Source organism: Zalophus californianus, chromosome 11 (genome assembly GCF_009762305.2).
Source record: "Zalophus californianus isolate mZalCal1 chromosome 11, mZalCal1.pri.v2, whole genome shotgun sequence".
In the NCBI taxonomy this organism is placed as follows: domain Eukaryota; kingdom Metazoa; phylum Chordata; class Mammalia; order Carnivora; family Otariidae; genus Zalophus; species Zalophus californianus.
In genome coordinates, this window is record NC_045605.1 from 51,540,866 (window position 1) to 51,685,044 (window position 144,179).

General features: G+C 36.8%; 1 protein-coding gene and 1 pseudogene across 1 annotated transcript; one reads left to right on the forward strand and one right to left on the reverse strand.

The window, feature by feature from the left end:
• Positions 1 to 11,567: 11,567 nt before the first annotated feature.
• On the reverse strand, positions 11,568 to 84,384 carry LOC113913687 (annotated as a pseudogene).
• A 13,063-nt stretch (positions 84,385 to 97,447) lies between these two features.
• On the forward strand, positions 97,448 to 101,464 carry LOC113915528 (calpain small subunit 1-like). The gene is made up of 2 exons (XM_035723125.1): positions 97,448 to 97,459; positions 100,256 to 101,464. Exons 1-2 carry the CDS (start codon positions 97,448 to 97,450, stop codon positions 100,925 to 100,927), a joined length of 684 nt encoding a protein of 227 aa, XP_035579018.1. The 3' UTR covers positions 100,928 to 101,464.
• Positions 101,465 to 144,179: the final 42,715 nt, after the last annotated feature.

Here is a 144,179-nt window from a genome sequence, read left to right on the forward strand (position 1 = left end):
CTGGACTTTTGTTTGTTGAGAGTTTTTTTGATTTATTTCTTTGCTAGTTATCAGTCTATTCATATTTTCTATTTCTTCCTGTTTTGGTTTTGGTAGTTTATGTTTCTAGGAATTTATCCATTTCTTCTAGGTTGTCCAATTTGTTGGCATATAGTTTTTTATAATATTCTCTTATAATTACTGTAGCATTCGTTGTTTTTGCTCCTCTCTCCTTGGTGATTTTATTTATTTGAGTCCTTTCTCTTTTTTTTTCTTGATAAGTCTGACTAGAGGTTTATCAAATTTATTGATTTTTTTCAAAGAAACAGCTCCTGGTTTCATTGATCTGTTTTATTGTTGTTTTGTTCTGTTTTTTTTTTTTTTTTTTAGTTTCTACATCATTTATTTCTGCTTTAATCTTTATTATTTCCTTCCTTTTGCTTGTTTTAGGTTTTGTTTGTTGTTATTTTTCTAGCTTCTCTAAGTATATGATTTGTTTGAGATTTTTCTTATCACTTGACGTAGGCCTGTATTGCTATAAACTTTCCTCTTAGATATGTTTTGCTGCATCCTAAAGGTTTTGCACTGTTGTGTTTTCATTTTCATTTGTTTCCATGTACTTTTTAAATTTCTTTTTTTTTTTTATTTCCTAGCTGACCCATCCATTGTTTAGTAGCATGCTATTTAACCTCCATGTATTTGTGGTCTTTCTAGATTTCTTCTTGGGGTTGACTTCTGATTTCATAGCATTGTGAAAAGATGCATGGTATGACTTCGGTCTTCTTGAATTTGTTGAGACTTGTTCTGTGGGTTAATATGTGATCTATTCTGGAGAATGTTCCATGTGCACTTGAAAAGAACATGTGTTCTGCTGTTTTAGGATGGAATGTTTTGAATTTATCTGTTAACTCCATCTGTTCCAGTGTGTCATTCAAAGCCTCTGTTTCCTTATTGATTTTCTGTTTAGATGATCTGTCCATTATTGTAAGTGGGGTGTGAAAGTTCCCTATTATTATTCTTTTATTATTGATTAGTTTCTTTATGTTTGTTATTAACTGTTTCATGTATTTAGGTGCTCCCATGTTGGGTGCATAAATATTTACAATTGTTATATCTTCTAATTGAATTGTCCCCTTTATTATTATATAGTGTCCTTCTTGTCTCTTCTTACAATCTTTGTTTTAATGTCTGTTTTGTCTGATACAAGTATTGCTACTCCTGCTTTCTTTTGACATCCATTTGCTTGACAGATATTTGCCCTTTCCCCTCGCTTTCAATCTCTAGGTATCTTTAGGTCTAAAATGAATCTATTTATTGTAGGCAGCATATAGTTGGGTCTTGTTTTTTTTTTTCTTTTTTTTAATCCATTCTATCACCCTATGGCTTTTGATTAGAACATTTAGTCTGTTTACATTCAAAGCAATTGTTGATACATATATATCATCATTTTATTATTTGTTTTGTGGTTGCTTCTGAAGATTTTCTCTGATTCTTTCTTGTCTTTCTCTCTTTCATGTTTTGCTGTTTTTCTTTAGTGATATATTTGAATTTCTTTCTTTTTATTCTTTGCATATATGGATTAGTAGTTTTTGATAAGTTGCCATTAGACTTGTGTATAACCTGTTCTGCACATACAGTCTATATTTACTAGATGTGTGTTTAAGTTTGAACCCATTCTTTGCCCTTCTCCTCCCCATGCTTTAGGTATATGTGGTTATATTTTATATCCTTTCATTTTGTGAATTCCTTGACTAATTTCTTACAGAAATATTCATTTTTACTTATTTTTTGTTTCCTACTTTTATACTGTTACTTTTGTTCTTTTCTCTCTACTCAGAGAGTCCCCTTAAATATTTCTTGCAGGACTGGTTTTGTGGTCATGAACTTCTTTAGTTTTTGTTTGTAGATAGACTTAATTTTAAATCATGGTCCTACCTCTTACCAGCTTTAAGACTTTGTTAATTAAGATCACCTACTTCTCAGCCACTGATTTCTGGACTTTAAAATGGAAACAAACAAACAAATATATAATTCTCCTCAAAGAGCTTTTGTGATGATTAATCTAATAAAATTCCGGAAACATTGTAAGCTCTTAATAAATGCTAGTTGCCTTTTCTCGTAATCCAACAGAGTACTTTTTAATAATAAATAGTTTCATGTGTCTAAGGATTAAAATGCTAATGACTGACAAGGTCCACCATTTTTTCTGAGGGCTATCTTTTTTTTTCTTTTTTGATGCATATCAAAAAATATTCCTTTCACTGCAGTCATATTGCTTAAAACCCAGTAACTTTGACCTTACAAAGTCAATATTGTTGTTTATATTCCTTGACTTTGGCAGAAAACAAGGTCCCAAGCAGTGAAGCAAATCTTTTTGTCTCCCTTGATCTATTTTTCCTGCCTTGAAGAAATGTTTCATGTATTTGACTCCTCTCTTTATATCTCAATTCACAGTTGTTACCAGATTTGCATATTTACATTCACATTTTCATTTGTTAGATTTATACAGAACATGTCCTTTGCATCAGTGTGCAACATAAAATACAGACTTTCATAAAGAATGAAATGTATTTCTTCTCTAAGAATATATGAGCCCCAAACATAAATTCCATAACAACGCTCTACTGGGGAACATTTTTTCATGTGTTGAGAAATCACGTGGGAAAATTTTCCCAGTAATAAGAGCAGTAGATCAAGTCTTTTAAGGCAGGGCAGAGTGAAGGAAGCCTGGGATTAGGCACAATTAAGAAGGGAATAAGAAGATGATAGTGCTGGATAAGCCAAAAGAAGGAATGTCCAGCAGAGTCAAATTCTGCAGAATGGCTAAGCAGGGGGCAGCTTGTTAATCATATTATTTTACCATTTACACAGTCACAGGCAAAAAATAGAGTAGAGCCAGCAGGTTGTTGGAGATGGAAACCTGAAGTATCATGGGTAGAGGAGGATAACTAAGCAGTCGTACCCTGGTTCCCATCCATACCTGCCATGTGACCATGGGCGTTTTGTGTAATCTTTCTGAGTTTGTTTCCCTAACTATAAAATGGATAGGATAATGCTTATTTTTATGGTACTATTTTGAATGTTATTGTGATAATATTGTATGTAGCAATACTCTTTTAAAATATAAAAGGTCCGCAATAGATGATAGGCATTATTCTTATCAGGGTCAACATTTTTTATCTATATTCAAGGTGGTAAGAAAGAGAATCAGAAAAGAGAGATACAGAGAGATCCAACTGTATAGATAACTTTGACTTTTTAAGTCTTACTCAAAATATTCCTGTTTTTTTAGCTGAAGCCAGCATAGTATCATTATGTGTATTATCATTCCCTTTGGTATTTTACTTCATCTCTAACCACCAAAACAAACTCTTCTTCTTTTTGTCCTCAAGAACTCTGAGAATGAGTGGTTTCTTATTAAAACTAGTAGTTCTGTGAAGCACCAGCCAAAGGTGCAGCCATTCAACATTCCAAAATAACACTTCTTTTATCTTCAATCTTTAACCAAAGTTAAAATTCTTTTCCAAAACAGAAATGGAACTAATGCTATTATAATATTTTGCTCTTCTACAAGATTGATTTGATGTATAGATCTGAATGACTACATTCCTGGAACTATTATGTATATTTAATAACCTGTATTAGTTATCACAAACTAAGAGATAGACTCCCAGGTCTCAGTGGTTCGATACCATAGAAGTTATTTCTCATTCACCCAGAGATCAATCAGCAGTGGGAATAGAGGACAGTTACTGTGCTAGAAGGACCTAACCAAAAGAGATTCTGCCCTTTCAATATTTGGTTTCCAAGATCATCTTGGATTTTGACAGACAACTAGCATAAAGGAAAGAGAAACAATAAAGCATCACGGAGGAGGTTGGATGAGGCCTGGAATTGGACCCAGTTCTAGATTAAAGGGAGCTCACAAAATGTAGTCTGTGGTTGACTTTTCATATTCTGAAAATGAAGCATAAATCTTTGGTGGTCAGATTGTCATTGATATCACAGTCCACATTTTAGATTTTTAATCTGCTGAACATCTAATGAAGAGCTCTGTTTGGCTAGGGATGAATGGCATTCCTTTATTATACTGCAGTCTGCTCTGATCTTTTCAAATATTCAAAACTGGCAGTGAGGAATGAAGCTCTGCCCTTAGTGCCAAACATACTTGGGTTTGGGTCTTAGCTCAGGTCTTTGCTAGCTGAATATCTTCACTTTTCTGAGCTCTGGTTTCCTCACCTGTAAAATTGTGAGACTGTGGCAGACTTTGGCAATGTTTACATGAGATCAGGAGGTGAAATATGTAAAATATGTAAATTAACTGTCAGAGTGCCAAAAAGCGAGGAGACTGCTTAATAAATGTTAACTATTATTACTGTAATAATTATTTGTATTAATACCAAGTAAGTAATGATTTACAAAGACTGTATCATGAATAACATTCTTGATATTCATGAGATAGCCCATGTACCTTAACATCAACTTTAAATCCTTGGAGATACATTGATGAAAGTTTTGTCATGGGCCTGTTAAATATTGGTGGACTTAAGAGTTGAGGCTTATGTAGATGATGGTCTTAATTTCTTAACCTGGCAGTAGTTCCATCTGGATTATTTTAGAGCTATGTTGGCTTGCCAGTCACACTGAATTGTCATTGTTTCTTGCTATACGTAAATATCACTAAATAAATTACTCAGTAAATAATCCTCAGTTTCTTTGAAAAACAAAATATAAGATAAAATATATGACACCCATGGACTTGAAGAGCCTCTCATACACTCTCAGATATTTGTTTATTGTTCTAAAATTTAAGATCATTGGAAAGACCTTTTTAGAGGATTATTTTATTTGACATATCCAATGATTGCTCAATATTTGAACATGAGAAAGTATCTGAAATGTATACCATGGCTATCCCCTAAGAATGTTTCTCCTGGTGGTAAAAGTGACTCCTGGAATGTTTAATGATAATTTTAACCTTCATACTTACTTCCTAAAAGGTAGAGTTAGTAAGTACTTCTTCATTATGGGAAACATTCAAGCCAATTTGATTTCTCCAAGCTCTATTTCAACTTCAACCTCAGGAAAATAATTTAACCTCTACTAGTCTAAGGCACCTTGTCTATAAAATGAGATTGACAATATCTGCCACACAGAGATTGAAACCATTCAGAATACTAGAAGGACAAAATGGATGCTTCATATACGTTAGTTCTATTTGAATCTAAGTCTGAAGATTCTACAATTCTATGATAGTATTAGAATTTTCGTTTTAGAAAGTTTTGCATTTTTGTTATGGAAAATGGTTACCTCTATAAAAGTCACTAAATCTAGAATTCAAATAGAACACACTCTAAAGGAGACCATAAATGCCCTGTTTGCTTGGTACTCTTTACACATGTTTTCCAACACAATTTACTGGGGAATGCGATGAGATAAGTGGAGATGTTGGTTATTAAACTCTGTTCCTTATATTTTAGCTACACCAGTGAAAGCAGATTTCTGGATTCTAAGTGCTAGAAAATGAATTATTGAAGTGTGAAAGCGGAGCTGTGTATTGAAAATTGCAAAACACGCAAGAGGCTGGCTGGTCTGCCTTATCAGAGAAGCTGGTTTGTTAGAACTTTAGTGGTTAAACCTTAAAGGTACCTCCACCTCCTATTAGAAGCAAATGCTCTACCTCTCCTTTCCTACCTCTTGCCCCTGGAAATAATCCCATAGCTAATATGTTGTAAATGTTAATGAATTCAGTAGCGTCTTTTGCACTGTCTCCTGAATTTTAATCACCACATAGTCTGAAGTGGTGACTATATTTCCCAAACCCCAAACTGGGATGCATTGCCTGACACATGGTCTGACCCTCAGTAAACTGCCTGAGAGACATTGACTGTTAGAAAAATACTGAAATTTCTGAAGTATAATAAGTATAACTAGAACCATACTGGATTTCTGGGCTATTACTAAGTAGTCAGTTCTAGAACTTAAATTGAGGGAAAGAAAAAGAAGAGAGAGTAAAATTAAAAATGACTAAATACTTGGGGCACCTGGGTGGCTCAGTCATTGAGCGTCTGCCTTCAGCTCAGGTCATGATCCCAGGGTCCTGGATCAAGCCCCACATCGGGCTCCCTGCTCCGTGGGAAGCCTGCTTCTCCCTCTCCTACTCCCCCTACTTGTGTTCCCTCTCTCGCTGTGTCTCTCTCTGTCAAATAAATAAATAAAATAAAAAAATAAAAAGACGAAATGTCAGCCATCAAGAAAAAGCCTATATATACAGTAACTAAGTTAATCTTTTTAACAATCCTGTTATGAATTTGTCAGTTTTCTGATAGGGAAACAGAACTTCAAGAAATAGGTAACCACCCCAAGGTTACACAGATTCTAAATGGCAGAACCAGAATTTAAGCCATTTAAGGTCATGGCCCTTTGGTAAAACCAAGTTAAACTCCTAGTATCATTGTATGTTTTTTTTAAAACAATTCAAATATATCATTCCAACATCAATCAATTCTCCCATTCTCTAACATCAACTAGGTGTCCTACCATGCAATTTAATTCTACACTATCTACTTGGAGTTAGTGCAGACACCAAGGGTTAAGGGTTCAATTCCACAAGACTGCCTATACTTTAGATATCAGCAGCAAATGGGGTCCCTAGGCTACCTACATCTGCCTAGCTTGCTACAAATTCCAGAGTTCCTGCAATCCTCCATTCATCAACCTGGAAGCTCCCTCAAACCTCATTGTTTCAGAGGTTTTAATGGTTTCATTATATAGGCATGATTGATTAAATCATTGGCCAGTGGTGATTGAATTTAATCTTCAACCCTTCTCCATTCCTCAGAGGTTGGGGGTCAGGTGAAGCTGATAGTTCTAATCCTCTAATCATGTGATTGGTTCCTCTGGAACCCATCTTGAAGCTATCAGGAGTTACCTCATTAGCATAAACTCTGATATGGTCAAAGGGACTTGCTATGAATGATAAAAGACACTCTTATCACTCAGGAAATTCCAAAGATTCAAATTCCAAAGATTCTCATCACTTAGGAAATTTGCCAGGAACCAGGGACAAAAACCAAATACACATTTTTTATTAAACCATAACTACTCATTCTTTTAATATAGATCACAGAAACTTATTCCACTCATATTATCCGACAGAGCCTCTTGTTCAGAGCAAAGAAATTATGGGACAGACTAAGTTGAGGTTCTACAAGGTTGAAGTATAGCAATCTCTGTGTCCCAGTTCTACTACCAGAAAAGAATTCATTGCTGATAGGTGGCTGTTGGAAACCGACCTCAGGGCCTTTTGGCTACTTTAGAAAATATTATCCAATGGCCACTTTTTTTTTTTTTAAACTGATTCATTATAGTTCCATGGTATTTCAAATTGAATGTAAACATGAAAATCTAAATTATTGGCTGAAGATACCAGAACAAAGCAAGAGATTAGTTATGGTAAGTGACTCTTTGAACATGAAAAGAATAAAAGACCACCACCTGCCCCATCTCCATAAGGTACCTATCAGAAAGAAGAAGATTTCTCCATATGTTTAGAATACAACCAGATCATTCTGAACTTGGATTTTATAGCAATCAGTTTAAACATAATTAATTAATCAGTTAATCATATATTTCTATGTTTAATCTTTCTTTCACTACTAGGCAGTAAGTCCACAAATGTAAGCACTCCTTATTCACCACTGTATTCCCAGTAAGTGGCATAGCATCTCGCACATAGTAAGAATGCAATAAAGATTTGTTGAATAAATGAATCAGAAAGATCTAGTTTTGAATCTTGACATCAGTATTTACTGTGACCTTGAACAAATTACTTAACCTATCTAAGCCTCAGTTTCCTAAATATTTATGATAGTACTGTTTAATAACAAAATTCACCCAAGTAAATTTGAAGATCTAATTGGCTTTATTAAATGATTCATGAATTGGGTAAAACCCCACCTAGCATGTAGGAAGGAACTCCGAGGAGTTGTTGCAAAATAGAAGATTTTTATAGACAGAGGGTAGAGCAAGAAAGTTACTTCACAAGAAAAGGACTATTCCAGAGGCGGCTGTTTGCTAGGGGAAAAAGCAAGGTGTTTTATCTTACAGATTACCTCATCTTTCTTTGGTGAATGGAGAGGACCCAGGTGACAGACTCATTGGTGCTGATGGGGGGAAAAAAATTCCTGACTGGTTAAGGTCACATTTCTGGGGGAGGTTGAAACTTCAGTTAGATTGGATATTAAGCCCTGGTTTGGAAACTTTGGTCTAAGTGACACCATTTTTCAACCTGTGGTTTTCTTTTCTTTCTTTTCTTTTCTCTTTTCTTTTTTTCTTTCTTTTCTTTTCTTTTTTCTTTTCTCTTCTCTTCTCTTCTCTTCTCTTTTCCTTTTCTTTTCTTTCTTTTTTTTAACAGTACTTTTTTATTTATTGGGAGATATTAGACAACACATACAGATTACTTATACAGAATTGCTAGTAGTATGCATTCAATAAAAGCTACTGTTATGTTTACCAAAGTTTAAAGGGCACAGAAGGAATAACAAGAATAGAGTTTATGATATTATGATCTATGATCCACCCTTCCATAATTCATTCAATGTTATTTCATGAAAGGTCCTAGATTAAATTGACTTCATTCTAATGATTATCTTGCACTTAGTAGATATTCATACTAATTGAATGAATGTATGAATGCATAAATAGGAAAGTACTAGTAAATTTCAAGCAGGTGAGTGAAAATATAATATATGATAAATATAATGATGAACAAAATACAATCTCTGCCCTAAAGATCTTAGAATATGTTTGTGGGAAAAATATCTAAATAGATCATTGCAATGAAGTATGGTAGATACTGTGTAGGAAACATAAAAAAAACAATAATCACACACATGCATACATAGAACCACAGAGTGAATGGCCATGGGTGTATTTAGCATCAGAGTTGATAGTTCAGAAAGCTTTTTCACATCCTTATTCTTTTTATCACTTAAGGGAAGTGTTTTACATCTTTTGTGCCCATTTCTCAGATGCAGAAATTGAGGCTAAGAGGATTGCAGTGATTTGTCCCAGATTTTACAACCCTAGAAATTACATGCATGTATTTTGAGATTTCATCCAGTGTCCCTACTACCCAACATTTCTTTTTGTTTCAATCATTTAATAGTTAACAATAGTTTTTTTGTTTGTTGTTTGTTTTTAAATTTTGGGTACATATGGTTCTAAGTCTGCCCTGCCTATATACTTTTCATTCCATGAGTCTTTCTTCATTAAACTTTTTCATGTCTTTATGAATTTACAACTTAACAAATCCTTTTAAATACTCTTAGAAAGTGATAAATAGGCCAAGGAGCTCTGACTGGAAGTTGTAGTGAGGACTTTGATTCTTAAAGTAATTAGACCAGGTGAGTATCATCTCTTGTAGAATGCGGCATTAACATCAGTAAAATGGGGCTAATACTATTTATCTCAGAGAGCTGCTATAAGATAAAACGTATGTAAAGCCCAGAATACAGTGTCTTGCACATGCTGGGTGCTCTGCATTAGGTGGTTCTCTTCTCCTTTCCCTGTCAGGCTCTGCTACAGTTCACAATTCCCACTGCCTCCTCTGCAACTCCACACACAACTTTAATGTCCACAAAAATGGCTTTAGAACTACAAAGATAACATTGTTTGGGAATAGCATTACAGAAAACACACACACAGCAGGACTGAAGACATACTGCATTTTACTCATATAAGAAAGTTAATGGCTTCCGTTATGTCTACATCAACCCCTCCTCCTCACTGTTAGACCGTAGCCAGCCCGGGCTGTATTACCAGGCAGAGACTGCGCAATTCCAGGGATTTTTTTGAACTATTACAAATTAGAAACCACGAGGGAAAGGCTCACTAGAGGACATCACAGGCGAGGTTATCATTTTTTCCTTTTGAAGTTGGGCCTCATATCTTTTTCTCATTACAATCATTACTTTGAAATATGATTTTTTTAAACAGTAATTTTCTAGAACAAAAGGGATAATACCATATTTCAAAAGCTTTACTGTGAAATTAAACCTTTGAACTACTGTGAAAGAAATTATTCCCTCAAGGCTGCAAGGCTTAAAGGTTATTAAAAATTTAATTTTAAGGAAGGCATCCAGGAAAAAAAAAGCATATAAATGCTACTTAGAACTCAGATTGCCCAACTTAATAACTCCCATTGCTCCTTATTTTTAAATAATCTGGAAATGTGAACAAATGCACTCCATTTTTTTCAGTGGCAAATCAGTATGTCAACAGATGGCTGGCAGTGGTTCAGCTGGTATCTTCTTCTGCCTCCCCCATTTGACAGTGTAGAAGAAGTATTACACATAGTGTACACTGAACCCAGAGAATCCCCCAAACACCAGATATTCTGTAAAGAGCAAGTATCTAAACCACAGTATAAATGGTCCACACTGGTGTGATAGGAAGAGTTTCAATTTTCTCATCTGTGAAATAAAAAGAATTTTCTTCATCCTGTGATATGGACATGCTATTAACACCTCCATTAAACAGACAATGTGACCTTAGGTTTCTCACTTTCTTTGTACTCCAGTTTCCTCATCTGTAAAGTGAGAAAGATGACAGTACTTACCTCATTTACCTCATATAGATTGCATGGAGATTAAATTAATTCATACCTATACAATGCAGGAGATGGCACCAGGCATATAGTAAGCACAATGTATTATTATTGTTATTAATTTTAATCCTACCATGTCCAAGTAATATAATGCATTCTTTTTTTTTTTAAGATTTATTTATTTTAGAGAGAGAGAGAGAGATATCACAAGGGAGGGGCAGAGGGAGAGGGAAAGAGAGTCCCAAGCAGATTCCATGATGAGCACAGAGCCTGATATGGGGCTTGATCCCATGACCCTGAAATCATGACCCGAGCCGAAACCAAGAGTTGAACACTCAACCAACTGCGCCACCCAGGCACTCCAATATATGCATTCTTAAGAGAAAAGGGTGAATAGATAATAATAAGTCCATGCTCTTAAGGAGCTCACAAGCAAGTAGGAGGAGAATCAAATCAGCAACAGTGATTAAAAAAACAAAAAAGTATAGTACACTAAGATGATAAATCAGAGGTATGCTCAAGGTTCTCATTTATGATTTGGATCTGCCTGTGTGGTGACTGGGTGGATGGAAGCTGAGGCACCTGGTGCCTCAGGGAAAAGCAATCTAAGCATAAAGGAGTGAAAGCTCATGGAGTATAAATGGAGCCTATTTCCCAGGAGTACTGTGGAAAAATATGACATAAAGGCATGGTTCTCAATCCTGACTGCAATTCCAAATCATCCATGAAACTGCTTAAAAATATAATTCTTGACCTACTGAATCAGAATCTGCTGGTCTGGGGTCTAGGTATTGGCGATTTTAACATGTGCAGGTAATTCTGAGGCACAGCCACTAAGAGAATGCACTTTGAAAGCACATTTTGTAAATAGTGCATCTAAATACAAATGCCAAATATTGTTATTATTGCTTAATATTTATTTATTTTTGACTGTCCTAAATTGTTTATTAGGTTAGAATTTTACAAACTTTTCTTAGTGTTAATGGTGGACCTGAAGAGTATTGTGTCTTCACCATGCTGCCTGGCAAGAACCACCAATAGTGTGGTGGAATTTGTAACCCTTTCCTAGGCCACGGCTCTTGCAGCCTGTAGATGTCAGCCCTTGAATCTCTCTGTGTTTGTGGACTGGTTTGGTGATGCCCTGGTTGTCAGGATTTCTTCTGATACTTTTAAGGAATGGATCACTGAGGATAACCTCAAAGAATTTGTATGTGGAATCTTTGCTAACCCAGTAAGAATTTAAGACTCTCAGAGCCCCACAGTGGTGTACAGCTCACTCCTGTGCAACAGACTAAAGGCTTCAGGCACACTTTAGCTAGTTAAAACCGTCATGAACAGGCTTGCTGTCGGTAGCACCCTTAGGAACTGGGCATTTGCAGCCGCCATATCACACATGAATCCAGCATATGATATAACCTTGCTTGGCCTGGTATCCCAGTCTGTGCATTTTATTGGGCCAGGTTGGGCATGGGGCCCTGTGGAGGGCAGAGAGCTGCTGGTACTCCCAACAGGGCACCCTGAGAAGAAAGCGTGTTATATAGGTCTGCTGCTTCTTCCATAGCTCTTGGATGTACTTGTAAGTTCTTACCTTGGCTTACCTTTGAGCTGATGTCTGCCACCACATGAAAAGAAAGAGCCGTTCTCCCACGATCCTTTTTGGGCCTACTACTGCTTAATATTTAAATACTTAAATATAGTGATCTCAAGTCCCTTACGTGTACAAGTGGGGGCTTTTTGTTGTTGTTTTGTTTCAGTTTGGTTTGGTTTTTGTTGTTGTTGTTGGTTTGTTTTGGTTTGATTTGGGTTTTTTGTGTGATTTTTTGCCAAGTATGTCCACACACTGGTGCTAGAGGTGGCAAGTAAGACCATTAATGACAAGCACAAGAAGTTGGACTTATAAAACTTTTGCCAAGTTGGGAAATGATTAGACCTCACACTTAAAATAGAGACTGTCTGTGTTCTTCTGTTTCTTAGGGAATAACCTATGTTAGGACAGAGATCCTCATAGAACTAATTAGGCATCCAATATGCTCAGAAAGAACCAGATCTGTCTGTCTTTGACAAGATTCACTTGCTGAATCTCACCTGCAAAGGTTCTTACCCTGGATTGTTCATAAATTCAAGCTCTTCCCACTAGATTGTGTGCTCCTGAGGGCAGTGACATTATGTCTTCTTCTCTAACACCTTGCACAGTGCTTGTCATATAGTAGGCACCAACAAGTATTTAGAGAGGAAAATTTGTTAACTTTTTCCTTCTGGTGGGTATAACAGGAATGCTATTTGGATCTCAACTCACTGCCTATAGGGAAAGGGTTGTTTCCCTATATTTGTAGTTGTTAGCTTATTTTAAAAGGATGTTTATGAGTGCTAGTGGCATATACCTGGTGTGATTACTATAAACAATTATTTTCAGAGTAATGTGGATAAATAATTCAGTTCTCTTGTGTGCTTCCACACTAGGCAGGGGGAAAGGTCCATGTTTGCCCATCTGGGATATCACCTTGAACTTCTGCCTTGAACATGAAGTTATTAAGACATTCTGTTTCTCTTTAGAAGTCCTGGGTGTTGCCCTTTCTTTCTTTTTTTAACTAGAGTTCAGCAAAGCAAACCATTCATTATATATTTTTAAGAAAAATTGCAAAGACTATGCAATATGTATAACATGTAATTCTTCATTAGTGTGACTATTGCTCTCCTAAATGCCTAGTATGTCAGATAAAATGAATTTTCTCATTAACCTCACGCATGCAACTTGTCAAATTATGATGAACCAAACAAGACTGTACCCAGAAATTGAGCTGCTATCATTGCATTTATATGGCTTTGCCAATTAGTCTATAAATAACACATTTTTAACACACTTCAGAATTATGAAACTAAACCACTTCTGAATGTTCTGAAATACAAGAATAGCAGAAAGACTATCCAAAGAAAGTAAAAGAAAATGATTTGCTCTTATTAGATGAAGTGAACATTATTTAGAGGAACAAGGGATCAGATGATCATATAGACATTCAACAAATATTTATTGGATATCTGATCTGTACATACAGTTTTCTTGGCTACAGTAACTGTGACTTAGTAAACAAGTTACTGGGGGGTTTCCTTCAGTAGAAAATAGTTATTTAGTAAATATAACACCTGTATGCGTTATTCAGGACATTAGCAATGGAGTACCAAGATGAATAAGACAAATTACCATGCTTATGGAACTGATACTTGATGGTGAAGTCAGATAAACAAATAATTAGAAAAGAAATCAGTAAAGTAATAGTAGTGGTGTGCAAACATATACAGAGACAGAATGGTAGCAGTTAAGGATAGAAAGATAGACACCAGAATAGGAAGGATTTGTAAAATAAGAAATTGTTTGATATAATTATGAAGTTCAAGGTGTGTCTAAAGAATGAAAATGACTTAGAGGGACAATAATTCGTGTTTGTTTGAATCATAGTTTTTGAGTTCTGTCCAACGTATGTTTAGAGGAAGCTCTGAGGATTGCATGAGAGATTGGCCAGGAACATTGCCAATGCTCAGTGTCTCATCAGTTATAGAGAGTAACCCATTTTTGTTTCCATCATGCCCACTGCCTTTTGGCAAAGACAAACAAAGGTGGAAGTTAACAGAACCCGTCTTCACTTGAAGGCACTTTAGAGAGTAACTTTTATGACTTAAGCCTCCCTTCTGAAAATTTTCACCCTCCATGCCCAGCAGGCATATAAACTACTTTTTCCAACCACTTTTTGTCTTCTCCTTAAAAAGAGTTCTGGTAAATGTGATTTTCCTCATCAAGGTTTATTTTCAGTGATGTTTTAGTGCCCTGTGATATTCTAATGTCCTTTATATGCCCAGTTGGTTTACCCATTAATGTGGATCTGCAAAGAACCACTGAAATCAGAAAGTGACATGAACAGTCTTGCAGTTTAGAATAGTTGTTAAAAGAATTCATACCTGGAAGGTGTACAGAACAATGCCTGGCATATAATAAGCACCAGTAAAGATGAAACATAATTGTAACAACCATAACTACTACCATACACTACTATCAAGTGAAATAAGACAGATACACACTTTCCATCCCCACTCATCAATGACACAGACAAGGTTTGTCTCCTCTGTTAATGTGGCCCCATGAGAACAGAAATCACATCTGTCTTATTGACTGATATATGCCCAGTATTTAGCATTGCTCAATAACAATGTATGGAGTAAATCAAGAATAAGCTAACTTAATCCTCATAACCCTGAAGTTCTTTTCTGAGCTGGTGTAGTGAACTAATGTCATTTTCCCTCAGAGTAAAGTTGGTACCCATTCAACTCAAATCTTATATTGATTTTATTTAAGAGTGTAGATTCTCATCACAAGTAGGAAATGAAAAGAGAAGCATGTAATTAGGAGAGGAGAGAGACAGGCATCGTCCAATTAATTAAGAAATGATGCAACTCTGGCCCCCTTATTGTTTTAATAGAAACATTATTTCCCTTTTCATCCTGATTCAAGGAGGTGTGGGGATGAGATGAAGATTGCAGTAGCATAAGGAAGGAAAAGTTGCAAATAAGTGGAGTCTGCAAGTATAGACGGTGCATCTGCGAAGCCTGACAGTGGAGGGAAAGTGGTGGGCACAGAATGACAGCTTCATTTCCTTGAGAGAAACCAAACATAGCTCTTTGTAAATCTTATGTTCACTTACTTTTTGAAGGGATAATGATAATTAATTAATGACATTACAGGGCATGCTTTGGCTAAAAAGTATTTTGTACTTTAATGTAATATATAATATAGTAATACAGCCTCAGTTTCTCCTATATTAAATGGGGATATAAATATTTCTTCTCATATAGGGTATCATGTATGATGCAAAGTGCTTAACATGCTGATATATACTAAGGTTCGTGAATGTAAATGTTTGTCATTGGTATGTCTTTATAAATAACTCCTGACCTCGGGCCTGGAAAGGAAAGATTTATTAACCTCACTTCGCAAGGGGAGGGTACATCAGCTGGGAGAAATGAATTGGCCTGACCTGCGCTCTCTGTCTCTTAACAAGCAAATGGAAGAGCCAGGATAAAGAAGAGCCAGCTTGCATAAAAAACTTTCTTCTGACAAAATTTGGTAACCTTTTTTTTTTTAGTGGCAGAAGGTTTTTTTTTTAATTTGCCAATCTTGATAATGTACTCTTTTTTCTTGTCTGCAATACATATTTTTAGAGTTTGTCAGGCTTTAAACTTTAATTAAAAAGGAGCTCATTCGATGGTCAAACAAATCATTCCCATTAATATATGGTGAGATGATTTCTGTTTGAGCATCTTCAGGTTCCTAAAACTCAAGGGCCACAAGGTTGGAAAGTGAGATGCAGAGAGATACGTACATGCATCCACATAGAAGGGGGAGAGCCAGAGAAGGGGGGACATGTACACTAGCACGGGCGAAGGGACACCCCTGGAACCTGGGTTTCTAGACAACTCAGTATCTGGGAAGGGGCTGAGCGAAGAACACATTTGCAGTAGTTACACTTGAAAGGAGTAACAGAGTCCTCTCTGCCTGGACAGTGAAAGGGCAAGTCACCAAAATGAGCAAAGGAATAAATGGACAAAGGAACTAATACTGTTGCGAAAGGAATACCTTGTCCATTCTATTATTATTAAATGCTATTGGTGCATCAGACCTTGCTCTGCTAGCTAGATACTTTACATGTGTTATCTTTACTCTTTAATAACAACGTGCTGTCTTCTCCAGATTAGCATAGCTCCTGGGAGCACAGTCTGGAGATCTTTCATCTTTCCTGGATACCACACTTGTCCAGATAAGTACTGAGTTAGCTCTTTATGAAAACTGGAGTTTGGCTTTACCTGTAAGAGGTACCAAAAAATGTAGGTGATTGGGAATGAACAACTTGTCTCAAATGGCATTTATTTTATTTTGTTCTGGGAGGCAGCAATATTAAAAACTGGGAGATGGGATTGTAGGCTTGACTCTGGAAAATTCTGACTTGGACACTCGTGAAGGTCACCTTCATGAGTGTAGGGAGCAGAGTGAGCATGTGATACCCCAAACCTTCCCAGATCAAGTCCATAAATCCATGAAATGATTAGCACTGTGTCCTGAGATCCTAGTACCAGCCTCCTAGAATGGGAAAAGCCTGTCCTGCTTTGAAACTCTGCCTCAGGTGTGATTTTCCAGGCTGCTAAGTACAATTGGGGGTCACCAATGTTTGACCAGCTGATCATAGGTACTGACAAGAGGGCATGTGTGTTCTGATTGTTGTTTACTGGATGCTGCATATTTGGAGAGTTAAAAGGAGCCTTCAGTGGTGCCACTTTTCATCTTCTCCTGTTTTACTACCTCCTACTCAACTCCCTTGATTTGGTACACACAGCAGGAAGACAGGCCCTTAGGGTTTGCCCAGAGAGGCTTCATTGAAAAATGCCTCAGCCTTCCCTTACTGAAAATGGAGGGTGGAGGAAAAGAGCTCCCATCTGCAAATGCTTTTAGGAGCACAGCTCCAGAAATGTCCAGGCTTCTGTTAATACTTCTCCAATAAATACCTGCTGCTGACAGACTTAATTTTCCAGAATCAAGTTTAAACTGACTGAAAACTTCAGATTGCTAATGAGTGTTAGGGAAAGCCTGCTTTGGAGTGGAATGGGATCCTGAAGCCACTGTCTCATTAATCTGAGATCACCCTTTTTTAAACTTATTTTTCTCTAAATTTAGGATTACTTACAAAGATCCATCAAGTTTCTCCTCCAAAAAATGCACTGAGGTTCCAAAGAGATGTATTAACACCTTGCACACAATAAGTAATAGCTCTTAGATCTTCAAACTTTTATATCAGAGATATCACTTGAGCATAACCATGTATTTCTTTTAATAGAAGTGATGGAGAAGATAAGAATTAGTCATTCCCTGCTTGAAATCAAGTATGATTCATTATTTGGCAAATGTTTATTAATTTATTATTAATCACTATTTACAGAGTAAATACTGTAAGTATTTTCCTCATATGTCATACTGTATTATTGTCTATATGCTCAAGAATCTTTCTAACATGGTAATTGTTACAATATGTCCTTTTAAATACAGTTTTATTTTTTCTTCCTGCATTTTGATCTTGATTGCCCCAGTTATTAACTTGGAAATGAACAGGTTAATTCATTTATTTAAATTTAATTTCCCTGAAATTTTTAAATGGGATATTACTTGAATGGGATGAGATAAATATGTAAGGTCATACAAGTTTCTTTTAATTTAACTCAATTCAGTACATACTTACTGAGCGCCTATTCATCAGTTGCTCTGTATGTTATTTTATCTTCTTCTCAATTACCATATGAAGTAGGTATTAACCAGTCATACACAGGAGGAAACTGGAGCTCAGAGAGTTAATAAACAATTTTCATAACCAGTGAATGACAATAGAATTTGAACGTTAGTGTGGTTCTGGTGTGATTCTGGTGTGATTCCCTGGCTGTCTCTCTAAGCATGAGTCACCGTTTTTTATAGTTTATTGTTCATTTCAATGTGGTCTTTCATTAGTAAAATATTTCTCTTACATCTCCTGTTTTACAAAGTCATTTTACCATGGGATTAATGTCATACATTGAATTTCAAATAAGAGCCTTGACATTGAATGTCAAATAAGAGAGGATAGACGGTATTGAAAATCTGGGAAAAAGAATGGAAAAGATAGAAGTAAAAGATGAATAGTTTTTTGATCAGGGAAATTCACACCCAGAATGTAAGTTTTGGTTGGGAATATTTGCATAATATTGAAAAATATATACTCCTATCTTGAATTTTAACCCACTTTGTCATACCTTTAATAATTCTCCCCCTGTTCTCCCCCCAAAATCCTTTCATTCTTGTACAGCTTTGTCTTTGCTTCAGCAAACTGGCTTTTTCTCAGGAGTTGTGTATTTTCAACTCCCAATCAACTAAACTCCATCAGCATCAGAGTCATTACTATCCTCAGAAACATGAGTGGAGAAGAAATTACCATAGGGAGGTCAAAACAGATTTATAGATAATGTGGTGATAGAAAAATTCTAGAATGGAGACTGGGAATTTACCCTGCAGAAAAGCAGAAGTTGGGCAGCGTAAGCTAAGGAACCAGTGTGAGCAAGGACAGGGTGGTATGAACAAATCTCAATATGTTTCCATCTGACAAAAAAGCCAAAAGTGGGAAAATGTAACATGAGTCTTGTGAGATTTTATCTTAACATTAAATATCAAACAAAACAAAACAATGATAACAGAATTTGACTTTGGATTAGACAAAATATGTGCTATATATATTAAAATATTAGTAGATTCATCCATTTATTCATTTAAGATTACCTGTCGGTTGATTCTTCTACCAAACACTTGGTTAGCCACTGAGCATTCAATGATGAATAAAGTAGACATAATCCCTGACTCAGAAAGTTTGTTATATAATGGAGTAACAAACATTAAACAACAACAATATCAGATAGATAATGGATGCTCACTAATGTGGTAAGTAGTATGATAACATCAATACCATGGATGAAAGAGAGGTGTCTCAGCATAACATTTGCTGGTGGGATTGGTGAACAAGGTCAAGAGAAAGAAATTCAACCCAGGAATGAATACATACGAAATCAGCATAGAGGATAAAGGTAGAAACTATCAAGTGTTTTATTTCAAAAAGAGACAAATATCTGCTTTGGCAGCAGTTTATAGGAAAAGGTTTGAAGCATTATACTTGGCCCAAGTATAAACAAGATTACCCATGTTGATGTTACTATTCGTTTTAAATTAATTCAGTGGCTTCACTAAAATAACAAAATCCAAATTATGAGTGTGATATTCCTACTCATTTTCCTGTTTTATAGATACATCTGATACATGCAATTTGCTTCTAAATATATTTTAGTGACATTAACAAACTAAAATGTTCACAAAGAAGGACACCCAGGACCTACAAATCATGCTGTGTGTAGCGATGGGTAAAAGAAGAAAAACAGTTCCAAACCTGGAGGTGGCACAGAATGGTTCTAAGAGCTACATCAGACATTATGTTCAGTCCAGCCCTTTCTAGCTACTGGCTGTACCTCCTTGAGCAATTTATTTAATTTCTCTAAGCCTTAATTTGTTAATCTTTACTGGAGATAAAAATATAACCTATTTCTTGTGATTATTGTGAAGATGAAATAATACAATACATGTAATATGTTCAGAATACCAGTCGTGTAGTACATGTTCAACAAACGTTAGCTAGTATATATCTGAAAGTCTGCCAATTCTGATCAGCAGTTTGCTTTCCTAATCTACTTGTAACTCTCCCCTGGCCTCTTTCTTTAGGAAACTGCTCTTCTTCCACTGCAATCCTGTAATTCTTGTGGAACTCCCAACCAAAATATCCATCTACCAGATGATAGAGGCGGGCTTGTGACCCAAGCCTAAATAACCATAATGTTTCATCACCCTGGCCAGTGATTGGTAATGGATCGTTATGTGAACCTAGCTGGCCAGTTAGAATCCTTCCCTGATGTTTTTATTATTTACTTATTTAATTATTTGTAAAGATTTTATTTCTTTCTTTGAGAGACCATGGGGGTGGGGGTGCAGAGGGAGAGGGAAAGAGAAATCCAAGACTCCACACTGAGCGTTGGAGCCCAACATGGGGCTCCATCTCACAACCCTCAGATTAGACCTGAGCTGAAACCAAAAGTCAGTCACCTAACCAACTGTGCCAACCAAGCACCCGCTTTACTGATGTCTTTACATGCTAAGCTGCAGGAAACTTTCTCACCTTTCAGACTGTAATGATGTGACTTCCTAGCTATAGAGGCCATGTCTGTCATCACATGGGGAAGCCTGAGTAAATGAAGCCAACTTCCTAAAAGAAGTAGAGGTGAGAGATGGAGAGAGTCATGGTGAGAAAAAGCTCAAGCCTTATCTTTTAGAGACCCATAGGTGCTCTGGCTCCTGAAGTTCTTCCTTCACTTAGAAAAACATCACCAGTGCCCTGCCAATAAATCTCTATGTGATGCTTAAGTTAGTTTGGGTTGAGTTTCTTTCTTTTCTTTTCTTTTTCTTTTTTTTTAAAGATTTTATTTATTTATTTGTCAGAGAGACAGAGCACACAAGCAGTGGGGGTGGCAGGCAGAGGAAGAAGCAGGCTTCCCGCTGAGTGGGGAGCCCGATGCAGGACTAGATCCCAGGACGCTGGGATCATGACCTGAGCCAAAGGCAGACACTTAACCAACTGAGCCACCCAGGTGTCTCATTCGGTTGAGTTTCTTTTACTTGTGATTGAAATTGTTCAAATGATTACTGTTGTTATATTATGGCATTTGGTGGATGGCTACTAAGTATGATACTTAGGAACTAGTAAGTTCTCAGGAAATATTTTTAAATGAATTGAGTGGTTTTTTTTCATATTGATGAATTGGAAGATATTTTCTGAATTAATATATGATTATGAAGGGTTATATAAAGTAGGTATATTCAGAATTTAATAAAATACAGCATCAGAATTTATTAGAAGAAATGGCATGGGAGAAAATAGTTGAGTCTCTCAAGTGAGGCATAATTAAATTCAAACCCCACCTTTATCACATATTAGTTGCGTGGCTTTGGAAAGAGCCCTTAATTTCTCTGAGATCAGTTTTCCCTGTAAGATAAAGAAATAAGTACTATGATATGATGTTATTGTATTAGCATAAACATTTTGTAACCTTATGCCTTCTCTAACTCCTAAGAATCTAGGCTCTTTGATTGTATAAAACCTTTTTTGCATAAGATACAACATATTAGTGTTAACAAAGCTGCATTATTAAAAAAATTGAAAAGACCATGGATTAGATTCTAATTATACTTTCTTTTTTTTGAAAATTTTTAAAATTTTTTTATTGTTATGTTAATAACCATACATTAAATCATTAGTTTTGGATGTAGTGGTCCATGATTCATTGTGCATAACACCCAGTGCTCCACGCAGAACGTGCCCTCTTTACTACCCATCACTAGGCTAACCCATCCTCCCACCCCCCTCCCCTCTAGAACCCTCAGTTTGTTGTTCAGACCTCATGGTTGGTCTCCCCCTCCGATTTCCCCCACTTCACTCTTCCACTCCTGCTATCTTTTTCTTTATATATATATATATATATATATATATATTGCATTATTTGTTTCAGAGGTACAGATCTGTGATTCAACAGTCTTGCACAATTCACAGCACTCGCCACAGCACATACCCTCCCCAATGTCTATCACTCAGCCATTCCATTCCTCCCACACCCCCACCACTCCAGCAACCCTGTTTGTTTCCTGAGATTAAGAATTCCTCATATCAGTGAGGTCATATGATACGTGTCTTTCTCTGATTGACTTATTTCACTCAGCATAACACCCTCCAGTTCTATACACGTCATTGCAAATGGCAAGATCTCATTCCTTTTGATGGTTACATAATATTCCATTGTGTATTTATACCACCTCTTCTTTATCCATTCATCTGTCGATGTACATCTTGGCGCTTTCCACAGTTTGGCTACTGTGGATATTGCTGCTATAAACATTGGGGTGCACGTACCCCTTCGGATACCTACATTTGTATCTTTGGGGTAAATACCCAGTAGTGCAATTGCTGGATCGTATGGTAGCTCTATTTTCAACTGTATGAGGAACCTCCATACTGTTTTCCAGAGTGGTTTCAGCAACTTACATTCCCACCAACAGTGTAGGAGGGTTCCCCTTTCTCCGCATCCCCACCAACATCTGTCGTTTCCTGACTTGTTAATTTTAGCCATTCCGACTGGTGTGAGGGGCTATCTCATTGAGGTTTTGATTTGGATTTCCCTGATGCTGAGAGATGTTGAGCACTTTTTCATGTGTCTGTTGGCCATTTGGATGTCTTCTTTGGAGGAATGTCTGTTCATGTCTTCTGCCCATTTCTTGATTGGATTATTTGTTCTTTGGGTGTTGAGTTTGATAAGTTCCTTATAGATTTTGGATACTAACCCTTTATCTGATATGTCATTTGCAAATATTTTCTCCCATTCTGTTGGTTGTCTTTTGGTTTTGTGGACTGTTTCTTTTGCTGTGCAAAAGCTTTTTATCTTGATGAAATCCCAATAGTTCATTTTTGCCCTTGCTTCCCTTGCCTTGGCAATGATTCTAGGAAGAAGTTGCTGCGGCTGAGGTCGAAGAAGTGCTGCCTGTGTTCTCCTTTAGGATTTTGATGGACTCCTGTCTCGTGTTTAGGTCTTTCAACCATTTGGAGTCTATTTTTGTGTGTGATGTAAGGAAATGGCCCAGTTTCATTCTTCTGTATGTGGCTGTCCAATTTTCCCAACACCGTTTGTTGAAGAGACTGTCTTTTTCCATTGGACATTCTTTCCTGCTTTGTCAAAGATTAGTGGACCATAGAGTTGAGGGTCCATTTCTGGGCTCTCTATTCTGTTCTATTGATCTATGTGTCTGTTTTTGTGCCAGTACCATACTGTCTTGATGATGACGGCTTTGTAATAGAGCTGGGAGTCCGGAATTGTGATGCCGCCAACTTTGCTTTTCTTTTTCAACATTCCTCTGGCTATTCGGTGTCTCTTCTGGTTCCCTACAAATTTTACGAATATTTGTTCCATTTCTTTGAAAAAAGTAGATGGTATTTTGATGCGGATTGCATTGAATGTGTAGATTACTCTAGGTAGCATTGACATCTTCACAATGTTTGTTCTTCCAATCCATGAGCATAGTAAGTTTTTCCATTTCTTTGTGTCTTCCTCAATTTCATTCATGAGCATTTTATAGTTTTCAGAGTACAGATCCTTTGCCTCTTTGGTTAGATTTATTCCTAGGTATCTTATGGTTTTGGGTGCAATTGTAAATGGGATCGACTCCTTAATTGGTCTCTCTTCTGTCTTATTGTAAGTGTACGGAATGCCACTGATTTCTGTGCATTGATTTTATATCCTGCCATGTTACTGAATTCCTGTATGAGTTTTAGCAGTTTTGGGGTGGAGTCTTTGGGTTTTCCACATAAACTATCATATCATCTGCAAAGAGTGAGATTTGACTTCCTCTTTGCTGATCTGGATGCCTTCGATTTCTTTTTGTTGTCTGATTGCTGTGCCTAGGATTTCTAATACTATGTTGAATAGCAGTGGTGATAGTGGACATCCCTGCCGCGTTCCTGACTTTGGGGGAAAGCTCTCAGCTTTTCCCCATTGAGAATGATATTCTCTGTATGCTTTTCATAGATGGCTTTTATGATATTGAGGTATGTACCCTCTATCCCTATACTCTGAAGAGTTTTGATCAAGAAAGGATGCTGTCCTTTGTCAAATGCTTTTTCTGCATCTATTGAGTGGATCATATGATTCTTGTTCTTTCTTTTGTTAATATATTGTATCACGTTGATTGAATTGCAGAAGTTGAACCAACCTTTCAGCCCAGCAATAAATCCCACTTGGTCATGGTGAATAATCCTTTTAATGTACTGTTGGATCCTACTGGCTAGTATTTTGGTGAGAATTTTTGCATCCATGTGCACCAAGGATATTGGTCTATAATTCTCCTTTTTGATGGGGTCTTTGTCTGGTTTTGGGATCAAGGTAATGGTGGCCTCATATAATGAGTTTGGAAGTTGTTCTTCTATTTCTATTTTTTGGAACAGTTTCAGGAGAATAGGTATTAATTCTTTAAATGTTTGGTAGAATTCCCCTGGGAAGCCATCTGGCCCTGGGCTTTTGTTTGTTGGGAGATTTTTGATGACTACTTCAATTTCCTTAAGTTATAGGTCTGTTTAGGTTTTCTATTTCTGCCTGGTTCAATTTTGGTAGTTTATACATCTCTAGGAATGCACCCATTTCTTCCAGGTTATCTAATTTGCTGGCATAGAGTTGCTCATGATATGTTCTTATAATTGTTTATATGTCTTTGGTGTCGGTTGTGATCTCTCCTCGTTCATTCATGATTTTGTTGATTTGGGTCCTTTCTCTTTTCTTTTTGATAAGTGTGGCCAGGGGTTTATCAGTCTTGTTAATTCTTTCAAAGAATCAACTCCTAGTTTTGTTGATCTCTTCTACTGTTCTTTTGGTTTCTATTTCATTGATTTCTGCTCTGATCTTTATTATTTCTCTTCTCCTGCTGGGTTTAGGCTTTATTTGCTGTTTTTTCTCTAGCTCCTAGAGGTGTAGGGTTAGGTTGTGGATTTGAGACCTTTCTTGTTTCTTGAGAAAGGCTTGTATTGCGATATACTTTCCTTTTAGATCCACCTTTAATGTATCCCAAAGATTTTGAACACTTGTGTTTTCATTTTCATTAGTTCCATGATTTTTTTTTAATTCTTCTTTAATTTCCTGGTTGACCCATTCATTCTTTATAGGATGCTCTTTAGCCTCCATGTATTTGAGTACTTTCCGACTTTCCTCTTGTGATTGAGTTCTAGTTTCAAAGCATTGTGGTCTGAAAATATGCAGGGAATAATCCCAAACTTTTGGTATCAGTTGAGACCTGATTTGTGACCTAGGATGTGATCTATTCTGGAGAATGTTCCATGGGCAGTAGAGAAGAATGTGTATTCTATTGCTTTGGGGTGTTCTGAATATGTCTGTGAAATCCATTTGGTCCAGTGTGTCATTTAAAGTCTTTATTTCGTTGTTGATCTTTTGCTTAGATGATCTGTCCATTTCAGTCAGGGGGATGTTAAAGTCCCCCACTATTATTGTATTGTTGTCAATGTGTTTCTTTGTTTTTGTTATTAATTGCCTTATATAATTGGCTGCTCCCATGTTCGGGGCATAGATATTTACAATTGTTAAATCTTCTTGGTGGATAAACCCTTTAAGTATGATATAGTGTCCTTTCTCATCTCTTATTACAGTCCTTGTTTTAAAATCTAATTTGTCTGATATAGGATTGCCACCCCAGCTTTCCTTTGGTGTCCATAAGCATGGTAAATGGTTTTCCACCCCCTCACTTTCAATATGGGGGTGTTTTTGGGTCTAAAATGAGTCTCTTGCAGACAGTATGTTGATGAGTCTTGTTTTTTAAACCAATCTGATAGCCTGTGTCTTTTGATTGGGGCATTTAGCCCATTTACATTCAGGGTAACTATTGCAAGGTATGAATTTAGTGCCATTGTATTGCCTGTAAGGTGACTGTGACTGTATATGGTCTGTATTCCTTTCTGGTCTATGCTGCTTTTAGGCCCTATCTTTGCTCAGAGGACCGCTTTCAAAATTTCTTGTAGGGTTGGTTTCGTGTTTGCAAATTCCTTTAGTTTTTGTTTGTCCTGGAAGTTTTTATCTCTCCTTCAATTTTCAATGAGAGCCTAGCTGGACATACTATTCTTGGCTGCATATTTTTCTCATTTAGTGCTCTGAAGATATCATGCCAGTCCTTTCTGGCCTGCCAGATCTCTCTGGACAGGTCTGTTGCCAATCTAATGTTTCTACCGGTATAGGTTACATATCTCTTCTCCCGAGTTGCTTTCAGGATTTTCTCTTTGTCTCTGAGACTTGTAAGTTCTACTATTAGATGTCGGGGTGTTGACCTGTTTTTATTGATTTTGAGAGGGGTTCTCTGTGCCTCCTGGATTTTGATGCCTGTTTCCTTCCCCACATTAGGGAAGTTCTCTGCTATAATTTGCTCCAATATACCTTCTGCCCCTCTCTCTCTTTCTTCTTCTTCTGGGGTCCCAATTATTCTAATGTTTTTTCATCTTATCGTATCGCTTATCTCTTGAATTCTGTTCTCATGATCCAGTAGTTGTTTATCTCTCTTTTTCTCAGCTTCTTTATTTTCCATCATTTGGTCTTCTATATTGCTGATTCTTTCTTCTGCCTCATTTATCCTAGCAGTTAGGGCCCCCATTTTTTATTGCACTTCATTAATATCCTTTTTGATTTTGATTTGGTTAGATTTTAGTTCTTTTATTTCTCCAGGAAGGGTTTCTCTAATAACTTCCACACTTTTTTCAAGCCCAGCTAGTATCTTTAAGATCATGATTCTGAACTCTAGGTCTGACATCATATTAATGTCCATATTGAGTAGGTCCCTGGCAGACAGTACTACCTCTTGTTCTTTTTGCTGAGGTGATTTTTTTTGTCTTGTCATTTTGTCCAGAGGAGAATAGATGAATGAGAGATCAAAATGCTAACAGGTTAACAACGTCCCCAGCAAATATACTCTAAACAAATCAGAAAAGACCTGAAACCAGGGGGAAAGAAAGGGAAAGAAAGAAAAAAGAAAGAGAAAAGGAAAAGAAAAAGAAAAAGATAAAAACAAACAAAAATAGAACAAAACAAAACAAAAAACAGAATATGATCAAATATGATCAGGCTAGTGCATAGATCAGTGCCACACACTAGATTTTGGTTGTAGTTTGGTCTGTTAGAACAAAGTGCCTCCTAAAATTTTGAAGAAAGAAAGACTTATATATGTACAAATAAGGGTTGATACAATGAAGGGATGGAAGCCACTGTAAAGATGAAAATTAGAAAAGATTTTATAAAAGGAATTGATAAGAAGTTGTTTGAAAAAAGAAAGAAGAAGATTTAAAGAAAAAAAGGAGGAGAGAATGTGATCAGGCAGGAGACTAGAACAAAGCCATACACTAGTGATTTAGGGTATATTTTGATCTGTTAGAAGAAACTGTATCTCACAATTTTAAAGAGAGAACAACTTATATATATGCCAAAAATAAGGGTATCTACTATGAAGGGATAGAATATGACTCTAAAAATGAAAAATAAAAACTTTTTTTTTTCAAAAAGGGATTGATAAGACGTTAGTTGAAAAAGGGGAAAAGAAAAATTAAAAAAAAAACAGTTAAAAAATTAACTTTGAAAAACTAACAAATCATGGTAAAAATGCCATGAATTCTATGTGCAGTATTCCCCTAGCACTGGAGTTCTCCCGTTCTCCTTGATCGGTAAACTTGGTCTTGGCTGGTGGTTCGTGCTGGTGGTTCGTGCCTTCTGGGGGAGGGGCCTGTTGCCGTGATTCCCAAATGTCTTTGCGGGAGGCGGAATTGCCCTGCCCTTGCCCCTCTGGGCTAAGGAATCTGCTCGGGTTTGCTCTCGGGAGCTTTTGTTCCCTGCAAGCTTTCCGTACAGCTTTGGAGGATGAGAGTGAAAATGGTGGCCTCCCAATCTCCGCCGGAGGAGCCGAGAACTTGGGGCCCCGCTCCTCAGTGCGCCCCCGGAGAAAAGCAGTCAGTCACTCCCATATTCCCAGTCTCCAGCCACACTCCATGCTCACCCAGCCTGTGACCGAGCATTTCTATCTCTGGCACCCGACTTGGTGTGGCGTCTCCACCCCAGCAGATCCCTGTGGTGCGCTCCTACGCCGCTCCTCCTGGGGGAGGAAGGGGAGTCTCCCTGGACCTGCCGCTTGTTGGGTCCCTGCTGGAGGAGGAGTGGCCCAACTGTGTCGCCGATCACAGTTTATGGCAACCCCGAGCTGAGAGTCCGCACCTTGGCTCCATCTCTGCAGCCGGCTTCCCTGCTCCGATACCTGGGAGCTCTGCCGCACTCAGGCACCCCCGGTCTTTCTGTGATCCCGCGGGTCCTGAGACCACACTGTCCCACCAGGGTCCCACCCCCCGCTTAGCCACTGGAGCGACGTCCCTCAGCGGAGACGACTTCCATAAGTTCTGATTTTGTGCTCTGCTGCTCTATCACTTGCCAGAAGCGGCCGACGGAGGCCCCCTCCCCCGCCACCTATCCTCCCGAATATCACCTCGGATTCACTTCTCCGCATGTCCTACCTTCCAGTAGGTGGTCGCTTTTCTGTTCGGAGAGTTGTTGCTATTCTTCTCTTCAATCTCCTGTTGAGTTCGTAGGTGTTCAGAATTGTTTGATCCCTATTCAGCTGAATTCCTGAGACCAGACGAAATCCAGGTCTCCTACTCCTCCACCATCTTGTTCCTCCTCCTCCTAGATTTTAATTATACTTTCATTTCAAAAGTTTCTAGAGAAAATTTAATTTGTTGTGCCATATTTTAAATATTTTTTTAAATAACCACTTTCCATGAATAGAAGGCCATTTAAATATATGTTAACACTCTTTTAGGAAAATTGCAATAAATATCTTGTCAAGCTTTAATTATTGACTGACTACATTGGCTTTTCTCTTAATTAATCAGGAGTCATTTCCACACCCCGATTTTTAAATGTGTTTCATTGATGACAGTTTTCTTTGTATATTTTAGTGTCTCTTAATGAAATTGTTTATGCAGCCAATAATCAGAATAGTGAGGCTTGGATCACGGAATTACTACAGCCCTTGCCTCCTTTCAAATGCTTATCTTTCCTGATAATCGAGGGTATTATTTCCCATAGACAGCGTCATACATCTAAGACATATTAGAAGCTGTCTTTAACAATCATTTTCCATTACCAAGGGAGTTTGGGATAATGGAATGTGTAGTCACTTTCAATTTGTGTCAAATTTTCTGATGCATTTGTACCACCAACATTTTATCAGCTTGTCACTAGAACAAATGAAGTTGCAAATTGCATTGACTTTTTTTCATGAAATCTTTGAAACTGTTTATTTTTAACATGACTTCTCTCCTTTTTTTTCTGTAGTGTGGCAGGCTTGATTTTCAACTTTAAGGGTCTTTGTCACTTAGTGAGTATGGCATTTGGGCACAATAATTTCCTAGGGCCTTGAAGGTTTTGGGAGAAAAGATTCAGACATATAGGGCATATTAAAGCTGAATGCAGATTGAAGCAATAAGCATTGAGCAATTTGATGAACTACCTGTAGGCAGGAGTGGGGAATTTCTGACACATCAGGGAAGCCATTATGCTCCTGTTATGTTCAATAGCCCAGTTGGCCTAAAAAGTTACGGGTGATGTATGTTTTCATTACCTCCTATGGGCTTGACACCTTAGAAGACCCCAGATGGCTTTTGTGGCTGTGGTTCTCTTCATTTGCCCTGTAGCAGGCTCTGTCACATCACACCAGTTATGTTTGTGAGGGTCAGTTTGCTTGAGGAATATTGTCCCGTGATCTCTGTAATATTCTTCTGCCTGAAAATCTGTAAGAGCTTACCTCCTGGAGAGTAACTGGAAGCTCTTCAAAAACACATTTTGATTTCCTGTGTGTCAGCTGTCACTGCAAAAGCAATAACAGCAATAAAACAGCATTGACAACATTAGCTATCATTTATTGAACATATATTATGTACCAGGCATGCTTTACATACAGTATTTCATTGTATCTTCTTTAACATATTCCTGCAAGCCAGCTGTCATGATTTCTATTTCATATATGAAAAAGTAAGATGACTTTTAGAAAGTAACTTGTCAAAAACCAGATTCCTAGATGCGTCAGACAGAGATAGCATTCACACCAGGTCTGCCTTTCTCAAGGATGTTCTTAACAACTGTGGATCATATTTAGCCCAACATGTAGTAGTTCACAGTCTAGTTGAAGAGGAAAATATATGTAAAGGATACCTATTATACAATAATATTTTCATTTAGAAAAATGTGTGTTTAAAGGGCAAGGGAAGCAGTATATAGAAAGAGCTATTAATACCTGTCTTTAGGGGAAGTAATTAAAACTGCAAAGGAGGGGATCAGGAAATCCATGGAAAAGTGGTAATTTGTCAGTAGAAACACAGTAATACGAGAACCGGAACCAATGTTTAAGCAAAGGCCCAGAGTAAGTCTTGAAAGTACAGTGTGTTGGGGGAGCAGTAAAAAAGTCAAGAGTGACGTAGGAAAAGAAACACTCCAACGTCTACACCTGTCTGTATGAGCATAGGAAAAACTAAAGGTGCAGAAGAGCAGACTATAAGAGGAGAGGGAACAGGAGAGACTGAAGGAAGACCTCCCTATCTTTTTTAAATTAAAGTCAATTAAAATGTGAATTTATGGGAGACCTTTATTTTTAAAATAAAATGTGAAGATTGATGCCTGTCTTACCTATGACCTGGGATTATTGGAACATGGAAACAGGTATTACATAGTTACAAGCAGCTGTTTGAGGATATACAACTTGCCTATCTTGGTCATGACTGTCTCCTGTCATCTTGAAATTTTATTTTAATATTTTTTCCCAGAAGGAAATTAGTTCAAATAAATAAACTAAGCTATATTCATTTTGGTGTTGTTTCATATTTAATAACATTTCCTTGTATAGTCATTCAAGAAACATTCCACATGGAGTAGAAATGAGGCAGAGGAGACCCCAGTATATGTCACAGATTATATAAAAGCCCTCTCCTTAAGTAGTAAAGTCAATTTTACAGAAGTTTCCAGTGCAGATATCAAGGTATTTAATAAGTAGTTGGAATGTCCTTAACACAGATTCAGTATTAAGTTTGGTCTTCTAAAAAGCAAGTATTCCTTCACTTAAAATGACCTTGTGTCATATGTGCAAAAAGGTTGCTTAATGGGACTATATCCATCCATTTGTCTTAGAATGCTGTGCATTTGTTTTAGAATAAGAATTTCTCTTTCATTACATAGGCTATTATTTGCTTTGTCAAATCCCTCTTGGCCTTGAGCACACTCTAGAAATAGGGATTCTTTAGAAATGCTGATAAGGATGTTCTACTAAATATTACCCTTTATAAATCTTTGAGGAGGCTCAGGAATTGGTAAAGCACTGTGAAGGTTTATCCAAGCAGACATACAAATCTGGGCAAATGAGGACACAGCTGGGACATAGCTTAGTCTACCCTCTCAAGGGCCTGTGCTATATAATGCTGATTAATTTCTTTTACTTTGGAAACACAACAATAAATATGTGCTCCTTTGGTTTTTTAACACCTTTATTAATGTCTAATTGATATATTATAATAAACTACACATATTTAAAGTATATAATTTCCTGGTTTTGACATATGTGTATACCCATGAAATAATCACTACAATCAAGATACAAACACATCCATCACCCCCAAAAGTTTCCTGTTGTCTGTTTATTATTTTTTCTTCCCATGACTTGGTGACCCCTCCTCCCAACTCCTGATGTGCTTTCTGTCATAATTCATTTCCATTTTCTGTAATTTGATGTACATGGAATCATATAGCATCTTGTCTGGCTTACTTCATTCAGCATAATTATTTGAAGATTTATCTGTATTGTAGTAGACATTGGTAGTTTATTCCTGTTTATTTCTGGTATAGTTATTGCATTGTACAGGTATGTCATGGTTTGTTTACCCATTCTCCTGTGGATAGGCAGAAGTCTCTTGAACTTAATTTACTTTTCATGACCTTTTGTCTCATGTCTCTGATGTTAATAAATTCTTTGTGAAAAAGTATTTCAAAAGCTAAGTTCTCCACTGCCTCTTAGTCATAGAGAGGAAAGAAGTACCTTAAGAATACACAAGGGTAGAATTACAATATTTATGATAATAATAATAATGTGCTTATGATATGAATAGCACCAGATGAATTTTGTTGCTGTTTTTTAAACTGGACATAGCATCACTAATAATGTGAGCTGTTCCCACCCCATTTTATTTTTAACTATTTTACAAAGCAATTCGTGGCTTACAAAGATGTGACTAAGAACTATTATGATGAAACTTGAATCATCCATTTAATAAATGTTTTGAAGGCTTACTCTATGTCAGGCACAGGACTAGGAATAAGGGGTTCAAAAGTGACAAAAGACACATCCTAGTTCTTTCATATTCAAAAGTGGATTTGTTGTAAGCATAATGAGAAGTTTAAGCATATACACAGGCCCTTTCAAAACCCTGGCTTTGGCAATGTGTTCACATGGTCACATATTTTGTAACGTTTGCAAAATCAATCTATTTTAAAGGCACTGATAAGAACTTCTGTCTTTCTACATTCCAGTTTTCCTACTACATACTTTTTCCCAGGAGGAGTGGCATTGTCAGGGGCAGTTTGGAGATCCAGCTAAGGGAAATTGGTGTTGAGATGTAGATGGGTAGATAGAAACATACATACATACATACTACATATGTGTAGTTTGGATGTAGTAGCACAGATTCATGTGGCTCACAGATAATGCTATATATATTAATTTAGACTAGTCACCCCGAGTTAGAAATGGTATGTAGAAATCCTGCTGCCCACTGTGCTACCTCACTGGGCTCCATGGTCAAAAGGTGAATGTCCATAAATTATTACACAATATAATATAAAGGTGTCCAGTGGTGCTGTACACTAGAAGAATGTGGATGGTAGAGGAAAAATTAGGTTTGAATTGGTCAGACTCAGAAGTTTGGGGGGGTGTTTGTGTGTGTGTGTGTGTGTGTGCATGTATACACACATACAAATATATATATGTGTGTATAAATGGTGTGTGTGTATATATACACATCTATATATATATATACACACACCCATATATATATACACACACACACACCCTTATATATATACATACACATATATATACACACACCTACACGGAGAGAGAGAGAGAGAGAGAGATGTTAGGCTATTAATTAATGAAACTATAATGTTATTTTTCTGTGTATGGGATGTTTGTACTATTTGTCAGCTTTCAATATTTTGTATGTGATGTATTTCCTCATTTTAAGTAAATATTAACAGGTGCACTTGATTTTCTATTTGTAATCTTGGATTATTTTTATTAGAGTTCTTCCCCAACTTATAAATACTTGAGGCAACCAAAAACTAAGATTCATTCCTTTTCATGTCTACAGTTCAGTGGGGAAGATAGACCTGTAAATGTACAATTTAGATACCAGGTTATAAAGGTTAAATAAAAGAACTTCAGGGAGGGCATAGGACCGGAATACTTACTTGGAAGGACAGAATAGACTTCTTGGGGAAAGTGGTGTTAAAGCTGAGGTATAGTTTAAGTTGGTCAAAGATACGTATGTCCTGCGTGTCTGTGTACCTGTGTCTGGGGCAGGGGAGAAAGGTAGGAGGGTGTTAAGAGGTGTTTTTCTTTACCTTTAGAAATACAGATTTTAAAATAGGTGGGTGGTGACACAAGATCAGATTTTCCAGGTTTTTTTTTTTTTACATACATTTTACATACATTAGTTACATACGTATTACATTTAATCCTGAGGGGCATGAAATGCCAAGAATTTAGGCAGAGGGATCATATTTGATTATGTGTCTTCCAAAACTGTTTCTTTCCTATAAGGCAGATGTCCTTAATTCTCTAGAGGCAGTTGTCAAAGAGCACTTTTCAAATGCAGTAGCATTTGGTGAAGGAATGCTCCTCATTGTGGTGAATGATATCAGGGATTCCATTTTAAACACCAATAATGTAGGCCCCACCCAGTCATTGTGGACTTAATCAATATTTGTTATAGGGAGAGGTTCAGAACAATGTTTCTGTCCATTTTCTACTGTTTAATTTACTTTGTGAGCTTGACAGATTATTTCTATCCTCTAAGCTTCCGTTTCCTTATGTTCACAAAAGGGGTAAAAAACCCACTTTATAGATTGTTTTGAGAACAAGAGGATCTAATAAAATAATTAAGAATAGAAGTCCCTAGCATAAAATAGATGTTCAGTAAGTTTCCAACAAATATGCACTTTAAAATTCTACCATTTTAGGATTAAAAATTTAAATGTAAGGTTAGAAGTCATAAAACTCCTAGAAGAAAACATAGGCAGTAAGCTCTTTGAGGTAGGTGTTTGCAATTGTTTCTTTGATCTGTGTCCTCAGGCAAGAGCAGGAAAAATAAACCAAAGAGACTACATCAAACTAAAATCTTACGATCTTAAAATTTTAAGATCTAAGATCTTAAAAAAAAAAAACAAAACACAATGAGATATCACCTCACACCTTTCAGGATGGCTATTATAAAAAGACAAGAAATATCAAGTGCTGGCAAGGATATGGATAAGAGGGAACCCTCATGAACTGTTGGTGGGAATGTAAATTGGTACAGCCACTGTGGAAAACAATATGGAGGCTCCTCAAAAAATTAAAAATATAACTATTATGTGATCCAGCAATTCCACTTCTGGATATTTCTCTGAAGAAAATGAAAATACCAATTAAAAAGGGTATGTGCACCTGTGTGTTCATTGAAACATTGTTTACAATAGCCAACATATGGAAGCATCCTAAGTGTCCATTGATAGATAAGTGGGTAAAGAAGATACACATACACACACATGCACACAAACATATATACATATATACACACAAAAGAATATTCTAATGGAGCATTCCTCAGCCATAAAAAAGAATGAAATCTTGCCATTTGTAACAACATGGATAATAAGAAAGGGTATTATGCTAAGTGCAGTAAGTCAGAGAAAGGCAAATACCACATGATTTCACTTGTATATGTAATCTAAAAAATGAAACAAACAAAACAGAAACAGTTTTCTAGGTACAGAGAACAATCTGGTGTTTGTTGGGGGGGTTGGAGGTGGGTTGAAATAGGTGATGGGTATTAAAAGGTACAAATTTCCAATTATAAAATAAGTAAGTCACAGGGATATAATGTACAGCATAGGGAATATAGTCAATGATATTGTAAGAACTTTGGTGACAAATGGTAGCTAGATTTATCATGGTGACCACTTCCTAATATATAAAAGTGTTGAATCACTATGGTGTACACCTCAATCTAATATGTCAACTACAGTTCAATTACAAAAAAGAAAAGTTCTGTCATTTTATAATGAGATGCTGTACAGCTCTTCTCTTATGTTCTTCATGAGGTACGTTTTGGAGAATGGCTCTCAGAAGATTTTTTTTCCCTAAATTGTAATGTCTCATTGAATCAATTCACTTAATAAATTGAATAATGCTTAGAAGGCCATTAAAAGAGTGATTTTAACAGGTCACTGAAAGCTTATTTTATATCCTTCTGTGAATACTCCGATATTTACTTAATATTCAAGATGATCCACCTCTTTTTAAAAAGATAGGGACCATACCTTCTACAAGATGCTATTCAGTTGTACCATCATTCTGGATGCAGTTTTTGGAGAAGTGGGGTGCATATGAATGTTCTATATCACTGTAGTCTTCATATTGATCTGTCATGGCCAAAAGTGACTTCCCAGAATGCCCAATTTTATTTTGTTTTTATTTTTTATTTTTATTTTTATTTTATTTTATTTTATTTTTTTATTTTGTTTTTAAAAGTAAGCAGTGGTAGGCCAAGTTTTTACAGTACGGATCTGTGGAGGTGGTTTGGGATAATATTTGTCTCAACAACTCCTACTCCTTTGTAATAGTCTTGCTTTGAACATTGCTAGTTCAAAAGTTACCTCCCTGGCCCTAAGGTCAAGTTCCTTTTTTTTTTATATTCCCTTGGTTCCTTATGTCTCAGTTCCCTGTATCTTCTCACTCATTGTCTATTGTTATGTCTGTGTTGCATATTGAACATCTGTCTTTCTAATATATAAGCTATAAGAGTATAGGAACTGAATCTGACCTGCTAAACACTATGTCCCCTTCACTTCTGAAAGTTCTTAGCATATAACGAGTATCCAATAAACTTTTATCAAGTGAATGATGAATGATGATATGAATGATCATTTAGTTAAGAATCAAGATTGCAACCAGAGGGGTGCCTGGGTGGCTCAGTCAATTAAATGTCCAATTTTTGACCTCAGCTCAGGTCTTGATATAAGGGTTGTGAGTTAAAGCCCTGCATTGGGCTCCACGCTGGGCATGGAGCCTACTAAAAAAAAAGAAGAAAAGAAAAGAAATCACAACTGGAAACAATAGTCCTAGACCTTTTAGGATCCATGTAGAAGTAAAAAGTTCTTCAAATTCTAAAGCTGAAGAAATTTTGAGAAGTTAAGAGAGAAATAAATATAGAAGAAATACTGATTTTTTTTAAAGACCCAAGATATTAAAAACAAAAAATGCCTTGCAGAACTTGGTTTTCTCATAAAATTTTAGCATTTGTTTCACTAAATTGAAAAGCAGAGTTTATATAGACAAGCAAATATTTATAAATTGAATTTACTTTGAGCTATTTTTCATCTTTTTTTTACTATGTTATGTTAATCACCATACATTACATCATTAGTTTTTGATGTAGTGTTCCATGATTCATTGTTTGTGCATAACACCCAGTGCTCCATGCAGAATGTGCCCTCTTTAATACCCATCACCGGGCTAACCCATCCCCCCACCCCCTTCCCCTCTAGAACCCTCAGTTTGCTTCTCAGAGTCCATAGTCTCTTTTTCATCTTTAATACAAATTCAGCCCCAAGCTGCTGACCTTTAGAAAAGCAACACTTTTATCATTTGTTGGGTGATGAGATAAAGAAAAAATTATCCATGGTCCAATAAAAAAAAATAGCATTTTTAGGGTGACTGGCCTGGTGTCCCTTAGTGACAGACACAGGGTAAAGAGGAAGAGTGAAAACAAATTTATCTTTGTTGAACATTTATCAGGAGTCAGTCCCCAAACCGGGCACTTTACATGGATTATCTGATTTAATTTCCATAACAGTAATTTGGGGTTAATATTATATTTTCATTTTTTGAAATGAAATACTGAGGCACAGTTGGCAAACAACTTTTCTAAAAGCATTCTTAGTTAAGACAAGGGGGAGTGGGGGGTGCCTTAGGCTCAGGTTGTGATCCCAGGGTTCTGCTTCTCCCTCACCCTCTGCCCTTCTGCCCTGCTTGTGCGCTTGCACGCTCTCTCTCTCTCTCTCTCTCACTCTCGCTTTGCTTTCTCTCTCAAATAAATAAATCTTAAAAAAAAAAAAGACAAGGGGGAGTGAATTGTAAATAGGTTTTTTCCAGGACCCAACACTCAGGATGATGGTCTCACCATGGCACAGGAAACAAAAAAAGCTCTCATTTTTTAAAAAAATTTATTTATTTTTTTATTACTATGTTATGTTAATCACCATACATTACATCATCAGTTTTTGATGTAGTGTTCCATGATTCATTGTTTGCGTATAACACCCAGTGCTCCATGCAGAACGTGCCCTCTTTAATACCCATCACCAGGCTAACCCATGCTCCTACCCCCCTCCCCTCTAAAAGCTCTCATTTTTAAAACAGAAGCTCAGAAACAGCCATATCCTGGAGTCGTTTTCCTCTTTGGAAAAAAAAGGCAACGTCTTCAAAGGCAAAAACTATCTAATCTCTATTCTTTCAGGATATGAACCAGTACTATTCAATAAGGTGACCCACATGTTTAAAATTACATGTTCTAGTAGATGCATTTTTAAAAAGTTAAAAGAAATAGAATTAATTATAATAACATTTTAACTCAAATATATACACAATATTATTATTTCAACATAAGCAATATAAGATTATTAACATAAATTCTTTTCATAGTATATTTTCAGAATCTGATGTGCGTTTTCCACTTGCAGCATATCTGGATTAGCCACATTTCAAGAGCTCACTAGCCGAAGGGCATGGGAACTGCCTTGATGGGCAGCAGAGATCTGGATAGTTCTAGTTAGGACTAAATAAACTGTCTCAGACGGGGAAACATTACACCTTATTCATTAAAATATCAACATGTCCACTGTCATTTCTTCTATATTGCTGACCTTCTCAGTGCTGTTTGAGGATGAGTAACCTAGGTTTTAGAGTCAGGTCTCCATAAATCTCTGCTCTGCCCCTTACTAGCCATGAGTCTTTGAACATGTTATTTAACACGTTTTAGCCTCAGTTTTGCCATTTAGGAAATAGGGAGAATGATGCCTAGCTCACAAGGTAGTGATAAGTTAGATACAAATCTCCTGGCATATGACACTTGCTCCCTAATTAGATGCTCTTAATGCTAAAATTGAATCTCATTTTCTTCTGTGTGGACTTTAATAGAGATTGAGTGCGCTATTCTTGATACAGAAATTCACATAGTTTACTAGTCTACATATGGCACTCCCCCCAGCCTCCAGCCCAGTCCCATCTCATTGCTGTACCCATAATTGTGAATCTGCGTCAATCACTCATTCACACTCTGTGAGTAGATAAAAATTGGTATGGATCTCATACATGTTGATGCATTTATTGTTTTCTCAGACATTGGAGTTTCCTGCAGAATGACATGTGTGGGCTAATTGGGATAATTTATAACCTTTTAAAAATCCCATTAGCTCACTTACAGATGAATACTCTGTAGTATTGAGCTCTTTAAGTATTTAAGCTCTTTAAGGCCCATCTACTATCAACTGGAACAAAAGGAAACTACAGACGTACCCATTCTGTTCCTTCTTTTTTTAAATTTTATTTTATTATGTTATGTTAATCACCATACATTACATCATTAGTTTTTGATGTAGTGTTCATGATTCATTGTTTGCGTATAACACCCAGTGCTCCATGCAGAACTGCCCTCTTTAATACCCATCACCAGGCTAACCCATCCCCCCACCCCCCTCCCCTCTAGAACCCTCAGTTTGTTTCCCAGAGTCCATAGTCTCTCATGGTTCATCTTCCCCTCCGATTTCACCCCTTCATTTTTCCCTTCCTACTATCTTCTTTTTTTTTATTAACATCCTCTGAAACAAATAATACATCCTGTTCCTTCTCCCCAGGTGAAACAGATTATTACAAGTCCCCACATACTTTCTCTTGGTTTCTCCTGGTCTTAAGCTAATTGCATGAGTCTCCCCACACCAATTCTAAAAAGTGCTAAAGGCCCACATATGCTTCTTGAAGTTTCTTACCAACAATATGTAGAAAATGCCTACTGAAGCAGGAGCCGTGTGTTCAAAACTCAGGATTCTGTTTATAGTTTCTCCCACTTCTACCTATCTGAGAAGGCCCAGCTTGTTACTACTCTCTCCCAAAGCTATTACCTCAGAATCAGCTGTTTATCCTCAAAGAACTTATTATCCCCTTCTTAAGAACCCAGTCAGAGATGGTGTGGAGAATTCCAAGTAGAATTATCTCAATAATTTTCCTTTCTTAAAAAGGCATGCTAAAGAAATCAGAAAATTACTCTCAATGTGTAGTTTTGACTTACTCAAAATTGCCATCCTATTGATTGTAGCTTCTGAGTCAAAGTATAGCAATATTTGCATTCTGGCTTTCATTTCCCAAAATAAAACCCAAATTTACAGTAAGATTTTTCTCATATACTGTCTTATCCTTTCAAAACTAGTTAATAAATTAAAATTTGAGAAATATTCACAAAAATGTTATTATAACTTGAATTCTGTATTTTAATAACAAATTAATAAAACATGGTATTTATATGTTTTATAGAGGATCACTGAAAAGAGTCTGTGTGTGCATGTACTCACATGCACATGTAGGTATATGTGCAACTTATATGCTAGTGTACTATTAAAAAAGGTTTGGCAGAAAACAAGAGAAATGGTAGTCTAAATAAGTCCTACAAATATGATCATTTAAAATTCATCAAATATTTTATACTTACTTTAAATTCTTACTGTTAGGTTGTGAACAAAATTGCTTTACTATCTATGTCTTTTATAGATGAGAAAGCTAAGGTCTTGAGTATTTAAGTGGTTTTCTTGGGGATAATTTTTGGCTGAGAAAAAGATGTCACTTCACCTATGCTACCATATCTGTTGAAAACTTATTGGTGAATTAATCAACAATTAACAAGGCATAAGCACCATTTTATAGGTATTCATAAGACTTTCTTTGCTAAATAAAGCCTTTTCTTTGGTTAGAGAAAATACCCTGATTTATAAATGTAAATGCATTTTTGAGGCTACAAACATCAGCTTCATCTCTTAAAAGAGATGGTATTGTTGTACTGGAAAGCATCATTTAATGTCAGCTGCTCATTCTCTATTCATGGCTCTACCACTTTTTGGCAGTCTGACATTGGAAAATTCCCTTTGTTTCTCCTATCTTCACTGTCCTCTAAAACAAGTTAATTCTTGATTCCTTAACTATTTCCTCACAGTATTATAAAGCACAAGTAAATGTGGTATGTCAATGTTTTTTGACAGTATTGAGACCACATGCAAGGCATAAGGCATTCTTACCACTCCTTTGCTCACTGAGCTTGGTAACTCAGTGTGGCTCTGTGCCATAGACATAGGCTTTGGAAATAGATGGTCCTGGATTAGAATCCTTGCTTAGACATTCACTAGATTGGAAATGGTGGAGAGGCATTTAACTTTCTGAACCTCATTTTCTTCATCTGTGAAATGGCTACTTTGACCTCTCAGGGTTATTGTGAAAATGATGCCTGCTAAGAAATACACTCCAATCCCCTGCAGTTGATTAACATGGTAACTGAAAGAAAGCCACTCTGTAACTTACCTTGTGGCAAACTACTGTCACTTCTTTCTCTTTCATTCTATTTGTCTCAGGCAAAAGCAAAGCATATCCAGCCTTTAACTTATAACAAAAACCAACCTCAAGAGATTTAAACATATTTCTCACTTTATAAGGTAGCTGCATTATCCTTTGAAAACAAAGACCAATACATTACCAGTCACTGGCCTCTTAGTTGTCACTATGAGAGTACTCCTCTTCCCTAACCATTTCTCACTTACATTTAGTAATAACATTTGAGAGAATCATTATACATTAGTCAGTGTGGGACCAAAAAAAAAAAAAAAAAAGGAAAGGAAAAAAACAAAAGATATATATAATTAAAAGGGAGATAGTCAAAGATTCAAACTGTTGTTTTGTATGAACACCTTGTTGGCTGCAGCAGGTGCAGATAGACAAATAGATTGCCTATCAGAATATCTGTAAGTGAAAAAACAAACCACCATCACCAGCATTAACAACAGCAAGTAATTTCTGCATCATCTGCCAGAATAGTCTCATATCACTCTCACTGAGTATTTTATTTAGACAGTTATCAGAATTAATTTGCATTACTCAAAGGGGATCAAAGGGCTGAGTTGCATTATTTACATGTCAGCTGTCCTCATTTACTATTTAAAATTATAAATGATCCCTATTCTTAGAGGAACATAGATGAGAACTGCTTTACGACCTGAAAAAAGTCACTACCGTGTGCAGGTGTAACCCACATTAAAGAATCTTCACCATTTCCTTGAGTCTGTCTAGATACAAAAGTTGGTAACAGTTGTTTGAAAATACTTTAATGTAAAACATGAGAAGCACCTCTGTGATGGGAAAAGAAGTGATCATTTAGTGCTTCTCAAAGAGGGCACTATTGACATTTGGGGGGTGGGACAAGTCTTCATTTTGAAGGACATTCTAGCACATTGAAAGATGTTTAGAGGGATGCCTGGGTGGCTCAGTCAGTTAAGCGTCTGCCTTCAGCTCTGGTCATGATCCCAGGACCCTGGTATAGATCCTTCATCAGGCTCCCTGCCTAGTGGGGAACCTGCTTCTCCCTCTACCTTCTGCTCCTCCTGCTTGTGTGCTCTCTCTCTCTCTCCCCTGACAAATAAATAAATAAAATCTTAAAAAAAAAAAAAAGATGTTTAGAATCCTTGTCTTAAGATGTTGGCGGGGATGTGGAGAAAGGGGAACCCTCCTACACTGTTGGTGGGAATGCAAGCTGGTGCAACCACTCTGGAAAACAGTATGGAGGTTCCTCAAACAGTTGAAAATAGAGCTGCCATACGATCCAGCCATTGCACTACTGGGTATTTATCACAAAGATACAAATGTAGGGCTCCGAAGGGGTACGTGCACCCCAATGTTTATAGCAGCAACGTCCACAATAGCCAAACTGTGGAAAGAGCCAAGATGTCTATCGACAGATGAATGGATAAAGAAGATGTGGTATATATACACAATGGAATATTATGCAGCCATCAAAAGGAATGAGATCTTGCCATTTGCAACGACGTGGATGGAACTGGAGGGTGTTATGCTGAGCGAAATAAGTCAATCAGAGAAAGACATGTATCATATGACCTCACTGATATGAGGAATTCTTAATCTCAGGAAACAAACTGAGGGTTGCTGGAGTGGTGGGGGGTGGGAGAGATGGGGTGGCTGGGTGATAGACATTGGGGAGGGTATGTACTATGGTGAGCGCTGTGAATTGTGCAAGACTTTTGAATCACAGATCTGTACTTCTGAAACAAATAATGCAACATATGTTAAGAAAAAAGAAAAAAGAAGATAGCAGGAGGGGAAGAATGAAGGGGAGTAAGTCAGAGGGGAAGACGAACCATGAGAGATGATGGACTCTGAAAAACAAACTGAGGGTTCTAGAGGGGAGGAGGGTGGGGGGATGGGTTAGCCTGGTGATGGGTATTAAAGAGGGCACATTCTGCGTAGAGCACTGGGTGTTATGCACAAACAATGAATCATGGAACCCTACATCAAAAACTAATGATGTAATGTATGGTGATTAACATAACAATAAAAAATTTAAAAAAAGAATCCCTGTCTTAAATACTTTGGGACAACCAAAAAATATCGCCCACACACATTTTTAAATCCTATCTATGGGGGTATTATATTTCCTAGTTGGGAACTACTGAGATAAAGCAAGGTAGGGATCATCTGGACACTAAGAGCCCATCTTTGGAATCAGAAGGATCTGGATTTGACTCTTGGCCACATAAACTTATTAGCTCCATAATCTTGGTTATTTAAATTCCCTGAGCCTCAGTTTTATCTGCCTTCTTGGGGATTAATAAATTAATGCTAGTAAAGTCATTGACATAATGCTTGGCATATAAGAAATCCTCATTTAATGGGTAACTAACTTGTATAGACCTTGACAAATGTATTTTAATAAAAATTATTGGCTCAAAAAAAAAAGGTAGCTAGTTCAGTCAATAGGGATGATGGTAGTTGTCACGGGGGAAATAGCACTGGTGGTAGTTGTGGTACAAAGGAGGTACCGTGTTTAAGATTTTACCTGTAGTGCCATACTGCCTCAGTTGGAATATCAGTGCCACTATGCTATTTGGGCTAATTCCCTATATGCCCTATGCTTCAGTTTCCTTATGTTAAATGAAGACCATAATAGTGTGTTCTGTAATTTGTTGTAAAAAACAAATGAGTATAAATGCTACAAAATGAATCAAGTTTAGAGTTGCCTGTGAATTCAGTGGAGACAGGAGAAGAATGGATCATTTGACTTTCTGCTTCCAAAATCTTAAGCCACATTAACTTCAATTGTTTTTGGGCTGCTGGCTCAGTAAAGTAGTTAACTAGTCAATTCCTCACAGAAGGTATGTCAAGGTGGCTCAACTGAAGGTGCTGTTGTTTTCTCTGGTAATGAAATCTGGCTCAGACAGTCTTCACTTTCAAGAGAGTTTCGTATTTAAGATGTATTGTAGATTCTAGCGAAGGTAATTCATTCTCAGAATACCAAATAGCCATGATTATACAAGACCTCTTAGATGTGGTACAACATGAAGGATACAGAGAGAGTTTGTGTGAAATCCTAAAGGGGAAGAATGAAGCTGTTAATAGTTCAGCTTCAACATATCTGCAGATACCTATGCTTTCAACCGTAAAGAAAATAAATTGTCAGAATGTTTGTAATGTTAAGCACTTTGGGATTAATAGAGTATGTAAATCACTTTGATGAATAGTAGTTATTTGCTAATTTTGCCTCATGATTATAAAGGTGGTATGTTTTGTTTTGATTTTCTATATAATCCTCAAACTTTATGGTCCAATATGAATTTTAAAAGACAACTGGGAATTGATTTTTCAAATGAGAATTTAGGCTGTTATCTGGGTATTTCATACAAAATTTGCAACACCTACTCATAAATGTGTTGTTGATCATCACCATATTAAGTTGCTTCTCAGAACCTATAATTGTTAACAGATAAAGATGTGATGTCCTAGAATGCAGGCGTTTCTTTTATCATAATGTCAGTCTTTTTCCACCTTGGAGTAATTTTTATAAAAGTAATGATGTGGTATTTCAAAAGGATGATTTAACTCCTTTTAAGATTCCATTTATTTGTTTATTGAGTGACTACCTAATCTATGCTACATGATGCCTAGCCTAGTCATATTGAAGATATGGACATAAATGAAACAGTTTATACGCACAGAGGGGTTTGGAAGAATCATATATTTGATAAATGTACTACACTGTGAAAAACGCAATAAAGGAAAGTAGGAGGTACAGGATGGAATCAAAAAGGATAGAGATGGTGATGCCTTACGATGTCTTACAATATCCCTTATATAAATAACTCAGAAGAATCAGGCAATTTCACAACTAGGAATTAATCTTTCTAGCCTTTTTTCCTACTACTTCCTGATATGCATGCCATGAGTGTTGTTTAGTAAGGACATGGGATAATGTAGACTTTCCAGTTATATAGACAATGATCCAGTTCTTCCTGCCCCACATACTAGCTGTGTGGCCTTGGGCAAGTTATTGTATTTTCCTTAGCTACAGTTCCTTTATCTGTAAAATGGAAAAAGTAAAATACCTGTTAGGGTTGTTGTGAAGATTAAATGCAGTGATTCATATAAGAATGACAAAGTATTTAATAATTATTAGCTGTAATTATAGCTGACAATTTTTCTACTTTGTATTTTATCATGAGCCCACTATTTTTCTACTTTTAAATGTTAATTATAGTTTGCTTGTTTGAAATGCATATGCTTCTGTATTTCTACCTATTGAAATCCAAGGTCTTAAAATGTTACCTTGTCTTCAATGCCTTTTCAGATTTCTTCCAAATGTATGAATGTAATACAATCACTTATTGAATATGTTCCATTTTTTCCTCCCCACAACCATATGTACTGAGGACCAGAGTATAACATATTACTCAACATAGTGCCTCAATACCAATTAGCTAGAAAATAGACCCTCAATACTTATTTGTTGAAATAAATTAAGCTATAGACAGGTAGTTAATAGTTACTGAGTTTTGTTCAATCAAATGTTGTACCTCCTGCATTTTCATGCATTGTATGTTGAGCCCGTCTAAATGATTTTCTGTACCAACTTCAAACTATGTAAGTTTAGGAAAGGGCACTTCAATCCATCCAACAATGGCTCCACCTACAAACCAGCCGTTCAGTTTACATGCATCACCACCTTTGCTTGTAAAGTAATATTCATTTGTGGAAATATTTTAATATTTTATTCACTTTGCCTTTATTACTTTACACAAATGGATGGAACAGATAAAACTGAAATTGCTGAAACTGGTGAGGAGAAGCATAGGTTTCATAAAAATATAATTAAGGCAAGATGGAGATCATTAGGCTTGCCTCAACTTTAGCCTCTATCAGGCATTCACTGGCCTTAAGCCCAATCAACTGTGTGTTCAGTTACAAAGGAGAAGGATAAAACTGAAGTGCACAATGCTAGAAATATACCATTAAACAATGTGCCTAAAAAATAAGCTGCCATTAGAGATTTTATAATTGGTTTTAGCATATTGGGAATGGAACACCTATTAGAATCTGTGAGTCTTTTGTTTAGCTTGTGAACATTTACCATACTATGAAAGTTGGAGATTGTTTGCTATTTTATTCCTTTTTATAAAACAAAAAATTGAATTGATGTAAACTTTAAGTTGCCAGTATTTAAAGGTATAAAGAATATCTTCTATCCCCAAGTTTTACTCCCCTCCCAGACATTATTATTCTAACACTAAATGTCAGCTTGGCAAATTTCATAAAAAACTTTTGGATTTAGTGAAATTGTTTAATAAACCATTTCTGTCTCTTGTAAGTGCATCTCAGTTGTGGATAGAAAAATAAATCAAACCCAGAAACTTTTAATTTGATAGAGATTGTAGTCATTAACTTAAATCTTTTTTTGAATTTTGTTATATGATTATTATCGATGAATTCAGTATCTATTTCTGCAACACTTTTTTTTATTAATATGCATGTCCTAATAAAAAAAAAAAAAAAAACACCTAGACCATCTCTGGAAGAGAAATTGGATTTCTTTCATATATTTTTCCATTCAAAAGCATACATTATCTAAATGTGTAAGATGCAAGGTAGCTGTTTTATTGTAGACTAATGTGAATGTAAAACACCTGGGAATCTTTTTAAAGTTTTTTTTTTTTTTTTTATTTGAGAGAAAGAGAGAGAGAGGAGAGGGGCAAAGGGAGAGGGAAAGAGAGAATCTTAATCAGACTCACTGCTGAGCAAGGAGCCCCACTCAAGGCTCTATTCCAGGACCCTGAGCTGAAATCAAGAGTTGGACTCTTAACTGACTGAGCCACCCAGGCGCCCCCTGGGAATCCTTTTAGAGCACAGATTCTGATTTTGTAGGTCTCAGGTGAGGCCTGAGATTCTGCATTTCTTTCTTTTTTTTTTTTAAGATTTTATTTATTTATTTGAGATGGAGAGGGAGAGAGAGAGCACGAGTGATGGGGAGGGGCAGAGGGAGGGGAAGAAGGAGACTTCCTGCTGAGTAGAGAGCCTGACGTGGGCCTCAATCCCAGGATCCTGAGATCACGACCTGAGCCAAAGGCAGAAGCTTAACCAGCTGAGCCACCCAGGTGCCCAGAGATTCTGCATTTCTAACAAGTTCTCAGCTGCTGCTGCTGCTGCTGGTCTGGACATATTTAATAGCAATTGGGTAGAGCACCAAATTATGTAGTCAGAAAATTTTACTTCAAACATTACATCTATAGCTAGCTATACAAATTAGGATAAGTCACATCACTCACTTTTTCCATCTCTGTTACTCTTACTTTTGTCTAGGCCACTGTCTTTTCTCAACTACATCATAGCCTCTTCCCCATTTTCTCAGCATCTGCCCTTGCCCGTCTCCAGTCCACTCTCCAGACCACAACACAAGCAATACTGCTTAAAAACACTAAATCTTATCCTATAGCCAACCACCTAAACCTCCCTTAACAGTTTTTAATGACTCTCCTCAAAGATAAAGTTCCAAATTATGAACATAAGCTAGAAAGCCCAGCCTGCCTCTCTCATCTCATCTACTTCTCCATTCCCATTGTTCGTTAGGTTTCATCAAATGGGCTTTTTCCTTTGTTGGCTAGTGTGATCCCCAAGCAAGCAGAAACATATAACCTAGAAACTGGTGAGATATGCAAATTCTTAGATCCCACCCTTGAAACTTTCTCCAACTAGACAGGGACTCTCCCATAAAGACCGGGCCTATCAGGTTTTGTTTCTTTCTGATTCTCCAGCACTCAGAACACTGCCTGGCACAGTGTAGGTTTCCAATAAAAAATTTTGATTAAAAGAGAGAATAAATCACTATAACCTCTATATTATTTCTTTCTTTATCTGTAAAATAGACAAAATATTACTTCCCTCTCAGGTTACTTCAGATTTATTAGCATATATGAAAGTAGAAAGGAGAATGCCTACTTTAAAGATATTCAGTTTTATAAAGCATTTTTACATCATTTTCTCAATTATGCATATATTACTTGCTTTTAGTAAAACACAGTTATTATGTGCAGCTTTGTACATTAAGTCACTCACTCACATATACAACATTGGATGTTTGCTAACACTATTTCTTCAACTTGGGATCGTATTCCCTCAATCTGAATTCTAGCAGGTACACATTCTTAAAACCTTTACTGATTGCATCTGACAATTGTTTCCTTCTAGCTTCTGGTGTACCTTAAGCTTTCCTCTTCCAAAGCACTTACAACATTTAAAAATAGAAGTGCTTTTCTTATTTCAAAAGGAACATAGATTTGTTATAGAAAATATTTTAAAAATGCTGATAAGTAAAAACAATACCTTAGTTCCTACCGCAATCAAGAACTTTCATGATAACATAACCTCCCAAGCTCTTCCATATTCTTTAAATTGAAAAAAAATTGCTACAGTTTAGGTAAATTAGTTCCAAATTATGTCCGTAAGATTTTTTTATCATATTAGCTAGTTGGTATCATGCCCTATTAACATGAATTCTCTTAACATATTGTAAGAGGGTGTGTTTAATCAAATGTATTTTGCAAGTATTTTTTTAAAGAAGTAATAAAACAACACAAGTCATTTGGATGTAATATTGTATTGCAATCAGGTAACACAGTAAGGACTGAGTTCTGTAAGAACACTTGATCTACAGTAGATTTCCCTTGTATTCTCTGAGCCACTTTCAGCTCTGCTCCCAAGGGAACATCTAAATGCACACAGCTACTTCCTCTTGCTGTTGTAGAACCAATTAAATTAATTTGTTGGAAATAACATTGTCTATCGCTCTCACTGTGCTAGATTAGATTCTCTCTGAATCTTCCTGGGTTTCACTCTGCAATGTGTATAACACTATGAATTTTAGTGGCAAGAACTGCAGTCTTCCTTTGTTTATATATTTTAAAAAAATTGATTTTAACTACTCCCAGGAAGTAGAGCTTTCTCAGACACCTGCATTTACTTTACGAGACTGTTGCATATATTTTCTGATACTTTAGTATCATTTAGGACAGCAAGAAATAGAAAGAATACAGAGATTCTTTCACATTATATGTATATCACTAACTTTGGGAATTCTTTCCCATACCATCAGGGAGAAGGAAATTCTATGTAGGACAAGATGCTATGTGATAGGATAGGGAATTGTAGGTGGATGAAATAATCTAAGTGAGTTTTGTATATTGTGTCATAATGCCAAATTCATCTGTTCACTAAATGAACATTTATGAGCACTGCTCTAAAACAGGTCTTATGTAAGATACATAGGATACCTGTAATAGTTATATATATATAATATATGTATATCTTTATAATAAAGTAAATATATTTATATATAAATTATACACATATATTTAAAAATATATAAATTATAAATATACATATATATTTAAGACAATACAAGTCATTTGCATGTAAAATTGCAGTTTCTGGATTCAATGGTTATGGAGTGGGAGAGTAATATCTAAGGACAAGGGCAACTGGGGTTGGGTTTAGTGATTTTGAGGCCAGAATATTTATTTCGAGATGAAAAGCCACAGTAGTAGAAGGCTAAGAGGTAAGCAAGGAACAGATATTTAAGGGACTTCTAAAATACACAATTTTGACATTTGGCTGTAGGCAACAGGGAGGCATCCTGTTACTCAGGATACTGTCATTGAATAGTTTACTGTATAGTAAAATAGGGTCTCTTTAAAGTTCTTAGATTTTGCATGCTTGGGTTTGTTTCGGTTTTGTTTGATGGTTTTCTGTAATTGACAAAGACAGTGTTTCCACATCCCAGGAGACTAACTTGCTTTATTGGGACTAGGAAACAAGAGGAATGAATTTAAACACTGACTTTGCCATTAACTAGTGATGTAGCCTGAGACAGAAGTACTTTTCTTTTCTTCTGGGGGTTTCAGTCTCCCTGTCTGCAAAGCAGGAAGGGGAGTGCTATTGGAATAAATAGCATTGAATGTCCTTGGATTGTTCACTTTCTGTGATATCTTGTGACTACCACTAACAACTCTTGCCTTTTGTCTTTTATTTTATTTTTTATTTTTATTTTTTAGAGAGAGAGAGAGAGAGAGCAGGACCACACATGCAGGTTGGCAGGGAGGCGCAGAGTGAGAGGGAGAGAGAATCTTAATCAAACTCCCTGCCCAGTGCTTGGAGCCCTACGCTGGGCTTGATCTCACCACCCTGAGATCATGACCTGAGCCAATATCAAAGGTCAGACACTCAATGGACTGGGCCACCGAGGTGCCCTGCTTTTTGTCTTTTAGAAGATAATCCAGACTAACACTAATTCCAGGTAATATAAAACCCAAACTAGAATTAAATAGGATTTTGAAGTTTGCTTTCACTTAGAAACAAAGTTCAAGAAGAAAAAAATATTATATGCTGCTACTACATACTAAATGACTTTGGAATTTGTATATTTTTGAAGATTGCTGCCCCAGTTGTTTTTGTTGTTAAAGCTTTTAGTGGGTTGCCTGGATTCGTCAGTTAAGCGTCTTCCTTCAGCTCAGATCATGGTCCCAGGGTCCTGGGATCAAGCCCCTTGTGGGGCTCCCTGCTCAGTGGGGAGTCTGCTTCTCCCTCTCCCTTTACCCCTCTCCCTGCTTGTTCTCTTTCTCTCTCTCTCTCTAATAAATAAAATATTTTTTTAAAAAAGCTTTTAGTATTACTTAAAATTAAACAAGTCAATTTCTGTTTGGAATTTTTAATAGTGTTTGGTACATAGTAAGAGCCCAGTAGAAATGATCTTCCTGATATTGTTGCTTATAAGAAATGAATAAGCTAAATTTAGTATGTAAAGTACACAATACAGTTTCCTCAAAAATGCTAGTTTCTACTCACCTTATAGGGCCCTTGTCAACCTGTGGATATCTATGTTGCTATTTGCCTATACTTTTTTAGGTGATTTTCTGTAGCACCTGATCTATTTCATACCATAGGTGGCTGAGCTTCAGTAGTGGGTAGGTGAGTCAGTCTGAAAACTGCAGATTATGTTAGACATCGGGGCATTGGGGGCAGAAATTAAAAGGTCTGTAGAAGATAGAAATAGAAAACTATATTTGATAGCCTCAATATTTTTGACAGACTTCTCTCTGGTTCATGAATTAGGGAGGCAGAAAGATGGTTATTAAGATACCTGACGTAGAGGTCCGACTTTTACCATTTTTTCACTCAGTGCATAGCAAACTAAGCCAGTGCAAAAGTAGATTTTATTATAATGGCCAGAACCCTTGCTAGACACAGATGAACCTCAACCCAAAGGGAGGAAGGAAGCCCTCTTGGAAGAGAAAAAAAATTCACTTTAAGAACAGGAATAATACATTCCAAAATTGGATGATAAAATGTTGCTTATATTTAACTAATATAGATTGTCATTTAAGAATTTGGGGAAGGATATGACCTAAACTGTGCTTATTGCAAGCTCTGCAAAACCTTCATCAGTTGGCTTTGCTTTCACCTAAGCTAGAATATGATTTTCAGTTTTTCTATGTCTAAAGTGAGTTTTGGAGTGAGATTCTTTACTTTATTACAGCTCTTGCATTCTCCTCTTTATGTCTTCCTCTGACACTGTTCCCTCTGCATATTTGCACACGAGAAAATTGTAGAATTGTGGACATTTCAGATGTTCTGCCAGCAAAGGGAAAGCGATCTGAGGGTCAGTAGGCAGCAAGCAGTAGCTTTTCACCTTACCTAATTTACCTTACCTATTATTTGCCTTATCTTTGTGTCTGTAACTCAAGCCACTCCCTCCTTCAGGAAACCCTGAGTCCAATACTAAGAGTAAGAATTCAGGACATCCCAGTTATTTTTTACAGTGAAGTCCTGGACTTTTTGCTCTTCTCCAGCTATTCCTATATGTTGGTGTTGTGGGGGTGGTAAATAACTCTAATATTTGCCTGTGTCTTCTTGTTTTAAGCTCCTTGTTCACTACTGGGACCTTGGCACTGAGAAAAGAAGCCCTTTTCCAGTTTGACTTGTGCTGCTTTGTTTTGGCCTTGTACTTTTCCTCTGCCTTGTTTCCCCAACTGGATCTGGACATTTAACTTTAACTGAAATAACATCAATGGGTTTCATAAGCAATCAGCTTCCCAATCAGTCACTTTAAAAATGCTCTCAGGCTAGAAACCATGATGTTAATTGGCCTCTAACCAAGCAAGACACCCTGCTTCATAACTGTGGTGGGGATTTCTTAGAGTCATGTTTACCTATATCACAGACTTTCCCTGGAGGTTGATGCTTGAAAATTTTCTTCTCCACTTACCTAACTAGAGTGAGAGTACTTGGATGGCATACACGAGGACCCAGTGTCTTTTGCACCTTTATTTCTATGATGATTGCCACAGGGGATGCTTGGTGCTGGAAACTATGGTGGGCGCTTGTGGTGAAATATATAGGTAAGTAAGACATGGCATCTGCCTTCAACCAATTCACAGCTTAGCTGTGGAGATAGGCAGGAAAACATATATTAGACATTTGAAAAATAAATACTATAATAAATACATGAGCGAAGTCCTAGTAACAAGGTTAGTGTACAGAGAATAGCAGTAGCTTACAGTAAGTATGACAAGCCAAACTGAACTCCTGAGAAACACATAAAAGGAGTAAGTCATTTTTCCTGAAGAAAGAGTAGAGTTACTACCTTAAAGACGTGATACTTGAGATGGACTTTGAAAAAAGAGTTTGATAAGTTCAACTTTGTTGATGTTTGTACCTGTTTATACTAATTAAATAATTCTCTGGAAATCTGGTTAACATAACCAAGTTGGAAATAGAGGCAAGGACCACATTGCAGAGAACTTTGCATGCCATGTTCAACATTATGAAATGATAGTTTTCTCTAAATCTAGCTTGTTGCTTTTGCTGTTAATTCTCAGTCTGAGTTTGAATTTGTTGTGAAGCATTCAGGCCATGCTCAACTCCAGCTAAAGATGCACAGATTAAAAAGCAAATAGTAGAGTAGGAGGTTCCCCATTACAAACCTATGGTTTCTAGAGTAGACAATCTTCATTATAATGTCAGAGAAATTGGGCCATATCACAGAGCCCTAAAAGGCCTTCACTCCCTGTTGTCTCCTGAGAGTTACACATCCAGAATATAAAGGCAACATTTTTGCCTTTGACTAAAGCTCTGTGGGAGCCCCTTCTGTCAAACTAAAATGACAGAGACAGAATGATGCTGCTCACTAATTCAGATCTTGATATAGATCGTCTGAGGATAATTTGTAGGAAATATAACCAAATCTATAGGAAAGATACCCAAGTAAAAGAAAGAGAAGTCAAAACCAGCCTGATACATACAATCAAAAGTTAAACTATGGGGGCACCTGGGTGGCTCAGTTGGTTAAGTATCTGCCTTCAGCTCAGGTCATGATCCCAGAGTCCTGGGATTGAGTCCCGCATTGGGCTCCCTGTTCTGTGGGTAGCCTTTGTTTCTGAGATTATTAGTGTAGGTTGAACCCTAATAAACTGTCATTTTGTAGGTCAAAAACATTCATAGCATTGTTATGCACAGATTTGGGTTCTTTGAATCACATGTTTCTTTTTTACCTGCTGTGAGTTTATAGTGCACTAGAATTTTCAAGTATGGCTTTTCTGTTTACATTTCATAAGTAATATATATTCTGTCTTGGCATTGAGGAATTGCCACGACCCTAATGGTTCCGATTAAGTATCCTTGCCGAATCAACTGCAAAGGAGCCCAAACTTATTTTCCCATTCCCTACTCAAGCAAAAGGAGAAAAAAAAATGACCCATTTAAGATTGGAATACTACTATATCCCCCCCAACTCACAGATGAATAGATCTGTAATGAAGTGCAATTTTCCTCAGAAAATAAACTCCAACAAATGGAAAATTGGGGTTACGGTGCATGCATTGCGAAGTAATAGTCACTTAAGTATTGAATACAGCCAAAGGACAATTTGAAAAGATGAAGGACATTCAAGCAAGAAACTAGAAATCTGGCAAAGGTGAGAGGGGGTCCACTGGAAACTTTATTGAACAGCGATTGCAAGTGTAACAGTGAAATAATGATTCAGTTCTGCAAGATGGAAGGGGTTGACAGGGCAAAGTGCATCCTGGTTCATGTCTAGACAATAGGTATGTATAGGCCATGGTCCAATGGGTGACTTCACAGGAGTAAAATAAAAAAACAAAACAAAACAAAACAAAATAACAATGAATTGATTAAAATAGAAGCAAGAAGCTTCAAAAATTAACCCAGCACAGAAAATGAAAAATCAAAACAAATTCTGTCTCCAAATGTACATATTTAGGGTTTTCAAATGCTCTGAAAACACTTTATTTTTAGATCATGTATTCATGAAAACCAGATTTATTAAATACAGTACTTACCATGTCCCAGGCATAGGAACTTGTTAGGGTCAGCAAGGAAGAAAATGGATGAGGTGTCTTTGCTCATGGAGCTTCAAACTAATAACTTTCACCTGATTCCAATGAAACACACCATACTTTGTTTCTGAGATTATTAGGGTAGGTTGAACCATAATAAACTGTCATTTTTGTAGGCAAAAACATTTGAGTATTGACAATTTTAAAGGTATAGCCTAATATTATCCTATAACCTTTGTTTGAAAGGTGGAAGCCTTTTAAGTAAATGTTCTTTGCTGTAAGAATATTTTTCCCTCCTAACCAGAATTTTCTTGTTTTCAAAAATGAATCAACTTTATTATTGCCCCCCAAGACTCACTTGAAATCTCCAAATTAAATACTATTTTATGTTATAGGGGATGTAACTGTGTTCACCTTCATCTACTAGGGGATCAATATGCTATAGCACACACTTCCTAGAATTAATCACTCAATTGAGATTCCTTGTGTCAGGCACAGTTTTAGAAATCTTGGTGATTCCTTAAATCCAGAATAGCACCCCCATTCCTATATAGCTTTACTCTGTAAGGAAACCTTTTACTGAGATTCTATAAATTTTATTCTGGAGTAATTCCATCTTTCCTATGTCTGAGACCAAGACCTTTACTCTTAACTGTTGGGATATATCTCTTATTCATTACGTTGAATGGGTTGGGTCATCAATTAATGGGTCATATATTAGTATGATTGGGTTGTACCCCTCCCCCCCATCCCCTAACTACAACTGCCAAGCTATTTCTCTAATACAATAGTATGGTACCAGACCAGCTATATTAGCATCAGCTGTGCAAACACCAAGCTCCACCCCAAACCTACTAAATAAGAAACTTTGGGGCTAGGGCCCAATCATTCTGTTTGGCAAGCCCTCCAGGTAATTCTGATGCAGCACTTAAGTTTGAGAACAACTAATCTAAAGCAGTAGTTCTCAGTCTTGACTACATACTGGGATCAGCTTAGAGAATACCAGTAAGTATTGATACCTGGGTCCTAACCCTGGTCTTATTGGTAGGGGTGCCAGATGGGTTTATTAAATAAGCTCTCCAGATATTACTAATGAATAGCTAACATTGAAATGCACTGGTTTACCAAAGTTAATAGTTTTCACATAGTTTCTATGATTGCTACCGGTGAAGTCAAGCACTAGGCTTATCTTGGGAGGTGAGGTTAGAAGGTACAGAAATAGATTACGGAATTTAGGTAAATTGTTCAATCCTTAACCGGTTTCTTTACATGCTTTACAGACATGTGTAGATGAAGCAGATGAAATGCATTCTATATGCATCTACCAACGTGGGACTTAATTTCTCAGCTCTTCAGAGACTTTGCCATATGGCCTCCACACTACTACTCCCTTCCCCTTATGAAGGCCTGAATTACTATAACTCCTCTCTTCTCTTTATCTCCTGCTATCTGCAACTTTTTGACTCCCCTCTGACCTCCTCCTTCCTTTTGCATCTTGGAAATCCTCAGGTCTCTGGCATAGACCATGGGCATGGGACACAGTTATTTTCTCCCTTCACTATTTTATCCCCTTGTAAAGGAAGGAGAGAAACTTTGATTGTAAGGTTGGAAGATGTGGGGAGGACCTAGTAATGACCATGACTTTGGATCAAAGTTAGGCAGAATTGAACAACTGAGTATTGCCCAATAGATCTAGGTCAGGTGGGAATGGAAATCCATCCTAGCTCTGAGAACCAAATGATATTATAGGTGGTAGGGGTGCAACTGGGATGGCAGTTTAAGAGGTGTGTGTAAGGAATTCCTTTCTCTAATTATACAAAATATCTTGAGGTTGGCAGGATAGGGGAGCAATTTTCTTGGTGAAAAAGGCACCTTTAGGTCAGGGAGGCTCTGGTGGCTACTTACTTGGTTTTCTTCTTTCTGAATTTTGTGTTCTTTCCCAGATAACTAACAGTGCACAGGTCGAACAACTACAAATTAAATGTAATTATTTATATTCTCCCTGCTTTAGATATTATTTTATTGCAAAATATCTTTCTCCTTAATCTGTTCTACTACTGTATTTGCGATATTTTAGCATATTTGCGATGTTTCATGTGTCGGTTTGCCCTTTTCCAAAGTCTAAATTGTTGTCTTTTTCCTTTGAATGCATTGGATTGGGGGGAAGGGTCTTTGGATCACATAGGGTTAGACCGGGGGAAGTCTTCTGTACTAAGAGAAGTCAGATTCTGCAGGAGAGGAGAGAAGGAAGGCTCTAGCTTAGACTTGGAAATGTGACACTCTTAACGTGGAATCACCCATGTAACCATCAGTAAATTGAAAGGCTGAATTTTTAATATTCCTTGGTTCAGTCTTGGAATGAAGTTAATGGTTTGGGCTGGAATGAGGGGGTAGAAGAAGGGTGGGGAGAGCACAGAAGAACAAATGAATATGCATGAAATGTAATTTTGAGGCCATTTTATAGTATCTAGTAAATTAACCCTTCCAGTGAATTAGAATGGAAGAATCCAAGTCTTTCCCCAGTGTGAACCATTTACTTTTCTCTCAAGGTTAGTATGTTTAACATGGATAAAATAACCTTTTCTCTTTGCTTTTTTAAGTCCTTTACTTTAATCTCGTGAAAAGCCTTTGCTCAGAGAACACTTTCAGTCTGAATTGGCGTTGACAGAATAGATAGAAAAGACTAAATGGTCTCATTTTTTTTTACCCTTTCAAAAGCATAAGAGTCCCAGCTTGCAAAAATTAAGCAGCCAAGAATATTTGATGCTTCATTTTGAAATGTCAGACCTTACATAAACCTTTCCCAAAGTAACTATAGGTTTTTGCCCTAGACACATTCATAGAATTTTTATTACTGAAAAGTGACAACTCTTTCTTTTCAGTGAAGCTACATCTTCTAACTACCACCTAATTCCTCATAATTTGCCTTTTTTACCCTGGGGATACCAAACTCTAAAGAATGGAAAGGTATCAAAGGTCAGGGTAAATGTTTATAGGAATCTTAAAAAAAAAAAAAAAAAAAAAAAAACTGTTGCTGAGGGCACCTGGGTGGCACAGTCAGTTGAGTGTCTGACTTTGGCTCAGGTCATGATCTTGGGGTCCTGGGATGGAGCACCACATTGGGCTCCTGGCCCAGCAGGGAGTCTGCTTGTCCCTCTGCCCCTCCCCTTTCTAGTGTTTTCTCTCTCTCAAATAAATTAAAACAAACAAACTGTTGCCAAATAGCTTTAAGTTTCAGCAGTTGTGATTCATCAGTTTCTTGGGAGTGGGGACATTTTTTTTACAAACTTTTTTTATTATTATTTTATGTTAATCACCATACATTACATCATTAGTTTTTGATGTAGTGTTCCATGATTCATTGTTTGCGCATAACACTCAGTGCTCCATGCAGAACGTGCCCTCCTTAATACCCATCACCAGGCCAATGCATCCTCCCACCCCCCTCCCCTCTAGAACCCTCAGTTTGTTTTTCAGAGTCCATCATCTCATGGTTCATCTCCCCCTCTGATCCCCCCCCCATTCTTCCCCTCCTGCCATCTTCTTCTTCTTCTTCTTCTTTTTTTAACCTATAATGTATTATTTGTCTCAGAGGTACAGATCTGTGATTCATCAGTCTTGTACAATTCACAGTGCTCACCATAGCACATGCCCTCCCCAATGTCTATCATCCAGCCACCCCATCCCTCCCACCACCCCCACCACTCCAGCAATCCTGTTTGTTTCCTGAGATTAAGAATTCCTCATATCAGTGAGGTCATATGGGAGTGGGGACAGTTTAAGCATGGATGCCTTAAGTAGGACTAGTTTGTACCAAATGAAGAGAATTTTCGATAGCAGGCAAGCTTGGCTTTACAGACGTGTAGATGAAGCAGATGAAATACTTTGGCACTGATGGGAATGTGGAGCTCTCAATTTTCTCTGTGCTGTGATGCTTTTATTGTTCTCATTAAACATATTATTAATAGACAGTTTTTATATTTATATTTACCAATGACTACAAATTGGCATTTATACACGCACGAGATTTGACAGGCACTTATTAGGGAGTCTTCATATCTATCACTGTTAACATTTACGTAAGGTTCTCCAAGTCTCTGTTTTAAGCAAGTATTTTTCAACATTTGTTTGGATTCACTGACAGTAATAGCTAATAATAATGGTAGTGAGGTGCCAGGCATTTTTTTTTTTTTGTATTATTTCTAATCCTTCCAACAATCCTGAAATTTAGATGTTACAATCTCCCTTTTAAGATGGGAAAGCTGAGTTTGAAGAAGTAACTTGGCCCATGTCGAGGACATGCCAGGTGGAAAAAGAGGTGAGGATTCAAACCTGGGTCCGTGCAGAGACAAATCCCTGCTTTTGTATCAGCATCTTAATTTTCTCAGGCATGAGATCATTATTCCAGGAGAAGTTAAACTTCACTGAGAGCCCAGTCACATTTTGTCACTTGCGAAGCCTGTGGACGTTAGACCGTGATTTCCATTAAGGTAGGACTGTGTCTCTTTGGCCCTTACGTATTTCCTGTATCCAGCACTATGCCTGTAGCCCAGTGACTATGCAGTAAACATTTTTTTAATGAGTGAATAAATAAGAGAATAAATCGGCTTCCATATCTGTCGATAAAAAGGTATAGGATTCACCCAGGGCTGGATTCCCAACTCTGCTTCATAGCTTCTTTGCTGAATAAACTTGGAAAAGACACTCAACTCTGCTAAATCTCAGTTGTCTCATCTGCATAAAAAGGAATGGTTTAGAAGATCAACTGAAAGATGAATATAAAAACATTTAGTAAATTCAGTGTAAATATTAATTGCTATAGCTGCGATGTAAATTGCAAAGCCCTGGAAAATGATTTCTTATCTAGATTGGAGATTAAATCCTTCCATCTGTTTTTTTGGTGCCTAAAATCTGGCAGTAATTTTCACATATTTTTTACTTTTTATCTTGTTCCACTTTAAGAAATATCTTTTATGTCAAAACCCAGCTCATACATATATGAAATTATAATTAAAACTAAAGCAAAATTGCCATGAAACAATATTTAAATCCATATTATGCATGCTGATGTTCTGTGTTCTCTTCTGTTTTATTTTATTCAAATAAATTATTGTTTATAACCCACTAAACTGATTTTAGGATCCACTTATTTGAAAGCCACTTTTTGAAAAATACTGTCTTAGGGGGAAGTATCACACTGATTTTAAATTCTCATGCTTTAAGACTTTTTTTTTTTTGTAGTAAGACTCTAAGAGGATGGGTGTCAGAATCTGAGGGGGAGGCAGAAGTATGTGTATATGTGTGTGCGTGTGTGTGCGTGTGGGCACGTGCATATGTGCTTGTATGTGTTTCTTGTTGGGGGTGACAATGATGTAGAAGCAGGACTAATTAGAGACAGCCTGTCTGTCTATCTATCTATCTATCTATCTATCTATCTTAGTCTGTTCAGGCTGCTATAACAGGATGCCATAGACTGGGTGGCTTAAAAAGCAAAACATTTATTTCTCACAGTTCTGGAGGGTGGGAAATCCAACATCAAGGCACCAGGAAATTCACTGTCTGGCAAGGGTCCACTTCCTAGTTCACAGACAGCATATCTCCTTGCTGTCTTGAGGATTCCACCCTTATGACTTTATCATCTCTTAAAGACCCCACTTCCTAATACTGTGGGTTAAGATCTCAATATATGAATTAGGGGGGGAATGCAGACATTTAGTCCGTAACTCTGTCTGTCTTTCCATCTATCTGTCTATCCTTCTGTCTATTTCCATTTATTTAGGTCTACTGACCTATCTAGCTACTACTTATTCTATAAATAGCTCTATAAATAAATGAGTATAATGCTCAAATATGTTTCTTTAAGATCCATCTTAGAATGGTTTCTATGAGTCTCCTACAGTCAGTGACCATACAGACTTCTGATGAGATGAAAAGCACCTCTGATAATGTGTAAATGCTGACAGTGACAGATAATAAGTGAATAGTGACAATCTATAAGGTGGTATTTTTTAAAAATTGAGTTTAGAATTTTCCGCAATCTGTTACATCAAACATGTGCCACCTATTTATTTATTTGTTTGTTTGTTTATTTTGTGCCACCTATTTTAAACTAAATAAAATACATTAAACTATAAGAGTTAAATATGTTACTGGTCATTTAACTTAAATAACCTTATAAGTATTGGGGGATTTATTTCTTAAACATGCAAAAATATGAAGATATGTAAAAGTGAACATAGTTGAGCTATGAACTATGTGTAAGAAATTTAAACCATAAAAGAGACATATTATATGAAAGTACCATAATTTATTTAACCAGCTTGTTATTGATGAGCATTTAGGCTTTTTCTAATCTTTTTATATTGTGAATTTTACTGCAATGAATAACTATATATCACTCATTTCATTTACATGTAAGTAATATGTATTTTTTCTTTTTTGTTAAATATTGCAAAACTGTCCCCTATAGAGGTTGTATGGATTTCATTCTCACCAAGAATATGAATGCCTGCTTTGCTATATGCTCAACACTGTAAATTCTCAAAATTTTCTGTTTTTGGCAATTGACTAGATTAAAAATGGCAAGTCAGTGTAATTTAATTTGATTTTTTTTAATGTTTCTGGATGAGACTGAATATTTTTCCATGTGTTTCAGAATCACTTGCATTCTCTTTTATGTGAACTCTCTGCTTATAATCCTTTCCCATTATTCTATGGGCTTTTGGTAATTTTTTCTTATTTCTTTATTTAGTATATATTGAAGCCTTGTTGAAGCCAGCAGTCTATTTTTTTTTTCCTGTGATGGGTTGAAAATATGTTCGTATTCATCTCTTTATTTTGTGTAGTGATTTTTGCCACACGGTTATGCAGTTGAACAATGTTTTAATGGCTTCTGAGTTTTGCATTGTTCTTATAAATGCCTTTTCCAACCCAATATTATTTTTAAACATCCCAATTTTTCTATTGATTCCTTTGTGGTTTCATTCTCAAAAGAATATTTTTAAGTGTTTGATGCTTTTGATCTGATATTATGAGTGAGACGTAGATCTAATAATATCTTAAGTGTCTATCAAGTTGTTGCAGAACTTTTCACTAGTTTGTCTTTTCTTTACTTATTTGTAATTACTGTCTTTATCATACACCAAACTCCAATACATATTTGAGTCTATTTCTAGACTTTCTAATCTGAGTCATTGACTTTTTATTTATTTGCTGGCATCACACTGCTTTATTAATTGAAGCTATAGAATGGCCTTCAATATTTGGTGGCATTATACACCTGAAGCACCAATCTATTTTTTCAATTTTGCAAATGATTCTTGCTTGTTTTTTCATATGAAATTTATATATTAATTGGCTTGTTTCCTTCCCACCAAAGAAAAAGTTGGGTTTCAATGGTCTTTGTCTCATGATGAATTGATGGAATAACTTAGGGAGACCAAGTGTCACTATAATATTGAATCTTCCTGTTCAGACTTTCTATATGCCTTCTGTTCTAATCATCTTTGGGTACCTCAGGAGCATTTAAAATTTATCTTTGTATGGATCTTGACACATTTGTTGGATTTATTTCTAAGTATTTTATCTGTTTTATTGCTGTTCTGAATGGGATTTTTTATTTTATTTTGTCCTTAAACTGGATGTTGTTTGCATATAGAAGGCTATTACTTTATGTATAAGAAAAAATCTGTGCCTAGAACTTTACAAAAGTTCTTTTATTATTGGTAGTAGTTTTTGCAGACCATTCTGAGTTTCCAAGTATACAATCATATGTTATTGACTTCTCCCAAATTTATACTACAGCTCTGCAGCCAGTTCTCTAATTTGTTGACTGATATTTTCAAGAACACTAAATAGAGATTTTGATTAGACATATCATTGGTTCTTAGGATTCTTCATCTGTTTCTTTTAAGTATGATGTTCTTTGAATTTGAGATAGATATGATTTATAATGTCAGTGAAATATTTGTATCTCTTATTTATTTTTAATAATTTTTTTCAAAGGGCATTTTAGCATTGAGAGAAATGCCCGTTTTTTATTTTATTAATATTTGATAAATTATAATATATTTATTAATGTTGACATATACCTATATTTCTGGAATGATATCCCTTAAGCCAACAATTGTTGGGTTTGATATCAAGGTATACTTGCTTCATGAAAATAATGTGGGTCATTTCCTTCTTTTTCCATGCTTTAAAACCTTGGAAATGTTATTGAAATTATTTCTTAACAGTATTAAGTCCTTAGCTTACCACTGGCATCCTTTCCAAATGGTCAGGAATCCTTCCTGACCATTCTGTGCCTATGTGGTTAGGTATTTTGATGATTATCCTAACTGCTATCATTGTAAAACTGTACTGAGAGAGAACTTTGGGAAGGAGTATAGACAAGAATTTCAATGGAGCACTTTATTGCTGGGAAATCCCTTCATTCCTCAGAGTGACATCCAACAAAATGAGGAATTTGGAATAGATCTCCTGCAGTTCCTTTCCCCTGCTGAAATAATACTAATATAACAGCAGTGTAATTTCTGCTGGTGACTGGAAAGAATTTCTGCAGACTTTAAGGTTTTCCCTGTACAAAGTCTAGACTAAAATGGATTTCCTAAGGTTTCCAGTCGCATTTAAGAACCATATATATATATATATATATATATATATACATATATATATATGGTATTTAAATATATATATTTAGATATGCAAATTCTTCCCTATATTGCTTGAATTAATGTCTGTAAAGCAACTGGCACAGTGCCTGATACATGGTAAGTGCTCAAGAAATATTAGACATCATTATATTATTGGTGCCATTATGATATCATTTGGTTTTCACTGAATTCTTGTAAATAAAGTTGAATAAATTATAACTCACATTTATTAAAAGGTCTTGCTTGGAGCACACATTTAGAATGTGGCAGCACTAGATTGCCAATTAAGAAGCTCTCACTCTGAGACCAAAGTTTTTCTCACTATTAGATATTTCTAAGTTGAGGGCTACGTACATGAATGGAGAAATTCACTAATTTACCAATTTCTAATTGAAATTTTTAAAGCATTTTCTTAGCTTATGGGTGTGGCCAGTAAATCCATTAGTTGTAAGCTATTCCTCTGACTTTATCACTAATAGAAATAAAAATAATTTTATGTTACATTAAAGTTGTTACATATATCCTGAGATATAATTTATGCTTACCACTATTTTGAAATTACACTAGCTCTCAGACCTGCTGCTTGAACTTCTTATTTAATACACTAATGAATATTTATAATTTTATTTCAATATAATTAGTTTTTTGCAATGCTATGTACCTATCTTGTGCACTTAAAGTATTATGAGAAAGGAGTCTGTGGGCTTTATCAGACAGTCAATGAGGTTAAGTGTACAAAAACAGTGAAGAACCCCTGGTAAACTATTCTGTGATTGTATGACCCTCTTATCCTAGTCTGTATTTTTAACTACATCTCAGAAGGGACATATCATTGTGGGATGAATGTTCCAACATCTCATTCAAAAGAAATTTGAGACATCTACACCTCATAGTAGCTGGCACTGAATTCAGTGAATTCTTCAGCTGGCAGAATAACCAGATGGATTTTAATTGCCCAGTGAAGGGATAATTTTCCCCAAGAAATCCTACGCATGCCAGTTCAGCCCTGTGAGCTAGTCACAAGGCTCCTCCTTTGTCAACCTTTTCAGCCTGCTGCAAATGGTGCTTTTCAAAGTGATCCTGTGACAGCATCAAGCGAAATTTAGTAAATGTCTTTGCTCAATTGGGGTCGAAGTGAAATAAATAGCCAGCGCACTAGGGAAAAAACACAGATGATGCTCTCTCACTGCTCAGTGTGCTTATCAGCTCACACACAGCGCTTCTGCAGAATGAATTGTGCTAAATCTAATCTGACGCCTCCCCCTGGGGAGATGAGGGGGAATGTAGGGATGATCAGAGGGTTGATGGATTGGGATATATTCCATCTTCCGTTAGAATGCCAATGTTTCCCTTCAACATAGTCTTGGTATGCTTTATGTTCCTTGCATTTGGACTGATTTTTGATGTTCTGGTAGTCAAAACCATGTTTATCAGAGTCTTGAAACTTTAGGATACATGAAGAGTACTAATATATAGGAAATGTTTATAAAAAGGAGTCACATTATTATCACGCAGGAAAAGACCAAGAGCCATTATTTTCCATCATCTAAGGCTGAATCCAATGGATTAAATTTTTAATTTTTTTTAATTTTTGAAAATGAATAGAATTAGCATTTCTTAGGGTCAATTTAGGCATTCCTATTTACTAAGGGGTTTATATCCCTTATTTTATTTAATCTTCATGATCACTCATTATTCCCATTTTGTATATGAGGAAATTGAGTTTCAGAGTAGTTAAATAATTTAGTCAAGGTCACACAACTATCAAGGAACAGAGTTGTGCCTTCAACAGATTTGTGCCTTTATTAGTGGATTCACTAATAAACTCTTATATTTCCAACATTAACCTTTATAGATTATACCTGCACAAAATTTTCATAAAAGAGAAAAACACATATTTGGGAGTGTAATCTTGGAATGCTTCTTGAACTAGATCTAACAGAGGTGAGTTAGGGTTGCTTCAGTACAAGTAGAGAAGGTTTTTAAAAAGAGAACAATAATCCTAGAAGCTTTCTCAGCAATAACAATAACAAAGCAAAGTTTCCCATTTTAACCTTAAAACAAGTATTCCACTTTACTTGTAAGTTTCTGTTCATACCTCAGTCAAATTAAATTGGTTTTTCCACATAGCAATTTGGAGAAATATCAGGTCCATTGGGATCAAGTGAAAAACAGATGTAAAATAATATGCATTTTTCATGTGCCCCCAAGGGTTGTGACATTTCCAATTTAGTGACACTCTGGGGTAAGGAAAACACGTCTCTGAACATGAAACCGAAGCTCTCAGTTCCACACTTTGGTTGCTGGAATGAGCTTATTTAGGTAGGTGGAGAAGTTTTCTGAATATCTTGTGTGGAAATTTGCAAAGCTTGGACCTTTTTATACAATTGATCATTTACGACAGCCAGTTATTTTCTTGCTTGGGGAACAGCTGGCTTTTAAAAATACTGCAACATTAACTCACTTACTTACCCATGCCTACCCATACAAATAACGTTATGCTGTCAGGGAGTTCGGCGTAACAGATCCTATTTCAGCTTTTCCTCAAATACAGGTATTAATAAAACAGAATGATGCTAAGGTATCCAGATCATCTTTCCCACATAGCTGGTATAAGATTCATTCAGTCACTCATTAAAAACAAAATTACCATGTGGCCCCCGCACATAGTATCTAGACATTTTGGAGGGCAGAGGGAGATTCTGATAAAGCTTTTAATGCAAACTATTAATCTTTTAGTATTGTGTTTGTTGTCTTCTCTGTGTTTTTTGTTTGTTTGTTTACTTGTTTTAACTAAGTATTAAACACCACAGACATATTAACCCACTACTGGCCTCCGGTCCTTTGGGGGGACTCTGTACATTAGGTACTAATTGAGAATGCAGCTGTGAGTAAGAACTGAAGAGCAAGGTGTCTGAAACAATTATATACATATCCTTTCACTACTTTCATTGAGGATAATGGAAGTAATAATTACTTCTTATAATTAATACTGTCCCTGGTTCCTGTTGGGAATTATACTGTCTCTCCCCAGTCAAATGCCAGGATAACCATAACTTCTACTCTCTAGGCCTAATCAGCCATATATGATCAGCATAGTGATTGGCCACAAAGGAGTTTAAGGAAATACCACTGAGGTTCATATCTACGTGGGTAATTCTATGGCTCAGGGACAGAACTAAGTATGTCACTTGTATAATTATTTGAAGGTGACCTATTGAGAAGGAGCTGGGCTGTTGGCAAAGGGATGAAGGACTTTTATTTTTTTTCCATAGGAAAGGAATCAGTGGATAGTAATTGCCTTTCTATTCCATCTGGACATCTGAACCTACTTTGGGAGGAAACTAAATGTCCCATGTCTCTTGTACAGTAAAACAGCTTAGCATTTGCTTTTCAGCTGTCTTACTGAGCTCTCTGAAAGATGTCAATTGCTCATCAACCTAGTTGTAAGAACTGGAGTTTTGTTTTTTTTTTAAGTCACACAAAAAAATTAAATATCTACAATTTAATTATTTCTATTTATATCTTCATCCGGGTTAGGTGATATGAAGGGTCGATAGTTAATATGTTACCTAAAATTAATTTTTACCATGATATTATAAAAGAGCTATCAATTTTATTTCTGTTTTATGAATGAAGAAACAGATGTTTATTAAAGTTATGTGACTCGTTCAAAGATATTAACTTTAACTCCAAAACTTTGGTGGTCCTTATACTAAAGTTAACAGAATCTTACCAGGATTCTTATTCAATAAATGACTCCTAAACTTATTAGACATTTCATGTTGAATCTTCTCTCCTTAGCCTGCCTCTTCAGGGCATTCATAAAGTCCTCATCTGACAACGGTTCTGTCTGTTTTTCAAGGGATAACTTGAAATCCAAATATTTAGAAGAATTTGAAAGGGCCTACTTTGTCCTTTGTCTAGAACAAGAGTCAGCACCCATTTTCTGTAAAGGGCCAGAGAATAAATACTTTTGGATTTGCCTGCAAATCTTTCCTCCTCTTCTTCTCAGAGTCTGTCCTTTCAGACCCATTATGTCAGTTCATACCACAAATCCCTCAGGAACCAAGCAGAAAAAGAAAATCTCTTCTCAGGGTAATGGGAAGGGCTATATTGGTGATCATAGTGCGACTGGCTCTAGGTGGAGGGGGAAATGGGGCAGGGGATAAGGGAAATGCAGCGAATACATTAGCACTATTGAATTTTAGTTTGTCAAAAAGCAATTATAAAGTAATTTCTATATTTCTTACTATGGAGATTATAAAATGTAGGAGAGACAAAAAACTGCATGAAATCTTACTCAGATTAAGCTCTTTGAGGAGATGGTATAATGAAAAGGGTATGCGGTAGATAGGAGAGATCTAGGTTCTAGTTCTGTCTTATGCATTAAATACCCAGCTCACCTTGGATAAGCCATTTTCTTCCCTGGACTCCAATACCCCATCTGTTAAACAATGATATTGGATCAGATGAACTCTAGTTCCTCCACAGTCTCTTTTTGTCAAAAACAGAAGAAATACAGGGGCACCTGGGTAGCTTGTGAGATCATGTCCAACTATTAATTTCAGCTCAGGTCATGATCTCAGGGTCGGTTGCCAAGTGTGGAGCCTACTTAGGATTCTCTCTCCCTCTGCCCCTCGTTCGTGCTCACACTCTCTCTCTCAAAAACAAACAAATAACAACAAAAACCAGAAGAAATAGCTTTTTTTTCTTGTCATTTAGAATATTGGAAATCCACATAAAGAAAAAAAAAGAATAGTATTATCAAGAAAAGTGAAACAGCAAGTTGTTGCTGAAATTCTATATATACACACTAGTTTTCTTCTCAGTTGCTAAAAAATTTACAATTGTTAATGGAACAACTTGTGATGGGAGGTGAGGGATTTGCTATTATTGGAGCTATTCAAGGCAAGTCTAGACATGGCTATAATAGAGTCTGTAGAATTATGTGAACTCACCTCTGGAGAGCTCCATGCAGGATGGGTAAGATACCCTGAGGCATGTCTTCCTATCTGCCTTTTATATCTAAGAACACATTACAGTCTTCAGATTGGTGATTATCTCTCCTTTAGTAGTTTGGCTTGAAGACGGCTTTGCCATCCTTTGCTATTCAGCTTCTGAAAATAATGGCCAAATACAATAAAAAAAATTAAGTTGGTTTCAAAAAATGAGATTGAATTCTCTTCATGGTTGATACCATATCCATTTATTTGACAAGATGGTTTCCCCATTTGTTTATTTAACAGATATATCTTGGCACTTTCTCTGTCTCACAGTAGCAAAGAAGAGTGATACAGTCCCAAATCTATCATGTCAAGAAGGGCAGGGGTTTTGTCTGTCTAGTTATGTGATCTCCCCATTACAAGTTCTGATATATAGCAGGACTCAGAAAAATCTTTTGATTTTTCTTGCCTTGAAGAGTTACAAGATGGAAAAATTAGACTAATGATTGGTAATAATCCTAATGCCATGAGTTACTGTGAGATATGAGCAGTGAAAATTACATTCAAGATATAGAAAGAGTTCAGAGGAAGGGATGACTAATTCAGTTTTGACAAAGGCAATAATGAAAACTTCAAAGATGAGGTGATGATCAGAGTAGGACTTTGAACAATAAATAGGAGTTTTCCTGATGAACAAGCAGAGGGGATTGTTCTACACACATGAGACAACAGTGAGGTCAGTTAACAGGTTGCCTGATGAGGTTTGGCACAGCAGGGGCGTGAGAGTAGAAGAGGAGCATGCAAGGTGCTGGAGACACAGGTATCTGCCAGGTCTTAGACAGACTAACAGCCAGGATAAGGAGGGGGAGGACATGATGCATATTTCTGCTACAAAGATCCCACTGGCTAGAGAATGAAAGATGGACTGGTGCTAAAGCAGTAAGATTCCAGTAAGTGAGGCTGGTCCTGAAATAGCCCAAAGGAGATACAATGAGGTCCTGAATTAACACACTGGTAGTGGCAACAGAGGCAGGGGAGAGAAATGAGACAATTCATTTCAACATTTCTGAGTTTCTAGAATTATTCTGTAGGTTATATATAGATGTGAGGGGGAAGGGTGCATAAGCTCATATCTTGGTGACTTGTTAAAATTTTCCATACCCTCTATTTTCCTATATAGAATTTCAGGGGCCTCTACTTGCTGGGGAGATTTGGGGATGTTACAGCTTGTTTTAAGCATCTGCTTCTCTCAGTAACAGGGAACCATTAGAGTTTTGGGAGCAGGTAAATATGAGGATCAGAACTATATTTTCAAAAGAGAAATTAATAAAGCATTGAAATTAGTGGAGGGGTGGTGTTGGAGGTCGTCTCTTCAAGTCTGTCTCCATGAATTTAGACCAGGTTAATGGGAACCTATAAATATTTAATGTGAGGTAAAATCCAAGTTTTGTGCAAACTAATTACTTATTCAGTCATGACATATTTAAAGAATCACTAGCCTAAAAATAGGGAGCCCCAAGGCTCACTCTGCAGGGGAATGTCCTTCTATTCAACAGGTACTTAGTCCCCATCCCACTAAAAGTCAAGGATTGCTGGTGTGGGATGGACTACCTTCTACAAATTCATACAGGATTAATGCAAGAAGAGAGTAAGTTAATTTTAAATTTATGATGAAGGATAGATTACAGTGGAAATAAGGGAAGGATGTCAACAAAGATAGAAACATATTTGAACCTGTCTGCTAAACATAGAGTAGGTTAATGACATTTCCTTCTCTGGAGTGATAAACAAGAAAAAGCAAATGAGAAAAACCTATTATGCCAATTACTACTACATTCATCCAGCTCATTGATATGCATTTAAACATAGTGGAGTCAAAAGATAATTATCTAACTTATGAAAAATATTGCAGTAGGAAAGTAGGAAAGTTTAAAATCTTTCAGGAAAAATAAGGAAAACTTTAGGGAGGCTGATTTTTTTTCTGTAAAACATCAACATCTATTCTAGGATCTTATATTCTCTGTCACAGTTATACCATCCAGTCCAAGGAAATTGATTTATAATAGAAATATATTGCATCAACTTTAATGCCAATTCCTCTTAGACCGGATTGTTTGCTACCCGTAAGTCTCATAGGATTTCATTTGATGAATTTGTTGTAGGGTTTTGGAATGAAAGATACCTGGAGGTCAACAAAGAACTAGGAGTGGTGAGTCTTTGGGCTACTAAGCTATATTCTTTGGATTCAAAAGCCCTTATTAAAACAAAATAAAACAAAAGAAGAAGAAGAAGAAAATTAGTAATGATGCCTACTTTGAGTTTTGTGAGAATAAAGGAGAACACCTGGTTACTTAGTAAATAACCAAGAGGTTAGCAAGAAAGTTACCTTGTGGGCATTGAATCAATGTTGCAAAAATGCTGGCAGTAATGCTTTTAATATAAAAATTAACCGAATTCAGTGAACAAAAGAAATCCAGTTATACAAATGACAACTGTACTATAAAAATAAATATTATACTCCAAACAGATGTGAATATATGATTTTAGAATTTTTATTCACAGTTGAAAATAGAAATATTCACAAATATAGCCTAAGAGTTTAATAAGCATCAGGTTAGTCTTTTTTAGAGGCAAGTTTGTAATTGATAGAAAAGGAGTTATGAGAATTATTTAACACCACAGAAATTTCATGCATGTCTCCTAAAAAAAGTCTTCATTGGTTAGTTTAAAAGAAGGCTCTTATTCATATAGGTCCCTCCATGTTAAAATAAGTATTTGGCATCACACTCATCCTTTAGCATAGGTCTCCTCAATTCAGAGACCCTGTCTTCTCTGATGTAGTTATCTCCTGTATGTATCCCAGTGAATGAAAGTAATGTGGTAAATACTAAGATGTTGACCTCCTCTAGGAACACAAAAACATACTTTACTTTTCCACCTTGCGGAGTGTGTAGAGAGTGGGGTTATCCAGTGGGCAAATTTTGGGAAACACACACACACACACACACACACACACACACACACACACACAGAAAAAAACCCCTTGTGCAGCTAGAAATATTTTGAAAACCACTACATTAAGGCAGTTAGAAATTTTTAATTTATACTTTTGGTCTCTCGTTGTTTTGACAAAAATGTGCTGAATATCTAAAACATGCAAGACTTTGTACTTAACTATAAAGAATAAAAATTATCTACAGTTCTGATTTAATCATAAACAAGGCTCATGACTATTACTGCTTCTGTTACCATAACTACTACTAGTATTACCAAGATTTTTTATCATTGTATCACTCAATCTTTAAGACAGCCCTAGATATGGGTTAAGTGGATACATATCTGTTAAACCAGCAAAAGGAAACAAAATAAACATTTATGTCTTAGCCTGGGCTCTGGATAATTTTTGTTTTGTTTGTTTTGTTTTTAATTCCCATGAGAAATTGTAACTGATTCACATTTAGGGTTCAAATTGCAGAACTTCTAAAGCCTCCGAATTATAAGCTGGTAAGTCAATTAAGAGTTGTCCAGTTTGGAAACATGAGAGCAACTAACAAATCAAAAGTAAAATTTATCTAGAGGGAAATAATTTTATCTTGTTATTTCTACAGATTTTTTTTCTTTTTGACAAACGGAGCACAGTGTAAATAAAAACACACAATACAAATTATAAAACAGGAGGAAATTTTTAAAAAAGAGCAAGAGTTGACATAAATAATAAGCAGAAGAGATTATCAAATTGATTGGATGGGTAAAAGCAGAATAGAGAAAAAAAAGAAAAAACTAAAGTGAGAATTAGGAAATACAGAGGATAGATTGAACAGAATCACAGAGAATGTAGCACAAAGATTAAATGTAGAGAGACTAAGAAAGAATGGTTAAGAGACATTCAAGACAGAAGGAGATGGTCTAACATATATTTTATTGGAATTCCAGAAGTGGGGAATAGAGAGCGGGGAGAGGTAATAGCTAAAGTGTTAATGGTGGGTCATTTTCAAAATTGCTTAAAGACATGAATTTTGACTTCTAGAAAGTCCAATAAATCATAAGTAGAATAAAAGAAATCATAACAGGGAGCATTGTAGGGAAACTGAAGTATACCAAACATAAATAAAATATATTAAAAGTAATCAAGAAAAGAGTCAGATCACTTAAAATAAAATGATAGTCTTAAACTTGACTTCCCATTAACACAATGGAAGTCAGAAAAGGAAAGTGGGATCTTCAAAGCGCCCCAAGGGGAGGGGGAAATGTTCACAGGCTTAAGTATTATTCAGGAATAAGAATAAAATCAAAATTATGGGCAAACAAAAACAACATTTGCTACCTACAACACTTCAGTAAGTGCATTTCTAAAGGCTATATTTTAAATACAATTTAATGAATGCATTCTAGATGAGTAATTCCAGAAAAAATATATGAGATACAAATAGAAATTGTGAGCAAAGGAAGTCAGTAAGTGACTTAATTGAAATTGACTGTATAAAATAATAAAAAATAATTACATTGGATGGGGACAGAAACTTAGAACCAACATACAGGAAGTGAATATCTAAAATGGAGAAGGTAGCAATAATGAGATTGAAGTATTATCACATCCTTCAATTTTTCCAGAGGATGTTGCAGCTACCAATTTATAACTTAAAATATGCGTGTTAAAAATACAAAAGTTAACTTCAAAAAGAATAGAAAAATAATTTATAGTTTTCTAACTGAGAGAAGAAATGAAATGTTATAAACAGAGTCCATCTAAAGGAAGGAGCAAAAGAGAAAAAGAAGCATAGGGAAAGCAGAACCAATAAAAAATGAAATATAATGTGGGAGCTGTAACTCCATATATACCAATAAGTGGGAAATGAGAACATAGAGTGTCTTGTGTACTTAGCTAAGGTGTTATAATAGTTTTCCATGGAAAATAGGGAGTCAATGAATCCTGCAGTTGTATCTCTTCCTATATAACCATGAGTTATTGGCGATTCTTTCTGATTCATCTGTGTATTCACATGAAGAGCCACTTGCTGTGGTGAAGTGCCTCAGTGCTACTAGAGACTTCCAATTTAAAAAGTTCTTTGAATGGTGATCAAGATACTTAGCTAGATTGACTGCTTCTTGAAGGAAAAAACAATCTTTCTTTTGGTCCTTATTTTTGAAATTGTCACCTGCAGAGTATATATAAATAAATGAGTGATCTCTTCTTCTCTCGAAGATCTTATATATTTTATACTACGGAGTAAGTAAGAATTTCTAAAGGACTTGCACCAAGATTTTGACACCAAAAATACAGAAGTGGTATTATAAATGAGAGTAATACAATAGAACTAAAGCAAATTAACTTGATTGAGCATTCACTGTATCTAAGACACTGTGTTAAACACCTAGTATGTCTTTTAATCCTGACATGTGCTTCATATGTAATATATACTTATTGGTCACATTTTATAGATGAGCAGCTATAGACCTTGAGAGACTGAATGTTTCCTTAAGGTTATACCTATGGAGTGGCTAAGCAGGAATTCAAACTCAGGCACTTTGACTTCAGAGTTTATTTTGCTATCCTTTTTCTCATGCCTTCCCAAACATACCCTTCAAGTTCAGTGAAAGTCCATTTGGCTGTTTTTATGTTGATGAAGTAAAGAATATTCAGACAATCAAAGAGAAATGGCATTTTATTTGCATAGTTGATGAGAACAACAGCAACAAAAAAATCTAAGATCTGTTTGTTTAAAATGCACATATTCTGTTGTTTACTTTAGATAGATTTGTGATTGTCATTAAAAGACAGCTCCTTTCTCTTTCAGCCCTCAGTTCTCTTTGGACGCCACTCTTTACTAGGAGATAAAAGCAATGTTAAAAAGAAGCTCCCTATGAAAGCTCAAGAGTGACATTTAATCATTTAATCAACAATTATTTATTAGCAGCCTCTTCTGTGTGTGAGGTGGTATAGGCTCTGGAGAATATAATGATAAAGCTCCTCTCCTGAGGGACTAAACTGATTGGCAGAGGAAAAGGAGGAAAGCAAGCAAGTATACTATCTGACATGGAGTCAGCACTTAGTAAAATTTGCTTGAATGAATGAATGAGGAAAAAAGTGTTAGGGATGTAATGGTTTTGAAGGAATGCCTTATCAAAAAGTACCACAAATTGGATGACTTAAAACAACAGAAATTTATTTTCTCACAGTTTCAGAGGCTAGAATCTTGAAATCAAGGTATAAGCAATGCCATCCTCCTTCTGAAGGCTCTAGGGGAGGATTGTTCTTTGTCTCTTCCTAGCTTCTGGTAGTTGCTGATAGTCCTTCGTTGGCTAATAGATGCATCCTTCCTGTCTCTTCCTCTGTCATTGTGTAATGATCTCCCTGTGTATCTGTGTTTAAATTTCTTTTGAAATGGATGCTACTCATTGGATTAGGTAGGACCCATTTTTAAATTGGTATGAGTTCATCTTAATTTGATTACATCTGCAAAGACTATTTGCAAATAAGATCACATTCACAGATAAAAGGCATTAGAACACGAACATATCTTTTGGGAGGACATGACTCAATCCAAAACAAGGGGCTCTGAAAAAGTTTTGTAGAGGACAAGATCTTTCCCTGACCACTTCTGTGTGTGTGTGTGCGCGCACGCAAGCATGCACGTGTGTCTCTCTGTGTGTGTTTATGTGTATGGGAGGGCAGGGGACAACTTCCAAGAGAAGATGCAGCTTAGCTGACATTTGAAAAATAAGGTTATCCTAGGAAATGATAAGGGGTAAGGCAGGCATTGCTGGTAGAGGGAAGCATCTGAGAAGCTATATCTAGCAATGTCACCGTGAATATTGGGCCTCAGCCCAAAGAAGTCACTAGGGTGTGAAAAGTACTAACCCACATTCTGTTGTTGTTCTTTATTGTTTCAGCTGATCCTCTTATGCCTGATTATAAATTTAGTTTTTTCACATCTAGCAATCTGTATGAGGTTTACGGTGATGTGTTGGCATGAACATGAACTTCATGTTCCAAGAACTTGGTACTCTGCCTCAAGTTCTGAGAATCAGAAATGACAATGCTTGCACCATGCTAATAATGAAGAAACTTTCATGTTCAAAGTATCGATGTAACTTTCACTTTCATTGTTACTTATTAGTAATTGGGCCAAACTAAAATGAATTGTCTTTTGGTGGTTTCAAGTGAAAAAACACTAAAAATGAATCACAAGTGCAAAATACACAAGATGAAGTACAGAATACTGCAACAACATCAAGCAACTAAGCTCCTAATATGGTTTGTAATTATAATTTTGAACAACTGTCAGCCTTCATGTATGGATTTCAAACATCTTTGACCTGAATGGTCATGCCTTTGGTTAATGAGAGATTATAAATGTTGCCATAAATTCTACATTTAAAATATATAGTTTATCTGTTCAACAATACAGATTTGGAATTGGTCAAATAAAGTATGACTAAATCTATGTTATAGAAGAGTAGTCCTCCATTAAAGAAAGTTTTAAAGGAATAGCTAATAGCAAAATATAGGTGTACAAGATGGAACTTAGGTAAATTTTACAGCTAGTCTGCACATTAATTTCCTTGGTTATAAAAATATCATGACAAATGAAAATATTCAATTAGTATATACACGTATGGCAGAAAATATCCCACATACATGAATCTGTTTCCACCTGTGAACTCTCCTTATATAAAATTCAAATACACACATGAATACATATATTATGTATATATAAATATAATATATATACACACAGACATTTATGTATATACATGTATGTATATATCTTTCTAAAATTTTGTGAGGTTGTTTATAAATATAGCTGAATATCCTCCATTGTGGATAATCAGAACAATAGAGAGGTTGGGACTAGAAATAGAAAGAAAAAGAAGGAAAAGGAAGAGCAGATCAGGATCTGATTTCTTATACTTCTAATCTGTAAAATGGGGTAATAATGATAGAAGTTACTTTACAGGCTTGTGGAAATGATTAAATGAATTAATGTAGGAAAAATGCTAAGAATGGTACATGACACAAAGGAGGAATGTTAGACATTAGTGTTTGTTTTGATTATTATAAATTTTATTTTTTAAAATTCTGGACTGATATTGCTATATATTGTATTCTTCATATGTTCTGCTGACATTTTCTCCAGAAATATTGGATCAATTTGAACTTCCATTGGCTATGTATGAGAATATTTGATAGGTGACACTCCCTTACTATTCTGTATTTTCTTATCTTTTCAATTTTATTGGTGGAAATCATATTTAATTGTTTTAATCTATATTTTTGATTATTTATCAAACTGATATACTATGTAATGTTTATTGGCAACTAATAAGTCTTGGTGTACAAATTGCTGTTCCACATCTTTGCCTGTACTTCTGTCGGAATACAAAAATTTTCTATGATTTTTAGGAACTTTTTCTCAGTCACATAAAAAATTGATTATTAAGTGTGATGAAATTTTTTTCATTATTTGAGTTTCTTTTTTATTTACAAAACTTTATTACAAAACTGAAAGATGTGCCTATATTAAACAGTAAGGTCAATCAGTATTTTCCTTTATTATTTTTTTTTTCCCTTTGGTATGATTCTTATAACTGGACCTCCTCACCCCCAATATTGTAGAAATACAATTTCTATATATTCCAAAGTATCTGGGGGCTTAATTTTTTTTACATGTATATTTTTATTCAAAATATATTGTGATGTGTGTTAAAATTCAAGTCAATGTTTTTCAAATTTGCATGAATCCATACATTGACAATGCTTTTCTTTCCTGATTGACTAAAAATCTTGCCTTTATCACTTATTAGACCTCCAAATATAATTTTATTTTTAATTTTCTGTTGGATTTTATTATTATGCCAGTTCTCTACTAGTTCTCCTTATCTGTGTGCTATTTTTTTGAAGTTCCTGTAAGTTAAGTACAGAGCAGAATATATAACTCTAAAGGTTGAAGTGCAACGGAGATTATGGTAGGTTAACACTATCTCTATAATTTTTAAAAGCAGTTCACTTTATTGCAGAGACATGGTTTTTGAGGCATTTTTATGTTTTTAGCATTGCTTTGGTCTTGGTTTTATTTTTATTCCCTGAAAAGAAATATTCATCTAAGTTAGTAAATGATGATTGAGTTTTGGAAAAATAGATAGGGGCATTACATTGACTCACAGCATCTGTTATGGTATACCTCTAACTTATGTTATTCGTATTTAATGTTTTAATTGCATGGTAGAATATTTTTCTGTGTTAAATAGATATTTCATCCAAATAGAGCTTTATTTTTCTCTTCCCTCAGTAGATATTTTAAGCTGAAAAGATACTTTTACGTTTGGCTAAAGAGAGATAATTAAAACTTTCTTTAGAAAAGCAATATGGTAAGAATAATTCTGTTTTATAGACTACCAAATTATCATTTCTTATCTCAATGAATTAGTCTTAGAAGCTTTTAATCTAATTAATTCTTAACCAAGTATAACACCACAGGGTGATATTTTGTGTAACTGCCAGTGTGCATGGATTTAATTATGGATTTGCAAACAGCTTTAGATAAAATCATCTCTACCTGACCTATGCCTATTCTGGGTTTAAAGTAAGAAACATTTCAGTTAATTTAAATATATTAATCTGCGTTTGTATGTGTAGTGCATCTGTGTTCATGTACGTGTTCATGGACATTTATTTATTCTTTCTTCCATGTTTGCCTAGAGCTCCTGATACATTTTTCAGTATGGTATCAATAAATCTATGTGTCAATAAATCTATGTGCCTGGAAAATAAGAGACCTGATCTCCATTTTAGCTACTTTCTTTCTATGGGATTTATTTTCTTGAAATGTAAGAAGACTGGATATCTAGAACTCCAAACTCTAACATACTGTGATTCTAAATTTAATAATGGTGAAATTTATTTCAGAAATCAAATAATTGTTACATTCTAGACTGTTTATGTCTTTCATATCTGGATCTGAGTTCTAGAACTCTTGAACAAAGTTTGTCTTGGTCATTTGCCTTTCCAGATATTAAGTCTAGAAATGTGAGTTGGGACTTTTGGTAAGCGGACACAAAATATTAAGTGACTCTGAATATATATATATTCAAAATGTATGTGCACCTTACTATAAGATTAGAAAGAAATTTTTAAAATTTGGAAATGCAAAAACATCCATTTATCATTGTTACAAGCTACATATATAATACATTATAAGAAAAAAAGAACAAAAACTAAATGTTTAAAATATAGTTGCTATCACTGATTAATTGGGGATATATATACATAAAGTTCTGCTCTAAATTAAAAAGGACAGTGTCTTCTACATAAAATTATTATAGGCGTTGAATAAAACAGCATATATAAAGTTTCTAAGTATGGATTTTGGCACAGAAGACTAGTACTTCTTACTTTATTATTTATCTCTGCAACATCTTATTATAGAAAATGTTAAAAGCATACAAAATAGACCTAAGAGAATAGTGACCCCATGTGTCCATCATTCAGCTTCAACATGTATCAGGTTGTTTTGTCCCTCACCCAATGAGTATTATCTTGAAGCAAGTAGCAAACATCATAAAAATTTATCTGTAAACATTTAAGTATGTTTCCTTTTGTATAAAAACAACCCAAATAATATCATCACATTCAGTTAGCAATAATTTATTGGCAATAGATCACTCAAGTTTAAACACAGTTTTCCACACTAGAGGAAAAAGTAAAAATGGAAGGGAAGATGATCATAAATCCCTGTTTGTTTTCATATTATGTGTATGAATATATATATATTTTTTTCTTTCTGTTTTATTATATTTTTGAAAGGGATGTTGTACCTGAATCTCAGAGCACAGGTCATTAATGAACCTAGAGCTAGAGGGATGTAAGATGGTGGAGGAGTAGGGTGACCCTAAGCCTGATTCCTCATTCAAACACAGATAGATAAATATAAAATCATTCCAAACACCTAAGAAATCAATTAGAAGTCTTAGAGAACAAAGCTACACATCTAATGAGCCTAGAGCTTAAATACTTCCTGACTCTTAGGTCAGTCTCCTCCCTATTCTACTCTAATATGTATATTTTAAGAACTGATAAATTTCCCACTGTAAATAAATATAGTTGATTCTACTATTTGTGGTAGTTATGTTCTGTAAAATAGCCATGAACACTGAATTAGTGAATCCTGAACGTTGTTCCTGGAGGAAATACAGGGTTAGGTGCCTGCAAGCTTCTGTTTACATTTGTTGTCAACCAATTAATACATAACTTTGTTTTATGTGTGTTTCTGTTTAAAGACATTGTACTTAATATACACTGCAGATTCAATTAACATTGACCTCATGGCCAATAGCACTAAAACTGATGCTGAACAAGGCTTCTTGGATACATGCATTTTGTCCACAAAGTAAATCACAGCCTTCTTACACTTAGGAACACTACACAGCACTTTAGCACTGCCCTCAGGGCCCATTTTAGACAGTGAAATTACCACAAAAAGTACTAACGTGAAAAAAAAAGGCAGTAAATATACTGGGGAGAGGGGGGACAATAGTTACAGTCCAAGTCCTGAAAAAGAAAGCAGAGCATTACTTTGTTTGACCTCAGGTGGGAACTTGCATGTAATATAACTCAAATTTTTCACCCTTCTACACATATATGAGAAAAATCATGAAAGCCCATAAGTGTTGATTTTGGGGCTACAGATAAATTTTAGTAAGTAGAATTTGCAAATATCAAATCTATGAATAATGAAGATTGGTTGTACTTGCATTTATATACATGTATACATTTAGAACTTGAAAATTAACCTGGGAGAATAATTATAAAGAATATTAGGTTATAGAGTTTATGGGGCAAAGAAGGGGACAAAGTTTATGGCAGAGCAGTAGCAAGTAAGTTTTCAATATAGAATTCGATGAAATTAAGTAAGTTGAAATAAAACACATCCAGAACTTTTGAGTAGCATTCCTGAGTCTGTTGATGAGGAAGGAGCTGGGGTGTCCATACCATGATGTGATGAAAAAAGAGATTCCAAAACTCTGCTATTGTTGCTGTGTTCTGACGTATGCTGGCGTATATTCATCCCTGAAGAGATATTACTCTATAACACTGTGGCTTACACACCAAAATTAGTCCTTCACTTCTGACAAACTAATATTTTGTGACTATTCAGAGTTCACTATCTTGACTATCCAAGTTTTTTTATTCTTCAGATCATAGTGAACACATAATTTTCAATGAGACCAAGAGGATTTGCATGATAATTCAAGAACGGCTTAGCAGTCAACAAATAGTAGGGGAGGAAAACAGTTAAGACAATAAAGATTCTTTTTTCCATGAAAATATTATATCTTCACATATATAACTGAGGATTAAAATGAAATACCCTTAAATAAGACGGACTAACTTCTGACAGCTAACTTCTAGACCCCTCAGTGGCAAAGCCAAACTCGAAATAACAGTGGCCTTTGGACATAAGGTCCATGGATATAATTCATGGGCTTTCTTTATCTTTCATAAAGTTATCTGGGAGAAAAAGCAGTGGTCATGCAAACTGCCCCAGGTCTTAAACAAAACTAACATTTGAAGAGAGCAAAATTTTTAGTCTGAAAATAGGAAACATGAAGGAAATGACCATTAGATTGATTAATTCCAAAGGATTTAGCACGTTTCTTTTCCATAGGGTGACAAACAACTTGAAAATGTTGAGGATGTCTTTCCTGGAGCTTTACAAAGGCACTTTGCTTCACTAATCTAATTCTTTGGTGGAGCCATTAATTTTGCCTCAAAGAAAAAGGGATATTTTAGCTCATAAGAAACTCCACAGTCACAAAGCAGAGACTTGATGTGATTAAAACAAGCTTTTTCCATGATAGGCTCAGCTGAGGAATTTGGATAAATGCTAATTCTGTGATTTTCATATTTCAGTGATTTGGCGCTCTTATCAGTTCCCATTATGCTAACTTTTTTTCATGAAAATGAAAAGAAAATGAGGGATTGCAGTTCAAGTTTCCTCTTAATGTGATGGCTGCCTTCTGTGAGAGTCATCAGGAAGTCAGCTCACTCAAATTTTGAAAACTGACTAGAATCCATAATTATGGATGTCTGAAGCCTGTACTCTCCTAAAGACCTGTGAATAGTCCTTGGCTTTCACACAGTCAACGGGATTCCCTGTGCTTCTGTTCTTCATCCTTAAAACACTCCCAATAGAAAGCTAGTGAGTTGCCCAGGTCATTTATGGTGGGCAGAAAAACTTGTTTCTAGAATATTCTGAATATTTAAGAAAATGGAACTATCTCCATATGATGGTATTAGGAGGTGGACCCTTTGAGAGATAGTTAGGTTTGGATGAGGTTATGAGACGAGAGTCCCCATGATGGGATTAATTTCCTTACTAAAAAAAGGAAGAGATACCAGAGCTGCTTCTGCCACAAGTAGAAATGGCAAGAAGGTGGCCATCTGAAAGCCAGGAAGAGATCCCTCACCAAGAACCAAATCTGTTGGCGCTTTGATTTTGGGCTTCTTAACGCCTCTTAGAACAGGGAGAAATAAATGTGTGTTGTTTAAGCCACCTAGTTGATGGTAATTTTTTAGAGCAGACAGAGCTATGACAAACAGCAATAAAAATAACCAATAACACAACAACAGTAATTATAATGTATCTCGTATACCATTTAGGAGAATTCTTTCTCTGTTGACCCCACCACCCAAGTTATTGAATTGAGCCTCTTCCCATTTCACAGATCATGGGAAACCAAGTATTCTCTCCCAAAGTCTGCTCAACTTCTCTGTTGTTTCATCTTCATGGACTCTCTGCTCCCTGGGCTCTTATTTCCATACACCATCTCTTTGATACTATTCCTTATCCTTGACATGCAACTTTGCATTCCTTTGCATATAAAACAGAAACACAAATCCACTTGAGTAAAACATTTGTGGGCACAACTGAGTTTGCTGAAGTTTTTTGTTGCTGTTTTGTTTGTTTGTTTGTTTTTGAGGGAGGGGAATGCTGAAATAGGAATAATGGGGAAGCAATGCAAGCAATATTAAAATCCATTTTAAATAGATTATTTCTAAATTTTTTGTGTGTGAAAACCAAAAAGTTTTACTGTTTACATTAGTTTTCTATGGCTGTTAAAACAAAATACCACAAACTTTTAGTGGCTTAAAACAATGGATATGTATTATCTCATGGTTCTAGAAGCTAGAAATCCTAAATTAGTATCACTGAGCCAAAATCAAGGTATCAACAGGACCGCGTTCCCTCAGTAAATTCTCTGGGTTGAATCCATTCCTTGCCTCTCTCAGCTTCTGCTGGTTGCTGACATTCCTTTGCTTATGGCTACATCACTCCAACTCGGCTTCTATTTTTATATTACATCTTCATCTCTGTGTGTCCAATTTCCCTCTGCCTCTGTCTTATAAGGACATTTGTGATGGCATTAGGGCCTAGGCAAATAATCCAGGATAGAGGTGCCTGGGTGGCTCAGTCATTAAGCGTCTGCCTTCGGCTCAAGTCTTGATCCCAGGGTCCTGGGATCGAGCCCCGCATCGGGCTCCCTGCTCAGGAGGGAAGACTGCTTCTCCCTCTCTCACTCTTCCTGCTTGTGTCCCCTCTCTCACTGTCTCTCTCTGTCAAATAAATAAATAAAATCTTTAAAAAAAATAATAACCAGGATAATCTCCCCATGCCAAGATCCTCAATTTAATCACATCTGAAAAGACACTTTTTTTTTTTTTCCCTTTCCCTGTAGGGTACCATTTACAGCTTCCAGAGATTTGGAGCAGATATCTTTGGGTAGTCGTTATTTATCATACAGTGTTCTCACCTAATTCCAGCCTATCTCCATTTGGTTACTTCCTCTTCTCTCTCTCTTCCCCCTCTTCTGTTTTAGTAACCTCTGCCTTCTAAGGAGAGCTAAACTCTTCTCCCTGTATTACATGAAACAAGTTGTTTCAACAACTCATCTGTTGCATACTTATGAAGGTACTCCAGACAAAAACAAAACAAAAAATATAGGAATAATAAACAAAAACCTATTTAACAGGAACCATGATTGCTACAAAGTGAGAATTTATTTTCCAATTATTACAAAAGATTTGTTTCATTTTACTTATATTATCTCTCAAAATCTCATGACAATTTAAAAATAACTGTAAATATCTTAATATTCTTGTGACAATAACTTTTTTAAGATTTATTTATTTGGGGGGGGTATGCAGAGAGAGAGGGAGAGAGAATCTCAAGCATACTCCATGCTGAGCCCTGATGAGCAGCTACATCCTACCACCCTGAGATCACAACCTGAACTGAAACCAAGAGTCAAACGCTTAACTGACTATGCCACCCAGACCCCCAATATTCTCCTGACAATTCTTAATGGAATATGGTTAGTTTCTGTATTTTATTTATTTTATTTATTTTTTATTTTTTAAAAGATTTTATTTATTTATTTATTCATTTGAGAGAGTGAGAATGAGAGATAGAGAGAGAGCACATGAGAGGGGGGCGGGTCAGAGGGAGAAGCAGACTCCCTGCTGAGCAGGAAGCCCGATGCAGGACTCGATCCTGGGACTCCAGGATCATGACCTGAGCCAAAGGCAGTCGCTTAACCAACTGAGCCACCCAGGTGCCCGTTTCTGTATTTTATTTTATTTTTTTTAAAGATTTTATTTATTTATTTGACAGAGAGAGAGAGACAGCGAGAGCAGGAACACAAGCAGGGGGAGTGGGAGAGGGAGAAGCAGGCTTCCTGCAGAGCAAGGAGCCCGATGTGGGACTCGATCCCAGGACCCTGAGATCATGACCTGAGCCGAAGGCAGACGCTTAACGACTGAGCCACCCAGGTGCCCCCGTTTCTGTATTTTAAAGATGAGGTAAAATTGGCCTCAAAAGATAGGTGACTGTGCAAGTTTATATAGCTAGGGAGGGGAGGAGCTAGAAGGAGTACTCTCTGACCCCAAGACCTCATTCTTAATCACTAAGCTTTACTGCCCCTGGAAGCTCAGCTTGCTAGTCCATAAAAAGAGATAGAAGTATCGTTAACCAAGTATTACTTGCAATGTTAAATAGAGAAGTTCAGGTGAAAATACTAAATAAATTATAGAACTTCATGCAAAAGTGACCACTGTCACCTCCGTAATTACCACCACTACTGCCACCACACTCTTGATACCACTATCACCACCAACAACAACATCACAGTCAACACTACCATCACCATCACCATCACCTCCACTACTACTGTCACCTCCTTTACCACAGGCTCTGTCATCATGAACACAACTACCACCACCCCCACTACGCCTCCATCAGCACTGAAATTGTCATCAGTATCACAGCTTTCATCACTCTCACGACCACTACTACTACCACTACTAGTACCATGACTGTCAGTACCCCTGATGCTGCTACTACCATCACCTCTAGTGGTGTGCTCAACCTGGCTCACACCAGCTCATCAAATATGACTTAGGATCTCCCTTCAACTCTGCTTTCACTGATACCACATCGGTAACTCAAAATACACCATGGTAGGGGTATTTATCCCATGAAAATTAGGAAATACTACAAACCAGCGATGTTTATCTCCCAGCACACCAGGAATCCACATGCCACCAATGCCACCATACCAGTACCACCATCATTACTACCACCAGCACTTCCAGAACTACTGCCATCATATCATTCTCAGTGTTTTCAACCCACTGTAATTATTACCATCTGAAAGATGACACTTAGTTTCTTTTCCTCAGATGAATCAGCATGTCATTGTGATTATTTATGTGGTTATGCATTAGAAAATAATGTAAATTTTGGCCTTGGTACAGGAGCCTACTATGTAAGAGCATAATGGAACATGGGGTGGGAGTGGGGTGAGGGGACATCCTCCAAGCTCAACATCCTTCTTGGCTATAAAACATGCTGTGAGGTTTTGCTAGATTTATTGGACAGGCAAAGTCTATCCACACCAAATCCATTAAAACAATCCTGCTAGCACTCCATTATTGTCACATCAGTTAGGCTGCAGGTGGCTTGAAATACATTTATCTCTAGGAATAAGAGAGAGTGGTGGTAAAGCTGACATGTCTACATACCTGGGGAGGTTTGAGGCTGTGAGTAAGGAAGCTCTTCTTTTATTATAGCATTGCACAGGGCTAAAAAGTGAGTTGAATGTGGCTTAGGATGCTGCAAATGAGGTCTTTAGTCTTTCTTTAGAGAGAAAAAGGCATAGAAAGCAAACAGGAACATACATAAAAATATTTGCTAAGCACTTGTGAACTCCGCCTTTATAATATATACACTGTATGACTGATATTATTTACATTTTACTAATAAGTGGACTGAAACTAGAAGTAAAATTACAATACGTGGCAGGAGTTCAAGTCCATCCTTTCCTACTGCATCTTATTTCCTCATAGACAGGAGGAAGGAGGACATTTAATATAAAGACTTAATAGGTACAAAAACAAAGATCCTTTCATGTGCATCTCTTTATATTATCAAAATAAATTTGTAAAATAGGCATCACTATCTCCATTTTACAGTTCAGGAAAAGGATATTTAAAGAAATTACGTTACTTATTCCAAGCAAATCAGCTTATAAGAGCCAGAAGGAGGATTCAAATTTATAGTACAATATTCTAAACACTGGACCCCCACCCTTCTTCCCCTACCACAAACTTCAGGGATGTTAGTGCATAGATTTTAGTGGGAATTGAGTCAGATTGTTTTATAACATGACTTAAAATATTCTTTGCTCAGTAGCCACCTAAAGTTTTATTTTCATGTTATAGGCAATTTGTTTTGTTTGAGTTTGCTGTTGTTGTTGTTTCTTTGCTTTTATTTTCTGAATTGCTTGAAATCATGTCAGTTTATGTTGTATGGGTGGCTTTCAGATTGATCACTGAATAACATACTCTGTAGATTGCCTGCATTTAATCCAGTATATTTGAAATCTAGGACTTTGTTATTGTGCACATTAAGATAAATTAATTAGTTGACCTTTTGAGGTTCTTTTTAGGCAGTGTTATTAGTTGTCCTAATTATTTAGGTCTTTCTAACCCTTCTTTAAAACCCTGTATTGATTCTAATTACTGTTCTTTATGTGATTATCATCTAATGTCTTGGTGAATGCATGCATGAACATTTATCTTGAATTTTCTCTATTTACCTAAAGCGAGATTTTTTTTTAAGCAACTTGTCTCCCCTTTAATCAGCTGTCAACTTTGACATAATGCCAGTGGCAGAAATAAACAGAAGTAATCTAATGGTGAGAGGCAGTAGAAACAATTTAATCCTAGATTAAGGAATTCCCAGCTGTTACTAATGTGTATACAAGATGATGTTTTAGCAAGAATTTTCTTTGTTCTATATCCTCAGTATTTCCTTTAGTATGTTCCTTTTCTTCTACTTTCACTGCCATTGACTTTTAGAGACCCTTACTTTCATTCAGGTGAAGTCCAAATTATTATTTAATATAGTCTTTAGATGTGTTCAGACTCACTCAGAATGATAGCTTGACCAAGCTGTATTTTCTAGTCTTGAGCCTTCCCTATGTAAGAGAAGGGGATGACGGTAGAGCTGGATTAGCTGCTTGCCTGCCTTCTTCCTGTCCTGCTGACCGCTGCTTAGGTGCCAGTTGTTCTGACATAGGCATTGTCCTCTGTGCTGAAGATACACAGAATTCTATCAGTAGAGTGGAAACAGCACTAAAAACACTGAAATTAGTGGTTCCATAAATACAGAGGTCAAGTGGGGTCTCACTTATTTTGTGTATGGAGAGGATGGTGCATCTGGGAGGGTGTATGAGTCTCTTAAACCTATTTTTCAGATCCTTTATGATCCTAAAGGATATAGTCATTAACTAGGTAGAAAAGGGCAAGAAAAGAAGGAAAATTAATTCTAAAACATTTTATGTATATGATAGTATTTAATTTTCACATTGCCTCTATTAAATAAACATCAGTTGTTACATTTCTAAACAATAAGCCAAAGCTGAGAGAAGCTATGTAATTTCTCCAAAATTATCACTTAGTAATTAGTCAAGCAATGGTTTAATGCTGTATTGTTTTTTTAAAAACAAAACAACAGGACTAAAATGGAGTTGCTTATGCTAAGCGCCATGTTACCAAACCAAGACTTAAATACTGTTTCAGCTCTCCCACAAATGGCACCTTAAATCAGACAATCAGGGATCACCCGATCAGCATTAGTTAGGTAATCTGCCTGATGACCTCTCCAATTACCTAAAGGAAAGTAACTTTGCAATAACCAGATGGCTTTTTACCTACTGTAACTTCCTTGTTCCTGCTCCCTTCTCCCTATAAAAGTCTTTTATTTTGTATAGTTCCTTAGAGCCCCTTTCTTTCTGATAGATGAATGCTGCCTGATTCATGAATCATTGAAAGAAGCCAATAAGATCTTCAAAATTTACTCAGTTGAATTTTGCTTTTTAACAGATTTAATTCTCAAGCCCAATTTCTTTGCTGTACCAGTGCTCATTTTTTGGATTTCACAGATGAGTAATTTTTTTAAATGGAGATTTATCATACATTGCATTTTAAAAAGTAATGGTATTTTGAAAAATAGCTGTTATCTATTAGAAATCCCATTTAATAAAAAGAAGGAATTTTAGTAAAAAATTAGCACAGACACACATAAAGAAAAAAGCAGTCATTTCTAAGAAAAGTATAGTTGGCAATCTCTATCACACACACACACACACACACACACACACACACACCCCACATTATTCTAAAATCCATTTTCTTCCTATTTCTGAAAACTTTCTTGTGGATCAGTATTTGGAAACCACTACAGTAGGCTAATAATTGACAGTAGGCTAGTAAAAAAAAAAAAAAAATGGGACAATTAGCCAAGTGCTGTGATTTTTAAGAGCCACCCTTTCTTTTGGGATAGCCACTAGTCAGAGCATTCCAATGTGCTAGTCCAAATGGCTGACTCCCATATTATGATGTCCTGTGTTTGTTTACATATAGGCCAACTCTGTCTTTAACAAGGGCTTATTTTTCATGGGGTTGGGAGGAATCATGGAGGAGAGAGTGAGCAGCCCCCCTTGTATCCACCTCTTTAAGAATGATGGTCAGAGTGAGAATAGAGCTCCTGCAATTAGAATTAGAAATGCCAGCTTTCCCCTCCGGTTTATTGGGAGGAGGACATAAAACTTGCCAAGTGCCCCACAGAGTCTCCCAATGTGAAGTCCTATTTCAGATACTTACTGCCTGCTGCTATCTGAATTTCCATTTAAAAATAATTATCAAAACCATATGGGTTAAAAAGGTTGGGGGGAGTCTTAAAATGGAAATATGTAAATTGCAGCAACTTTGGCCTTTTGCATTTGGCTGAGTCTCCCCCCAGGCCCAGAACTTCCTTCTGTGCCTTTTGCAGTGTGCGTTCCCATGCTGCTGCCCCTACCTGGGCATAGGCCACCCCCTTCTCTCCTTGCAATCCTGCACTACAGCTCTGAGCAGTAGAGTAAACTTAGTTCTCTAGGTCCTAGTGGCTGTCCACTTCTCAGAATCATCTTAAGCTCTTTTTCTCCATGAGAAGTTGTTCCTACCTTCTTGGCCCATTACCAGGTAAAACCACCACTGACTCCTGTGTGTCCTCAGTGTGTCCTGTGCTAACCTCAGTCAAACAAACAAACAAACAACCTCTCACAAATCCATCTGGCTGTTTGTTCTACTAGATTGTGACCTACTTGAAGGCAAGGCATAATTACTCATCTCTGCATCCCTAACAACAACATGTTACCTCACATACTCAATACATGATTATTGATTGAGTAGGAGCTAACAGAAATTGGATTTAAACTATACAATAATTATTATATTATATATAAAAACATTATATAACATATTATATAATATATAATTATGCAATAATAAACTGGCTCTCCTGAATAGATTAAAAAGGATTTATTATGAATCCTCAAACCCACTATTAGAAATCATATGTAGGTTTCTCACAGGCCATTTAAATTTATGTAAGACATTAAGACTGTTATTGTCAAAAAACAAAACTCAACTTCGTAAATTTTAAAGATCTTATGGGCTTTATTCAATGTGGTTCATGAATAGACAACATCCCATCTAATAAATAGAAAGGAACACCCAATAGTTGTACAAAATGAAACACTTTTATGCAGAAGGGATGCGGCAAGGAAGTTATCCTAGCAAACTGCTGATTGTGGCAAAGTCACCTTTCTTTAGCGGAAAGCAGGGGTCTATCATGAGTTGATCAGATAATTTTAATCGACTTCTTTAAGACTCCATTCCTGGGGGAGGATGAAACTGCAATTAAGTTAAGTAATAAGTCACAGTTGGGTGACTCTGGGGCTTAGCATATGTGACTATTGGGCCTATTGCCTTGTTTTTAACATTCCTAACTAGACATATTTATGCCATGACATAGTATTTTGGGGTAGGATTGCATGACTTAAAAACAAAAACTGGAAAAAAATAATAATGAGTGCTAACCAGATGCTTGTTCCATAATAATACTAACATCTTAATGTTTAGGCATTGTGAAGGAACAGCTTTGGTGTGACAAGGACTACCTTTAGAGACTTCAAAGTAACACTAGCAAATTTATGTATATTGTAATGGTACTGTGCATTTTTAATATAAATTTCTGACTTTTCCATATAAAATCTTAACACAGTTTAGCTCTTACGGCATTGTTTTTATACAATGTCCTAGACATAGGTCTAAATCTGAGGTAATATATGTCCACATTTATCAACATGTGGCCACTAATCACCTGAAATGTGGCAAGTCTGATGTATTGTAAGGATGAGATATATACCAGATTTTGAAAATTTAGGACAAAATAAAAGTATGTAAGGTGTCTTATTAATATTTTTCTTGATTATGTATTAAATGATAATATTTAGAGTATATTGACTTAAAAAATTAACTTCAATGGTTTATTTTTATTTTTTAACATGGATACTAGAATATTTAAAATTACATACACGCCTCACATTTGTGAATTAGGTTACATTTCTTTTTGACAGTGCCATTCTAGATAGACTATGTAAATGGGCCAGTTTCTGTGGCTACTTTGTGTGTTGCCCTTGAATCTTGGGTGGAAGCACGGAGGGTGGCAACACACAATATCATTAATACATGTTTATTTAGAATCTATCATGCAGCATACCCTGTGATAAGCATTGGAAATGCAAGTTTGAAATAAGCAGTCATGATCCCTGCTATCACAATATGTAACCTAGTGAGGGAGATATATGTTAAACAAAGACTTATTTGAATACCTAATTTGACCAATGTGGTGCTTGGCACAGTAAGAGATATGAAGAAGTACATAAGTCAAAATATCCAGCTTTAAAGAATTTTCAAAGTAGTCAGATACATTTCCTAATAAAAAATGAAAATATTCATTCCACAGTGTATTTTTTTCTCTTTTGATATTTTTCTCCTTGAATATTTAAATCAGTCTGTATTTAACCACAGCTTTTTTAGAAATGATAAAATCTAGGTATTCTGGAAAACTTAGACCTTTGCCTTACTGCGTACCTTGGTAACTGAGCTTGTTGCAAAAGAATGCTAGACTGGGCATGTAGAATCCTGAATGTTAGACTTGTCTTTGTCTTGACTTAGCTTGACTATCTTAAAAAAGTGATTTCTTTCTTTCAGCTTCATAACCTATTTCTGGTGCAAAGGGGTTGGTCTAGGTGATTTCTATATCAGCTAGAATGTTTGTTGTCATAAGTGGAAACCCCAAACTTGGTTAATTGGTGGAGGTTAATTATGGGCCCAACAAATAAAAAGTCCAAAATTCCTCCAATCTCCAAAAGTCTGCAAGGTTTGGTCCAGCAGCTTAACCAGGGACCAAACTTCTGTCCATCTCTCTGTCTGCTTATTTCACTTTGAGATTCGTTGGTCCTAAAATGGGTGCCAGCCCCTTTCTATTCATACAAACCAGCCTAAGAGAGTGGCATTTGCCTCAGCATTATTAGTGCAAATTCTTAGATTCTTCTTAAGAGTCTCTGGTTGGTGGAACTTAGATGGCATACCCATCCATAAACCTAGCTCTGCAGATAAAACAGTAGCCTGATGGGCTTAGTTTAGTTCACATGTTTCACCTATGGAGCCAGAAATAAATTGTTTCCCTGAAACCATGTCGACCCCTAAACAGAAATTGCAGCCACTGTCAAGGGGAAAGGGAGGAGTGAAGGCAACCCACAGATGCTCCACAGGGCACCTGCATGATCTTGATGAAATTATGTTCATTCTGTGCTACTGCATTATCTTGTCTGCAAGATGATGAGAACACTGTCATACTTAGTGTACAAGATTACTGTGAGAGCAAAACAAAAGAGCCAATATGAAGGTTCCTAGCACAGAGCCTAGCTTTACATAAAATTTTCAGGCATTCATTCTATTTGTCTATGAGTCTGTCTCTAAGCCTCTCATTTCCCCATTCCTCACTATATTTGTCCATAAAATATATATATGAGAGCTTCTCTTTTGGCGTATTCCAAAATCTCTAATGAGAATTCATGGGTAACAAATGTAAATTGTGTGAAACTTTTTATGTATCAACATAATTTCATTTATTCTCTCAGAAGCTTAACTAGATTGGTCTGGGTATTTGTTTTAGTGTGACTTAATGTCTAAAGATACATCAGTTTCCCTACATTGACTAATTGCCATTTCCAGCAACACATCCTGAGAAAAACGTTTTCACAATATTCTGCAAACATGCACTGATTTCTCCCTCTGAACTTCCTTGTAAACAACTTATCAAGCCTTCCAAATTCAGCCTGTCATTAATAGAGTAGAAACAGTGTAGTAATTTTTTTGAACTGCTGATGTAGGGTAAACACCAAACATAAACATACACTCCTTTCTCTATATCTGTAAATGCACAGTAGATGCACAAACATGTGATCCAAATCATATTGTTACAAAAATAACCAGAAAGTGCATGTTAGCTTTCCCTGAATTCTGTAAATGAGCTTCAATTACACATATTACTACCCATGGTGATTCTATTTCAAAATGTCTTTGAATTCATCTGCACTGAGATGACCTGGCATCTCTTCAACTCAATATGTGCAAAAGGAAACTCAATTTTGTCTCTCCCTTACCTGATTTTTTTTCATGTTGCTTATTTCTGTCAATGAGACCTCCATCCTCTCAAGTCTTAAGGTCTCAGAATTATCATTAACACCTTTCTTTTTCTTATAATAATATCCTACCCTATTACTTTAACCACTATAATATGTATAACAAACCTATTTCCATCTCGTCATCACAATTGCTACTTCCTTGGCATTTGTCAAATGAATCTGTGGATACAGTTTCATTAGATGCCTATATCTAATGCCTGTTTGCTGATAGGTCTTCCTAAATGAACTCTGGAATCTTTGCTTTATTCATCTTTATATTCTTAGCATTTAGCACAGTTTCTAACATATATGCTCATTAAATATTGGTTGAAGTGACATTTGATTTCTCCAAGTGCCCCCAGTCTCTCTGCATTCAAAATCAAACTATAACTTGCTGTCTGAATAATTTTCTCAAAGTACAGTTCTGTTCATATCACTCTTTTAATAAACACAATAAAAGGTACCATTTGTTTAAAGTCTACTGTGTTTCAGGGTTATTCTTCTCAATAACCCTCTAGCAAGCTATCATTTCCATTTTCACTGATGAGGAAATTGAGGTACAGTGAGGTGAGGACACAGGTTGAGCTCACAAAATTATCAAGGTGCAGGTCTTGTGTATAAATTCACATCTCTGTGATCCCAGGGACTGTGGTTTCCACTACGCTATTTGTCTTACTCTGCTCAAAAATTTCTGTAATGCCTCTCTAAAATGGCCTGCCATTTTAGGACAGGAACAGATCATTAAAGATCTAGGTTGTGAGTGTTTGCTGAGGCCTTGTTATTCAGAGTGAAGTGGGTGAGCAGCAGCCTGGCATTGCTCAGAGCTTGTTAGCGATGCTGAATCTCAGGCTCCAGCCCAGACCTACTGAACCAGAATCTACATTTTAACAAGATCCCTCAAGTGATTTGTAAACACATGGAAGGTTCGGACTCATGTTTCAGGGAAACCCTGATTACTAGATACAGCATTGATTTACCAAGGAGAACCTAGTCATGCTAGCCTAACCTCAGCTCCTTCTTTCATAGGGTTACCAAAGACATTGCTTAAGGAGATGAGGGTGATTTTAGCAATGTGTTGTATACCTGTATAGGGATGCTCTAATAATTCAAGGCTTTTAATTCATAACAGTCATTACAGTTTGTAATCACATATTTTGGGAATGATTACTTGCTTATGAAACTGGTGAAGTTAAAAGTTCTAACAGGCAGGGTGCCTTTATGCTCCTTGCACCATTATTTTCCCAGCACCAAGCATAGGACGTGGTAGGGGTTCAATATACGTGTGTTGAATAAATGAATATGGTATTGAATAATGACCTTGGGGACAAAGTTTAGTAAAAATATGTGGGGCTACTAACAAGGATATTTTAGCTAAGGGATGGGGATTCAAATTGAAGGGAAATTTCTAGTGTGTTACATCTCTCTCTTTTGTTCCGTACTTATTCTATCACTTCATCTAAGACATTCCAATTATGTTTCTTAAGCTTGTACTTATGATCATCCTGGGGAAAGGTTGAACATGTTAGAGGACAGAATTAATGTCCAGTAAGATATTTAAAAGACTGAAACCATGGTATGACTTAAAAAATGAATTTAATGGAACTAAATGTAATAGCATGCATTTTGGTTCAAAAAATCAATGAAAAAAATGAAGGAAATGTGATTTTAGGAAAATGAGTGAAAATACAGTTTTATATGGTACAATATCATTCAAAATAGTGGCATTACTATCCATAAGAATTATATAAGTTAAGGATGAAATAAGAGAAGTGCAGCATCCAAAGTGAAGAAGATTATAGTTGCCTATTTCAAGCCTCAATGAACTTTTCTGAAAAGAGCTAAATAGTCAAATTCTCATCTTTGTGGGCCATAAGTTCTTCTTTATCACAACTACTCAATTCCTCTGTTGTCATGGGAAAGCTGCTATAGGTAATAGGTAAACAAATGAGTGATTGTGTTCCAATAAACTGTTTTATATACACTGAAATTTTAATTTCATATAATTGTCTGAAGTATTCTATTTTTTTAATTTTCTTTTCAACTATTTAAAAATGTAAAAAACATTCTTAGCTGATGAGCCATACAAAACCAGGCTAACCCTGGTCCACAGGCCAAAATTTGGCAAACACTGCTCTCTTCTATTGTAGTCTGAGTCCATATAGAATTTAGTTATTGGATGCCAACCATTTGGACAGAAATGGATAAATTGTTAGGTCTTCAAATAAGAATGAATATGATTCTGATAAGACTAGGGGCACTTGGGTGGCTCAGTTGGTTAAGTGTCCAAGTCTTTGTCTTTGTCAGGTCATTGTCTCAGGGTCTTGAGATCAAGCCCTGCATCGGGCTCCACACTCAGCAGGGAGTCTGCTTGAGATTCTTTCTCTCCCTTTGCCCCTCTCCCCAACCCCTGCTTATGTGCTCTTACCCTCTGTTTCTGAAGTAAATGAATAAAATCTTAAAAAAAAAAAAAGACTGAAAAGTACTGCTACGTGAAGAAAATAAAACGAAAATGGAATACCTAGTTTGGAAAAGAAAAGATTTTGTACAACATGGTTTCCACCTTCAAATAATTGAAAGTAAATTTAAGAAAATATGAAATAGGGTTACAGAGGTAGTGTATCACTGCATCTTCAGGTACAGAATTTAGATTCAGAAAGGCTTGGTGTCATCTTGGAATGTGTATGATATTTTGGACAATATACTAAATATTTTCCTGCCCCCCTCCTCATTTATAAATTGAAGAAAATTACAATACCTATCAATTAGTCATTTTAATGTAAAATAAACAAACAAAAACAAAGAAATTCAAAAAATGCTCCAAAACTTAGTGGCTTGAAACAACAATCATATTATTTCTCTCAATTCTGTGGTAAACTGGGCAGTCCCTTTGTTGTTTTTGCCCGGACTCCCATGTATGACTACATTCAGCCAGAGCATCAGCTGGTCTGGAATATCTAAAGTGGATTCACTTGTTTGATAATGATGCTAACTATTGGGTGAGGTGCCTGGGATCTTCTCCCCATGGCCTCTTATTTTCCACTAATCTAGATGGGCTTTTTTATTTGATGACTTGAGGGCAAGATTCTAAGAAAGCGAAGGAAGATCCTTCAGGGACTTTTGAGACCTAGAATACAAAACACACACAGTGTCATTTCCACCACATTATATTTTTTAAAGGAAGGTAAGGGATTAGTCCAGATTTAAGAAGGTGGGGAAAGAACCTTCACCTCTGGGTGATAGGGGCAGAACAGTTAAATTACAAAGGGTGTGGTCATAGGGATTAGTCATTAAATATGGTCATTAATCTACCACACCTACTTAATGGGGTATTGTGAGGGTTAAACAAGGTAACATTTGCAAAACACTTACCATAGTCCCCAACCCACAGTAATTGCTTAATAAATAGTTACTATATCATTCTGGGTCTGATAGAATGAAGAGGGGAAGGAAGAACACAGAATGGGAGTTGTTCCAGGTTGGAATGAGCTGCTTCTGAGTGTAATGTCATCAAGACAAGTATCAAAATTGGATGGATTAAAGAAGAGAAGACAACATTGGATATGTAGCTAGATAAGGGGAATCGAAGATTCATTCAAGCTTCAAAATTCTTAACTGATTTTTTTTTCTCTTCATTGTATGGACATGAGTTATCAGTGGAGTACAATTTAAGGCAAAACTCATGACATGTATGAGGATATGTATATTAATTTTATTGCCAGGTTTTATTTTCTTGAAATTAAGTTTATAGTATGATCATGGGAAATAATTATGAACTTAATCTGAGGCCAACTTTGAGATATTTGGCCTTTAAAAAAATAAAATGCTGTATCCATCTATTTGGGTTTGTATTACCTCTTTTCCTTTATAAATTTCCAGAAAGAAGAGAGGATGTTATCTATAAAGCTTGTTCCAACATCATTTTGATTAAAAGACCAAGCAGAGAGATGCTTTGGAAAACATCCGGCCCTTGAGAGAAAACCAATTTTATCTAAACTATGAGAATAGAGAAGAAAGAGAAAAAAAAAAAAAAAAAAACTTCCTCCTCCTCTCTGTGCATGTCTCCTCACTGCTGAGGTGAGGAGAAGACAAACAAGGTGATGACAAAGAAAGATCTGAGTCATCCAACCCATGAATGTGGAAGATTGTAGAAAACAAGGCCAGACAGGTATCTTTTTGGCTTTTGCCATGTCTCCTCTGAAAGGTTTAGGTGGCTAGATTCCTTAACATTTTTTTCCATCTTTCACATGTGCTTTTGGAGACCTTAGTCCACAAAGGGAAACATTACCTAATAAAGTATCGACAGAAGGCAATTTCAGCCTTTTACTAAAGAAATAAGTAAAAATGAAAGACCCAGTAAATAAATAAATGACTTTGTTCTTCTAGGTGTCATCAGCTTTGCATGATGTGCTGGATATTTTTGTTTCTTTAAATCCATTCTCTACCTTTGTTTTGCCCAGAAAAGCTGATCTGTACAAACTATAACAACATCTTTTCTTCTGGCTTTTGGGTGAGTTTAGCCTAAGAGGAGTACAGACAGGAAGCTAAAGGGAGGAAGGAAAGTGATTCTCCCTCTGCCATATACTCTTTTTGCTGTTTTCAGCTGGGAAGCACTACCATGTCCCTTGTGATTTTCCTGTACCCATTTCACACCTTGGTAAATCATTTCTTTTTTTTTTAAATATTTTTTTTTATTTATTTATTTGAGAGAGAGAGAATGAGAGACAGAGAGCACGAGAGGGAAGAGGGTCAGAGGGAGAAGCAGACTCCCCGCTGAGCAGGGAGCCCGATGCGGGACTCGATCCTGGGACTTCAGGATCATGACCTGAGCCGAAGGCAGTCGCTTAACCAACTGAGCCACCCAGGCGCCCTTTTTTTTTTTTTTTAAATATTTTTTTTTATTTATTTATTTGAGAGAGAGAGAATGAGAGACAGAGGGTAAATCATTTCTTATTAAATATTCTTCAAACTACTTAATGTTAATGTATCATTTCTTTTCTGATGATATACATAGAGATCCTAAAATATCTTCTAGTCTATCCAAAACTAAAAATAATTTGTGACAACAAATAGAAACTATAAGGTAATCAACCACTACAGCTAACATTGAACGTATCAAACCCTTCATTCAAATATTTTCCCTCATTCTTTAAAAACTATTTTTGAGTGCCTCCTTACTGCTCAAAAGGCTGAGCCAAAATATAGTCTGGGCAAGCAGTTTATAGTCTAGATGTGTAGGTAGTCATCAATCACACAGAACAAATATACAATTTAAATTGTGGTGAATACCATGTAGAGAAGGCATGTTATAGTACAAGAATGTGTGATAGGGCCTCCTAGTGGTCTAGGGGTGAGGGAAGGTTAGTCTGAGGAAATAATGTTTAAGCAGAGATATGATAGACTGTAGGTATTAACTAAATGTGGAGGACTGGAAAGAAAATTTCAGACAGGGAAGAGATATGCAAAAGTCTTACAGTAGAGATAAACAGAATACAGTCTAAGGACTAAAAGAAAACTAGTGTGGCCAGAGTTCAGAAGGTAAGTGAGATCACAGTGTTGGACGAGGCTAATAGAGTAAATAGGGCCAAACGATGGAGGATGTTGTGAGTCATATTAAAGATTTTTGGTTTATATATGAAGAACAATGGAAGCCTCTGTTTAAATGAAGGAATGATAGGATTTGTATACGGAAAAGATCTCCCTGTCTAAACTGTGGAGAGTAGACTGGAAGAGGCCAAAGTGGAAGGGGCATTAATTAGAAACCTAGCGCAGTTTTCTAGGTGTGAAGTAATGACAGCTTACATGAAATAAAAGATGAAAAAGATAGAGAAAAAAGATGATGCCTCTCAAACTTTTCATTTAACCTAGATTTGGGGGAGATCAGAGTTGAGTTTTAGATACTGTTGAATCTAAAGTGCTTTTGGAATATCAAAGTGAGAAAATGAGGTAGTTCTACATAGAAGCACAGAGCTCAGAGGAGAGTTCTGGGTTACAGATAAAAACTCAGAATTCATCTGTGTGTGGGAAGTCATCAAATCCAGGTCCATAATTTAGATGCTATAGGACAAAATTAGAGATTGAGAAGAGTATAAAACCCTGAGAAGTCCCAACATATACGATGGCTGAGTAAATGACTATGAGCATTCAGAAATCCAGCATGTTGACTGTAGGGGAGCAGAAAGATAGAGTCTGTGTCCCTGATTACATCACTGAACCACTACACCATCCCTTGGAAACAAATATCAGAGTGTGATCTCATCATTACCACGTCTCCTCTCTTCACTTACGACAGACATTACTAATCAGTAATGGGACTTAACTGTTGTGTGAGAAAAAGAAACTATTTCTCTGAGTTACTGTGAAGTTACTATTTCTCTTGCTACTTCTGAAGCCTATCCCTAACTAAGTAAAAGAACCTGCTTCCCTGAAGTTTCATTAAATATGTTTTACTTTTTTTGCCGGAAAAAAAAAAAATGACTATGAGCATTCAGGTAAGACTGAAAAGGGGAATCCCAAGGATGGCAGTAAAGCCAGCAGCCGTATCGTAGAAGCTAAGAAAAGAGAGTTGACAACAGTGATTAGTGTGCATGAAAGCCAGGTAAAATGAGAGGAACAACAACAAAATTCATCGTCCTTACCATTAGTAGGTATTTGATGATGGGATAGAAACCAGATTGAAATAAAGGATGAGGAAACACAAAGTATAAATACAGGAAGTTTGTTCAATGCCTTTCATATAAAAAGGAGAGTTCAGGCTTGGATGATGAGTGTGGCTGAGGGAGACTTATTTTTCAACATGGAAAAACTTGAGCATTTTTAAATGTCAATGAGAAGAATAACGGTTTAGAGGAAAAGGTTGAATATACCAAAATATTGATAATATAAAATTCAGAGAGGGCAAATGTGACAAGATCTAAAATATAGATGAAAACAGATAGCTATTTTTAATATCATCAGATGCATAATGAAGAACTCAACTCTATAATATAAGAATAGACATAAGAGAATGGGCAGTTACAGAATAAAAACAATTAGAGATCTTAGAATTGAAAAATATCACAGCTATAAAATCATAGATGACCCAAAAGTGGACTTGATCCAGCTATTAATGAATTAACAGTCTGAATGACTGAGAAAGATACTTCCAGATAACAGTACAAAGAAACAAAGTGGAAAGTATGGGGAAAAAGTTAGGAGCTATGGAGGACAGATATACAGAATTTCTTATTCCACCTATTAGGAGTTCCAAAAAGAAAAAGTAGAAGGGAATCAATATTTGAAGAAATAATGGCTGAGAATTTTCAAGAAGTTATGAAAGACATGAGTCTAGAGATTGTCTACAGATCTATAGTATTTCAAATAGTGTTAAGCAAACACATGCACACTTCACAGTGAAAATTCAAAATATTAAGGGCATTTAAGAAACTCTAAAAATATACCAGAAGGAAATGACAGATTATCAACAAGAGTACCAATTGTAGTCATCTATCATTGAGCTGGATTATGAGGAAGAGAGGGATGTAAATAAAGCTTCTATTCTCTCGGTCTTTGCCAGATACTAAAAGTTACCTACAGTTTCATAAAAAAAGCAATACATTAATCTGTGATAAATGATGGTCAAAAGATGCAAGCCAAGGATATGAAAGTATAATTTTATACAGTGCTCTAAATTTTAGAAAGTTGATTTTTTTCATGCATTCACAAATAGTTACTGAGGGCTTCTCATGTGGGAGGCTCTGCATGTGACCCTCAGGTTAAATGACAAGAAGAATGATGTTTTCTGCCCTCATGGAACTACAATCTAGCATATTTTCATTTTGCAGTACTTGATCTCTGTAAAAACATGGTTAATGACTTTGGCGAATAGAAAATTAAGCAACCTTTCAATGTTTATAACCTAGGTAAAGGAGAACATAGGATATGGCTCAGGTTGGATCACTGCTATCTTTAAATGCTCATACATAGCGGCACAGTCATGTAGGCCAATACATTCTAAACATCCTTGATTCACTTTTCATGTAAAATGCACCCTCTTGGATGCGCTGTGGCATTCTCAGCGGTTGTCCTAGTATTGTGCGTTATTTACACAGGCCTACCTGGGCCTGTGGAAAAAAAAAATTATTTGGTAAATTTTTCTCAACTCAAATTACATGACTGAAAACAGAGATGAGTTGAATAGTTCATTCAAATTGTTTCTTTCAGGGAACTCATGGAGCTGGGGTGGGGTGTTGGGAAGACACAGGCGTTTAGGAAGCCATAGGATGGAGTCGGTTCCTAGACAGAAGGGACCTGAGGAGGGTGAAGCCCCAGGAAGCTGGGTCAGAGCTTCTATGAAGCTGAGCTGTCGAAGGGGCTGGATCTGTTGAGGAATCTGCCATTGGGCAGGTGTGCCCTGGCAGGAGTGGCGCCTACTGTGGGGTTGGGGCTCTGAGTTTCCTGCCAGGTGCAGCCAGAGCAGCAAAGATAGGAACGGTGAGGCAGCTGCACAGTACAACCCAGAGCCTCCGCCTCCACGCACCCATTACTCCAACATTGAGGCCAATGAGAGCGAGGAGGTCCGGCAGTTCCGGAGGCTGTTTGCCCAGCTGGCTGGAGATGACATGGAGGTCAGTGCCACAGAACTCATGAACATTCTCAACAAGGTCGTAACCCGACACCCTGATCTGAAAACTGATGGCTTTGGCATTGACACATGTCGCAGCATGGTGGCCGTGATGGATAGTGACACCACTGGCAAGCTGGGCTTCCAAGAATTCAAGTACTTGTGGAACAACATCAAAAAGTGGCAGGCCATATACAAACAGTTTGACCTTGACCGTTCAGGTACCATCTGCAGCAGTGAACTCCCAGGGGCCTTTGAGGCAGCAGGGCTCCACCTGAATGAACATCTCTACAACATGATCATCCGACGCTACTCGGATGAAGGAGGGAACATGGATTTTGACAACTTCATCAGCTGCCTGGTCAGGCTGGACGCCATGTTCCGTGCCTTCAAATCTCTTGACAAGGATGGCACTGGACAAATTCAGGTGAACATCCAGGAGTGGCTGCAGCTGACCATGTATTCCTGAATGGGAACCCCAGACCTGCCCCCTCATCACCTCACTATAGGAGTCACCTTGGATTCTTCCGTCTCTCCCAGGGTTGAGCCAGGCTGCAGTCTCGTCTTCATGGGCCCTACTGACCTTGGTTCCCCCAACCCTTGGCACTCAGCTTCTTAGTCAACAGCCAGGGCCCAACATGCCTCGACATGCCATGCCCTGAGTTACCTGTGGCTCTGAGAAACTCCAACACACCCTGTCCCGAGGGTCACCCCACCCCCGGTACACCCATCCCCCACCCACTCCACAACCTGCCTCATGCACCTGTGCCAAACCCAACAGTTACGTGGTTTCCACACCCCAAGGGCCCGTCTCTTGGTTCCCGGAGGGTCACTCCAGTCCCTACACACTCTGGCACACCTGTTCACACTTACCACCCTGGCAGCCAAACTCTAGGCCCTAACAGGCCCAGGTGCCCCTGTGCCTTTGTCTGCCTCTGCTCTCAGCCTGCCAGGCCCAGGAGGAAATAAAAGCACCCCGGTTGCTGCTCGGAAAAAAAAAAAAAAATTGTTTCTTTCAAATAATCCTGACATTCTAAAATTTACCTTGTAGACAATAAAAAGCAGCTATCCCCTTATATTTGCATTGATCTTTAATACAAAAATCAAGTACTCTTTATTGAGCATATAAAGAATCTTACCTGCACGTTTGCTTTGGGTGTTATGCATCGTATTGCACATCATATACAATAATATGTGATTTAATCATCACTGCTTACTTTTGATATAACTAGAATCCAATCCAATTTGGCCATTAAGGCTCCTGCTTTTTTATACATTGCGCTGCATTCCCAACTTTGCACCTTTCCAAGTGCTTTTATATTATTTCTTATAATATGCATGAAAATATAGTTAATTTCATCTTACCAAGAAACAAACTAATAATAAATTTGGTTTTATTAACTAACATTTAATATCAAGTGTTTGCTGTTTTGATTTTCTTTGTGTTTGTTCTGTGATATTTTTCAGGGCCATTTATTTTAGTTCTTATCCTCACTCTAAGTAGTGTGGATACAAAATTAGATAATGTTCTCATTCATAACTATTTAAATAAATATTGGATTCAGTATGCAAAATTTAAATAAATCTTAGTCCTATTTATTTTAGAAAAGATGGAATCTATCTATGTATCTTATCTATCTATTTAGATGCTGCAGAGAATACTTGGGGTCACCCCAGAATGTATAATTCTTTGAGAGAAAAAATGCATTTTCAAGCCAAATTTTTTCTCTACATCTAACAATGATCAGAGTGGTTACCTCAGGGGAGGGAAGATAACAAAAATAATAAAAATTAAGGCTAAGAGAGGGCTTAGGTATGGCTGAAACCTGTCAGTCAGTCAGTCTCACTCCACGTGGTTTTGTTTGTTTGTTTATTTGTTTTTTAACAAGGCAGTAAAGTCACTGAGTTCCACCTTCTTTCTGGTCCTTTTCTCTCTCTAGAAGAGATTCTGTCCTCAGACCTGGAAAATAGCAACATGGAAAAGGATGCTTAGCCACCCTGTCCACTGCCCATTATGGCTAGGCACTACTTTTGCTTTGCTCTCCAGAAGGGCTTCCTCCTCCTCTGTCCTTTGACAGTGATTGGCAGCTACAACAAGTTGTTGTGTCAAAGCTTCTGCAAGTCAATTATGAAAATGATGTGCACTTGCTCAAAGATGATTGTAAATTGCTTCTAGCTGATCAGAATAATGAGTTGCGGTGATGCTAATCAACTTTGGGCATATATAGCACCTTGTTTCTGCCGTTGTGTTAGCAGCTGCAACTAGTTCACCCAAATGACAGTGTTTTCAAATTTCTCATGGATTGAGGGAGGTTGCTCACAATGGGGACATTAGTGGAGGAGGGAAGGGTTGGTCTCAAGGAGAGAAGGTGAAACAAAGCAACACTCATTTTGCATCAGTTGTATAAGCCCTTACGTTTACCAGTCCCTTTGACTTTGGTTTAGGGCATCAGAGAGGAAGTTAATGTTAGCTAGAGCCAAGTCCTTTCCATATGTATATTTTATCATTCTATCTTCATGGATGCACTACTAAGGGGTTGTTTGAGCTCCATAAAATAGATAAACACACTGACTCTAGGAAATGCTCGTGATTGCACAGCCAATGGATGAGGGAGGGTTCAAATTTTGCCTACTTGATTTCAAAGGTCAGTCCGCTTACCAGTGTTACCAAATTTTATCTACAGTCTTCCTACTTTAGCCTCTCCCTTACATACATATCTAAGTCTCGGCTTCCATGGCCCACCCCCACACAATCTCAGTCAGAAACTCCAGAAACTCCAGGGGTATTGAAGATAGGTCCTGTGGATGTACAGTTCTAACAAGCAATTCCAGGTTGTATTTATGCACATTGAAGCTTGATAGAAACTTCACCTCACCTTGACTATTCCTGCTTTCTCTTGAAATTCTGTACCACATGTATTTCAATTCATAACAAAGATTTACACATTTGTTTTTATTCACTATATCTCAGAGGTTTTGTTTTGTTTTTCCTTTAGAAATTGGAGGAATGTCATTTCAGTTTATTGATTCATAACTTGGAAACTTCCACATCTGTCCTCTCTCCTACAAATCACTTTGTATATAAGATTGATTCCTTTTACTCAAATTGTTTAGGTGGCTCAGAAGAAGGATAAGGTGAACTGACATAAGCCACAACACCATATAGTGCAGTGTGCCTTGTCCAAAAAGGCACAGGGGGAAGAAGATAGCACTAGAGGTCAAAGAATGGATGCTAACATTGCATTTTTATTTTCTCACTGATTAACTCCATGACTTTGTTATCATTCAACCCCCTAAATAATTTTTCCTAATAATAATAATAATAAGTATAATTAATTGAAATCACAAAATTAACTTCTTTTCCTACTTAAAATGAGTTATTGGCTTATAAAAGTCAATTCAAAAATAGTTTTGCCTTTCCTCAAAATGTTAAACATAGAGATACAAGAGAATTAAACTCCAGGTATAAAACCAAGAGAAATAAAAAAACATGTTTCTACTTAAAAACTTGTACACATTATTCATTATATTCAAAAAGTGGAAACAATCCAAATGTCCATCAACTGATAAATGGACAAATTGTGGTATATCCATACAATGGAATATTATTTGGCAATAAAAAAGAATATAGTACAGGTCCCTGTTACAACACGGATGAGCCTTGAAAACGTCATGCTAAGTGAAAGAAGCCAGTTACAAAAGACCACATACTGTATGATTCCATGTGTATAAAATGTCCAGGATAGGCAAATCCATACAGACAGAAAGTAGATTTATGGTTACATGGAGAAGGATGGAGGTACAGAGTGACTGTTAATGGGCATGGTTTTTTTGAGGGGCAATGTGGGGATAATGTAAATGTTCTAAAATTGATGATGGTAATGACTGTGCAATTATGGATATTTAACTGCATAATTTAAAGGGGTGAATTACATGACATGTTAACTGTATCTCAATGAAATTACTAAAAAATAAGCAAGGCATTAGAAAATCATAAATTAGAGATTGTGCCTAAGTTGTGTTTACTCAAAGCAGTTGTTCATAGCATCAGTAAGCTCTTTTATTATTTTTAGAAAGGAAATTCAAAGTGGAGCAACTTTTAGTACTTCTGAATGCTGAGGTAACTGAGGAAGTTTGTAGATTAGGAGATATGCTAATAAAAAGATTGGAACCACTATATAGAATTTTGGAATCTAGATTTACCAGTACTGATCTGACATTAATCAGTTTTTGAATGCCATAATAAAGAAAAATGGAGAAGGTAAATCTGGCACGGTATATGCTGGGTGGATTGAAGAAGTGAGGGCTTTCAGCAAGAAAAGAGCTTACCCATTGGGTGCCTGGGTGGCTCAGTTGGTTGAGCGACTGCCTTTGGCTCGGGTCATGATCCCAGAGTCCCAGGATCGAGTCCAGCATCGGACTCCCTGCTCAGCGGGGAGTCTGCTTCTCCCTCTGACCCTCCCCCCTCTCATGCTCTCTCTCTCTCTCATTCTCTCTCTCAAATAAATAAATAAAATCAAAAAAAATTTTTAAAAAAAGAGCTTACCCATCATTTTCAGTAGCCCAGTCATTGAATGAGAAGGTTCTATGTCCCTAAAATCCATTTTCTCTCAGAAATCCATTTTGCAATTTGGAACAAACTAGCTATCATGATAATCTCATCTGCAGTGCAAATACACAGTTTCAGTACAAAGGGGAAGGACTACATATAATTTTTTATTTAATTGTAGGCTTCAGACCCTAATTCTATGGCATGGGTATCTCAAACAGATTCTCTTTTCCCCTGCCAAGCTCAACAGAGATGAGCAGCCTTGCTCTGGGAATATGAGTTTGATGGTTGGGTTGCATGACCTGGAAGTGTGAGATGTTTTGTCTGATTCTGCTGGCAAGCTCTTTAATGCCTTCTGGCTCTTCACACTGCCCAAATGCACGTGGCAGAGCTCAACCCCTATCTGGTAAATCTCATGAACTTCTGGGACACCCCTGTATATTTTCTTCAGTCTAATCTCTAGTAATCTTTAGTAGTAACCTAAAGAAACATTTTCTTATCCAGCCTCTATTCTTGTTAAGAAATGATGCTATTGTTGAATGCTGTAAGAAATGATAGAGATTAACATTAGCACAATACTAGACATTTCTTTGTTATTTCATTGAATGCCTTAAGTAACCTTATGTGGTAGATGTTATACCCCCACTTTAGAGATAAGCAAATTAAACTTTTGAGAGGCTAAATAATTTGCTTATAGTCGCATAAGTAAGAAATGGAGAGGGGGCAGAGCTCAGATCTAGGTTTATCTAACTGTAAAACATATTTTTCCCAATTTCATGTTGATTGACTTTACTGGAAAGCTTTAGAGAAGTTCATAACACCCTTAAATTTCTATAAGAAATCTTAGCAAATTGTGGTTCAGATAGTAGGAATGGCATGAATAAAAATTTTAGCACTGAAAGGAAAGCTAACATTGATCAAGCACTGATTAGACACCAGGTCATTTCACATATGTAATGTAGGTCTGGACATCATTCCTTTGTTTGAGCTACAGGTGGGGAAAATGAGACACAAGATAGCAAATTAACCTGGTAGTGTTCACTTATCTTCAAGGTGGTATTTTGTCTGTCCCTGGTGTCTGTGTTCTTCCCAATATCCTTGTGGCATATTTAGAAAAGGAATGAAAAGAAAGATGAACTGGAAAAGAAGGAATTAACAGATCTAAAGTAAGGCCAACAGAAGTTAATCAGTTCATATTTCCAAGGATTTTATAGACCAGTGTTGGGCACCTGGGTGGCTCAGTAGGTCTGCCTTTGGCTCAGGTCATGATCCCGGGGTCCTGGGAGGGAGCCCCACATCGGGCTCCCTGCTTGGTGGGGAGTCTGCTTCTCCCTCTCACTCTCCCTCTGTTCTCTCTCTCAAATAAATAAAATCTTAAAAAAAAAAGACGAGTGTTAAGAGCTTGAATTCAAATTTGTGCATATCCTTTTCAAGAAATAGAGGGGTTTGATCTGCCAGAGAGTGAATTTGTTTGTGAGTATAGAACTATAGTATGCTCACTGCATCCAGAAGTCTTTAAGTTTTTTTGTGATGCTGTCCTTTTATTATTGAATAGATTTCTTTGTAGCAGATACTGGAGTAATTGAGAACTGAGTATAACATTCAGAGCTATGTAGCATTTGGAACCATATACTACAGTATCATGGAGATAAGAGTGAGATTCTCACCTCGTCAGAAAGGCATTGTGTTTCTGGAAGGCTTCTTGGTGCAGACCATGTTTGGCTACATCCTCAAGCTCCTATCACATACAGTCAGGCCCAAGCTAGAGGATGGAGGGAAGGTGATCAAGGACAGGGAGGAGTCCAGGAAGAGAAATGTTTTCTTTAGTTAAAACTTAATTCATATAACCAATGAAGAGAATCTTTCTGGTGAGAGGAAAGTGGCACCATTTTCATTAAAATGGGCTTCAGAAGATAGAACAGATGAATAAGTCATATATGCAGTATGAAAGTAGAAGACAGGAACACAACGAGGGTTCCAAAGTGGGTGATTTATTAGATGTTATACAGGGAAAAAAAGTTTACATGATGAAACAAACTTATAGCTAATAAAAATTGAACTGGTCTTTTGACTGCATGACTTTTTAGAATGTTGGATGTCCTAGCATGTATTTTGAATCTCCAAGACAAGTGAAAAATATGTGGTGTTTTTAAAATTTGTGTGGTCTCCAATCACTGATCATTTTTTGTGGACCAATCTGAGGAATCAGTGTTCAATGGAAAAGAAATTTGGGAATCGCTGGTTAAGAGAAGGGTCGTTGATGTATGATGATCTGGGGTTTAATACCAACCTAACAGGAATGACTGTGGAATCATGGGGCAGTTACTTGCTCCATATCTGCTTCCCCAGCTGCTAACTGATAATGACAGTAGTGCCCCAGAGAACTGCTGTGAGGATTAAATGGGCACACAAAACGTCTTAACCTAGTGCCTGGCTTATGGTAAGCACTCAATACATGTGCTATTATTTTTATCATTAGCATGCAAGAAGAAAAGGAACCCAAATCCAGTATTCTATCCCGCGAAGCAACACTGAAAAGAGAGGTAGGAATCCTATCTTATAAATGTCCATTTTTCAGAGGTGCCATACCTTCTTTTAATTTTAGCAGATAAGTGAATAGTAATTAAAGAAGAGAAGTGAAGGAAGGTGTATTTCAGAAAGGAGATTCACAGGGAAGGAAAACTGAGGTTCCCCAGTATGAGACAGGCTGGAGCTGCTTTCATACTATAGGTACTCAGATAGTTAAAGCCCTGTTATTGCACAACTTAGTGTAGTTGGTTAAAAGACACTTGGATAACAAAGATGTGTTTTAACTAACAGTATAGGGAGTGTCAGAATCCATGACTTTAAGATGTCATTTCCAAAGGTTGAGCAGTATCAGCTTATAGAAAGGGTGACAGGAATTGCTGGTCCATTCCTCACCAACATTCTTTCTTCTAACCCACACACATTCTCTTTTTCTCACTTAAACTGGATGACATCAAAGACAGGATTTTATGCCAGGGAAATAAAAGACTTTTGAAGGTATTAATTATTTATGATTTAAGTTTTTGTAAAAAAAAAAGATAAGGAAGTTTGATAAAGCAGAGAGAAATAATGATGTCAATATATAGACAATAAACATTTTTCTATGGATTCTGGATCCATTGCTTTTACATTATTAAACACTAAAACCAATATTTTACCTTTCTTGTGTTTTGGTTACTAACTTGAAAATTCAAGTTCTAGTCTACATAGTATTTGATCAAAGAAAACTTCTGTCTTTTTAAATTACTATTTGTTGGTTCCCTAGTTTCTTCTAACTTCTCAGATTTATTCTTTGACTTTTCGTTTTTTTCTTTTGCCCACATCCGTGCTTTCAACTGAAAGTCACTGAATTAGCAGACAATCTTCCAAGGACATACTAAGCACCTTTCCAATCCTATTAGTGCCCATGTGATAGTGCTGCAATAGAGACAAGAGCTTTTTCAAACTAGAAGACACACATTTCTTTTTTCTTTGAATATGTTCTAGGAGATACCCCAAGAATGCTGCATCTATATATAAACCAGTATCAATAATAAGTACCTCTTAGATTACTGCTTACATATTTTAATTTTTCTCTGTTTAGTTACCATAGTTTCCTTTCTAATGACGATCACTTCACCTTGGAAGCTTTCCTAAGACAGATAAACTGTGGGCTCAAATCCATTAATTCTGTTTGTTAATTTGGAAAGAGACCAGGTTCTTGGCCATAGTTTGAGCATTGACAGTGCATCATATTTGATGGGGTAGATAAAAGTGGTAATTGCTGTGGCTTTATAAAGTTGTGAGACTAAAAAACCAAATTATTTCATAGCTATTCTAGCACAATCAGAAATTTAAAATGTCTTCTACTTTCCTTGCCCTAATTGTTTAGATAGGCAGTGACATTTTTACTAATGCATTTGTGTGTGATGGCTTTACTTTTACTTGTGTCAGTCTTGGAAACAAAAAAGGAGAATCAGCATATTTCTGTATTTTCTATAAGCCTGTCAACTTTTAAGCTGTGCTTCCTTTTACAGCCATACAGTTTAAGAATTTTAGAATTCCTATACTTCAACCTCCTTATTTCCCCCCATTTATCAGCCAGACAAAATTCACAACCCTTACTTTGGTATTCCAGCTTAGTTGTTGGGAAGCCCTTCTCTTGCTGTCAACCTCCACATATCCCCTAGTAGAGACAGAAGGGAATTCTCCAGTTCTCTACATGGAATGCACACCATTTAGTGACTGCATGCCTTGGAATCTCTGTTATTTTTGCCTGAAATGCCTTCTACTCACTTTGTTTGTCTGACAAATTTTTACCAAACCTTTACAATTGAGCTTTGGTGTAAAGTCTTCTCCAAGTCATACCCAAGTGAACTCATTTGCTGCATCTTTTATTCAGTTGTATCTCATTGTAATATATCAGTTACAAATCTGACTCTTCAACTAGGCTGTGCTTTTTTTGAACATAAAGATCAGGTCTTGTTCATTTTCCATTATCAGTATCTAGGTCTACAGTGGAAATCAAATAGTCCCAGATTTAAATCCCATTCCAGCACTTACTATACATGATTTTGAAAAACTGCAGAACCTGACTCCTCACTTGTAAAGCTGAGATAATATTTGACTAGCCTAGACTTTGATAAAATTCATCATATTATGTAAAGAATGTAGCACAGTGTCTGAAGCATAGTGAACATTCAATTAATTCTTACTAAATAGTTGTGGGTAAATGGACATTTTGACTCACTGGTAGTATTTTGTTTGTTATTGTTTTCTCAAAGGCAATTTCATTTATATTTGAGATCTACATTGCACATTTATCTGTATTTGGTTTGGCACATTTGTGCATGGGTGGCTTTCTATGCCACAGTCTACCTAAAAAGAAGTAGTTTGGGATGGTTAAAAGAGTTGTCAAAATACCCTATAGAGAGTAGAATTTCCAGTTCTCTCAGGTTAAGGGAGATTGACCCAGGTCTTTGTAAATGTATCATCTGATGTGTAAACCTGATCTACCTAGTTCATTAGAAGATAGGCCAAACCAGAATGCTGCCACAGTTTCCATCCTTATGTGGGAAGGTCAAGCATCTTGTACAATCTTCTCTTGTTTTCTGATCCACAGCTTTATAAATACTTCTCTCCTGGCTCAGATCCTCATAGAGCACAGTAATGACTATTTTAGAGCTCAGTTGTTGAATAAATGAACTAATCATCAAAAGGATTGGATGGGAAAATAGGGGCTGTTCACTAGAGACTAATCCCTATTAGTAGCAAAACTACCACTAGTAAAACAGTAACAAACATTTTTACAGCAATTTATAATGTATTTGAGGGCATTACTATATTTCATTATTTAGTTTATTACTTACCATGATACACTAAGCTGGTTACAACAGATGTAATTCTTTCAGATGGATTGTTTTGGAGACAGTGCTGTGTAGTAGATAAAATCATAGGTGTTGAAATTAGGCCCAGGTTTGAATTTTGCTTGTCCACAGCTTTATAACTTTGGACAGGTTACTAAAACCTCTGAAACCTCAATTTTCTCATTTATAAAATAAGAATAACAATACTCTCCATCTCAGAGCCCTTTGTATGGCTGGTATTGGAAAATGTAAGCATAGAATTTAGACCAGTGTGGGCAACGAATCCGCTGTTAGAGTTGCTCCAGTTGTTATTGATGTGGTTAACTTCCCTCTCAAACTCTGCATTCATCAACTAAAGTTTACCTCACCTCAAACTGAAGATTTTTTTTTTTAAACCTTCACTTTTTTGGTTTGTTTCCTCTTTTTTTGTGTGTGAAGGGGGTCATGATGCTCTCTCTTACACAGGTGGGATGAGCATAGGTAAGACTGTATTCCCCTCATCACTTTCCAGACCATAGTTCGGTAGTTGCCAGGATCTCCTGGCCCCTCTTAGTTCAGCTGACCTCCAGCCTAGATGCACTGTCCCACATCAGGCCTGCCTTGTTACTCCTTGCTTGGATTATTCTCAAACCATCAACCTGACACCTAGGCTTATGATTCTTCCCTTTGAATCAGTTTATCTTCTGTTTCAGTTATATTCTATTCCACGAACATATTTTTTCCATGTTTTCTCACCCTATTTACTTATCTTGTCCCTGGAGACCTAAATCCTGTCCTTCCACCCTATATGCTGTTTATCAAAAATACTAGTTCTTGGGCACTTGGGTGGCTCAGTCGGTTAAGCATCTGCCTTCAGCTCTGGTCATCATCAGGGCGTACTGGGATTGACCCCCCCGTCAGGGTCCCTGCTCAGCAGGGAGTCTGCTTTTCCCTCTTTCTCTGCTCCCCCCACCCCTTCCCCCACTCATGCTTTCTCTCTTGCTTGCTTAATCTCTCTCTCTCAAATAATAAATAAAATCTTTAAAAATGAATACTAGTTTTCTTGTTTTCAATGTTAGTCTTTATCAAATGCTTATTTGATGTCAGGAGTGTGCTAAGTGCTGGGATTTGTTCTATATCCAGTGTATTTGCTCCTGACAGCCACAGGACCTTCTTCCTAGTAGGTAGGAATTGTTTTAGACCCTTTTGGAGATAAAGAAACCAAAGCTGCCAGAGGTCAAGCACTTTGCTAATGGTCTTCACAGCTTTGTGTTTGCTGGTGGAGCAAGGATTTGAATCCAGCACTCTTTAATTTAAGAGCTTGGTCTCTCAAACTCTAAGATCAGCTGCCTTCTCTTGGGTGGCTTGTCCAAATTTTTTTCCCTGATCCTCCCTGTCAAAATATCTCTCTTTCTCTTCTATTTCTATTATCAGTTGTCTGTGCCTTTTTTTTTTTTTTTTGACGTGCACTGTCATAGTGTATTTTGTAGTGAAGGTCTTTGTGTGTATATCTAATCTCCTATACTGTGTTCTCAATTCAATAAGAACTTACACCATTTCTTTTTCCACTTTTATTTCTAGTGATGCCTTACACAGGTTCTTATATGAAGCAGGTATTTAGTAAATGTAGAACTGTACTAAAATGAATTAAATTGATTGCATTGACCCAGTGCCCACAGGTATTCAACAGCAGAGGCTGGAGTTGAATCAGGTTTCTCCTTAAGCCATATGCTCCTTAAAACCTCATACTGTCAAAGAAAATTGACTCTGGACAAACAGGTGTGGATTTTGATTCTATCTCTCATGGTTAGCAGGATTGTGTTTTGGGGTAAGTTACATAACCTATGTCACCTTTTCTCCTTATACATAAAGTGGGGAAAAAATACCTGGATTGCAGATGTGCGTCATAAGGATTAAAATAGAGAGCATATGTAAAGCATTTAACACATTCTCGGTCCCTTATATGCTAGTTAAAAAATGGTAGTTGTATCCAGTATGGCCCTATTATATAACAATATAAGAAGTAAGAACCACAAGCTTGCTTCCAGTGATTGTTTTCCTTTTTTCTTTCCTTTCTCAAAGTAGGAATCAAAATGAGAGTGAGGAAGTCTGAATGAATAAACAGAATTGTTTCTAACTAGAATAACTCTCAAGTCTGTTATGAGAAATCAGCAACTTTAGAAAGTGCTCCAGGCATATTGGAAGGAGAGTGAGCCAGTTTTAAGTTAGAACCAAGGCTAATAATCCCCACTTTACTTTCATTAGGTAGTTGGTAGACAGAGAATAGTTGGGAAAGTAGAATCGAAGAATTGAATGAGTTTGACCTGGAACAGAATGTGAGTGGGGTTCGTGTGCATTGATTTTCAAATGCATGAGCTTACTTATCAAGTGGCCACCTTAGGAAGGGAAAACTGAGAGACTGTCACCATGAAAACCCAATCAGCAACTAGAACAGAAGAGAATATTCAGAGTAGGCCATTTACAGAGAAGCCATCTATCATCAATCTCACCTTGACACTGAGTGACTTTGTTCTAGTCTATGAAGCAGGTATTTCTTTTTTTTTCTGTTTCAAATCTTTTATTGTTATGTTAATCACCATACTTACATCATTAGTTTTTGATGTAGTGTTCCATGATTCATTGTCTGTGTATAACACCCAGTGCCCCATGCAGAACGTGCCCTCTTTAATACCCATCACCAGGCTAACCCATCCTCCCACCCACCCCAGAACCCTCAGTTTGTTTTTCAGATTCCATCGTCTGTCATGGTTCATCTCCCCCTCCGATTTGCCCCCCTTCATTCTTCCCCTCCTGCTATCTTCTTCTTCTTCCTTTTTTTTTTTTTAAACATATAATGTATTATTTGTCTCAGAGGTACAGATCTGATTCAACAGTCTTGCACAATTCACAGTGCTCACCATAGCACATACCCTCCCCAATGTCTATCACCCAGCCACCCCACCCTCCCACCCCCCACCACTCCAGCAACCCTCAGTTTGTTTCCTAAGATTAAGAAGTCCTCATATCAGTGAGGTCATATGATACATGTCTTTCTTTGATTGACTTATTTTGCTCAGCATAACACCCTCCAGTTCCATCCACGTCATTGCAAATGGCAAGATCTCATTCCTTTTGATGGCTGCATAATATTCCATTATATATATATATATATATATATATATATATATATATATACACACACATATATACATATATACGTATATATACCACATCTTCTTTATCCATTCATCTGTCAATGGGCATCTTGGCTCTTTCCATAGTTTGGCTATTGTGGACATTGCTGCTATAAGCATCAGGGTGCACGTACCCCTTCAGATCCCTACATTTGTATCTTTGGGGTAAATAACCAGTAGTGAAGTAGGTATTTCTGTCCTCTGCCTCTAAAATTTTACAAGCAAGAAAATGGAACCCCAGAAAGACAATAGAATGGTAAATTTATCCAATCTCTGCAAATAAGAAATTTGTAATATCATTTCTGTTAAGTTTACTTTTCATTTTTTTTAACGAGGAATATGTTGTAGAAAAAAGTAATATAAATCAGATTTCAGAGGTGACATAGAAACCTACTGAAGATTAACTTATTCAAAAAAATATTTATTGAATGTATACCATGTGTTAAGAATGGTGTCAATTTAGATACAGTGTTACAAATGACATACAAAAAAAAAAACAAAAAACAAAAAAGAAATCTGACATACTCTCTTCTCAAATATCTTAATCTGTAGAAAAGAAAGATAAGTAAACAATACAATTTGATGTGAGTTGCCCTATGATAGAGAAAAACATAAAAATAATGTTAATTTTTTTTTAACAGTCTTAGGTACTATGCTAATTTTTTTTTAACTCATTTACTTTCCCCTAAAAGCTTATTGAGTAAGTACTGTTGTTACCACTAGCTTATAGAGGTGAAACTGAAATAGAAAGAAATCTATGTCTCTTCATTTTGCCTTCAAAATTTCTTTGTAGGAGCAGACTGAGGCCAACCATTTGGTTGGCACGAAGAATTGGGACTTGTGTTAAAGTTGTGTTTGTTTATCAAACAATACTTATATTTAAATTGTATGTTATAGAATCATAAAAATGATTAACAGAATTAAATATACTTTACTCACATTTTATGTACACCTGAAGAAACATTACTGGTCTGTATCTAAAGTATTGTTGTTGTTGGTATTGTTTGAGATTATTATTTTATTTTTTGAACTGATGGATACTAGGGCCATCCTTGAATGTTGTCCTTTCCCAAAGTCAAAGATTCGATTACATGGGTATCTTAATCTGTTTGCTGTAGCAAAATATTATAAACTTAGCGGCTTACAAACAATAGAAATTTATTTCTCACAGTTCTGGAGACTGGGAAGTATAAGATCAAGGCATTGGCATGTGTGATGTATGGTAAGAGCCTCCTTCCTGGTTCATAGATGGCCATCTCTTACTGTGTCCTCACATGACAGAAGGGACTCAGTTGCTCTGTGGGGTCTCGTTTATAAGGACATTAATTCCACTTAAAAGGGCTCTTCCCTTAGGACCTAATCACCTCTTAAAGTCCCCACCAGCTAACACCTTGAGGGATTAGGATTTCAATATATGAATTTTGGGGAAACATAAGCATTTGTTCTGTAGCAATGATTTCGTTTTTGGCTTGGGTACTTTACTCCTATGCACAATCTCAATTAATCCTCATGACTTCCCTGTAAAACAGATATTAATAGGTAAGGATTAATAGGCCCAGATGGCTCATGAAGAAACGAAAGCTCAGGGAAAGTTACATGGCTTGACTTACTCCTAAAGTACTTTCACTTATTATAAAACCATCAAAATGATGTTTTAGTGAGCAGTTTTAGTAGTATGATAAAATGTGATGCATTGATATGCATAAGAATGAGTATATGCAATGTTGATATAGTGCATACTCAGTTAAAATAGACAAAGGGCAGAAAAACATCAAATGTGATTTTTAATTTCATTAAGATATCAATCCCTCAAATTAGTATATTTAATTTCTCCCCTTTTCCTCATTCATGGTTTCTCTTCCCCTTTAACATTTTATTGGCTTTATTGAAAATGGCTTGTTGGAAGATTTTGTTACTTTTAATGGAAACTGTAAGGTGGAAATAAGGCAGAAACACTGCCATGTTCATATCTAAAATGGTGGTACAAAGGTTGTAACGTCTACTAAACTTAGTTCTAGGATTCAGTTCTGGCTGTTTCATCATATCAGTAAAGTTTTGTGAAATTTCTGCCACCTTAAAGGCTAAATGCTAAGCTTTAGTTTCCTAATATTTAAAACTGTTTTTAAAAAGGAATAATAGTTGTTAGATTATTTCTAACTCCCTTCCATGCTTGATATTTCTTCGTTTGCATATGCATAGCTTCCATGTCACAGGTGAACCCAGACATAAACTAAAAGCCATGGCAAAGTGTATACAGGTTGTTTTGAGGTAAGCAGACAGAAAGACAAACAAATGAACATAAACCAAATCATTTATACACAAATTACCCTCCACTTACTATAAATTACTCAGAGAATAACCAATTATTTACTAATGGAAACCTGGTTCAAGTATAATAAAACTATTAAATTCATCTATTCCTGAAACAACTTGTTCTCTCCCAAATATTTGAAGGGGACAGAAGATAAATATTAACATAGTCTTGGGAGGGAGACCTTTTATTAAAATTAGGACTTTTAAAGAAAATTCACTCATTCATAGAACACTTTTGAACACCTTTGCAACCTGAACACTTCATTAGAAATGAAATCTTTGTGGAGAAACATGAGTTGTGTTTGTTACCCTGGAGCAATTCATAGTTGGAGGAGAGGAGAAACATATAGAAGAAATAAATATAGATCACCTGGATGACCTCAAATTCTTCAGCTGCTCAGATATCCATTCTTTAACTGTCCATAAGTATTCCCAACAGTCTTGGGCAATTCAGTCCACTCATGTCTTTTCTGAGTATCTTGAGAAAAATGCACGTTTCTCATATATTCGTACGCACAGCAGCTTGTGCCCTCTTTCTGCTAATCACTGCTCCTGGCTTCCTCATCAGTTACATCTGGCTGATTGAAACCATCCCTTTGTGTCACTATAGTCTCTCTCCTGCTCATCTCACCCCAAGGCATGGATTTAGGTTATCTCTAGGTTCCCCAAAGCACAGATGACATAAGTCTACCAAGTTCAACAGCTTCACTAATGTAAAAGGATTTCAACATGGAAAGTGTCATATATAACTCTCTTAGCATGCAGTTTACAGGCACAAATATTTTTGGACCCCTTGCGATAATTTCATGAACCCCAAGAAGCTCAAGTCCCCTTAGGTGAAAACCCCAGTAGTAGAAGTGCCAATATTCAGAATCCAGAAGATGAAGTCTAACATTGGACCTTGAATTACCATGCTAGACATATGATGGAGATTCCCAAGGCCTTGGGGGTGTGAAATTTTACCATATCACTTATCTGCTTACAAACTCTCAATGGCTCTCTAACAACCAAGCATGAGACCAGGCTCCTCCAAAAGGCACACACATTCTCGAAGTCCCCCCTCCTTTACGTTTCCAGTGTCTTTTCCACCATTCCCTGCCCCAAACTCAAAACCTCAGTAATACCAAAATATATGCAGATGCAGGTCCCTAGCAAGGAAACATCATGTCTCACAGCCTTTGCTTCTGCTGTGCCCTCTGTCCAGAAGGCACTGCCTACTCCACTGCTTAGCTAACTTTATCAAGAAAGTCTTATTAAAGCCTCTGTTTCTAAGCCCATTCAGTATTTGCTGTCATATTGATTTTAAAATGCACTTTTTTTTATTGGATAGTATACATGAAAGTTATCATGAAACGGGAAGATTTTGGCTTTAACACTAACCTATAAATGTTCATATCCAAATCTTGCTACTTATTACTATATAGGTTCCCTAGGCCTAAGTTTTCTCATTAATAAAAAGGATACAATAGTAATATATTAGTAGAATTATTATGAAACCTGTAACATGTCCATTCAATGTACAGAGTTATTCAATAAACAATAACTACTACAGGCAAACCTCCCATATATTGCAGGTGTGGTTTCAGACTGCCACAATAAAGTGAGTCAAATGACTTTTTTTGCTTTCCCAGTGCATATGAAAGTTATGTTTATACTACACTGTAGTCCATTAAGTGTGCAATAGCATCATGTCCAAAAAATGTACATACCTTAATTAAAAAATACTTTATTGCTAAAAAATGCTAAGCATCATCTGAGCTTTCAGCAAGTTATAATATTTTTTTTGCTAGTGCAGGTTCTTGTCTCAGTGTTGATGGCTGCTGACTGATCAAGTGGTCGCTGAAGGTTGGGTCGGCTGTAGCAATTTCTCCAAATAGGACAACAATGAAGTTTGCCCCATCAATTGACTCTTCCTTTCATGAACAATTTCTCTGTAGCATGTGATGCTGTTTGATAGCAATTTACCCATAGTATAACTTCTTTCACAATTGGAGTCAATCTTCTCAAACCTTGCTGCTGCTTTATCAACTAAGTTTATGCCATATTCTAAATCTTCGTGTCATTTCAACAATTTTCACAGCATCTGCACCAGTAGATTCCATTTCAAAAACCACTTTCTTTGCTCATCCATGAGAAGCAACTTCTCATCCATTAACGTTTTATCATGAGATTGCAGCAATTCAAATAAAATAATAATGAAAAAGTTTGAAATATTGCAAGAATTACCAAAATGTGACACAGAAACAGAAAGTGAGCAAATGTTGTTGGAAAAATGGTGCCAGTACACTTGCTTGAAGTGGGGTTACCACAAACCTTCAACTTGTAAAAAACACAATATCTGCAAAGCACAATCAAATAAGACATGTCTGTATTATAATTTATCTTATTAATGAAGACTGATAGAGAAGCTGTATCAAATTCACAAACTTTTAAATTGACTGAATTTTATCTTATTTTTATTTTTATTGTTTTGGGAGTGAGATAGTGCATGTGCAGGGGAGAGGTGCAGTGCAGAGGAAGAGGGAAAGAGAGAATCTTTTTTTTTTATTTTTTATTGTTATGTTAATCACCATACATTACATCATTAGTTTTTGATGTAGTGTTCCATGATTCATTGTTTGTGCATAACACCCAGTGCTCCACGCAGAATGTGCCCTCTTTAATACCCATCACCAGGCTAACCCATCCCCCCACCCCCCTCCCCTCTAGAACCCTCAGTTTGTTTTTCAGAGTCCATCGTCTCTCATGGTTCGTCTCCCCCTCCGATTTACTCCCCTTCATTCTTCCCCTCCTGCTATCTTCTTCTTCTGGGAAAGAGAGAATCTTAAGCAGGCTCCATGCCCAGCTCAGAGCCAGACGCAGGGCTTGATCTCACGACCCTGAGATCATGACCTGAGGAGAAATCAAGAGTCCGATGCTTAACTGACTGAGGCATTCAGGTGCCCCTGAATTGACTGAATGTTAAACAGGATCATTTTGTAACATTCTTATAAGGCACATAAACTCTTCTGATGTTAGCCAACAACCTTGTGGTAGCCTTTTCTATGCAAAAACAAGACCTTGTTCTACTGTTCTAGTTATTTATTGCTGTGTAACGAAGTACCCCAAAACTTAATGGCTTAAGACAATGCCAATCACTTATTTGCTCACAAATAGAGCGGACTTGGCTGGGACAGCTTGTATCTTATCCACTAAACATCAGAGGGAGGCATTTCAACTGGAGCTTGGAGGTTTCCCTTTCAAAATGACATGCTCACATGCCGGGGATATGGGCTGTGCTTCTCTCCACCTAGTCCTCTCTGAGGACTGCTTGGGCTTCTTCGGAGCGTGGTAGTAGCCAGGTTCTATGAGTGACCAACCTGAAAGAGAGGCAAATGGAGACTGCCAGTTTGATAAAGTCTGAGCCAGAAACTGACACAGAATCACTTCCCCTGTGTTCTATTTGTCAAAAAGTCACAGAGCCCAGATTCAAGGAGAGATATAAGCCCCCACCATTTGATAGAAACTGTGTCAAAGAATTTGGGAGACATGTTTTAAAAGTGTATCTCTCAAACCTCCCAGCATTTAGTGTTGGAGTCAGGATGTGACTGCAGACTAATCTGATGCTAAAGCCCATTTCACAAATGCTAAAACTGACTTAAAGAGAAATACAGAAACTTTAAGCAATTTGCTCAGGGGAAAATGGTAAGTTAATTCAACCTTTAAATTAGCTATCACAGTATGATTCACATGATAAGATGGACCAGTGTATGTCAGTTTACATTTAAATTATGATGCTTTCTATCAATGAACTGGTTGCAAATATAAACAAATAGTGATATACAGCTATAGCTTTAACACAATGGACTGCTACTTTGAGCCAGAGAAGAACACAGTGAGGTTAGTAAAACAGTAAAAAAACAGTTTTCATGGCTAAATGATATTCAAGTTAAATCATTTCTGAACCATCTGTTTCTACGCAAACAATGCCTCTTTTGCATACATACATGTTGTTTGGATTTAGGCTGATTAGCTGCTTGTACTGTTTCTACAGTTTCAGCATACTGCTACTTTTCAGTCTGTGAGGTCATGTGTGGATAGAGAGCAATGACCAGCTATCCGTAGGGGATCCCCGTGCGGATATAAGGCTAGTATGTGAGACAGCTTGCACAAAGTAAAATATTCCATAAAGTCTATAAAATTGTACAAGAAAAAAGAAGGTGAGAATTTTGCCAGAGGTAATAAAACTGGTGAGTTTGAGAGTTCATTTTGCCTCTGAACTTCCTAGCAGCTAAGGGAGAAAGCTTTTTATTAGAAACAAAAAACATTTTAAAACGTTGGTAACTATTCTGTATCCATCACATCAAACTATTTGTCCTGTCCTTGTGCACTGATCATAACAAAGCTGTAGTAATCTAGAAATGACCCAGTTATGCAATTTATTAAAGAGAATTACTATTGATTTGGTTTAAAAAGTTTGAAATATGCTGGCCAGCTTTAGATCTTTTACAGAATTGCAGACTTTGAAGTGAGTTAAGGGGAAGGTTTCACACTATAATTTTATATTAGACAAAACATTACTGTAAAGCCTTTGAGGATAGTCTCCCTAACCCCCAACTGGGGTCAAGGTAATAGACCCAACAATAATTAGTAATATTTATTGAATTATTTATTGAGTGCCTATTATAAGCTGAAAAAGTATGTCAGTTTGTTAAGCACCTCTTCTAGAAGCATTGCCTGCCTTCTAGCCAGGTATATATTATTCCTCTTATGCAGAGAAAACAGAGGTGCAAGGGGTTTAAAGGGGTCATTCAGAATGCTGTAAGTTTAAAAAGGTAGGCTATAAAGTAAGCTAAGTCTTAGTCTAGAACCCACTGGTACTTTTGTTTTGGCTCTACGTAACCACACGCCACAGAGTATATGAGAACAGAGAAATGCCAATGTCAGAAGGAGAACAAAGGATGGACGTGACAACTGGCGACTTAGGGTAGAAAGGAGGAGTGAGCATTGTATATGCAGGGGAAACAGAGTCATCTTCTGATCCTACCCTCATGGAGCGTATATCTGTCCACCATCAGCCCATCAATCCAGAACCTTCTCTTCTATGACTATTCCCTGTTTCTTACCTTGGGGGTACTTAGAGCAGCCAGACCAAGTCAGTTGATGGCTGTGTCATACCACCCATAAGTGTCCCATAGATACTGTGTTTCCTTCAGTAACATAAAAGCCTCAGAAGGCAGTATTGCAGCTTTCCCCACATTGTCCTCCCTTTGAGCTCATGTATTACTGCCTGCAAGGATTATTTGCCCCCTGCCTTATGCTGTCTTTTATTGCTCTTCCCCTAGGAAAACTCTTCTCTCTCTCCCCTCTCCTTTCCCTTGGAAGAAGAATCATGACATCACACTTTGGTGCATTCCTGCAGCTCCTAGTGTGCTTATCCCACATTGCAAATATTCACTGGATGGAACTGGGTGAAGCAGTGTGCAGCCAACAAAGTATTTGAAGACCTTTGAGCTTTTTCATCTTACTATTCTCTCAGCATCAAAATGTGTGGATTTACATAGTGATTTATTTATTTATTTATTTATTTATTTATTTTAAAGATTTTATTTATTTAATTAACAGAGAGAGAGAGACAGCGAGAGAGGGAACACAAGCAGGGGGAGTGGTAGAGGGAGAAGCAGGCTTCCTGCCGAGCAGGGAGCCTGATGCGGGGCTCGATCCCAGAAGCCTGGGATCATGACCTGAGCCGAAGGCAGACGCTTAACCAACTGAGCCACCCAGGCGCCCCTTACATAGTATTTTAAAGTGTTTCACTTTAAAAGATTTTATTCAATCCTCACAACAACCCTGTGAAGGCAAGCTATAATGATTATATCTATATTACCTGGAGAGAAAACTGAGTCTTAGCATGGCTAATTAACTTGGCCAAGTTCCCATAGCTACCTTACAAAACATTTCTTGAATGAAGGAAGGATGGAAAGAATGAGGTACCGTTAAGACTTGAAAACAAATCTCTATAACTGCATGTTCAGTGTTCTTTCCAATATACTGTTTTGTCACTCCACAGACATTGGTTAAACTATTTCCAGAAAAGATTTGGAATGCTTAAAATGGTTTGAAATGGCACAAGTCAAGTCAGTGGAAGGGCAAGGGAAAGAAAATATAGTGGGTTTTTGTTGTTTTTTGTTTTAATGTTTGAAGAGATAATGTCTCTCAGGGAGAATGAGTGGGACAAACTGGTATGGGGCATATTTCTGGCAACTGGGAAGTATAAGCTATCACACCCTCAAAAGTATCATGGCATTGTTGCTGCATCCTCTGCTTACTAAGTCAGACTTTGAAGAACAGAGTTTCAAATTTTCTGTATTTTTCCCTTATTAAAGGCCTTAAAGAATATAAGGTGAAACGTACCTATAAATCATTTCTGATCTTTCTCCCCATCTCAGCTCTGCGAATAGAATTGTCTCTTCCCTAAGCTTTAATCAGTGTCTCACTGAGTAAGTAGTGATAATCAAACAGATTTTTAATACTTTAACCCATTATATTTAATTGGGCTCTTTAAGTTACAGGAATAAATAGAAACAGATGAACCTTTAAATCCCCTGGCACTAGATGCTGTTTACCTGATTCACTTCAATGAATCAACCTCCCGATCCAACTCTACCCCCTATGGAAACACACACACACACACACACACACACACACACACACACACACACACACACACAAACACCCTGCAATTAAATGTATGGTGCTGGATCATTTCTTGCTGGCAATAATTATATGGGAGAATTTAGAATCTCATCAGAAGGTCTAATTTGGAGTAATAAACCTTCTAGCTAATCTTATACCTAAAGTCAATGGTCCCACTCTAATGTTGATGATAATGTGGAAGCCTAAAATAACAGACTGAATGAAAGATAACCATCTTGCTAAATTATTTCTGTGCATGAGTATAACACACACTATGAGGGAGATTGTCTTTTCAGAGTTAGGAAAGGAGAATTTGTTTTCCGTTTTGGATGGTAGAAATATTAGTGAAGGTACCAGGCCAATCTTGAAGAGGTAGAATGATAGAACTTTAGTAGGCTGAGACTGATGGCATTGAAGGTAGAAAAGACAGCAGAAGCCAAGTCAGCAAGGTGGGAGACCACATGGGAACAGTAATGAGTTTGATATGACTCAACTCTTTAAAGGAAAGATGGATGGAGGAGAAGGCAAACCTTCTCACTCTACACTTTTAGAAGGTTGCCTGAGGTGTGTCACAGATCTGGCTGCAGGGCTGAAATGCCTTGGGTGGTTTTTTGTTTTGGGGTTCTTTTTTTGGTTTCGTTTCTCTTCTTTTCTCTTTTCTTTCTTTCTTTCTTTCTTTCTTTCTTTCTTTCTTTCTTTCTTTCTTTCTTTCTTTCTTTCTTTCTTCTTTTTTTCTGAATTACAATTTTTTTAATAATCTTTAATTATCTAAGAGATGGTGAGGCTAGAGCTTAGAGTAGGCAGTGTTTTGAAGTAAGGATTCTACTCTAGTGTAAAGTTAGAATTGCAAAGTAATGGTTTATGGAAATTGAAACAAATTTGGAACTAGAAAATGATTAAAATTTCAAAGAGAAAGATAATGACATTTCTTATGGGTAGAGGAGAAAGACCAAACTGGAAAAGGAGGGCAGCAAGAGGACCTGTGTTCGCCACAGTGATTCAGGAGAATGTTTTGGCACCTGTGCAGAGTTGTGTGGCCGGCGGCTGCCAGGCGTGGTGCTAGTCATTACAAAAGGCCAGGCCTAATTGTCAGTGACTATTAAGACACTAGAACAAAGCTGTGAAACCAAGGCTATGCAGAAGTAGGGGATGAGGAGGATGAAAAAAGGTGCTACTTCCAGAAATGTCTAAATGAAAGAAGCAGAAAGAAGAGGAGGGAACTCAAAGCTTCCAGTTTCTCAGGGGCTAGAAAGAGAAACTGTTGGTAAGAGAAGAGGTGAATGGATTCAGCAAGACCTGGTTGCTAAGATTTGAAGTGTGCTGTTGAAGAAGTTCATAGTGAAGTTAAATAATTTTTATCAGATGTTCAACAGTGAATCTCGAAGGGAATAAACCAGTGTAGCTGAAGCACAAGAGAGAAGCAAGTTGCAAAGTGGATTTGATTGCTGTTTTGATTGCTTCCTTAGTTCTGTTGTTTAATGGGGTATTTGGGTTTTGTGCATGAGAGTAAAAGAATGAAAGAAAAACAAGGATGGGAAGTAACATGTACTAAACATGAACTTTGTTTTATAGGCTAGGCATTTGTATGGAGACACTCATCTAGAACTAGCCCACTTAATCTTGACAGTATCAACAGCAGGTTAGCATATTTTGTAGCTGAAAATGGTGCTCAGAGATGGTAGATCACTTTCCTGAGGTTATACTGCTAATATTTGCCAGAGTTGTAATGATATTAGGTCAGTAATCAGTTTTTCCTTGTGTTTATTCAACCCACAAATATCAATGAATTCAGATTATAAACCAGGTGGTGGACAGGGCACTAAAGGAAGGAACCATCTTTACCCTCACAATACTTATACTCTTGGGGGACAGCTGGAGGGAAAAAGCTGCCTCTTGATTATCCTGAGGTGAGTAACTCACAAGACAGGTTAGAAGTTAGGAAATGTGACAGAGATATGGCAGCAGAAGACTATATTTTGAATGAACCTCCTTTTCTAAAAGAAATTCTATTTCCAACTGTGACTTTGGGGACGCCTGGGTGGCTCAGTTGGTTAGGGTGTGCCTTTGGCTCAGGTCATGATCTCTGGGTCCTGGGATCGAGTCCCGCATTGGGATCCCTGATGAGTGGAGAGTCTCCTTCTGCCTCTGCCTGCCACTTCCCCTGCTTGTGCATGCTCTCTCTCTCTGACAAATAAATAAATAAACCTTAAAAAAAAAAAAATAACTGTGACTTTGCAGTCTCAGAACTTGAAACATTGCCCCTCTCCCGTGTTCAATCGTCACATTAGTTTTAATTCAATGACTTTTTTTCTCCTTCACCTTTCCCCCTCAACAACCCTTAGTCTTACTCTGAAATACCTCTGTGTACTATTCCTTTGCAGACGCTGTTGCTTTTACCCGGGATGTCCTTTCTCCACTTGTAATTCTGGCAAACTCCTGTTTCTGCCTTCAGCCTCAGCTTTCCCCTCCTCTGGGACCTTCCCCACCATCACCAAGCAGGTGTAGATGGCTCTCTGAGCATCACTCGCCCTCTGTGCAGAACCCTGGTTAAAAATTGGCCCCATGATAGAGTGTTTACATTTCTTCTTTCAACCAAAGTCTTAAATTCAGGAACCACAGATTTTCATTCCAGTATCACAATGCCTAGCATATGGGAAGCACTGGGAAATATATGTGAGAGAAATGGCCGGGCTGTTGATAAAGGGATGTATCTTTTTAATATCCATAGAGGTGCAAGTCTTTGCTTGGTAGCATGGTGGGAATGTTTCTCCATGTGTCATGACCACATTTGTTTTGCATTTTAGTCCATTACCATAATAATAACTCTCTATTTGCAGTTTATGCATTTGAAAATAAATTGCCTTGCCTAGGAAATAGGGGGAGGGATGCTATTAAATGACCATAATTGTTATTACTTTTAATAGTCACCTGTATATTAGGAAATCTGAACAGAAAAATTCAACTGAAAGAGCTGAAATGCTTAGTCCGTTATTAAGTGTGCTTTCTTGGTGGAATGATATTTTACAGAAAATATTTTCCTATTCCTCTAAACTATATTTTATTTAACAAAAGCATGAATATATCCTGAGGTGGGCTTAAAAACTAGCAGAGCTAGTCAAATGCGAAAAAACTATCCTGGATCTGGAGCTAAAACTACACAAAGAAAAGAATAATGGCACTGGGGACAAGGACCGAATGTGCTGTGATTTCTCTCCTGTATGCATCTGCCCATACAAACAGTTCAGCATAGTTAGAATTTCCTCATTTTCTCCAAAAACTGGGCTAACTCCCATCCCACCTATTCCTTAAGGCTCACCTACTCTATGAAGCTTCTCTCGTTTTCTCTCAGCCAGTACTTCTGTTATTTTTCCATCCATCTTATTATAATTTCTTATAGGTCTATAATTTATATTAACTGATGAACCATTTGGGAACATTGTCTCACCCACCCTTGAATTCCCTAGTGCCTGCCTGCTACATTACTTGCTCCATAGAAAGTACTCAACAAATATGAAAGTGACATTATCCCAACTATGGTTCTAATGATTGGGTGACTCAGCAGTCATAAGTTTTCTGATCTATACTATATTATATATTTGATTAGTTATAAGAAAACAAGACATAAATAAATTTTAAATTCCTTGGGAATTGGACCATGCTATATTCAACATTATACTGCTATTACTACTTTTGTAAGAAAACAGTGGTGTTCCTTGTATGATATACAACTATAAAAACTAAACCATTATCAGTACCATAAAATAACTTTCTTTCCTTTCAATTTCTGAACCTCCTGCTTCTCTATTTCAGATGGTAAGTGAATTTTTATTCTCATGTTATATATCAAGGAAGATAGAATTTTTTTTAGTATTTAAGAATTACTCTCTTTTATTAAGTTCTTACTATATGATGGGTATTTTGCATAAATTAGTTCTAATTTTCACAACAACACTGCAAGGCATAGGAAATATGGAATAGCATGAAAGTTAGAAGATGAAGTTAGATTACAAAGGAACTTTTAAGCCCTTGATGTGGCAAAGTTTTCAGGCCCTATCTTGCTGCTGATGAGATGATATTAAAGGGTTTTAAGTAGAAAAGCAACATGATCTGATGTTTCAACACCAAAACTGCAAAAGAAGAAACTGATGTGTTCATACCTGAAAGGTCATTTTTTCTCCATTATTAGATAATAAGGAATATTTTATGGTTCTATATGATGATGATGGTTTTTTTTTTTTTTGTATTTTCCAAGTATATGTGAAAAAATCATTATGTTAATATTGAGGAATAAAAAGAGAGTTACACAAATCTCCCACACAGAATAATTCCAATTAATTTAATTTACATACTCTGTGCTCAAGGAAGTAGTACATAACTCACCAACCTTGAAGTGTAGCCTACACGTAGTGACTTCCTTGCAAGAATACAGTATGAGAAGGGGCATGGCAGGGAGGGTCGTTTTTCAGTGGAAAACCTGGTAAGCACCACTTTAACTAGGTGATCAAAGCATCAACAGTGATAAGTCATGTTGAAAGCATGTACCTTTGAAATGATGTGAGTAGAATGGCATTTTACCTCTGTGGTCTTCCTCCCCCAAATCTGTAACCCAGTTCTAGTGATAAGAAATAGCAGACAAACCAAATCAAAGAACATTCTATAAGGTGCCTCTCAGTGCTTCGTAAAACTGCTGAGGTCAACATGAATGAGGTTGGCACAGCCAAGAGAAACCTAAGGAGACATGACAACTAAATTTAATGTGGTGCTCTAGATGAGATCCTGGAACAGAAAAAGGACATTAGGTAAAAACTAAGAAACTCTGAATAAAAAATAGATTTTAGTTAATATTGGTGTATAAATATTAGTTCATTAGTTGTAAGAAATGTACCATATGAATGTAAGATTTTAGTAATATGGGAAACTGAGTGTGGGGTATATGGGAACACTCTGTACTATCTTTGCAACTTTCCTGTAAATCTATAACTATTCTAAAACTAAAAGTCTATTATTAAAAAAAAAGGGAATTACACTGGGTACTGCTACACTGAAACTCTACTAAATGCTATGTAGTGATTCATTAATGGATGAGGGGATGGAAATTACTACTGAGAAAAACAAAATTAGCTTTTTGAAGTTTGGTTACAGAATATTTTATTGGAATATGTCTTATTTCCTGAAAGAAACTTAAATTTTTTGATGCTTGGGGCTTTTCTTAGAGGAAGCACTTTGACTTTGTGAAATGAGCACTAGACCGGGAGTCCTTCTTCTTCCTGTGTGTGACTTTGAGTAAGTTTAGTTTGCAGTTTATCTATAAAATAGAGATGGAAATCTCTGTCCATTTGAAAATGACGTTATGTCAAAATGTAGACCTGAGAAGCACCATGCTTAATCTCAAAGAGAATTTGAGACAATTGAAAACAGAATTTCAAATTGTAAAGCATTTTGGAGAGGTAAAAGGAAATCTTCTAGACTTTACCATCTACATATGTCACAGACACCTTTACTGTAGCATTTTGAATTCCAAACCAAATTGTTGTTCCAAATGTAATTATTTTTGGACTCTTAAACTATCTTATGTCTCTCATTTTCCTCATGTCAGTTGCACACTTCAGAATTTATTAAACTGTGATGGAAAGTAATATCATGTTAATTCAAATTTAAGAAGAACATACAGCTGGGACGCCTGGGTGGCTCAGTTGGTTGAGCATCTGCTTTCAGCTCGGATCATGATCTCAGGGTCCTGGGATCGAGCCCCACATCGGGCTCCCTGCTCAGCGGGGAGCCTGCTTCTCCCTTTCCCTCTGCTGTTCCCCGGGCTTGTTCTCTCTCTCTCTCTCTGTCTGTCAAGTAAATAGATAAAATCTCAAAAAAAAAAAAAAAAAAGACCAGATAGCCTACGAGGAATTAGGCCCTTCCCCCTCCAACATAATCCCAGTTACTTCTGAGATGCACCTGGGCCTCACATGTGCTTAAAACAGGTCACTCAGGTTTACTGCTCTAACTGTACCCTCTGATGCCTCTCCGCCATGAGAATGCAAGCCCAGGGGACAGAGAGCTTACTCACTATGGAGTGGCACTGATTTTTTTTTTTTTTTCTTCCTCACTTGCTCCAATCAAAGGATGCAGAGCATCCCAAAGAATCAAAGCTTAGGCTATAATTTTAATATTTTACTGAAGATTGACCACAACAGAAAAGAAGTACAATGTAAAGAATAACAACCTCAGCCCAAAGCGGGACACATCCTGGAGTCCCTTTTCCACCTAGATTTCTCCCTCCTAGATCCCCTCCTCTCTCCAGCTTTATTGAGATATAAATGACATATTTAAAAAATAGTAATTATCTGCCTCACTTCTGACCTGCCTCCCGGGTCTGGGCCCAGCTTGCTGCCTTCTTCTGCAAGGCATTTCAGTACCTCAGAGTATAGATCAAACTAACTCCAGGTACCAAAAGGAGGTGATTTTTCTTCATCTTAATGTAAAGCCTTCTATATTAGCTTGTTAGGGCTGCCATAATACCACAGACTGGGTGGCTTAAACAACAGAAATTCATTTTCTCATAGTTCTTGAGGCCAGAAGTCCAAGATCAAGGTTTTGGCAGGTTTGGCTTCTTCTGAACTTCTCTCTTTGGATTCTAGATGGCCACCTTCTTTCTGTGTTCTCACATGACCATCCCTCAGTCTGTGTTCTATTCTCCTCTTCTTGTAAAGATACCGATCATATTGTATCAGGGCCCACCCCATTGACCTCATTTAACCTTAATTACCTCTTTAAAGGTCCTGTTTCCAAATAGAGTCACATTCTGAGGTCCCAGGAATTAGGGCTTCAGCATATGAATTTCATGGGTTACACAGTTTAGCTCATCCCCTTTCTGAGTGCCTATTTTCTGCCACGGAACTGAGCTTTTCCTAGGATGGCTGATGCCAGGAATATTCATTCCCTTCAGGGGTTACTTCATCCCTATGCACAGGAGTATTTTATAGCTATGTAGTTTCAATTTGAACTGAAAAAAAAAAAACATACAATAGAAATATATACCTCTTTTCATTACACCACTCAAACTGGATTCTAGTTGGGTTGCAATACATTTAGGCCTATTTCTTTTTAGTTTCTCCTTTTTAAAGGTTCAGAACATCTCTGGGTCACCTTTTCACAGTTGAACTCATCATGTAATATTGCAATTATCTGATGTTCACTGGTATGTTTTCACAAATAGATTGTGAGGTCCTTGAGTGGGACTTTGCTTTACAAATCATGAAGTGCCTGTTACAGTGCCTAACACAGAATAAGCATATAGTAGGTGCTTGGTGGGATTATCACATTGCATTCACTTAATGCTTCATTCAACAAGCATGTATTGAATGTCAGCTCATTGCTGGAAGCATGGTAAGTTCAGGAGAAAAAGCAATTCATTCATTACCTGTCCTTAGCATTCATAGTACTCACTCAAGTCACACCAAACCCAGATGGGCAGGTAGGTATTATCTCCCTCTTATGTATCTGTATTTCCTCACAGTGTTAGAATTGCCATAGGTATCACAGTGCACTATGAAGCATATGTAGTATGCTTCTGTCTGTTATATGTAGCATAGTTCTGTCTGTTATGCTACATAACAGACAGAACTATGAAAGTAGAGCTAGAACACTGGTGATCTGGTCTAGCTCAACAATCAATTTCTCTAAATTCTAGTCTTTTCCTCTGTAAACTGAAGAACTGGCTGTATTTTTGTTGGTTTCTACCTTAAACATTCAGTGTTATACAAAAAAGGTGGACATTATTATGAGATCAAGTTCTTGAGCAATTTCATCTGTGTCACCTGACTGAGGGTCTGAATGCTAAACACTGAAATGCAAAGTGATTCTTATAATAGACTCGTGCCCAGCAGGAGTACACAGGCTTTGTTATTCTCTTAATTGAAGTCATTTCACAATTTTAGTTCAGTCATTTGTTTCATGCCTGAGTGACTTATAATAACTCTATTTGGTATTCTCAAAATAGGAGCAAAGAAAGAGAAACAAACAGAAAATCCTCCTCTGCTTATCCTATTGAACAATCTGCTCCTATTATATACTAGAAAGAATCAAAGACTATATTATTTTTCCAGTTGTGGCCACAAATTTTATTTTGCATTTTTGTATAAAACACCTATAACTTTTAAGGTGGAAAAGTGCAACCAAGACTCCAAGATTTCCTCCATCACATTGGAACTTGACCAGGGTTCCTTCAAATCACCAGGGCCCAGGTGGTCTGGAGGCCGTAAGCTGAACTGGCAGAACACCTGCCATGTAGCAACCTGATCTCAAAAGAAATTCTGAGGGGAGACATACTATGTAAGACTGTGGTTTCAAGGAAAAGCATTAAGTTCTGAGGTTAGAGAGGTTAGATAGATGTTTTGTCCTTTGCCGGGTATCACAGTGGAAGGCATACAATGTTCTTCTCATTGGTGATACTCATTTTGATCACTTAAGAGTGTTGTCAGATTTCCCCTTACTGTATAATTACTATTTTCTTCTCTTGCAACTAATACACAGTCTATTCACAGATTCCTTAAGACCCTGAAAATACTCTGTTCCTCATCAGAATTTCCCCCTAGATTTAGCATCTTTTTCCATGATGTGTGCAAAATGCTGATTTTCTAACTCCGGCCTTCCACCTACTCACCAATTGGCAGCTAGCATTCTGTTATGAACAAAGACCTTCCCTTCTCTCTTTATCTATTTGTTATAAAAACCCAAGTTCAGCTGTCATTAAAAAGGCAATACTCCAGAGACTAGCTTTGACTGGAAAGGAATATGAGTTGTATTCTGGAGGCTGGCCACTGGGGGAGAAGGTGGACTCTTGTCCAAAGGCCATCCTGAAGTTTCTGCCTGACCCAGGGGTTTTTAAAGGAGTTTAGGGTAGTTAAGGGAAATACAGCGCTCCCCAACACTTCTTGATTACATGCAGGCTTGATGGTGCCAGGACAGATGTTATCTTAGTGCTCAGAGATTGTGTGAGGGGCTGTGGTTCCTTAGTTCCTGGGGGTTGTGCAGAGGTGCTCTGTTCTTTCTAGGAAAGAAAGCATGATCTATAGGTATACAAAGAAAGGTTAGTTAATAAGTCATGGGGCTAAGGTGCTTGCTAAAGCTTAAAGACTACTAGTTTGGCTGGAGGGGCTGAGGCGGCTTCATATCTGTCTCTCCCTCTGTCCTATTACCTAGCTAGCTAGTGATCTCAAGTGGATTGGAATTTAAGGGCTGTCTTCCTCCAAAGTTCATATTGTATTTTTAATTTATACCAAATTGTTGACATTTTTTGAAAAAGGAAGGAACTTGCTTTTTCTTTAAAAGAGCTTGTCAGCTCATAAATTGATTCCTTATTTACCTGGTAATTAGCTCATTATTATGGTAATGAATGTGTAATATGTGCCAGGAAGTGACTTTGTGCTGGAGATGGTGCTTTCAAGAAGCTCACATTCTAGGGAAATATACATATAAGTATTCTAGAAACGAAGTTACTGTAATCTTGTATTTTTATTAGAGATCAATTAAAATATATGACCTTTACACTGTTAATGGCTAACTTAATAGGATGATATTGATAATTCAGTATAGGTTGAAGATCACGTCCATAACCTCAGTAGATAAATAGCAAAATTGCAATCAAACCTGTCCTTCAGCTCATTTTCCAAGAAGATGAGTTATGGTTCGTACTAAAAGGTTAAGAATAAAACTATAGGGTAAATAGAAAGTGCAAACCTTCCCATTTATAAGTGCAATATTTTCTATTTTAATCCTAAAATGAACAAGGTACTAAGGAGGAAACAAGCTCATTAATGTCTTTCTATCTCTCTCTTGGAAATGCATTCCAAAAGAAAAGTTCTGAGTAAAATACATGAATGGTAAAAGAGGTGTGCTTTAGTAGGCTTTATGCTGGTAAGCCAGTAGAACCTCATATTTATCTTGATAATTTGCATGTTAGAAATTCTTTTTATGAAAGGGGTAAATGAACCAGGAATTGGACACCTACATTTTATGGACACTGTTTCTGAAAAGTTGAAACTGGAGGTCCCTGAGATTTTACAGCTGTGATCTTAATCACTGTTTCCATCCCACCTGCCTGAAATTATCAAACAGCTCGAACCATTGGTGGAATAGCATAGGATTTGGGGAATTAGGGGAGAAACTAGCATATACTGAGCAGTTCTGAAATACCAGGCTTAATTGTGGTTTCTTTTATAACTGTGTAAGATAAATATTTGTACCCATCACATAGATGATGAATCTGAGGTTCCAAGAAGTGATTTGGAAAAGATTATAGAGCTGGTAATTGGCTTTGCTCAGGTCAGACTCACTCCCTGCCAGAACTCTGGCTCTTTTCACTGCAGAGGTGTCTGGTTGCCTGATGCGTAAGTCTAGGGTAACTAACCATTAACTCTTTTTTTTTTTTCTAACCATTAACTCTTATGCAACTGTCTTGTGAATACTCCAGGACCATCTGCAGAAAGCAGCCTCTATGCTGATGAAGGTTGTCAAGAGGCATCTGTCCAATACTGGAGAAAAGCCTAGTTCAAGTCTTAAAAATGACAGTGTGCATTATGTTTTTCAAACTGCCTTCACATCCATTATCTAATTTGATCAGCAATGAGTTTCATTAAAAGGAAAATATTTTTATTAAATAATTAACTTGATTTGCTTTCATTATACTAATGGTCAGGAGTAGGGCTAAAAGGATAACATCAAACTCCACCAGGCTAAAGCCCTAGCTGGCTAATTTGTTCCATTGCTTTTGAACTTCTTTTTGAGCTCCTTTGAAAGCAGTCCTTAAGTTATGCTGTGTGTGACGTGTTGAATCACTCCTCCCCTGTCACCATCGGGTGCAGCCTGCCACTTGTAATTGGGCCAGTGTCTGCATATGGTTCTTGACAGATCTATCCTTGTAATACTGTGGCACTTAATCTCAATGAACAAATAGGCTGGCATCCTTCTACTCAGTTTAGACATCCAAGGGCTGATCTCTTTTGGAAGCAGCCTACTTGGTAGAGTCTGTGAGGAAGTAGATGGCATTGACATTTGGAAGTTGAATCATCTTCTGGAAAAGTGCTGTGTTTTCTCCAAGTATGTCCATAAAATACTGGCATACAAGAATGATTTAAAGAATCTACCTACTTATTTTTATGCAGATGATATTTGTTATTTGGCAAACTTTTTTTGCTTTTATTGAAATAAAAAAATAAGGAAATGAAAAGGTAATGTGGATACTTTATGTGGTTAGAGACTTGTTTCAATGCTTTACCCACATACCAAATGTCATGAAATCTGTTTTAAAATGCCCCTTTAAAAGCCATTTGGTTTTAAGTTGGTGTTTCATTAAAAGATGGTAATGCCACAGCAGAAGATTGGCTAACTGTGCTAACATGAACTTAATAATATTGGTGGCTTCAATATAGTGCAGGCTTAACAGGGGCAATACAACTTAGAGGCTGGATTCAACTTTGTGGATACAGAAACATTTCAGCATATCCAGTGATGATTAAGTTCTTGAATATTTGAGTCACATTAACCAGGTTTATTTTTGATAATTTGAAAAATTCAGGTCAACCAGCTGTACCTGGATCCACATAGGGCTAGAGTTGCCAAGTGACCAAAACTCTCATGCCAGCTAGTCAGGGCACTGACATCTTCTCTGGATGCTGCTGGACATGTGCTGGCATTTTTTTTTTTTAATCTTTGAATAAATAATTTCTTTTTAGTAGATTCTTAACAGATCCTTTTGTTATACATTTCTTCCAATATAGTAGAATGGTAGTCTATTATGTCTACTGGTTGTGGAATATCTGAATTCTAGTTCCTCTTCTGCCAGCTAGTTGTTTGACTTTAAGCAAGCCACTTATACCACCTGAACTTCAGTTTCTGTAGAACATGGATAATAATATCATTTCCTTTATAGACATTTTCAAAACTTAGAGATAAAACTTATTGTAGAGAAGGAAACATTATTACTCTACCCTTCCAGGTTCTTTTGGTTAGTATATTAACTAAAGTGACATGAAACAGATTAAGAGGAGAAAAATAAATTTAATATGTATAGGAGTCTCATAAGAACATGAGATGCTCCAAGACAGGCAATTGAGCCTTACATGCCATCCTGTGCTAAAGAGAAGGGGGTAGGGGTCTGGGGTTTCAAAGTAAAGGAAGATATTCACAGAAGATGGGAAGAGCAGATGTTTTGTAAACAACCATTTGCCATGCCATGCAGTGACAATGGGACACAGAGAGGAATTTGAACAAACAGGCCCTGACAAGCTCTCCCACCGTATGACACCTAATTCATTCTCTTTATACTTATTTCCCATGATACTCTATTCCTGGACAAGACCCTCTCTCTAAATTCTAAGAGGCAGTTAAAGGGGAGATAAAAAGCTCTTCCTGAGACTTTTGGGCCTTAATTGTCTTCAGCTCAAAATAATCCACATGCCATATGGCACATTTTGGGAGGCTCATTCTGAACCCTTTCAGTATAAAACATCTGCTACAGAGCTTAACGCATAATAGGTATTCAATAAATGATGGCAATCACCACCACCATCACAACCACCACCATTGTCACCATCATCTTAAAGCTTTCCTCTAATTTTAGACATATCTTTGTTTAAAAGATTTACAAGTTTTACCTTCCCGATTTAATTTGGTGGAATTCTGTCCCTTAAGGCAACTGCTACTAAAGTATTATGTATTGGCTTTATAAACCCCTTAGAGGGAAATATATCACCTAATTATAGAAAAGTGTATGTAAATATGTATTTTATATATATATATATAGAGAGAGAGAGAGAGAGAGAGAGAGAGAGAAAATAGAGCCTTACAATGTGAACTTATACTATTGATGTTATTTAAGTGTACCTAATATGACCATAATCTAGGTGTTCACTTTAGGGAAAAAAAGAAAAAAAAAAATATATATATATAGAGAGAGAGAGAGAGAGAGTAGCTACCATTTACAAACCTCCTGCCTGCTATGCATGCTATCTCATTTTAATCTTCACAATAGCCATGAAATTTAGATTGTTATTTAAGCTGTACAGATTAAAAAAATAATAAGGTTAGGCAAAGTTAATTAATTTTTTTAACTTCACACAATTAAAGAGTATTTGATGTGGAATTCAAACCCTAGGATAATTAAACTGTAATGCCTGTGAATATTTGTGATACTCTACCTTTCGGAAGACACAAACCACTAAACGCTGAGATATATAGTTAATAAAAGGCCCTCACTTTGAACTCAGTAGTCCAAAGAGGCTTCATTTGTGTTTGCTTTCAAGCTGTGTTGAACCATCACACATTTTGCATATGAACGCTGTGTGAAATAGAGACTCTGGGTTAAAGCATGGACTCAGAGCAGATGTCTAGTTCTATAATGTTTATAACTTTACTTCTACTCAAAGACTGGCCAAACTTAATACTTCTGGCATTTCTCATTATATCATTACCCAACCCATGCCAACGGAAGATTGTCAAATAATCATTGAATATGATGTAGTTGTAAAGAAGTTGATATTTCAATTAACATAACAGCAGCTCCTCTTATACCTTTATATTAACTCTTCTTCATACCAAAGAACCAGAAGTTACAGTGGGGTCTTTTTATTTATCTGTGGCTTGGCAAACTAGAGATATTTCACACATGGGAATTTTCTTTCCAGATTTTAAAATAACATTTTATGAATATAGCATCATTTTAATAATAAATCCAGAACCTAGGGTGAATAGTCTACTTTCTGAAACAGAATGGTTTGTAAAGTTACTGAAATAAAAATCTGTAGTAAACATGGCATTTCCCTCTGGGACAACTCAAAATGCTGTTTCTCTGATCTAACTAAGGTTTGAGCAGAGTACAAAGCATGTTTAGACAAATATAAAGAATCATGTAATATTTTCAGTGAGCTCAGGACTGGGGATTTAAGAGATGAATGATATGCAGCCCTTGGTATTAAGTAAGTCATAGTCTAGTGAGAGTAAAAATTAATTACAATACAGTATGATAATTGATATGACAAAGACAATTCAAGCTGCTGTGGAAGAGGTCAGAGAAAGATCATGAGTTTGGAATTAGATATATTTGGTTTGAGGCTCTTCTGAAATATCCAAATACAGTAAACAAGTGATGGTTGACTCTAAGAACATAGGAATAACCAATACTTTAAGAATTTGGGGGGGGCGGAGCAAGACGGCGGAGGAGTAAGAGACCTGGATTTCGTCTGGTCTCAGGAATTCAGATGAATAGGGATCAAACCATTCTGAACACTTACGAACTCAACAGGAGACCGAAGAGAAGAATACCAACAACTCTCTGAACAGAAAAACGACCACTTTCTGGAAGGTAGGACGTGCGGAGAAGTGAATCTGAGGCGATATTCGGGAGGATAGACGGCGGGGGACGGGGCATCCGTTGGCCACTTTTGGCAAGTAATAGAGCAGCAGAGCACAAAATCGGAACTTTTAGAAGTCGGCGCTGCTGAGGGAGGTCGCTCCAGTGGCTAAGCAGAGGGTGGAACCCTCGCGGGACAGTGTGGTCTCAGGACCCTCGGGGTCACAGAAAGACTGGGGGTGCCTGAGTGCGGCAGACCTCCCAGGTATCAGAGCGGGGAAGCCGGATGCAGAGACGGAGCTGAGGCGCGGGCTCTCAGCTCGGGGTTGCCATAAACTGTGATCTGCGGCCCAGTCAGGCCACTGCTCCTCCAGCAGGGACCGAACAAGCGGCAGATACGGGGAGACTCCCCTTCCTCCCCCAGAAGGAGCGGCTCAGGAGCACACCACAAGGATCTGCTGGGTTTGGAGACTCCACACCGAGTTGAGTGCCAGAGATAGAAATGCTCGGTCACAGGCCAGGTGAGCACGGAGTGCGGCCAGAGACCTGGGAGATGGGAGTGACTGACTGCTATTCTCTGGGGGCACACTGAGGAGCGGGACCCCAAGTTCTCGACTCCTCTGGGCAGAGATTTGGAGGCCACCATTTTCACTCTCGTCCTCCAAAGCTGTACGGAAAGCTTGCAGGGAAGAAAAGCTCCCGAGAGCAACCCAAGCAGATTGCTTACCCCGGACAGGCAAGGGCGTGGCAATTCCGCCTCTGGCAGAGACATTTGGGAACCATGGCAACAGGCCCTTCCCCCGGATGATCAGCAAGAACAGCCAGCCAAGAACAAGTTTACCGATCAAGGAGAACAGGAGAACTCCATCCCTAGGGGAATACTGCACATAGAATTCATGGCTATTTTACCATGATTCAAGAGTTTTTCAAAGTTAATTTTTTTAACTGTTTTTTTTTAATTTTTCTTTTTCCCTTTTTCAACCAAAATCTTACATCTTATCAATCCCATTAAAAAAAAATTATTTTTCATTTTTAGAGTCATATTCTATCCCTTCATAGTAGTTACCCTTATTTTTGGCATATATATATAAGTTGTTCTCTCTTTAAAATTTTGAGATACAGTTTCTTGTAACAGATGAAAATAGACCCTAAATCACTAGTGTATAGGTTTATTAGAGTCTCCTGCCTGATCACATTCTCTCCCTTTTTTTTTTTTTAAATCTTCCTCTTTCTTTTCTCAAACAACTTCTTATCAATTCCTTTTATAAAATCTTTTATAATTTTCATCTTTACAGTCATCTTCCATCCGTTCATTGTATCAACCCTTCATTTATACATATATAAGTCTTTATTTCTTTAAAATTTTAGGAGGCACTTTCTTCTAACAGACCAAAATACACCCAAAATCTAGTGTGTGGCACTGATCTATGCACTAGCCTAATCATATTTGATCATATTCTGTTTTCTTTTCTTTTCTTTTTCTTTTTTTTCTCTTTCTTTTTTATTTCTTTCCCTTTCTTTTCCCCTGGTTTCAGGTCTTTTCTGATTTGTTCAGAGTATATTTCCTGGGGATATTATCAACCTGTTAACATTTTCTTCTTGCATTCATCTATTCTCCTCTGGACAAAATAACAAGATGAAAAAAAACAGCTCAGCAAAAAGAACAAGAGGTAGTACCATCTGGAGGAACCTACTCAATACAGACATTAGTACGATGTTAGACCTAGAGTTCAGAATCATGATTTTAAAGACACTAGCTGGGCTTGAAAAAAGCATGGAAGTTATTAGAGAAACCCTTCCTAGAGAAATAAAAGAATTAAAATCTAACCAAATCAAAATCAAAAAGTCTATTAATGAAATGCAATCAAAAATGGGGGCCCTAACTGCTAGGATAAATGAGGCAGAAGAGAGAATCAGCGAAATAGAAGACCAAATGATGGAAAATAAAGAAGCTGAGAAAAAGAGAGATAAACAACTACTGGATCATGAGGGCAGAATTTGAGAGATAAATGATACCATAAGACAAAACAACATTAGAATAATTGGGATCCCAGAAGAAGAAGAAAGAGAGAGAGGGGCAGAAGGTATATTGGAGCAAATTATAGCAGAGAACTTCCCTAATGTGGGGAAGAAAACAGGCATCAAAATCCAGGAGGCACAGAGAACCCCTCTCAAAATCAATAAAAATAGGTCGACACCCTGACATCTAATAGTAAAACTTCAGAGACAAAGAGAAAATCCTGAAAGCAGCTGGGGAGAAGAGATATATAATCTACAATGGTAGAAACATTAGATTGGCAACAGGCCTATCCACAGAGACCTGGCAGGCCAGAAAGGACTGGCATGATATATTCAGACCACTAAACGAGAAAAATATGCAGCCAAGAATACTATATCTAGCTAGGCTGTCATTGAAAATTGAAGGAGAGATGAAAATCTTCCAAGACAAACAAAAACTAACGGAATTTGCAAACACAAAACCAGTCGTACAAGAAATATTGAAAGGGTTCCTCTAAGCAAAGAGAGAGCCTAAAAGCAGCATAGACCAGAAAGGAACACAGACAATATACAGTAACAGTCACCGTTAAACCAATAAAATGGCTCTAAATTCATATCTTTCAATAGTTACCCTGAATGTAAATGGGCTAAATGCCCCAATCAAAAGACACAGCTTTCAGAATGGATTAAAATCAAGACCCATCAATATGCTGTCTGCCAGAGACGCATTTTAGACCCAAAGATACCCCCAGATTGAAAATGAAGGGGAGGAAAATCATTTACCATGCTAATGGACACCAAAAGAAAGCTGGGGTGGGAATCCTTATATCAGACAAATTAGATTTTAAAAAAAAGACTGTAATAAGAGATGAGGAAGGACACTATATCCTACTTAAAGGGTCTATCCAACAGGAAGATCTAACAATTGTAAATATCTATGCCCCTAACATGGAGGCAGCCAATTATATAAGGCAATTAATAACAAAATCAAAGAAACACATTGCCAACAATAGAGTAATACTGAGGGACTTTAACACCCCCCTGACTGAAATGGACAGATCATCTAAGCAAAAGATCAACAAGGAAATAAAGACTTTAAATGACACACTGGAACAAATGGACTTCACAGACATATTCAGAACATTCCATCCCAAAGCAACAGAATACACATTCTTCTCTAGTGCCCATGGAATTCTCCAGAATAGATCACTTCCTAGGTCACAAATAAGGTCTCAACCAGTACCAAAAGATTGGGATTATTCCCTGCATATTTTCAGACCACAATGCTTTGAAACTAGAACTGAATCACAAGAGGAAAGTCAGAAAGAACTCAAATATACGGAGGCTAAAGAAAATCCTACTAAAGAATGAATGGGTCAATCTAACCAAGTCGAAATCAAAAAGGCTATTGATGAGGTGCAATCAAAAATGGGGGCACTAACTGTTAGGATAAATGAGGCAGAAGAAAGAATCAGTGATATAGAAGAAAAATGATGGAAAATAAAGAGCCTGAGAAAAAGAGAGAGAAACAACTACAGGATCACGAGAGCAGAATTCAAGAGATAAGTGATACCATAAGACAAAACGACATTAGAATAATTGGGATTCCAGAAGAAGAAGAAAGAGAGAGAGGGGCAGAAGGTATATTGGAGCAAATAATAGCAGAGAACTTCCCTAATGTGAGGAAGGAAACAGGCATCAAAATCCAGGAGGCACAGAGAACCCCTCTCAAAATCAATAATAATCGGTCAACACCCCGACATCTAATAGTAAAACTTACGACTCTCAGGACAAAGAGAAAATCCTGAAAGCAGCTCGGGAGAAGAGACATGTAACCTACAATGGTAAAAATATTAGATTGGCAACAGACCTATCCACAGAGACCTGGCAGCCCAGAAAAGACTGGCAAGATATCTTCAGAGCACTAAACGAGAAAAATATGCAGCCAAGGATACTATATCCAGCTAGGCTGTCATTGAAAATAGGAGAGATAAAAAGCTTCCAGAACAAACAAAAACTAAAGGAATTTGCAAACATGAAACCAGCCCTCCAAGAAATATAGAAAGGGGTCCTCTAAGCAAAGAGAGAGCCTAAAAGCAGCAAAGATCAGAAAGGAACACAGACAACATACAGTAACAGTCAACTTACAGACAATACCATGGCACTAAATTAATACCTTTCAATAGTTACCCTGAATGTAAATGGGCTAAATGCCCCAATCAAAAGACACAGGCTATCAGATTGGATTAAAAAACAAGACCCATCAATATGCTGTCTGCAAGAGACTCATTTTAGACCCAAAACACCACCAGATTGAAAGTGAGGGGGTGGAAGACCATTTACCATGCTAATGGACACCAAAAGAAAGCTGGGGTGGCAATCCTTATATCAGACAAACTAGATTTTAAAACAAAGACTGTAATAAGAGATGAGGAAGGACACTATATCCTACTTAAAGGGTCTATCCAACAAGAAGATCTAACAATTGTAAATATCTATGCCCCGAACATGGGAGCAGCCAATTATATAAGGCAATTAATAACAAAAGCAAAGAAACACATTGACAACAATACAATAATAGTGGGGGACTTTAACACCCCCCTGACTGAAATGGACAGATCATCTAAGCAAAAGATCAACAAGGAAATAAAGACTTTAAATGACACACTGGACCAAATGGACTTCACAGACATATTCAGAACATTCAATCCCAAAGAAACGGAATACACATTCTTCTCTAGTGCCCATGGAATATTCTCCAGAATTGATCACATCCTAGGTCACAAATCAGGTCTCAATCGATACCAAAAGATTGGGTTCATTCCCTGCATATTTTCAGACCACAATGCTTTGAAACTAGAACTCAACCACAAGAGGAAAGTCGGAAAGAACTCAAATACATGGAGGCTAAAGAGCATCCTACTAAAGAATGAATGGGTCAACCAAGAAATTAAAGAAGAATTAAAAAAATTCATGGAAACCAATGAAAATGAAAACACAACTGTTCAAAATCTTTGGGATACAGCAAAGGCAGTCCTGAGAGGAAAGTATATAGCAATACAAGCCTTTCTCAAGAAACAAGAAAGGTCTCAAATACACAACCTAACCCTACACCTAAAGGAGCTGGAGAAAGAACAGCAAATAAAGCCTAAACCCAGCAGGAGAAGAGAAATCATAAAGATCAGAGCAGAAATCAATGAACTAGAAACCAAAAGAACAGTAGAACAGATCAACGAAACTAGGAGCTGGTTCTTTGAAAGAATTAACAAGATTGATAAACCCCTGGCCATACTGATCAAAAAGAAAAGAGAAAGGACCCAAATCAACAAAATCATGAATGAAAGAGGAGAGATCACAAGCAACACCAAAGAAATACAAACAATTATAAGAACATATTATGAGCAACTCTATGCCAACAAATTAGATAACCTGGAAGAAATGGGTGCATTCCTAGAGATGTATCAACTACCAAAATTGAACCAGGAAGAAATAGAAAACCTGAACAGACCTATAACCACTAAGGAAATTGAAACAGTCATCAAAAATCTCCCAAGAAACAAAAGCCCAGGGCCAGATGGCTTCCCAGGGGAATTTTTTCAGACATTTCAAGAAGAATTAATACCTATTCTCCTGAAACTGTTCCAAAAAATAGAAATGGAAGGGAAACTTCCGAACTCATTTTATGAGGCCAGCATTACCTTGATCCCAACACCAGACAAAGACCCCATCAAAAAAGAGAATTACAGACCAATATCCTTGATGAACATGGATGCAAAAATTCTCACCAAAATACTAGCCAATACGATCCAACAGTACATTAAAAGGATTATTCACGACCAAGTGGGGTTTATCCCTGGGCTGCAAGGCTGGTTCAACATCCGCAAATCAATCAACGTGATACAATACATTAACAAAAGAAAGAACAAGAATCATATGATCCTCTCAATAGATGCAGAAAAAGCATTTGACAAAGTACAGCATCCTTTCTTTATCAAAACTCTTCAGAGTATAGGGATAGAGGGTACATACCTCCATATCATAAAAGCCATCTACGAAAAACCTACATCGAATATCACTCTCAAAGGAGAAAAGCTGAGAGCTTTTCTCCTAAGGTCAGGAACGCGGCAGGGATGTCCACTGTCACCACTGCTATTCAACATAGTATTAGAAGTCCTAGCCACAGCAATCAGACAACAAAAATAAATCAAAGGCATCCAAATCGGCAAAGAGGAAGTCAAACTCTCACTCTTTGCAGATGATATGATACTGTATGTGGAAAACCCAAAAGACTCCTCCCCAAAACTGCTAGAACTCATACAGGAATTCAGTCAAGTAGCAGGCTATAAAATCAATGCACAGAAATCAGTGGCATTCCTATACACCAACAACAAGACAGAAGAGAGACAAATCAAGGAGTCGATCCCATTCACAATTGCACCCAAAACCATAAGATACCTAGGAATAAATTTAACCAAAGAGGCAAAGGATCTGTACTCAGAAAACTATAAAATACTCAGGAAAGAAATTGAGGAAGACACAAAGAAATGGAAAAACGTTCCATGCTCATGGATTGGGAGAACAAACATTGTGAAGATGTCAATGCTACCTAGAGCAATCTACACATTCAATACAACCCCCTTAATACCATCCACTTTTTTCAAAGAAATGGAACAAATAATCCTAAAATTTGTATGGAACCAGAAGAGACCCCGAATAGCCAGAGGAATATTGAAAAAGGAAAGCAAAGCTGGTGGCATCACAATTCCGGACTTCCAGGTCTATTACAAAGCTGTCATCATCAAGACAGTATGGTACTGGCACAAAAACAGACACATAGATCAATGGAACAGAATCGAGAGCCCAGAAATGGACCCTCAACTTTATGGTCAACTTATCTTTGACAAAGCAGGAAAGAATGTCCAATGGAATAAAGACAGTCTCTTCAACAAATGGTGTTCGGGAAATTGGACAGCCACATGCAGAAGAATGAAACTGGACCATTTCCTTACACCACACACAAAAATAAACTCCAAATGGTTGAAAGATCTAAACGTGAAACAGGAGTCCATCAACATCCTAAAGGAGAACATAGGCAGCAACCTCTTCGACCTCAGCCGCAGCAACTTCTTCCTAGAAATATCGCCAAAGGCAAGGGAAGCCAGGGCAAAAATGAACTATTGGGATTTCATCAAGATAAAAAGCTTTTGCACAGCAAAAGAAACAGTCCACAAAACCAAAAGACAACCGACAGAATGGGAGAAAATATTTGCAAATGACATATCAGATAAAGGGCTAGTATC